The sequence below is a fragment of the Rhodamnia argentea genome, chromosome 9 (genome assembly GCF_020921035.1).
Source record: "Rhodamnia argentea isolate NSW1041297 chromosome 9, ASM2092103v1, whole genome shotgun sequence".
In the NCBI taxonomy this organism is placed as follows: Eukaryota; Viridiplantae; Streptophyta; class Magnoliopsida; order Myrtales; family Myrtaceae; genus Rhodamnia; species Rhodamnia argentea.
This window is the reverse complement of record NC_063158.1, coordinates 21,891,916-22,036,094: the sequence shown is the minus strand read 5'-3', so window position 1 is coordinate 22,036,094 and position 144,179 is coordinate 21,891,916. Positions and strand designations below refer to the sequence as shown.

Sequence of the window (144,179 nt, the reverse complement as noted above, 5' to 3'; positions counted from 1 at the left end):
CCATGACTCGCAGATCTTCGGGATAGGAAGGTTCCCATACTTCCGCCCTGAATGAACGTGTTTTTCTTTTTAAACCCTTCCATACGTAGATCGAAAATGGTTGTTTCGACCCGAGACCGAGCTTTAGATGTTCTCGGACTTGCAAAACAATCCGCCCGAAAATCACAAAAGTGACGGTGGTCTTTCGTGACGAGTTCTGGTGGTCATTTATAAACTTTTTCTGATTTGTTAGTCTCGCATATAGGTTCTTGCTTTTTCTACGAAAGAGGACAACTTTTTCTCTCCTTTCCGGTCTTAGTGCCTTGGATCCATTTCGTAATAACTCTTGCCTCTCACTCAATCTGTCATCTTTTTCCTTTTCCGATATGTAGGAGCCCTCAAATCTTTTCGCTTTCTCTATGAACGAGGCGCTTATTTCCCTCCTCGGATCTTTTCGGTTCCCCCCTACGAACGAGGCGATTATTTCCCTCCTCAAATCTTTTCACTTCCTCCCGAGGCGAGTTATTTCCTCGAATCTTTTGCTTTCTCTAATAACGAGGCAGCTATTTTTTTCTCAAATCTTTTTGCATCTACCTATGTGAAGGCTTTTAATGCTTTTCCTTTCGGCGTTCAGTCAAATCTGACAAAGAATTCACGCATTTAAGCATGATGATATTTGCGGATAGTACTGTTCTTTGCCCCTTGATTAACTCTAGGCGTAAAAGGAAGAATGTCTCACATGGGGACTTTGTAACAAACAAGACATTCATTCACGCATGTCTCTACTTCTCTTGAGAATTCATAAGGGCTAGCTAGTAATGCTCAAAAGAGTGATATTTTGAAAGCCCATAATAAAAACTCAAGCTTCATGTAGGCTCTGATTCGGAGTTTCATCGGTGTTGAATTGGCCGATTGTGACATCGTGGAAACTCCAATTGTAGTGATGCATGTCACTTCCCTCGAAGGGCATCGGTTACGCCTCCGCAAGACCGACTTTTCGGGATGTATCCCCAACGAAATCCGATTGTGCGAGAACTTGCTCGGGGGGATGAATCGATAAATGAGCATTTTCAATGCTCAGATGTGGCTCATCAAGGAACATGCCACCAAAGCGATGGGGTTGCTTTGCAGACATGGCAAATAGCGATGTTAAGAGCATCCCTATACCTCTTGATCTCTGCGCGAAGCTCTTCATTTTCTTCCTTTAGAGACGCAAGTTCATGACTTTCACTTTGAACCTTCACTCGGGCCCGCTTATTTTGAAACCAAAACCTGACCTTCAAGGGCTCCATTCCTAGCTTCCGGCTCAACTCATTTTTTCGTTTCCCGTTCACGTAAGGGCACTCCTTGAAGGCAGCTTCAAGCTCTTTGATTTGATGTTTTCTTTTCCGGGGTTGACTACGGCTGCTACTGCTGCTATTGTTGTTGCTGTTATCGAGATCTTGAACTTCACCGCCAAGGGAGTTGGGTTTTACGGCCTGCCACTGGATCCGGCCTCGAAATTCAGCAGTTAATTCTCGGGGATGTCTAGGTTGGTTGCCTCCCAGTAAGTGCTTGGTAGCCTCCAAACATGTTGGATTGAAATACTTCTTCTTGCTTTTTGTTCACTCTACTTTCCGCTATATGCTTACTCTCTCCAAATTCTTTTGAGTAAACATGCATGTTCCGAGCCTCCCTTTTAACGTGGATGAAAACCACTAAGCCGAGTGCTTCTCCCAAGATTTTGTGTTTCCCGCTCTGTCTTCTTCATTTCCTTCGACACGGTGGAACCCTCAAATCTTTTCTGCGTATGCTTGTCCCTCTTTTAATATGGCGGAACCTTTAAGTCATTTCGCAACTTTTTCGAATTCGTGAGCCTCGAGATGGTAGATCCGTGATTCACTGGACGAAACGTCCGTAGTTTCACCCGGATAATTAACTCGGCCCCCACAATAATTATTGCTATGACTTTTCCTGCCCTTTAAATTAGGATTTAACGCCGAGATGATCATCGCTTTCATATCTTCATCTCCAACCTTCTAAGCACTCTTTCGCATCCATTCTTTTTCGGTTGCTTCAACAACAATGGCCTCCCTTCCCGCACACGTCTTCTCGGCCGAGGTTTTGGCCAAATGGGAGAAACTTTATAATCTCCTAGGCCAGGGCTACTCTTATATAGCCAATCATCCGAGAGGTCGAAACTGAAATTCGTCTTATGTTTAGGGATATGGACACTACTTCTATTCAAGGTACCAAGTTAGAAGAGGAATATAGGATCTTCCCTACCCTCTTCACTAACTTCCTGGAGGCTTACAATCACGCTCATCAAGATGTTACTTTGGCCTATCTTGTGAGGGCACGCTATCGAGGATCGGACGAGATAACTTGGTGTTGGCCGGTCTTGTAGCCGACAATTATAAGAAGGCCCTTGACTACGGTAATGATCAAGTCTCCTTGCTGGTTCGTGAGAGGGGAAACTTGGTGGAACGTTTGGCCATGTCTCGGACCATCTTTGAGCGTGATCCGCTCAATATTGTTTTGAAATTCCAATGCACATGGCTGGAAGAAAGGATGGACGATCGACCCTGGATATAGCCCGCGGGAGAATGCGATCCATGACTTGGAATCTGCTATCGAGTATCACGAGGACAAGGTAGCCGAGCTTAAAGAGAAATGTGAGCTCCTCCTCTTTAAGCTGGCGGATCTTGATTCTCGAAGCGATCGGTGTAGGCGGAGCATCAATTGTATGGAGGACCAGTTAAGCTCCTTTGTGATGCTCATTGGGGCTCGGTTGGCTTTACGTTCCCACCCCGATGATCTATTTGTAAGGCTTTCTGATGGATGAAACGAATGCAAGTTTTTACTGATTTCATCTTGGTCGTCATATTTTTTCGCAAGATAACCCCTTTTACTCTGTGAATATGTAAATCTCACGCTACTGATGGCTGATTCAATTGGGCCGGAGAGACCCCCCATTCGAAACGATCTCTCAGCAAAAATTGGTAGCGATGAAACAAACGAATGCCCAAATGTGAACAACTTGTGAATCTGTATTAATATTATAACTCGATTATGAAAACATCGGAGTAAATCAAGTATAATATTTCTTTACGGAGTCGAATTCACCGGGTTGGTAAATACACGACCATCCATCTCGGCCGAATCAAAGCACCACCAGGGAGCACCTTCTTTACTATATATGGACCACCATAGTTTGGAGCAAACTTCCCTTCCGGGAGTGGGATTATTGGCAACAATTTTCGCAAGACCAGGTCATTGATCTGAAAATATCGAGGCCGAACTTTTTTGTTGAATGAATTAGCAACCCTCTGGCGATAACATTGGCCATGACATATAGCCTTAATTCTCTTTTCATCGATCGGGATTCAATTGGCTTGCCCTCTGCTTGGATCCATTCAGCTTCCGTCAAGATAGCTTGAGACAAGATACGTAAGGAAGGAATTTCCACTTCAACCGGTAGAACAGCCCTCCATTCCATATACAAGAGAATACGGGGTTGCCCCGTAGATGTCCCGGATCGAGGTCCGATACGCCATAAGTGCAAATGGCAACCTCTCATGCCAATCGCGATAATTTTCAGCCGTCTTCGCTAAGATTTTCTTAATATTCTTATTGGCGGCTTCTCTTGCTCCATTCATCCGAGGACGATATGGGGAAGAGTTCGGATGCTTGATCTTGAATTCCTTAAACAATTCGTCCATTAGCTTGTTGTTTAAGTTCGAGCCATTGTCGTGATTATGGCTTCGTGTGAACCATATCGAGCGATGATATCTCGACGGATAAATTTCACGATATTTCGTCTTTGTGACCGCTAAATAGGATGCGGCTTCGATCCATTTAGAGAAATAGTCAATTGCTACCAAGATGAATCGATGCCCATTGGATGCTTTAGGATTGATAGGGCCAATAACATCAATGCCCCACATAGAAAACGGCCATGGTTCGGATAATCGATGCAACTCATTCGGAGGGACATTAATCTTGTCACCATGAATCTGACATTTGTGACAACTCCGGACATGCTGAATACAATCTCTTTCGAGCGTGAGCCAATAATAACCCAACCTCATAACCTTCTTAGCTAACATGTGGCCATTCATGTGTGGACCACAGATCCCTTCATGCACTTCCATCATCAGACGAACCGCTTCGGTTGAATCAACGCATCTTAGCAGGACAGAATCGAATGATCGCTTGTATAAATTTTCTCCATTTAAGAAGAACTTCGAAGCCATCTTCCTTATGTACTTTTGGTCAGATACGGTACTTTCTTCGGGGAACTGCTGCTTCTGAATATAAGTTTTGATGTCATGGTACCACGGCTTACTATCGGGTTCATCGATCACGGCCATACAATATGCCGGCTTTTTTAATACCTCGATTTTCAGTGGGTCAACCTCAAGTCCATTGGCGATTTGTAACATTGAAGACAAGGTAGCCAATGCATCGTCGAATCGATTATGAGTCCTGGACAGATACTCAAATGAGATATCCTCAAATTCCTCCACCGGTTTATCCAGATACTCATGGTAGGGTAGCAATTTAGCATCTCTCGTCTTCCACTTTCCAACAATCTGAAGGATAATCGGAGCGGAATCTCCGAACACCTTGAGTCGGGCTATCCCCATTTCAATCGCAGCCTGCAGACCGAGGATGCATGCCTCATATTCCGCTATATTATTTGTGCAAGGGAATACCAATTTTGCGGCCACGGGATAATGCTGACCACCGGAGATATCGTAACCGCGCCCGTGCCGATCCCGATAAATTGACAGCTCCGTCAAAATACATAGTCCGGATGTAATCTTCCACCGACATGATCCGATCCTCGAATAATAGGCATCATCATCTCGCCCCGGATTTTCAGCTAGGACATCCGCTATAGCCCGGCCCCTTAATTGACTTTTGGGACAAATATTGAACATCAAATTCGGAGATGAGGATCCCGTAATGCAAGGTATATTGCCGAAGCCTGTGCAGTACCCGGACTAACGCCGCACATGTTTTCTCGCTTCGGTGTACTTCATTTCACTGAAGTGAATTTCTTGCTTCGAGATAATAAATGGCTCGTTCTTTTCCATCCTCCTGCCTCTCTTGTGCTAACATAGCACCCAAAGACTCACTAAGGATTGTGAGGTAGAGGATTAAAGGTTGCCCCGGTGTTGGAGGAATAAGCACGGGTGGACTCATGAGATGCTTTCTTGAGTTTCCCAAAAGCTTCTTCACATTCGCTATCCCATTGGATTAGCGCATTCTTCTTTTAACAGCTTGAGGAATGGCTTAGCGGTTTCTGATAACCGAGAGATGAATCGAGCAATATAGTTTAGCCTGCCCATCGGACTTCGAACTTCTTTAACCGTCGTCGGCGGCTTAAGCTCACGAATAGCCTTGACTTTAGAAGGGTCGACTTCAATACCCTTATTGCTTACCACGAATCCGAGCAGCTTGCCCGAGCTGGTCCCAAAGACACACTTGGCGGGGTTGAGGCGTAACTTGTACTTTCGGAGTCTATCGAACAATTTCTTGAGCGTTTCGACATGATCTTCTCCATGCCTTGTTTTTGCTATCATGTCATCAACGTAAACCTCAATCTCATTATGCATCATGTCGTGGAAAAGGGCAACCATGGCTCGTTGGTAAGTAGCTCCAGCATTTCTAAGACCGAACGGCATCACCCGGTAATGAAACATTCCCCATGGTGTGGTGAAAGTGGTTTTCAACTTGTCATTGACATTCATCAGAATCCGATTGTACCCGGAGAAACCATCCATGAATGAAAACAATTCAAATCCCGCAGATCTGTCAACAAGTACGTCGATATGTGGGAGGGGAAAATCATCTTTAGGATCGGCCTTATTCAAATCTCGATAATCGACACAGACCCGAATACGCCCATCCTTCTTCATGACTGGGACTATATTGGCAACCCAATCAGAATATTCTGTAGTCTCAAGGAATCCGACGTCAAGCGCCTTCATGACCTCCTCTTTGATCTTTTGGACCACTTCGTGCGGCCCTCCTTGACTTTTTGCACCAATCGGCTTAGCCGAAGGATCTATCGGCAAACAATGTTCGACAATGGAACGGTCAAGACCGGGCATATCCGCATAGGACCAGGCGAAAATATCCCGGTAATCCTTCGGGGAGCTTACCAAGCGCTCGTCATTTCTTTGGAAAGGTTTGCCCCGATCTTAACTTCTTTAGGGTTTTCTCATCGCCTAGGTTGACCGAGACAGGTTTGTTCACCGGTCAAGGGCTTGATCTCCTCATGTCGTTCGAAATCCCGACGAATTTCCTCATAATCTGACCGCACTCATCTAGGTCGTATACTTCGAATCCACTAGATTTCCCTCCTCATGTATCCCCCGAAACATAAAGTAACAAAATCAGAAAAACAAACAAGGTTTAATTGCGGTGTTTTTTTTTTTTTTTTTTTTTTGAAGAACTTTATTTATTTATTTTTTGTTATTATTTTTTTTCAAAACCGTGGGACATGAATTCTTGAAGAAGCCCAACCCTCGCTTCTTACCATGATGACAAACTTGTTGGTCGTTGGTTATCGTCATCGGGTTGGTTTGGGATACTTCAACAAGATTCGAAAAATAGTGCAATTTTATTGATATGAAATTACATCTTCTAGGAAAAAATTCAAGAGTGCAACACGTAATAGAAATCCCAATGTGACCCAAAACATAAAGGAAACGAAAAGGTCCCACGCAGGGGATTGCATAAACATAAAGATGTTACTCTGAATCTAAACCCTCCGAAGGATCATCACATATGGCATTGACGAATGATTTGGAAGGTTTAGGTCTTTGGGTAAGGTTCCTCTTCATGCGCTCCGTCTTCGATATAGCAAGAATGGTTACATCGTCAAAACAACCAACGATATCGAAGACCCCTTCATCCTCTTCGCACCTATTGGCTCAACTGGAATATCTCGATCCTTCGGTGTTCAGGGAACACAATCCCCAAGTCTTCTTCGAATTGGGTCAAATTATCGTAACCTCCAACCACTCCACCGATCGGAAAGTGGTATATAGAGGTGGGGGTAAAGGACCGCATGCCCGCTACCGCGACCCATTACGCCTCTTTTATGTCCACGTCCTCGACATCCCGCATCAGCTGTATGAGATTGGCCTTTGGGTTCAATTGGGGTGCGAATCCCTTGGCCATGTCGACCTAAACCCATACCGGGTTTGAAGTCATTGCCAACCATTATCTTAGCCACCATAAGAGAAGTGGGCGATATTTCGGAACCGGCAAAGGACTTTCCGGTGATGCATGGATGGTGTGTACTATCTCAAAAGCGTGGTAGGAATCTTCTTCAACATGAGTCGGCTCGATGTAAGGGATGGCCGTCTCATTGAAAATCTGGTGATCTTCCTCCCCATGGACAAATACCAACTCTCGTTCGACCACGAACTTAATTTTCTCGATGAAGGCTTGATGGGACAGCTCGAATTATGAATCCAAGGTCGGCCTAAGAGAAGGTTAAAGGTCGAAGGAATATCTAATACCCGGAAGAGAATGTCAAACAAAGAAGGCCCGATCTCGAATCTCCAAGTTGATCTACCCCAAAGACATCCTTCTTTACGCCATCGAATGAGCGGACGGAAGTCTTGGCCGTCCGCAACCCGGCCAGGTCGATTCCAAGACGATTCAATGTGGCTAATGGGCAAATATTTAGTGCCGACCCGTTGTCAATAAGTACCCGAGCTACGTGAGTTTGCTTATGTTTGATCATTATGTGCAAAGCTTTGTTATGACCTCGCCCTTCAAGAGGAATCTCATCGTCGGCCGAATGCAACCTCGATCCTTTAGAAGGATCGTCCCCACAAAGTTCTCTAGTTTGTCCTGTTCAACATTCTCGGGTACGTGAATTTCGCCGAGTACCTTCATCAAGGACTCCCGATGCTTCTCGGATGACTGTAGAAGTTCGAGTAGGGATACTTGAGCCGGTGACTTCCGAATCGGGTCGACAACGCTGTACTCACTTGCCTTGATTACAGCCAAGAATTCCTTAGCATCTTTCTCGGTGACTTGTTTAGTCGGTTGGTCATCACTATAAGCGCGTCCCGATCTTGTTATCGGGGCAAGATCGTAGGACCAAGGAACCGCCTTGTCATTAGCGTACGGAAAAGGCCGAGGCGAGGCAATGACTATTCCAAGTTCATCATCCACTACATCTTCCAAGGCGGGCATGTCTGCTAACTCTGGGTCATTCTTGATCAAGTTAGTCATTTTAGCATCTTCCACCCGAGACTCTCGAAAAGTCCCGTGTTGGGTCAAAGCTGCAAGCTCCTGATCCCGGTCAATGACAATCGGGGATATAGTGGCCACCGTCCCGGTTTGACTTGCCCAGACTATGAATCCATTCTTCGTGAGAGTGGAGACCTTTTCCTTCAATCGATCGAGTGATATCGGTTCACCGACCTCATAATATCCCGCCCGATCGAGCATTGAGAACATCGGCTACTTCAACCTTAATAGCACCAACCTTGTCTAATTCCCACCCGAATACAGCATTAACTTTACTTGAATGATCCGGCAAAGGATTATTCTGGACATTCGGTGGTTTGTTGCCTTGGAACGAGAATGCCTTAGAATCAAGAAGATCTTGATCCGATGCTTTAACACGAAACAATGTCGGTGTCATGTCCAAGCTCCCCGAAAGTGGTAATCACATTTCTTTGATGGATCATATCTTGGCGAGCTCGTGTTCCTGAGTCGTAGAGGCTCGGAAGTCAGTAAACCTCTCTTACGTAGAACCGCGAGTACTTGCGACGGGGTTCCTAGTAGAGGGGTAAACCGCCGAGGGGGCCGTTGATTCCCTCTTTGTCGTTGCACACCGAAATTGGCCCGTCGCTGATTTGGAATGCATGACGGCGCGTTTGGGTCGTGGGTTTTTGGCTGTAGGTCATGTTGACTTCGTGGGGCCGGCTCCTTGTCTTTCCTTACCGCAAACCTCTTAGTTGTTGTGGTGACATCATCGTACCAACCTTTCTTCATACCGTTCTCGATTTCTTCAGCCATTGCGATGAGATGGCTGAATGACGTAGCAACTGATCCCGCACTCGGGTTTTCATAATTCGCGCAGAGTGGAAACAAACAACTTCATGAGCTCCCTTCCGGAGGGACTGGTTTTAGCCGAGATGCCACATTCCTCCACCTGGTGGCATACCGCTTGATTGTTTCTCCTTTCTTCATCTCAAGCTGTTCAAGATCTTCTCTGGTGGTGAGCACGTCCAAGTTAAAGCTGAAATGTTTGATGAAGGCATTAGCTGCCTTCTCCCAATCATCCATCCGATAGATCTCGTAGTCCGTATACCACCTCATGGCAGGCTTCTTTTAAACTAGCCTGGAAAGTCCGGACCATTAGGGGGCCGTTGGTCGCGTGCTTATTCATTCTTGCCTGGTACATCCGGACGTGCTGAACCGGGTTAGAAGTTCCATCATACTTCTCGAAGTCGGGCATTTTGAACTTATCCGGCACTGTGACCTTTGAAAAGACAGACAAGTCAATCTGGGGTATGTTGTGAGTCCCCTCGACCTCTCGGATCCTCTGTTCCATTTGGGCCAACCGCTGGCCGTATCACCATTCAACCCGGGGGCCACGGGGCTGGCTTGGGGGATTGGGACTACGGGCGGCGTGCTCGAGCTCACGCCCGTGAAGATCACGTCTTCTAGCGGCATTATCTGATAGGGAGCGGTTTCCGGGGCTTTACCGGAGTTGTCCATAGGAGGAATTGGAGCAGGAATGGTTAGCGGTGGGCTGGTGGTGGATGATTGAAGTTTGGCGGCGAAGGCAGCCATCATTTCTTCCATCTTTCGGGACATCATCCCTTCAAGCGCTCGGTCAAGGAGCCAAGTTTCTCGTCCTAGGGCAAGACCGACGGTGGCGTTGATGTCGGCCATCTTCCTCGCGATCGATCGAGTAATATGTGGAGGATCCGTGATAAATTACCTGTACGTAGTAACAAACGCAAAATGAGTACAGAGAGCAAGAATATCGAGCCGGTCCATGGCATCCCTCTAGACTCAAACGAACAAAGTGATTATAACCAAAGGATTGAAGCATGTAATTTTCAGTTTGTCCGCTTTTACGAAAAAATCCGTATCAATTTGCACGTTGATCAAAACATGTCCAAATTTTACGAGCTCATAGTTGAGAAGATGATGAACAACTTTTATGTTGGCCAATCGGACTAGAAATGCACGGATCAAAGCAGTTTAATGTGTCTTTCCAAAAAATCACGTTCAGAAAACTGTTATAACCGCATGTTGTTGAAAAAACGAAAGGCCATCTTAAATTATGAATTTAATTCTGAAATTTTGTAAGACATTAGTTGAAACATAGGTCTACAACTTTCGTGTTTGGCACTTACTCAAAACTCGATCATAGAATTTAGTAAAAATCGTAAAACAGGAACAAGCCAAATCAGAATTGAGGACAACTGATGAAATTGTAAAAACTACATAAGCAAAGTGTGAAATTGGAAATAGGACGATGAGATTCCTAAACAATCAACCTATGAAAGTAAATACATGACTCAATTTAAGCAAACCAAGAAATCAAAAAGTTTTTCTTTTTTTAGAGGCCACGTGATCTATAGACGAATGGGCCTTCAAGGCGCGCCGCAATCGTGCATTCTCCTTTGCCAAAGCATCTGCCTTTTCTTGGGCCTTCATCGCCTTCTCTTCGCTGGCTTTGAGTTGAGCTTGACGGGTATGCTGCATTGTCACGATCGGGATCTTCGGGAGTATCTCAACGAGGGATGGCATGAAACCGAATATACCGAGTTGTGGCAAAGTGACTCCTCATTTTTCCGGTGAGCTCCTCCATGGGCCAAATCGCCTCGATTAGAACACTCCCGCCAAGCCTCGAATGACGTCTCGCCCGCTCCGTAGTTCTCGTCCTTCTCAAATTGAACTTGGAATTCGTTGGGCCCAAGTGAAGGCGGGATATCCTGCAGAACCCGAAATTGTCGTGTAACCCGAAGAGGCTGATAGCTGGTTGCTCCATAAATGCCCATCAAAGGCACGGGTTTTTCGGGTCGCCATGGCACAATCGAGCTTCTACCACTCGAAACCATACAGCTTGCCAAAGGAAAATCTTAGGATTTGGATTCTCGAATAAATGGACCCATCTGCGTATAGTGCAAGTTCTTAGTTCGATCCTCGTATTTGTTTAAATCTTAAAATAGGGTTGTTAGTCATACCCATTTCAAATACGATCATGTTTTCCCCGAATTGAGAAAGGTGTGAGAAAAACCAGATTTGTAAAAGCTCAATTGGGGCTCGAAAAATCTTATCTTTTTCTTTCTCGTTTTCTTTTTTGGAATGAGCGAAACATGTTAGTGAAATGAAAGTTTCAGCAAGGATGGTGTTTACGAAATTGACCCCACCACAAACTTGTTTTACCGTCCATGCTATCACGGGATCTATAGCGTTCTGACGGAATGGAAAAAATGATAAGTCCGAAAAAGGTTAAGATAAAAATCTTAGATCTCATGAGGTCGGAGTTATTTTCAAAACATTCAATGAGGAAAGATAAAGGGCATGCCCGGCAGCTTACCCTTCAAAGACTTTTTCAATTTCTTTTTAGTCGAACCCAAAAATTCAGCAAGCACTACCACCGGATCTACCCGAATAGGTGGTTCAACCACATCCAACTCAATTGATTTTCCAATGGCAATACCGTATTCTTCCGCAGTAGGTGTGAGCTCAAACTTACCTCCGAACACAAACGTGGTCGTCTCGGGGCACCAAAAATGAGCAAGTGCTTGCATGATCCCGCTTTGAACATCAATCTCAAGAATTGGCAACATGAACCCGATACGCTTGAGCACGTACTGCTGGCCATCCGACTTCAACTTACCCCATAGCTTCTTGAGCTCTAGCTTGGAGTAGGCACGAAACGGATATCGTTGCGACCCATTCGTATATAGATCACGTGCCAATTAAATCAACCTAAACCATGGACCAGCCCGAATAAAAATGAGATAACAAGGCATAAGAGACAAGAAATTACCGCTCGTAGGAAGAAAATGTCAATCACAAAGACATGCACATGAAGTGTGGATTCAGATTTTAGTTCTTTTAGCAAAATGAAATGAAAGACGAACGACATGTCGCGGCCTCGCGTACGTTCATCATGACTAGTTGCTGCCTCGCATACATAGTCACGACTAGTCGGGTCCAATCATCTCGGCTTGGTTCGGTCGACAAGAGCAACTCTCATGCATCATAGCCTTACGTGCATGAGAATAACTCTCGAGCCATTTTTTGAAGAATTCGGGATCCAAGCGGGATAACCTTTAGCGAAGCCTTACCGCCAAGGTTAAAGAACCACATAAATACCATCCTGAAACTATCGGGTGACCCGGGTTCGGTCACAAGTGGTGTAGTGCAATTATATAGAGGCATGCACGACATTTTAAAAGCAATCAAGACTCCGATAGTTCAAAAATTAAAATTCTCATCACCAAGCCTGCAAAACAGAGGTTAGCCACGGACTCCTCCCCTTATAACTCCCTTTCCCGCAAAACCATTTAACACCTAAGGATTAAAATTCAAAAAAGATTGCCGGATCAAGTGATTTTATTTTTTTCATGAAATTATTCCGGCCTAAGTCCTCTTTAGTCCCCAGTGAGTCGCTAAGTCTTGTCACGACCTAAAAAATAAACAAGTTAATTTTCGGGCTAATGGATTATCAGGTTAATTAATTAACTAACCTAACTCGGACTCTCCCAAGTCCATACCAAATCGCAACTTAAGGTTCAAATGATTAACATGCAATGTATTTTGAATTTGGAGTCGCCACTAATCATTTTCGGTAGGTTGATTAGAAACCTAAATAAAATAGCGGGAGAAAACTATCTTATTTCCGCGAACCGGAGATTTTGAATTCGGGGATTTGATTACGCTAGATTACTCTAACGCCCTTTCGGTACCATTTTTATGAAAAAATATTTGATTTGGCAATTTTGATGGATTTTACTTGAAATTCAAAGATGCAATTTTTTTGGTTTTTTCTTCTTTTTTATGGGGATGTAAAACATTGAACTTTGTACGATATACACCATGGGTGATTTAGAAAGAAAGAAAACGCAGCCAATCACGATTATTTACAAAAATAAATTAACATGTAATAATGCTAAATTTTGAGACACGTGACATGTCTAAAATAAACAAACAAATGTTCACACCAAACGATTACATTTTTGTAGATCGAGATGGAAAGGGTTACCTTCTATTACACAAAATCTTACTCACGTACACGTTATGGCTTCCTTCAAGATCTCGGAGTTGGAAGAACGTGGCTATCGTCGAAAAAGGCAAGCAGCGGCGTTGTTGGATGGCGAGAGGCGAAGTACGTGTCGGGACTCGTCAAAGATGATGCTCGACTAAAACTCTTTTCTTCACTCTCAAATTTTCTCTTCCGACTTTTCTCAAGAACTCTCTTTTTTCCTCTCTAAAGAATTTCTCTCACAAATTCTCTCAATTCTCTTCCACTCTAAAACTCTCTCAATTCTCTTTCACTCCCCAAAAAACTCTCTCAATTCTCTTCCTCTTTTATAGGCAAAGTTCTTCATCGTTCATTCTTCATCTTCATTTCTCCACCTTCCATTTTCATCTTCTCTTCTTCATCTTCATCTTCTCTTCTTCATCTTCATTTCTCCACCTTCCATTTTCATCTTCCCTTCTTCATATTCATCTTCTCTTCTTCATCTTCTCTTCACCATCTTCCTTTCATTATCTTCCCTTCTTTATCTTCTCTTCACCATCTTCCTTTCATTATCTTCCCTTCTTTATCTTCTCTTCACCATCTTCCTTTCATTATCTTCCCTTCACCATCTTCCCTTCTCCATCTTCTTTTGATATTTGCAATGCGGTCCCTGAAGTTTCAAGTATTTGCAATACGATCCCTGAAGTTTTAAGTATTTGCAATACAGTCCCTGAAGTTTCAAATCTTCTCGGTGTATTTTTCCATCCTGTGCCTAGTCTAGACGCATGCTAAATTAAGTGTTCCGCTTGCCCAATTATATGCCAATGCAATGTACGCTAAAAATAAATATGTGAGATGATTTTTATTTAGAACTAAAATTAGTTCTAATTTTTATGCAAAAAATAGATTAGTCAAAATTTAGGCGTCAACAGATAGTGAAGAGATTTTTTTTTCTTTGGTCAAAATAATATTTCATTCACTTCTTCGATCGAAATACAATAGAGAAACATCTATGTTCAAAGAGCATAACTTTAAACCAAGACAAATCACAAGCAACTTCAAATCAACACAAGCTCGGGGAAAGCACACTAGAAGTGCTATAACTTTTGTACGGCGTTCACTTGAGTGCCATAACTTTCAAAACGTTCACTTAAGTGCCACTTTTAAAAATTATTCACTTGAGTGTCATGTTGACGTGGCAGCCGGAAAAAGTTCTTGTAGACGCCGAGAAAGTTACTGTAGCACGCCGGATAAGTTACCGTAGACGCCGGAAAGATGACGTGGCACGCCGGAAAGGCGACGTGGCACGTCGGAAAAGTTACTATAGTACTCAAGTGAACGATTTTTGAAAGTTATGGCACTTAAGTGAACGTTTTGAAAGTTATGGCACTCAAGTAAACGCCGTACACAAGTTATGGCACTTCTAATGTACTTTTCCCACACAAGCTCTAAATAACCGGAGAAATCATGAGAACGAGATTATAGGTCACACCCTCAAAGAGCACATATATAACTTATTCACACCAAAATTGGTAGCCGATCACCGAATCCATTTTCAATAGTTAACACAGATCGAGAACTTTATCTAATGCTATAGCTTCACCTTTCGGAGGTGTGTGCTTATGATTAGCATTCCCAACATCATCACCGAACGTAATGAAATAGTTGAACGAGTGTATATCTTACTCCTTTGAGAGAGAAACCTTTACGAAGCTCCTTTGATCTTTTTCAAAATTGAATTTGTTCACCAACGAAATCAGAGTAAAGGGAAACTCTGAAAATATACACGTAAAAAATCCCAAATCTAGATTAGATCGGGATAGATATCTCCACAAAACAAGAGAGAGAAACTTCTAGATCCGGACTAAATCGAAAGAAAAAGCTCCCAAGCGGGAGGAAAACAAGAAAATGAAACAAAGAACCAAAAACGCTTAAGAAGAAGGGGATGGCAAAGATCTAGCTCAAACCGTTCCATCCATGGAAGTTGAAAAAGAAAGCCTTATGAAGGTGAGAGGGAAAAGAGAGAATTAAGGCCGGCTGAGAGAGAGGCACTCCGATTTGTTGATAGTGAAGACATTATTTAATGCGGCACCGTGATTTTTTCCGTTTTTGATTTGGAAGGATTTTTCCACGTAAAAATTCGCTTATCATCTTTTCTGTTTTTTCTCTTTAAAGATCGCATTCCTAATAAATCTCTTGTAACAAACATATTCAGAGTAGCAGATTTGTAATTGCAGGGCTTTGTCCCCCCGTCCAATTTGAGGGGGGAAATGGTCAACGTACTTCGTTTCAAGGTTTAACTCATAGTTATTGTCATTACACGCAAGGAAAGATAATTCCACAATAAATCAAATTGCCAAGGACGACCAAGAACTTAATTCCTAGTCACGCCATCTTTTAAGTTATTCCCGGATAAATTTGCCCCCTTCTTTGGCATCATAGTAGGAATGTGAGATGGATTTGGGTGGCAGTCGACGAATAGCTCCTCGAGTTTCAAAGCGAGGGTAAATGCTCGTTTGGACCGGAGCCTACACGTCTCGAATCTATTCAGGTCATTGATCACGTGATTCCCAAGCATGGGTCCACGTGATCAACAGTCAAGAAATATCTAGATTATTATAATTTTTTGAAGATATATTTCTTTTGTTTTATGAAAAATGAATGATTTAAAAAATATTTCTTAAAAAAGATTCTTTGCTATAGTTTAAAATAATTAATCAATTAATTCATCTTTCTAAACGATATAAATCAAACGGAAACCAGTGAAAATGTTTATAAGTCGTCATTTTTGAAAAAAATATTTTCTACTTATTCATTCTCCGTCGATCAAACGGAGTCCAGTGAAAATGTTTATCCTGGAGGGGCATAATCGGAATCATATCTGGAAAACCCCCGGCGAAGGCACGACAAATCGATCAGAGCGAACCTCCGTCGATCAGTTGCCGGTCCCGCCTCTCCTATACATATAAAGAGTCGCCATTCAAAACCTCAGAAAACCGGATTACTTCTCTCTCATCTCGATTCAAACCCAGTCGACTCTCTCTCTCTCTCTCCCTCGCTCGAGCTCGTTCACTCACTGTCGCAATCGCAAGCGAGGTACTGTAGATCCTCCGGTTGTCTCGGAGCAATTCATCTTGTGTTGACATATGCGAATTGATCTTGAGCTTCTGTAACCCGTCGATTCCTTCTGCTATGGCTTCTTAGGAGTTCTCGTTGCGTCTTCCTTGCTCGTACCTCCGAAATATCGGCGTTCGCTGATTGCTTCGTAGTGCTAAGCAGAGGTACTTCACGAGTGCGCGTAGTTTTCCGATGGTGAACTTGATGAGGCGCGAACTTTTCAGATGAGGAGGTTCCTTTGGACTCTAGGTCCATTTGATTTCAGAAGATCTGTTTGTGATCGATGTAGATTGGCCTTATAGAGTTCGTTCGAGCATCTTCTCTGATTTTTGTAGGTTAGGCACAGCGAAGAGTCTCTTCTTAATTACTACGTTTATCTCTCTGATATACCTCTGCGAGTATTCTGGCGCGAATTGCCGTAAGCCTAAGTCTACAGCTCTTTGCTGTTTCACCGCAATATAGACGCTTATGTAGAGAATTATCACTATGACTTGCAGCATTTACCAGGTCATTGTCTTGACTTCTGAGATATGAGTAGGAGATTTTTTTCGCTGCCCAGGGCAGTTCCACAAAGATAATGCTATTTCGCGGCATCTCTCTTTGTAGAAATGGTGCCATGATAAGTAGCTGTTCTGATGTATTTTTTTTTTTTTTCAATAGCATTCATTTTAATTGAACTTCACTGTGCTGAAAATCGGATGATTTGAATGTGATAGGTCCTCCTATATGACGGCCATTAATTCATTTGCACAAAATCAATCTTACAGTTTCTTATGTTAAATTAGTATCTGTGTTCTTTTCTTGTCATAGATTATGCTGGATTACCCCTGTGCTTTGCCCCTGTATTAACTGTTTAATACTGCATTTGTTCATCCTCTGCAATAGCTATAGTGGATCCACTTGCAGTCTGGTTGAACTCCTTCAGACATTTCATATTAGAAGTATGCGAGACTCATGTCCCACTTGAATCAAGGCAGAGAAAACTTGAAATGATCGTTACTGTTTTGTAGTGATTAGCTGTCCATCTCATCACTGCTATCAAATCGGAGATCCATTGCCTTTGCATTTGTATGATGAAAAATGAATCTTCAGAAGTATATGACAGTGGCACGTATATATGGGTGTTTTTGGTCTCTCAATTTTAGATTTAAAGCTTGCAACTCTCCACCTAACCACTTTGTATAAGTAAGTGCTGCTCCTGTATGCACTGTTTATATGTCAAGCTGTGGGTTTTTCACTTTAATGGACTGGCTAAGGTCCCTCCAAGGCTAGTTTATATATGCTTCTGCAAAAGATAAGTGCAAAAATGTTATAGATGCAATGTTTTAGGAAAGAGATGTTGCTTTCATGAAGAGAGGAGGTTGCTGTGTAGTATAGCCAACCTAAAGGGTTTGCAATTCTCCCTTTTCTTTTGCAAATTCTGAGGGCCATTTAGATTCTCTTTTTCCTTATGCTATCCTCACACTTTCTCTTGCAGATGGCAGAATCACCAAAGGAAACTGCAGTGGTGAATCGGAAAGAGGATAAATCATTACTAGGTACTCTATAAGCTTGACAAATCTAAATATACAGTTAATTCACTTCAGATGTGGAATGGTACCACAAGGATGCATATTTCTTTATTTCAAAACCTAATATATTTGTTTATTTAGTATGGCCTGACATATGACTCTATTGATATCACGGTCAATAATTAGTGCAGCATACATTGCATGTACTTGAAAATCTAATTAAAGAGTTCTTAATGTTAAAATAGGTTTCATCCTTGTCATTGATTAGGATGATTGCTTATTCACATTTTTGGCCGCGTCATATAAAAGTTAGATATGTTGGTCATAGCTCAATGTTAAATCCAATTTCAACAGATGCTGAATATGGGAAGGAGTTCCTTACCTCCTGGAAGTCATTGTCTGTGGCGGAAGATGACGCAGTGGATTTTAACTTTGATACAGTTGGCAAAGGCATGACGAAGAAATTCAACTTTGATAAAATGTAAGTGAAACTTAAAGTATAGGCAGTTAGCTAATAAATTGGCATTGAGACAGAATCTAACTTTGATATTCTATCTTCATACTTGTATTGGTTACATTTATTGACCCCTGTACAATTACCTCTTTGTGGAGAATAATGCCCAGGGTGATTTAGTGAGTCATGCTTTACATATCATTCAACCACTTCAAAAATCATTAAAACAATGGATGATGGTGAAGGTGTATGAAAGCTTCTCACAATCTTACTTGTTATGAGAGTGGGATATGTCTCTGCTTTCTGTGGATTGATGGTGAAAAAACCTTTTTCAGGGATGTCGATTTTAACCTGGATGCTGATTTTGACAAGTTATCATCATTCAAAGTGGACATGCCGGATCTTGATTTCTCCTGTCCATCTAAGAAATCTCCAAACAACAGGACAGAAATGAAGCAGAATCACTTGATGAAGGAAATTCCAAGAAAAGATTTTCTTTCTCCTTTGATTTTAATGAGTAAGACAGCTTCACAACGTATACATTTGGGCTTATTCTTTGATACATAAGGTTATATTTTCAAGTGAAGGGAAATGTCATGACTTGTGATTGCAATCTAGGAACTTAGCAATCATTTGTGCTATCCAGGTTGGATGGCTTTAATCTTGATTCACCCAAAACAGGGGGAGAACAAGGTGGGAAGAAGGTTATTATAGGAAGCAAAGGGAGATCATCGGAGATGAATGAGCACCAGGGCTCAAAAACTTGCCTTCCTGAGGCAATTCCTGACTGTGAGGATAATGCTATGATTAATAATGTTCAATCAACACGCTGTGTGGGTACATCAGAGATTCAAGTAGAAACTTCTGTAAGTTCAGCTTCTATGCCTAACCCAAGAATGGATGATCAGGTGCCAAAGCCCGCGGCCTGTAGAAATTCAATTGCAGAACAATCTTCTTTTGAAAGGACAAACAGCACGTGTGCTCAAGGATCTGATCAACAAGATTATTCATTGGACAAAACAGCACCAAGAGAAGTACATATTCAGCCCGCGGTTGACACAAATTTAAGTACCATCCCAGAGCTTCCAAGAAAAGATTTATGGATCGTCAAAGGTTTGAATTCCACTTTGGGTGAGGCGCAGAGTAACAGGGAAGAAATGGCAGGGGAAGCCACATATTCTCACGGCAACTTGCAGTCAGAAGGTTCAAGTGTGCCACATGTTCCAGGAACAGAAGGCGAGGCAAAAGGAAGCAATAAGCCTTTTCTTGATACATTGAATGCTACTAAGGCTGATAACCAAGAGGCCAAGCCTGATACAAATCTTAATGATACAGCCTGTATTATCCCAAGTAAAGTGCTGCACGGCAGTGAAATATCTGTTTTCAGGTTGTCCCATTTATCCGTTACGTTTAAGTGATTAGATGAATGAGAGGGAATCCATGTTAGGATGGTATTGGCAAGTTTCTGCCATGCCAAACTAGAGCAATGAGCCATTAATGTCTCCTTTTAAGAAACATGGACTCTTTTTAGTTTTTTTTGTGAAAACTTGGAAAGCATATGCATCCGTAACTTTATATTTAACAGGAATGCAAGTTCTTGTGATTATCGGTTTGATACACTCATTCATTGAGTTTTTACTATCATGTCGATGCATTTTATGGTGATTTCCAGAGTTCAGTAAGAAGATAGGGGGATCAACAACATAACATTTTTGCACTTCTTAGCTCTGTTTTGGTACTATGTAAATGTCCCAAGCAGAGAACCTGCAGTTAAAAATCGTCCTTTTTCTTTACTGGTACAGAGCCTGGACAAGCACACTCAAAGTTTTTCAAGAGGTCAGAGGAAATTAAAAGTCAGTCTTCTCGAGAACCATGAACTGGGAGAAAGCTTACTCAATTTAGGAGCAAAAGACTTGCTTCTGTACATCTAAATGAAACTAGGTGAAGATTTTCTTTTTGATTACAGTTTCTTTGGATATTCCATGCATTACAACGTCACATGGTTTATGCAATCTTCAACAGGTTGGGTGACAATGCCAAGGATTCTCTAGTTGTGGGAAAGCCACTCAGTGGTCTAAATTCACTGGCGAGGGAGCAAACAAAAAGTCAACATCCTCTGACTGGAAGCCATATCAGTGTGAGACCCACTTCTCAACTGGGGTGAGGCATCTGTACCCAATCGAGTTGCAACTGTAGAGCTGTCTGAAATTCTGTTGAAATTCTAGTAATTTTTTTTTTCCCCATGTACTTCACTTAACACTAGCTAACAGTGGGTGAGTGATGTGTAAGTTATCTCCTCCCCACTGCCACTCCTCCACCCACATACAAACAGAAAAGGAAGAAAAGGGTAATTAAAGGGAAAAGTTTACGTCCTTCCCATATAAAGGTGCCCTGGTTGTTACTCTTCTGTTATCCGATGGACTTCCAACTAGGGTGAAATGAGAATTTTTTTTTTTCATAGTTTGCATTGAGACATTGGACACTACTAATTGCTGTATATAACTAGTTTGATCAACATATTTGTTGATATATGTAAAATTACTGTACATTACTAGTTTGATCAACTCTTGTGTAGATATATCTGTAAAAATATTTAGATGTTCTTGATTATTTGCTTGCTTTTCATGGAAATTAAAGCCTTTTCAGCTGAAATTATAAACCTTTACGTGCAATTGTCTCTCAAGTCTAAGTTCACCTGTTATTATTGGCCAGGATAGCTCATTAAATCCTTCATACTATGCTTTAAAGAGGATATTGACATCTTTCTCTGGTAAAATATGACTAAATTATCTGCTAGAAGACTACAAGCCTGGAAGTAGGGTTCACAATCTGCTGTAGAATGATATGTTCATGTTCAGTTTGAACCTTTTGAGTCACATGAAATGGGAGAGTGGTATTCCTTTAAATGATATTTACTTTTAAGGCTGAAATAACTCCTGATTATAGAAAAGATGCGTCAATGTCAATGTCATGTCATATCAGTTTTATGTGTGATGTTGTTCATGTTAAGTCATATCCTGTCTTAGACATTGCCAGCTCTAACAAGTAGAGCGCATATATTGGATTAGTCCTTTGACACAGCATTATTTTGCATATGCTTAATCTGCTTGCACTAAACTTTTGCAGTTCTCTATGCAAGACGGGAAGTTTAAATGTGTTGTCAAAACCAATTGTTAACATATGCGTGAATCCTGAAGTCACTAATTCAAGCAAGGAATCTTTTAAGGATTCCATGGTCAGAAATGTTGATGTGAAGAACAGTAACTCTCTTACTTCTGGCAAGAGGGCTTTTCATCTTACTAGCTTGAAAATGATGAGGTCTAACCTGCATCCTAACTTGATGTCCTGCTATTTGAAACCATAGATACTTTGAGACCAAGATGTCAATATGTGCAGGGCCACAAGAACCAAAGAAGATCAACTTGGTTCTAATCCTACAGAGGAAATCAGTTCCACGAGATACTCTGAGCAAATAACGGCTATGCCAGGTGATGCAGCACATGGGTTAGCTCATCGTCACAAAAGCACTGAAAGCCAGTCACTTCTCAATTCATCCTTCAAGCGAAAATCATATGAGGTTCCTTTCTGTTGTTTGCTCTTCACTTCCAAGTAATACCTTACACCTCTTCAATAGGGTGTTGCAAATATACTTATGAGGATGCTATTTTGTAATGCATATGTCTATATTGCAGGGATCAGATGCCAATTTAATGCCATTTAGTCCATTAAAACGGCTCTCTCAGTCTCCAAGTGAGAAAAGGTGAAGAGTGTTAATAACTCCATTATCCTTGCTCCTGTGACGTGGTATTTGTTTGTAGAAGTAATGTTCTTACTCTTGACATCTTAGAAGTTTCAGAGAATCCTTGGAAACTGTTGTCACAGATCAGGTAAATCGATAAAACCAGCCACTTCTCAATTCATAGGGGAAATCATCTGAGTTTCCTTTCCATTGTTTGTTCTTCAGACTTTCAAGTAAAACCTTACACCTCTTCCATAGGGTGTTGCGAATGTAATTTTGAAGATGCTATTTTGTAATGCACTAGAAGTTGCAATTGTCTATCTTGCAGGGATCAGTTGCCAATTTGATGTCATTTAGTCCACTGGAATGGCCCTCTGAATCTCCAAGTATAAAAAGGTGAAGAGTGCTAAAAACTCCACTACCCTTGCTCCTGTGACTGGGTTTTGTTTGTGGAAGTAATGTTCTTACCCTTGACACTTCCGAAGATTCAGAGAATCCTCCGGAGCTGTTGTCACAGAACAGGTAAATGGACAGAACCTTCTTAAGTTTTTCTACTTCAACAGAGAGTCAAAACTTGTTCCTTACTGGTTTCTTAGATTTTATGTTTCAGGTTTGCAATCATGAGAACACCGAACAGAGCAAAACCAACAGTTTGTCTGTTGACCATCCTAAATTGCAGCTTAAGATTTCTCCTAAGGTGAGGTCAACCGAAGTTGGAAGTCCGTCGATCATGGAAAGTGATGAAAATGTTGAAAAGGCCGAAGCTTATACAACGGAACTTGAAGATGTAAGTGAATTGTGGCTAAATTATTTTTGCTATAAATGAGTTGCTTATGCAGTTTTTGGCTTTGGCAATTAATTGTAGGCATATTGTAGACTATAGTCAGGGACCATGAAGATTATAAAAGAGAGACAATAACAGTGACAACAAAGAACTAGGAAAAGAAAATACGAGGTTGTCAAGTTATCGGGAGTAGTTGCCATAGACAACATTCTGTGGCTTACAGGATGAGTGGTTGAGATGAGTTTCTTTTAATTATTTCTTTTGTCTGTTTACTTCTTATTTTCTTTGTTGGGGTGGGGGATTGGATGAGCAAGCCTGAACTTCTTGATTTTGTACATTTTACTACTGGATGTTTGCTCTGCACTTCCGATAATTTGGTTATGCGTTCATTGACATTATGCATCATCATGTATTGAGTTTAGAAATCAATTGATGAAGAGAACCTGCCTAATACGGAAATTGTGATTTCTTCGACAACCGACCTAATTATCCTTAAGGACGAATCTCTTGTACTTTATAGTTATTTTCTATAATTGTCTATCATAAGCATTTGAGTTTTCAGGAGGCCATTGGAAACTAGACTGATGATATTACAGAGAAGGGCATTGAACTGTTGCCTCTTGTCTAGTCTACCATGTTTGTGATCCTTCTGCTGGTAATACATTGGCTGCCTAAGGGAATTGTCTTGCAGATCTGCAACATGCTAAAGAAGAAGCAGGAAGAAGCTAAAGAATTGCTTGTTCGAGCACTTGTGAACAACAACAATCTGTTAATGCTTAATCATCCCATCTACGATGAACAGATATCCTTCTGGTTATCAATGATTTCACGGGATGTTCTTTGGGTTGTCCATGGTATGTTTCTTCTCTCTTTTGGCATTTCTTTGTAATTCCTTCACTAGATAAAACATCCGTAGGGTGCAGAAGTTTGCATCACAGCTCATGTTGAAGGAGATTCACATTTGAAGTTGCATCAGTTGAGGTACTCTCTCTCTCTCAAACACACAACACACACATATGCGCCGAGTCATACCAAAACCAAATCACAGGAGACCATAGAAGATGCATGCATGGGCCTCTACAAACATGTGAATTGCCCACGTGATCAGACACTCTTCTGAACCTGGGTGCAGTAATGAATCAGGAAAGTATACGCATGCTTGTTTCTCAGGCTTCTGGATTACAACTTATGGAAGCGGACTGGCTTCCTGCATAGATTCAGGGATAGTCTACATTTTTGTGTACTGTTGGTTCGGGATGAAATCCCGAGGACATTTCCAGGTGTCTTGCTGAATCAAGACTATATTTTTCTTCTCCCTATTTTCATGGGATGCTGTCGAGGTCAATGTTTCAAATATGGGACCAACTTCTAAAACTTAACATTCATAATTGTTCAATCTCGACTTACTATTTCCTTTCACTAGAGAGTGGCCTGGTTTCTGCTGGAGCTCATCATAAAAGACTCCTCCGTGTCTAGGCTTAAGTGTTTTCTTAACAGCAGGGAAGCCAGGGCTGCACCAATATGAAATTTTGGATCGTGCGACATTTGAATTGTCAGAAGATGTCCAACCTATTCGGTTAATAGGCTTAAGGTCGCGAGTTTGTATCTTCATTTATCTTATAGACTGCCTCTATGCGAGAATTGATGGAAACTTCAAGGTCTGAAATTGCTGTCTAGAGTTCTGCGAGAGATCAGGTACGGTTACACGCACAACTGGAAGTGTTCTTAAGAAGAGCATGAATGACATTGGTTTTCTTAGAGTTCAAGTGTGCGATAAGTAGTTCCAAAGGTTTAAGCTGTCAAAAAGTGCAGTAATTTTTATATCACAATAGCCCAGGTGCGATTGCTGTTGATAGAAGAATGGAAGTTTGAACTCTGTGAACGTATTACTTTTCGAAAGTTATTTAGGTGAAAAGAATGAATAATCGAACTCGTGATATTGTGATCTGATATCTTAACTTAGATGGAGTTAACCAACACTTTATTGTGATGGCTTAGGTTATAGTTTTGTTAATTTTATTCTATATATCAAGTTGCTAAGTGGATCATTTGTCAAGATCCCAAGAAAAGGCATTGCGTCTTCGGTGCCAAAACGCAAGAAAGGACACTCTGTAAGGGCGTGAATCCACCAGAGGCGGCCGGGATTGGGAGCCTCAAAGCAAAGTTGAGTAACGACAATAGTTGGATTCGGAAGATCGTCTAGCTGATCAGGACAAAAGGTTGAATGAGTCGACAATACTTAGAAAGAAGCCAAATTGAGAACCACTCTATTCGACCAGGACAAGAAAGGCATTGGTAACGAAGTAGCTGACAAGTGAGTTGATTTGGCACCACGTATTCAAGACTCCACTGGTCGGGAATGTGATTTGACTTTATAAAAATTAGCAAAAGGGTCCTCTGAGTTCCTATCCGATTGGCTGATTGTGGGAAGGTCTCTGTTTCGCCACTTCTATTCGTTTGACAAGAAAGAAAGAAAGAGAGAGAAAAGTTGAGGGTACGATGAGGGCTATATATACCAAGTGATTGTAGTCCTCTCCCAACCAAAAACCCATACATTGTAATCTGATCAGAAGTTCGATGGCCAGGTTGGGATTATGCATGTGCCTGATGCTGATAGCCTTTTCCTGGACCGACTCCAAGGCTCGCACTCTCGTCCAGGAATTTGGAGGGTCGACGGTTCATGTCGAGTCCCCGAAGTGGACGGCTCGTGATGAGTTCGAGAAAGTCGAGAGTTATTACGGGCCCAAATGGGTTAGTCCTGAAGGTCCTGATCCGCAGCACCATGCTTAAATTACTCGTAGGCATGGACGAGACGTAAATGCAGCAAATGATATGGGACTATGCAGTCGTTGCGAAGCATTTTGATGTGAAATTTTCGTTTAGCATTTTATATTAAGTTAGCGAATGTCCATGATGCTGCAGTTGTAATAGGAGCAGTTTGCAATGAATACATAGTCTATTGTTGTTGACCTTGTTTGGACCTGTATTTGGGAGAATTGCAGTTTTAGTACCATGATTTAGCATGCTGCGGCGCTCGGCAACCGTACCAGAGAAATTATTTATTTATTAATTGCTTAATTTAAAGATGCCATTACGTAAGGGTAAGAATTGAGATCACTTGCCAACAAACACAGTTCTAAATACAGTGACAAATATAAAACTCCATAGCGAATCAGCGTTATAAACATCATTTCTGCGGCCTAATCGGGTTGCAAGTCGTTCTACGTGTTATTTATGTATAACTTTTACTATGTTTATGTTGTATTAAACGTTAGGATTCAGCGCACAAATCAAAAAATGAAGTAAAACATAAAAGCAAGGAAAGGAAATCAAGACACGAGATTTATCCTAGTTCACCCTTAAATTAAGGTTAAATTCATTAAATGATTTCACTATAATTAGCACATCGCACCTCTCTATTACATCACTCAATTACAACAGAAAAAGATAATATATAGCAATAATTATTCATGAGTCCAAAATCCAAACTATCAATAAAAAAATATGGACTGAAACTATAAAAAGCCATCTAACTACTCAAGGGCGCTTGTGAATTTTTGTTGGGAGTATGAACCATACCCTAACATTCTCCTACTTAGTGAATACTTCGCACGCTTCTTTAAATATAACACGGTTGTACACCATTCAAACTTTTCTATACTCATTTCCTTGGTAAAATAGAATGCACTCTTCACTTGTAACATTGGTTCCTATTGATGTGCTTTGTTCTTGCATGAAATCTAGGATTTTTAACCAAGAATATATCACTCTGGCTATCACACCTAATTTTCACACCGCCTTGTGTAAAACCAAGCTCTTTACACAATTTGCGCATACAGATTGCTTTCTTAGTGGCATCACTAAGAGCCATATATCTTGCCTTAGTAGTAGATAAAGCAATCGTGCTTTGCCTCTTACTCATCCAACTCATAGCTTTGTAGAACAAGGAAATAATAAATCTGCTAGTTGATCTTCTGATACAATGTCACCTCTCTAATTAGCATCCACAAAATAGTTTAATTCTAATACTTGCTACCCCTTTGAGTTTTTATGCCTTCATAACATAACTTAAAGTCAGATGTATTGCAAAGATAACGAAACACCCTCTTTGTAGCAATCTAATGCTCTTTCCTTGGACTGGACATACATCTGCTCAATTACTCCCACCGCTTGAGCAATATCTAGACGAGTACACACCATGACATACATCAAGCATGGTATTATTGCCATATCTTCAACTTCCTCTCCCGTGACATCCCGTAATCCGGCAGGTCGGACCTTCAAGGGTTTCAAAAAAATAAAAATTTTGGACGTTTCCTCATCCCGGGTGCAATTCCTTCGCGGTTCGCCCCAAAGAGGTTCAGGAAAAATAGATTTGGACTGGATATGGGAAAGGACCCATTTACCCTCGAAAAATACCCCATTTTTTAACTTGGAACGAAGGGTATTTTGGTCATTTTACCCCTTGGCCGAATTTTGACTTTTTTTTTGGTGGAGAAAATCACCAATTTGTCCCTCTTGACTTTCAAGACACCAAAATATCCCACCCAATAATTATTTTAACCTATATTAATTATTTTGGCTTTCTTCTTCTTCATTTTTCAAGAACCCTTTCTCTCTCTAGCTCACTCCCTCTCTTGGCCGAACTCACCCTTGCTCATTCTCTCCCTCATCGAAAATTCTTCAAACAACCGCCGGTGTCGCCTTGAACCGCCGGAGCTCGACTACCGCCGTGAGCTACTCAGAGTCGCCGGATTTCCGTGGGTTAAAGCCGGTCAAGAGGAGTTGCCGGAGCCGCCGGATTAGGGTCAAAATTTTTCTTGGTTTCTCGCCGGAAAACTTGCTAAAATAGTGGTAAGTTGGCCCCTAACCTTATATTAGGTATCTAGGATGCTAATGGACTTGAGATTTGGTAGATTTGGGTGAAAAATTGGTTGTTTTTGGCCATTTTTATGCCTTGGCCGAGAATGAATATTTGGAGGAGAGAGAAAGCTTGTTCTTGCATGAATAGTAAAGTCAAGAAGATAATAGTGGTCAAAGTTTAACTATGGTTACTTTATGCCCTAACTAGAGTTACTTTATGCTATTGTTTAACCAAGGTTAGGTTAGTATTTGACTCTAGTTAATTTTTGAACCATGGTTAGTTAATATATTAACTAGGGTTACTTTTATGTGATATAAAGTTGTTATGCCATGGTACTAAATAAATGTGGCATTAGTACTATAGTTTAGTACTATAGTAGAATTATTTTATATGTTAGAAAATTATTATTGTTCGGCCGTGATAAATTTCCACGTTAGTATAATTTTAATGGTACGTGATTTATAAATTGCTACGTTAGCGTAATATGGTCGCATGACGTGGATTGGATACTATGGTAATGTTAATTGATCGGGTAGTATGAATTAATATTTGGTTTAGTGTGGATTAATCGGGTGATCCCGAATTATTAATTCTCTAACGTGAGTGAATCACGTGGTCCCGAACTATTCTAAGAAAATGATAAGGTCGTATTCAATCAAGTCGTTCGAGGCCAAAGTGAGCTGTATTCGTCTGATTGTCCGAGACCGAGGAAATGTGAGGGTCGATTCAATCAAGTCGTCCCGAGGCCAAAGTGAGCCGTATTCGTCTGATTGTCCGAGACCGAGAAAGTAAGAAAGTCGTGTTCAATTAAGTCGTCCGAGACCAAAGTGAGTCGTGTTCGACTAATTGTCCGAGACTTGATCCGGTCGTGTTCCTATGTGTCCGAGACCGAGATTTGTGGGTCGTATTCCTATGTGTCTGAGACCCTGGTATATATATAGAGCCGTGTTCCAGAAAGGTCCGAGGCTCAATGTTATGAACTTATTTGATGGCGGTGGAGTAACGTGGAATATTTTTGGAGTAACGTGGAATATTTCCGGAGTAACGTGGAATATTTCCGGAGTAACGTGCAATATTCTGGAGCAACGTGAAATACTTCCGAAGTAACGTGGAATATTTTCGAGTGCCGTGGAATATTTTCGGGTAACGTGGAAATTTTTGGAGTAAGGTGGACATTTATATTATGGCCTGGTGTGCTAAAAACGGGCCCCGGGAGCACGTAGAATATTTTATTGTTAGACCGAGGCGTGGAATGTCGAAACGGGAGTAACGTAGAATATTGGAGAAGGTGTGAGAATTTTCGGAGAAAGAACGGAATTTTCTGGAATTAAATTGTGGAATTTTTGGGAAGAAAGAAGAATTATTGGAAATTGTTCACTGAAAAATGTGTCTCGGAGGCACTAGAGCCCTAATCTAGGATTAGGGGCTAGCTTACGAGATTTTATCTCACCCCGTCGTGGGTTCGTTGTTTTTCGGACCACCCGCCTCAGCCATGAGTGTTCTCGCCCAGGAGATTCGGTATTCCCTAATGTCATGGTACCGGGAGAAGATGGGAGGTTGTAGAGCCATCGGATGCGGAACAACCACCTGAGCTTGACGAGGGATGAGCTGGAGGCGAGAGATGATATAGTACCGGATAGCGAGAACGAGGCCTAGGGTAGTTGGCCTCTTGACTTTTGCTGGCTGTTTTATTTGGGATGTATAGTAGGCTTCGACCACGTAATCTTTTTGTTTTAGTGGTCATAGGCTTGTACAAAGGGCCTCCGAAGCCGTAGATTTGGAAAATTGTATAGAACGTGTGGATATGTATATAAGTTTGTTTTTACCATCCCAAGTCATCGTGATGTTAATTGTTTCGTACGGGGATTTGTTTTTGCTTCCGCATGAATTTGTTGGCCTTTGGATCCTGGAGAACCTGTACATAAGTGTGGCCGGGTGGGATGTCGATGAGCTCGCGGGGTTCGGGTCGTGACATCCCCGTTTGGAGTGGTATCGGAGCAAGGTCTGCTCGATCAAATGAGATTGAGACTTGGAGTAATAATGAGTGATGACTTGAGGACGATTAGATATTGGGACCCTTAGGATAAGACATTGATTTCTCAATCTTGAGGATTATAGGCTTGAACTTGTATTGTATTCGAATGGTTCTAGTATCGTTTTATTTTATTGGTAAACTTGGGTGATGATATTATTGAGGTTTATAAGCGAGCAAGCAGGAAATTGAAGAGTCCTAAGTATGGATTTTGAGGTTGTACATGTGGTTGAGGTTAATAGATGATTGCTTTTGAATAAAGAGTTAGTTGGATTATATGACTATGATTTTGGTTTGTCAAGAACTCAACTTGAAGAATATGCTAGAACGTAAGCAATGGATCTATGAGATGTGGCAATCATTGGTGGAATTAGAGATCTTCTCGTAGATAAGAATTGATCCGGAAACTACTATGGTACGTCGAGTAACGAGGACAATCGGGTGGTGCTTGTATTTGTGGCATTAAAATGAAAGTCGAGGGATGTGCACGCGTGAGCTTATCACTATCAGACCTAATAAACTGTTGCTTGGTATGGGACAAGTTGACGGGATACCTATAAACCGTAATGAAGCATGGTATGGGACATGTGGAACGGGACTTCCTCCGTAGATGTATGACTTGGGACAACCTGCAACGACCTGGTCCGATGAGGGCGGGGAGTGATCGCCGGGACAGAGGTCCGAACAAGGAGCGGCTCCCGACGGGCTTCTAAGATATCAAGGAGGCAGGAATGACCCGTGCCATAAATTGAAAGGGAAAGTCTAGGTATCAAGTTAAGTCTGATCTTGATTAAGAGACGTATTGCACTAAGTTGATCCTCAAGGTGAAATTTCAAAATTTGCTTGGCATTTGTGATGGCGCTTGGGATTGGCATGATTAAAGGCTTCGTGCTGGGCAGTGGATGCCGTTATGTAGTTGGCATCATGTGATTGTTATGGTAAAGGTCTAACCGAGAGATTAGACGGCGTGTGAGGTTCATACCCCGTTGAACTGGTATCTTTTGAAAGTGTGACAGTCTATTGTGTTCGTATTAGAGGAACATGTGCCTTTATAGTTAAAGTATGAGCGATTGACTCATTGAAGTAATGTCTTGAATGATTGCTTGATGTTGGCCTAGTTGAGGCATGCCTAGTAATTTGTGGTTAATTGAGAAATTGCCTCGTTGAGGCTGACTTGATAGATAGTCACTGGTTAAGGGTGACTTGGAACCCTTGGATAATTGGCCAGCAGCTGAGAGTTACCTAAGAACCACTGGGTGGTTGATTGCTGGTGACAGATAATGAGAGGAGCATCCTGGAATTGCTAGACTCGAGTAGATGACTTAAGTCTTTAATTCCTAGAGGGAATTGTAGTGGTTCAAGTGCCATAAGAACCTAATGAGGTCGAACGACCGGAGTATGGTCACTAGATGAGCATTTTGCTCGAGTATGAAAAATATGAGAAGATTCAAGAACTGAAAGGAATCATGATAAGTGAGCAAAGATGAACCACGAGAGTATGAGCGCTGGAAGAGCGTGTGGCTCGAGCTTGTAAGTTGTGCGAGACCCTAGAGTTGAAGGGGTCAAGAGAACCTTGAGAGGAATTTGAAATTCGATGGGTAGGCGACTCAAGAAGGAGCTGCCGTTGTTGCCCAAAGCGAGATAAGACTCAGTACCGTTGATTGTGTTGTTAGCAAAGTGAGCTCGTGGGAAAGACGATAGAGAATGGAAAAGAAAATTGTTTGAAAGAAAGCTGTGGAAGGATGCATAAGAGTGAGATTGATTAAGTTTGATGGAGAGAGAGTGAATTGAAATTGCCTCCCTCTAGATTGAGGGTTTTGTGAGAAAACCTTAGAAGTTTTGGGTGCACTAAAGAAAGAAAGTGACCTTGGCGGTGATTAGCCTTAAGAGGCTATTGATGATTGGTGAAATGTCACCAAATGAAGAGTTTTCCTTGCAGGCATCGTACCTATCTAGATCGCCTTTCTTGAGTTGTTTAATGGAAGTACCTTCCTGGGATTGCTTGAGAGCAAAGGTTGTGGGGATCCTAATAATCTTGCAAGGATCCGAGGACAATCGACCAATGTGAGACAGAGTTCTCAAAGTCGTTTAAGCATATGTTAAATGTGGTCAAGGATCCTTTGAATAAAACCTGAAGTCCCCGAGTAGATTTGAATTCGGGAGCCTTATGGCTAGTTGTTATTCCTGAGTCCGAGGAATTGTAATAGATTTTAATGAAGGGAGCGGATGATTGGAAGACATATGAATAAGAGAACCCTTGCTCATGGATTTCGAGCAAATAAATGTTCATTATGGAACATGGAGCGTGCTCATGAGAAACGGCTATTGCCTTGGCGTAAGACTCGTAATGAGAGATTGATGTTTTGTTTCTTCCGTCGTGAGGAAAATTAAGGAAGAAGTTATGTCAATTGTTTGATCTTGTTGAATAAAATAGGATTAATTAAGGATGAATCGGGATCACTGGAAGTGACATTGTGTGTTATTACCCTAAAGAGTAGGGTGTCGTTCTTAAAGGGGTGATTGGACCATGAGATGGTCGTGGAGGGAAAGGAAAGTGAATGGACTTGATAGTCCTAGTTATTTGTAATTTTATTGATTGGTTGAGGAAGCGAAAAGAGCGTCTAGAGTGTAATTACAAGTGACTTGAGGAAGTCAAGTTGCATGTTCTAGTGTGGATTTATGGTGATTAAGGAGGAACCTCGATTCCTTGAAACCTTGTCACCCGAGGTGATTGAGTCTCCGGAAGAAGAATATCGAGTATGGTGGCATCTAAATCCTGAAGTACAAACTCTGTAGTTGACATAGACTCCAAGATTGACGTCCCGTGGAATGGGAAAGACGAGGGGGATTCGAAGTAAGAGAATGCCACTGAAGTGTATAGTTTCCTTCATGGGGAAAGAGCCCTAGTGTGGAAGGAAGAGAAAATACTAACTGTCTTAATATTAAGATTGAGTGTCAGAACCGAGAAAGAGGACACAAAACTTGGATGATTCCTAAAAGTGAAGTTCAAGAAACTGTCTTGTAGATGGCATTGAATCTTAGGACATGTCGATGTCCAGTTGAATGAATGAAATCAAGATAGGGTTGCATTAGTTGGTTGTGAAACCAAGAGGGCAAGGCAATAATGCTTCCTAAGGAAAGAATGACGAAAATGAACAAAATGTTGTATGGTCCAAGTGGAGACCCTTGACAACAGAGGGCCAAGGTTTGAGCTCTTAAGTAAGATGTATGAAGAGCAGTTTGAATGTTCTACGTCTAGTGATAAGAAACTGATGATAGTCAACTTGAGTATCCAAGGAATAATTGGATTGGTTGTTACCGTCTTGAGAGACGATGAAGGGACTCATTTAAGGAGTCATAAGAAACATGGACAGCTTTTAAGAGTATCTTATGGACTCTAAGGAGATGCTCGTTGTATGCTAAATGAGAAGAGAACAAATTGTAGACCCGATGTGGCAAGATTCCTCGGTTATGAAATTTGTGGGAAATGAAATCCCTGTGGAGCCTTTGAGGATTGGAATGAGTGATGAATCGACTAGGGTCGATTTGAGTTGCCGAAACTTAAAGTTTCCCGAGATTGATGGATTGTTATAGACAGATTGTGGAAGGATTCCCCATGGGAGCTGTCCCATTGATGAAATGGGCTAAGGACGAGATGTAACGTGTGAATGAACGTGAAAAGAGTCTTTGAGGACTTGAGTCAAGTTGATGACTAAGCTGTTAATGGCATTATTGTTTGAATCAAAGGGATCAAGAGAATCATAATGATGTGATGTGGAAGGGAGAAATTGAGGCGTAACAAGGCAATCCGAAGATGGTTGTGCGAATAGGCTGTGACAATAAGACCTTACGAGTTGGAATGCTCAGTGTATGACTGGAGTTGGTTTGCTAATGTCCTCCGGACAAAGTTTGGGAAACATGGTTTGGTTGGAAAAAGATTTTGAATCTATATCTACCACAAGAAAATAAGGTAGTAGTTTCCCGAGAGGAATTGAACGAGAGGCAACACTAATGTATGAAATTACTTATGGATATGAGAGCGTTGCTTGTATAAAGAAAAACCTCAACGTTATGTGAACTATAGGAGGTTGAGAGCACCGACTGCGTAAAAGGGAATTGAAGGAAAGTCACGTAGAACAAAGAGATTACCCAAGTATTATTACTGCGATGCCCATATCGCTAAGGAGGGATGGATTAATTAGCGGATGCTTATAATTGAGAATTGAGCAATGTGTAATTGGTGATAGAGGGACAGATCTTCCCTCGAGAAATAAGAGATTAAACTTCTAAATTGGAAGTTTTCCAATTGGCTAGTTTGATGGCTACTTGAAGCATCAAGCCCGAAGGTCAGAAAGGAATTGAGATGTGGCGATGAATGGACTCGGACTTCTAAGGGTCGTGGAAACGAATAGAATAAGGAGGAAATCCAGACTTCTGAGTACTTGGAAAAGAAACCTCGAAGTTGAGGATAGAAACCTTGAAGCTCAATACACGAGTGTACGAGTTCAATAGTGGAGAGGAATCTAAAGATATGACCTCATCGAAATTTGAGGGGAGAATTACGGTGTCCAATGAAATGGACTGAATGTTGGATCAGTCTTACATGTGGTCAAGGATGAGACATGCCGGCTAAGAAGAGGCATGACCTTGAAAATCGAAAGATTACTATGATCGTTGAAGGTTTTCAAATGGAATTAAGAGCAGATTACTATGAAAGTAATCTTGAACTTGCTTAAGGAGTCGAGAAGGTTACGACTCGATTTGAATAATAGAGGGCAAGTTGATAAAGGCCATGAGTCTTATGCAATGCTTTGGAAAGACCTTCAGTCCGGAATTAGAAAAGCTGGATTGTAGTGAGGTATGCATGTTATTCTTGGACCAATAGACAATTGAAGAGGTGATTTGAATACTCAAAGGCATGCTACCAACAGATTTTGCGAATGTCAAAAGGGAAGAGGAAGGTGAACATAGTGGAGGACCAAAGAAAACGAGTTCAAAGGATGAAAACCATTGCTGTTGAGGACGTTATCGAAGTGTCGAATGACGACAATGACTACTTTGGAAAGCATGGTAGCGATGAGGCATCAGTACCCCCTAAAACGAGATGATTGGAGAATTGCAAATTTCGAGGACGAAATTTTTGTAAGGAGGGAAGAATTGTGACATCCCGTAATCCGGCAGGTCGGACCTTCAGGGGTTTCAAAAAATAAAAATTTTGGACGTTTCCTCATCCTGGGTGCAATTCCTTCGCGGTTCGCCCCAAAGAGGTTCAGGAAAAATAGATTTGGACTGGATATGGGAAAGGACCCATTTACCCTCGAAAAATACCCCATTTTTTAACTTGGAACGAAGGGTATTTTGGTCATTTTACCCCTTGGCCGAATTTTGACTTTTTTTTTGGTGGAGAAAATCACCAATTTGTCCCTCTTGACTTTCAAGACACCAAAATATCCCACCCAATAATTATTTTAACCTATATTAATTATTTTGGCTTTCTTCTTCTTCATTTTTCAAGAACCCTTTCTCTCTCTAGCTCACTCCCTCTCTTGGCCGAACTCACCCTTGCTCATTCTCTCCCTCATCGAAAATTCTTCAAACAACCGCCGGTGTCGCCTTGAACCGCCGGAGCTCGACTACCGCCGTGAGCTACTCAGAGTCGCCGGATTTCCGTGGGTTAAAGCCGGTCAAGAGGAGTTGCCGGAGCCGCCGGATTAGGGTCAAAATTTTTCTTGGTTTCTCGCCGGAAAACTTGCTAAAATAGTGGTAAGTTGGCCCCCTAACCTTATATTAGGTATCTAGGATGCTAATGGACTTGAGATTTGGTAGATTTGGGTGAAAAATTGGTTGTTTTTGGCCATTTTTATGCCTTGGCCGAGAATGAATATTTGGAGGAGAGAGAAAGCTTGTTCTTGCATGAATAGTAAAGTCAAGAAGATAATAGTGGTCAAAGTTTAACTATGGTTACTTTATGCCCTAACTAGAGTTACTTTATGCTATTGTTTAACCAAGGTTAGGTTAGTATTTGACTCTAGTTAATTTTTGAACCATGGTTAGTTAATATATTAACTAGGGTTACTTTTATGTGATATAAAGTTGTTATGCCATGGTACTAAATAAATGTGGCATTAGTACTATAGTTTAGTACTATAGTAGAATTATTTTATATGTTAGAAAATTATTATTGTTCGGCCGTGATAAATTTCCACGTTAGTATAATTTTAATGGTACGTGATTTATAAATTGCTACGTTAGCGTAATATGGTCGCATGACGTGGATTGGATACTATGGTAATGTTAATTGATCGGGTAGTATGAATTAATATTTGGTTTAGTGTGGATTAATCGGGTGATCCCGAATTATTAATTCTCTAACGTGAGTGAATCACGTGGTCCCGAACTATTCTAAGAAAATGATAAGGTCGTATTCAATCAAGTCGTACGAGGCCAAAGTGAGCTGTATTCGTCTGATTGTCTGAGACCGAGGAAATGTGAGGGTCGTATTCAATCAAGTCGTCTGAGGCCAAAGTGAGCCGTATTCGTCTGATTGTCCGAGACCGAGAAAGTAAGAAAGTCGTGTTCAATTAAGTCGTCCGAGACCAAAGTGAGTCGTGTTCGACTAATTGTCCGAGACTTGATCCGGTCGTGTTCCTATGTGTCCGAGACCGAGATCCGTGGGTCGTATTCCTATGTGTCCGAGACCCTGGTATATATATAGAGCCGTGTTCCGGAAAGGTCCGAGGCTCAATGTTATGAACTTATTTGATGGCGGTGGAGTAACGTGGAATATTTTTGGAGTAACGTGGAATATTCTGGTGTAACGTGGAATATTTCCGGAGTAACGTGCAATATTCTGGAGCAACGTGAAATACTTCCGGAGTAACGTGGAATATTTTCGGAGTGCCGTGGAATATTTTCGGGGTAACGTGGAAATTTTTGGAGTAAGGTGGACATTTATATTATGGCCTGGTGTGCTAAAAACGGGCCCTGGGAGCACGTAGAATATTTTATTGTTAGACTGAGGCGTGGAATGCCGAAACGGGAGTAACGTAGAATATTGGAGAAGGTGTGAGAATTTTCGGAGAAAGAACGGAATTTTCTGGAATTAAATTGTGGAATTTTTGGGAAGAAAGAAGAATTATTGGAAATTGTTCACTGAAAAATGTGTCTCGGAGGCACTAGAGCCCTAATCTAGGATTAGGGGCTAGCTTATCGAGATTTTATCTCACCCCGTCGTGGGTTCGTTGTTTTTCAGACCACCCGCCTCAGCCATGAGTGTTCTGCCCAGGAGATTCGGTATTCCCTAATGTCATGGTACCAGGAGAAGATGGGAGGTTGTAGAGCCATCGGATGCGGAACAACCACCTGAGCTTGACGAGGATGAGCTGGAGGCGAGAGATGATATAGTACCGGATAGCGAGAACGAGGCCTAGGGTAGTTGGCCTCTTGACTTTTGCTGGCTGTTTTATTTGGGATGTATAGTAGGCTTCGACCACGTAATCTTTTTGTTTTAGTGGTCATAGGCTTGTCAAGTGGCCTCCGAAGCCGTAGATTTGGAAAATTGTATAGAACGTGTGGATATGTATATAAGTTTGTTTTTACCATCCCAAGTCATCGTGATGTTAATTGTTTCTGTACGGGGATTTGTTTTTGTTTCCGCATGAATTTGTTGGCCTTTGGATCCTGGAGAACTGTACATAAGTGTGGCCAGGTGGGATGTCGATGAGCTCGCAGGGTTCGGGTCGTGACATCTCCAGTCTTGGGGTCTTGTAGCACCGATAATGTGGAACTTGTGGTCATGAGGGTCTACACTGTTTACAATTTGACATGTTGAACTTTTTCAACACACTTTCAACGTAGTTCTTCTAACATAGCCACAACTTCTCATTCGCATACTTTCTTTTTATTTGCATGCCCAAGATGAAGTTTGCATGCTTAGATCTTTCATCTCAAACTGTTTTGCGAACAGTCCTTTCATAGTGCTGATCATTTTCATACTATTTCCAACTAGCTGCATATCATTAACATATAAGATTATGATAACAAAATCATTATCTACCATCTTCACATAGACACAATGGTCAACATCACACCGAAAAAAGCCAAGATTCAAGGCATATGAGTCGAACTTTTGGAACCGTATTTTTGGAGATTGCTTTAGGCCATACAAAGACTTGTTCGGTTTGCAAACAAAATCTTCTTTTCTTCTGATCACAAAACCCTTTGGTTGCTTCATGTAAATATCATCCTCCATGACATGGAGGAATGCAGTCTTCACATCCAGCTATTCTACCTCCAGATTGTATGCAGTTGCTATAGATACACGTAGACGAAGAATTAATCTCGAGATGAGCATATATCGTACGACAACTCACCACACACGGGTGAGCTGGATGTGAAGACTGCATTTTGCATGGTAATTTGCACATGTGTGATTTATCATTGCATTTTGTGAGGTAATTTGGTGAATGAGTTGCATGTGGTTGAGATATCTGCATTGAGATATGCGATTGATTGATATGACTGTCACGTCATTTTTGCATTTTATTATATATGGCTTCCGGCAAGTAAGCTTGCATGTGTCTGAAAAATTTATATTGTGACTCTGTTACTACTTAGTAGGAGTTTTGAGCGAATCAACGCCTTAGCCGAGCTTAGGCGTTGATTTACTGAGATTTATATCTCACCCCGTCGTGGTTACCATTTTCAGATTATAATTAATGGAGCTAGTAGTTCTTTGAGAAGCTGATGAGGATGAGGGTGACGTAGTCTTATTTGGAGTAGATACAAAGTTGATCCTACCCCACCCCGAAGTATGGGGCCAATTAGCGTGTCATCTCGGTTGGCCTATGACGTGCCTATAAATGAAATCTTGTTTTCGAATTGATGTGTTCTCCTACTTGCCTATCCCTATCTTATATTATTGTCCGGGAGTATTATACGTTTCCGCATGCGTAGTTAATCTCAAGGGTTGGTAGTGTGCCCGGGACTCTACCCTTTTAATCCGAGGGAAGAGTAGGCGGGGATGCCGCGTGCTCGAGGATTGGGGCGTGACAAGAACCATCCATCAACTGGGAGAAAGCTTACTCAAATTAGCAGCAAAAGACTAGCCTCTGCACATCCAAATGAAACTTGGTAAGGATTTACTTTTTCTTACTGTAGTTTCTTTGATCGGACATTCTATGCTTGGAAACATCACAGGGTTTATGCAATCTTCAACATGTTGGGAGACAATCCCAAGTACTTCACTTGAAAGTAGTTTACAGTGAGTTAGCAACGTGTCCGTTATGTGCTTCCCGCTGCCACCCTTTCCCACCGCAGAGGCCAAAAAACTAAAAAATTTACCTTCTTCCCATACAAGATGCCCTGGTTATCACTCCTCCGCTATCCAAAGGACTTTCAACTCGGGTAAAATGACAGATTTTTTATTCAATTGTACACCACAGTTTGCGTCGAGACATTGGACCCTCTCCTAATTGCTGTATGTTACTAGTTTGATCAACAAAAATGTTTATACTTGTGCAAAATCTTTTCACGTTCTCCCTCATTTGCCTGCTGTTGGTGCAATTATAACCTTTTCAGACGGAGTCATAAACTTTACCTGCAATTCTGTCTCAAGTCTGATTTCTTCCATTATAGTTTTCCAGGAAAGCTGATGTTAATCCACCATAGTATGCTTTAAAGAGGATATTGGCATCTTTGTCTCCGGTAACTTGACTGAATTAACTCTGGAAGGCTACAACCCTGGAAGTAGGGTTCACAATCTGGTCTAGCCGGATATTTTCGTGTTTGAGTAGAACATTTTTCGAGTCAAATGAAATGGGAGAGTGATATTCTTTGAGATGATAGTTACTTTTAAGACCAAAATAACTCCTGATTACATAAAAGATGTATCAACATCATATCGTATCTGTTCGATGTATGATGCTGTATCTCTTCTATGTGTGATGCTATTCCTGTTATGTTGTACCCAGTGTTAGAGACATTGCCAGCTCTAACAACTAGATTTCATATGTTGGATTAGACCTTTTTGACGTAACATCATATTGCATATGCTAATCTGCTTGTACTAAAACTTTTGCAGTTCTCCGTGCAAGACGGGCAACTTGAATGAGTTGTCAAAACCAATCGAAATGATATGCGACAATCCTGAAGTAACTAATTCAGAAATGTTGAATTGAGAAAAAAGTAAGTCTCTTGAATCTGCCACAAGGGCATTTCATCTTTTTAACGTGAAAATGATGAGGTCTAACCTGGATCCTAATGATGTCTTGGTATCTGAAGCCATTTTTCTAAATATGCCAGTTCCGTTCCCTGCATGCTGACAATTATCATGCAAGTCGTCTTCAAAACTTCACGAGCGTCCAAACCATGTAGTCCAGTTGAAGCGTGAGTCCTGAAAAATAAAATCACAACCAGTCTTCAATGAAAGTTTCAAAAACGGGATGAAATTTCGTTTTTGTGAATTTGCATACACATAAATTCAGTTCGTCCTATTAGCTCTATCACAACTTTGATGAAAATTGGTTTTGTTCATCTGTTAGCTAAATTAAGAAGCTTTTATGTATACAATCGACTAAACTATAGCAAGAGTTACAAACAACACCCAGACTACGCATTAAATGTTAAGTAATTAGCAGAAATCAACTCTACCCCGTGCTTGAATGGTCGATTTGCTTTAGTTCCTGTTTGAAGTGGCTTTTTATCGAACTGCCAAAAACAGGGGAGGATGCAGAAATACATCATCCACCAATTAGATTCTCCTGTCTGAGAGTGAGTTCATATATTTCTTCCGAAAAGGAAAAGAGAGAATGACCCAGACTCACCTTATAATGCTTGAAGGACTGGACGGAGCCTTCGAATCTGTTCTTAACCCCACCTAGTCTCCCGCATCTGGAGATAATCACGTTGCAGTCATTCGGCAGTTTGGTGGTTGATACATCGATCAACCTTTCCAACGATCTGCAACTAGAAAATATTAGTTGGCCCAGAAGCTCCAACTCATCGACGCCCTCGACAACCCGTAGCCTGTTGCAGCTCTGGATATCCAAAGACTTGAGGTTCTTTTAAGTTTGATAAACCACCGAGACCCTGCACATGAGGACAGTGGAAAAGTCTGAAGTGTTCCCCCGAGTCTGACGTACGTACGACTCGAACGTCGAGTATCTTAAGGCATCCGGACAGGGTGAGAGGACGCAGATTATTCAAGACGGTCGATGGAAAGATCAGTCTCCCTTCACAACTAATCCGCTCATCAGCAGTCTCGTAAACTAGCCTCTTGAAGGAGTCGCAAAAATGGATGGACAACGCCTCCAGTGCTTCGACCGCCCACGAAAATTGGATCTCGACTAGCTTTGGACAGAATTGCACTGTGACATCTCTCAGCTTCCTCATTCTCGACAGCTTCAATCTCTCGAGGGGTGCACCGTCTGATACATGTAAAGGAATTTTGGTCACAAACTATTAATTCTCTCTAGAAGTGCTTTACCTCCTTTGTTCTTGATGCATCAAGGACCTCCTTCCAAATCCATATCCTACTCCGCTGCTCAGGAATCATTGGATTTTCTAAACAAACAATTTCCCTTCCAAGGTCTCTGAGTTGATCGTGCATCCAAAACTTATTGTTCTCCATAATCTTTATCAAAGACATGCTAATGAGAACAGCAACTCCGGTGTCCGGGAAAAACTCACAATCTCTCCACATATAAATTGCATTAGTCTTATCTTCGCCAATGAAAAAACATGCAATATCGAGGAAATTTGTTGTTGCTCGAAATTTAAGGCATCATAGCTGATCTTCAACTTTCCAAATACATCCTCATGAGGTGCTTTTTTTAGCTTCTTCGGTGTCTCTTTCCACAGTTCTTGCTGTTTGCGATAGAGAAAAGCACCAATTACTTCAAGAGCCAATGGAAGTCTCTCAGTAGCACGTACGATTTCCCTTGAAAGATCTTTGTAATCATCTAAAGGAGAGTCTTTGTTAAATGCGTGCCTACTGAAAAGCTCAAGCGCATAATCAGTGCTCATCACCTCCATTTCATAATCTAAAATTTGATGCTTGTGTCTATTGATTAGCAAAACATCTTTATTTCTAGTTGTGACCAAAATTCTGGATCCTGAATAGAAAGTAGTACTTCCAACTAATTTCTCCACTTGTTTGTTGTTATCAACATCGTCAAGTACAATGAGGACTTTCTTATTGCATAGCGCTTCACCAGTCCTCTTCATTCCATAATCAATTTCGTCAATGCTACTTGTTCCCGCACGATGGCCGACTTCGGATAACAACTTTTTTTGCAACTCAACTAAGCCATCAGATCTTGATGACTTCGCTCGAACATCTTCAAGGAAACAACAACACTTTCCAAAATGAGAAGAGAGTTGGTTGAAGACGACCTTGGCGAGAGTAGTTTTCCCAATACCCCCATGCCATAAATTTTAATGAGTCGCACACCACCAGAGTTGACGTCTAATAATTTGCTTACTTCTCCTACTTGATCATCAATTCCAACTAAATATTCAGTCACCAATCTATGTTTCATCTTCAACTTTTCCACGACATCCTCGACTATCAACTTGATCAGTTCTCCATGGCTGCCACAATAGAAAACCGTTTTATTTGGTTGGGGGGGAAGGGGAATGTAAAATCACCATTTCCAAGCTAGAGTGATGCTCTTCAAGCACAGGATAAACTACACAATGACCTGATAAGTAATGGGACCTTAGCAATCTAGAAGTGATCTTCTAATAGGCCATTCGGTACATTAACATCACCATTTCCTAGCTAGAATTGCCCCACTTGATGACTTGATTTCAACACGCGATTACCAATTTTGGGATTATGTTAATAAAGTTCGTGCATTAGTATTTATGCATTTGAAGTGGACATCTTACGGTTTGTTGTTCAGGGGATGACTATACAAATGGAATATCGTGTCTTTAAGAGGTGAAATGCTTAACGTATTGACCTCCATGAGAGCCCTTCTGGAATTTCTACTGTAATTTTTACGTCTATGACAAGCTGCTAAGGAAAATTGGGGAAGCAAGCATCTTAAAAGCAGCTAGCTTACCCTCTGTACTTCTTCGCTTCCCAGCCCTTTATTGGGTTGACTTCCATGAGAGCCTTTCTCCACGCATCTACTAGCTCATCCCTCAACTTCTTCTCATGCTCCAAATTGAGTATGGCATCGCGATACAACGGAGTCTTCAGCTTAACATCGTCAGGTTCCACGTCGAAGAAAATAGGTAGGATCTCTTTATTACCTTCTGATTTGAAGGTGTTTGCCACGATCTACGCAAGCTCGCGGAGGCACCATTGGCTTGAAGCGTATGTCCGAGAGAAGACAGGTATGTACATCTTGGAGTTGTCGATCGCTCGCAGAAGGGACCCATCGATCCTTTCACCGAGGCAGAGCTCTTCGTCATCACGAAAGACGCATATTCCAGCGTCGCTCAAGCTATGGAAGAGGACATTGGCAAATCCAGTGCGGGTGTCAGGTCCTCTGAAGCTCCGGAATACTTGGTACTCGCTTCCGAAGAAGTTCCTGCATCTGAACTCGCCATAGCAGTGGCTTGCTCAGCTTTAGCAGATCTCTCTATCTCTCTCTGTTTCTTTCTCCCTCTGCCTCTCTCTCTCTCTACCCGATGTTCTTAACAGAGAAAGAGCCCGCGTCAACACGTTATTAGGGAGCCTAATCAAATGTTATATGACAAAATCGTGGAAAGAGAAAGCCATAATTTTTTACGACGAAGACCATTAGATGGAATGCTATTGGTTCAAATGCGCATTGCAGTTGCAGATGTTCCATGTTTTATAACTTTTCTATTGTGTCATAGCTAGAGTCAACACATATTACCGACAACTTCTCAAAACAAATGTTTTCAAACTTAGAACGGGTTGATTTTGAACTAATTGAAATCACAGGAAAGATGTAGCCCCCGATCATCTTTTTCGGAACCTTCGTTTATCGATACTATCGTCATCAATCTCGAATCCCTAGTCCTTCTCGCCGCATCCTCTTCCATTCCCTTTTTCCTATGTCGAAATTTGCCAACCTGCGGTAATAGGTGGTGACGAAGGTGTTAGCTGTCTCATATGAAGAATGTAAAACTTTAATTTCAAATTTGCTGCCAAGTCGATGGGATTCATAGAGATCCACGGCACATTGGTTACCTCAAGAGTTGCATCGCAGGTTTGCTTTTCGTTCTCCAGCACCGGTGGCTGCCTCAAGATAGATCAGACTATGCTCATGGAAGTGATGTTTTAGTATCAGTCTAGAGGCACAAGAAGGATGCAATCTGAATTCACATTCTGTGCAGGAAATCTGAACCCACCATCAACTGCCACATCACAGGAGTAGAAAGTACGACACGAGTCTTCTTCCGGACGCTGCATGATGAAGAGCTAGCAGCTGTTGCGGGTGACAAGGGCGGGACACTTTAATAGTCTGGCAGAGGATAATCTTCCAAAGGGAATCTATAGATTGGACCCGATCAAGCTCCACCCCGAGCCTCGCAATGCTGAGAAGAGGCATGCTCGTCATGCAAAAGTGTAACTTCATGAGGGTGCTAGCAAAGTGGAATCTGTCGCATTCGCTCCTTTCGCTCCTTGCTTTGTAAGAAAATTCTAAAGACTGAATGTCCCGATTATATGTTGTCAAATAAAATCACGTATAATCATAACCGAATGCGGAAACATAAGGAATCTTTACTTACCTCCAGCCACTGTTGAAGAGGATTGACAAAACGAAATTCGCGGAGCGATGAACGATCGGCGATGGATGCATCTAGCCAATTGCCCTCTCTAAGCGATGGTATGTGTTTTCTGTAGAAACGTACGTTCTGTATGTACGTCGGCGATGGATGCATCTAGCCAATTGCCCTCTCTAAGCGATGGTATGTGTTTTTCGTAGAAACGTACGTTCTGTATGTACGTTAAAAATAAAAACTAACGATAAAGGGTTTGGCTTATATAACCCTTTTAAATTCTCCCCTTCGCACCCCTTCGGATAACGTCGTCCATCAAAACGTTATCGTAACCTTTGGGCATCGTGACTCTTGGGCGAAAACAGTTATCACTCAAGTTAATGCAATCAATAAACGTTAATGAAATCAAATGTGGGATCACATTATCTATAAAATAATATAACATTCTCTCACTTAATATGGTATTTCAACCTAATTAATCATATTAATAAAATGAAAATTCCTGTGGGATAAAATTTATTAAATTAATATAATTAATTACAAGTAAATGTCTTTACTATATGTGATCTAGAAGCTCTTAATATATAATTTCAATCAATTAGAGTTGATGTGGCTAAACTCTAATTAATTAAAATATAGAGATCACTAGACATTTAATTTCATGCAAAATATACTCAATATTGCATATAAGGGAAAATCTGTAAATTTACGTAGGTCAAAACTGAATTGTAAATTAACTAAATGGGTAAAATCGTAAATAAACTGTATGGGGTTAAAACCGTAATTTCCATCACAACTAGAGGGCAAAACGTTAAAACCAAACGAGCAGGGGCAGAACTGTAATTTCCATTGGACAAGATTAAAATTTGAAATTCTGCAATGACTGAGAAAGTGAGTTCTCGTAGCTCAGTTGGTTAGGGGACCTGCTCTAAAATGCGGAGGTCTTGAGTTCGACTCTCAGCGGAAGCAAAGCTCTGCCCCTTTTACTTTTTAATTGCTCGCGGGCCCCACTGCCCACGTCACTTGCCAAAGTGGGCGCGTGCACAGCACGCCCCCTTGGGCTCACGGGCGCATGCTTTTCCGCCCGTAGGTTTCCCTTTCGCGAACAGAATTTTTTTTTTTTTAAAATTCTCCCATGTGCACCCCATGGCTGCAGCTGCCAACTCCACGTCTTCTTCCCCACACATTGCGATGCATCTGCTTCTCGCGCACAGAAGGTTGCCGCCTGACTCCGCCGCTTATTTCGTTGTCCAATTCTCCTCCGACAGCCCACCATAAACTGAATTAATTAGTGGGTTTTATAGAATTCGTCGGCGCGACATATAGGTCCGAGAATTGAACAAAACGACGAATGAATTGGCCCGAAATCGGGAAAAAGAAACTCTCGAACGCAAACCCTAACCGCGAACTTTCTTTGCGAAATTCATCTCCGGCGAATAACCAAATGCCGAGAAACCTTAGGGCTTTTGTTACCCATGGCGAGAGGACCCTCCAATACCGAAGCCGGGCCTTGATTCACCGGAATTTGGCCAGAATCGGTGATTTCTCTCTCCGGCCAGAAAACCCCAATTTTCGATTTACCCAAAACTCACGAAAATTCACCAAAAACTCAATAATTCAATCATAAATAAATGCTAATCATCAAGGCAGACGTTTTACATGCTCTGATACCAAATGTAAGAAAATTCTAAAGACTGAATGTCCCGATTATACGTTGTCAAACAAAATCACGTATAATCAGAACCGAATGCGGAAACGTAGGGAATCTTTACTTACCTCTAGCCATTGATGAAGACGAATGATAAATCGGAATTCGCGGAGCGATGAACGATCGACGATGGGTGCTTCTAGCCAATTGCCCTCTCTAAGCGATGGTGTGTGTTTTCTATAGAAAATACGTTACGTATGTACGTTAAAAATGAAAACCGACGATAGAATGTTTGGCTTAGATGACCCTTTTAAATTCTCCCCTTTACACCCCTTCGGATAACGTCATCCATCAAGATGTTATCGTAACCTTTGGGCATCGTAACTCTTGGGCGAGAACGATTATCACTCAAGTTAATGCGATCAATAAACGTTAATGAAATCAAATGTGGGATCTCAGTAGCTATAAAATAAAATAACATACTGATGATATGTGAGAGTTATGAGAAGAAAATCATGTTCTAGATAGAATTGCACATCTGACATTAGTAATAGAAGCCCATGATAGAGTCCAAGCAGCTTGCACATATGGGGGTGAGGTGAATTCAAGCAGCTTGCACATTTGGGAGCAGTCGGAATCCGTGCAGGCGAATCCTAGGAGCTCCCCCTGTCGGTTTGAAGGTAAGGAGTGAGCTTGAGAGAGTGGCCTGGATAGAGAAATTGTGGCATCTCTGCAGGCGCTTGTTGCAGGATCCGTGGAGGAAGAAAGAGTGAATTGACACAACCGTGAAATATGCTTCATTTTAGGTTCTTACCTCCATGATCTTTACCCTCAGCTCCGCATCCCTCGCTGTCCGTGCGTGTGCATGCATACCAAATCTCGCTTTTAGGATTCCAAAACCAATGAGAATGAACTGAGCGGGGTGTGAAATGGAGATTCCTTCTCTCTCTATCACCGCAATATGAACGCTTATGTAGACAGCATTTACCTTCTGTGTCTTGATTTCAGAGGTGTGAGTAGGAGATTTTTCTCTGCTCAATTTCACTCAGAGATAATGCTATTTCGTGGCATCGCTTTTTGGAAAAATGATGCTAGTATAAGTAGCTGTTCCGATGTATATGTTATGTGACAGAACTTCATTGTCTTTGAAAGCGGACGATCCGATTGCGATAGGAGGAGCTATAGTACAGCCAACTCAAAGGGGTTTGCGAGTTATTTTCCCTTTTCTTTTGCCAATTCTAGGGCTATTTAGATTCTCTTTTTCTCTAGTTTTTATGCGGATGGCGACCGGCCTAAGGAAATCTGCAAGTGGTTAATCAGGAAGTCGTCGATCGCGTGGCGGAAGATGACACAATCGATATGGATGCGGAATCTAGCTTGGATAGTCACTCTTCAAACTTGTGTTGATCACGTATATCACCCTTTTACAAATACACCTGTGTGGAGAATAATGCCCGTGGTGATTAAATGATGGATGGTAGTGAAGATGCATGAATACTTGTTCCCAAAGCATCCATCTCGGATTATCCTTCGATACATGAGATAGTTTCAACCAAAAGGAAACATCCGAAACAAAAGTCTTGACTCGTGATTGCACCTACGGGATCTTAGCAGTCATTTGTGATATCCAGGTTGATGGCTTTGATCATTCACCCATGACTGAGAGAGAACAAGGTGGGAAGAAGATTGTAGAAGCAAATGGAGATCTTCAGAGATGAATTAGCACCAGCGGTCAAAAACTCGCCTTCCCGAGGCAATTCCCGACTGTGAGGATAATGGTATTGTTCAGGTGGAAACTTCAGTAACTTCAACTTCTATGTCCAACCCAGGAATGGATGATTGGGTGCCAAAGTCTGCGGCCTGTCGAATTTAAAATCTAGAAGAATCATCTTTGGAAATGTCAAACAGCATGTATACTCAAGAATCTGATCAACAAGGTTATTCATCAGATAAAACAGTACCAAACGCAAGTAGATGTGCAGCCCGGGTAAGCAACAATGCAGAGATTCCAAGAAAAGATTTGTCAATTGTCGAAAGTTTGAATTCCACTTTGGGTGAAGAGCAGAGTAACAGGGAAGAATTGGTAGGGGAAACCACATATTCTTAGGGCAATATACGCTCAGAAGGTCCAACTGTGCCCTTTTTTTGGGGGGTCAAAAACCTGTGCCCTTTAAGTGATATGCAGAATGAGAGGTCAAAGATTTGTATTAAGATAAGATTGGCAAGTTTCTGCCATGGAAAATTAGAGCAACGAGTCATTAACATCTCCTTTCTAGAAACATGGACTCTTAATGGTTGATTTTAAGAAACTTCAGAAAGCATAAGCATATGTAGCTCAATGTTATAAGGACAGAAATGCATATTGTTGTATCGGTTTGGTGTACTCATTCATTGAGTTTAGGCTATCATGTTGACCCATTTGATGGCATCTTTTGGAGTTCGAGAAAAAAGTCGGTGGATCAACAACACAACATTTTTGCACTTCTTAGCTCACTTTTACTACTATGTAAATGTCCCAAGCGAAGAGCCTGCAGCTTATATATCGTCCTCTTTATTTACCTCTAGAGAGCCTCCACAAGTCCACCAGTTTTTAAAGAGATAAGAGGAAATTAAGAGTCATCTCGAGAACCATCCATCAACTGGGAGAGAGCTTACTCAAATTAGCAGCAAAAGACTTGCCTCTCTACATCTAAATGAAACCAGGTGGAGATTTTCTTTGTCATTCTAGTTTCTTTGATCGGACATTCCGTGCTTTATAACATCGCATGGTTTATATGCAATCTTCAACAGGTTACACCAAGGATTCTCAAGTTGGGGGAGAGTGCAAGGGAGCACACAAAAGTGACAAAAGTCAAATCTCCTTTGACCGGAAGCCATATCGCCGTGAGATCCACTTCTCAACAGGGGAGAGGCATATGTACCTAGTCAAGTTGTAATTTTAGAGCTGAATGACAGTGAGTTAGCAATTCGTCAGCTATGTGCTTCCCACCGCCACCCCCACCCCTACCAAGAGGGAAAAATAGGAAAAAATTCACCTTCTTCGCGTATGAAGGTGCCCCGTTTATCACTCCTCTGCTATCCAATGAACTTTCAACTGGGGTAGAATGAGTTTTTTTTTTTTTGTTCGAGCGTATATCATAGCTTGTGTTGAGACATTGGACACTCTCCTAATTGCAGTATTACTAGTTTGATCAACACAAATGTTCATACATTTTTTAGTTGAATGAAATTTTGTTCAAATTCTATTATTCCGTTTTCCCAGTGAGTTATCGGTGAGGGCACTTCATCTATCTAGACCTCATTTTCAATCTTCACTTAACAAGAGTTAACAGTGAGTTATCAATGTGTCGGTTATGTGCTTTCCACCGCCACACCCTCCCCCCAGAGGGCAAAATAGGAAAAAACTTACCTTATGTTTTGCTGGATTGTATATCACAGCTTGTGTTGAGACATTGGACACTCTCCTAATTGCTGTATGTACCGGTTTGATCAACACAAATGTTTATTCTTGTGAAAGATATTTTGATGTTCTGCATCATTTGCTTGCTGTTGGTGCCTTTTCACCCGAAATTATAAACTTTTACTAGCTGTATCGTGTCTCAAGTCCGATTTCTCCCATTCTAATTTTCTAGGAAAGCTCGTGTTAAATTCACCATAGTATGCTTTAAAGAGGATATTGACATCTTTGTCTCCGGCAACATACGACTGATTTAACTACTAGAAGGCTACAAGCCTAGAAGTAGGGTTCACAATCTGCTCTAGCCCGACATATTCATGGTTGAGTTGAACCTTTTGAGTCAAATGAAACGGAAGAGCGATATTCTTTGAGATAACAATCACTCTTGAGACCGAAATAACTCCCGATTATAGGAAAGATGTATCAATGTCATGTCATATTTGTACTATGTAGGACGTTGCTCATGTCATGTGAACGAGTCCACAGCTCTAACAAGTAGATTTCAGATATTGGATTAGGCCTTTGACGGAACATTGTTCCGCATATGCTCAATTTGCTTGTACTGAACTTTTGCAGTTCTCCAAGCAAGACGGGCAATTTGAACAAGTTGTCAAAACCAACAGGAAAGATATGTGCCAATCCCGAAGTCACTAATTCGAGCGAAGAATCGGTTATGGATTCACGGGTCAGAAATATTGTTTTGAGGGCACTTCGTCTATCCGCATTGAAAATGAGGTCTCACCCGCCTCCCGACTTGATGTCCCCGGTATTTAAAGTCATTCTAGAGAAATATGCTAATACCATCTCAATACACAACTTGACTTCAAAGCTTCAAAAGCATCCAAACAAGCATGAAAGCGTGACTCTGAAAAAATAAAATCACAACCAATCGTCAAAGCTTAAAAAAAAAAAAAGGGAATGAAATGATTAAGATTATGCAATCAAATCAATTAGCTATACATATCGATCAATGTATACTATGAACAAGAAAATAGACAGAAGTCGTTCTAAATTCCACGAAAGATACAGGTGAAAGTCACTTGTGTAGTTTTTAACAGCATTTGTTGAGATAAGAATACGAGGAAAGATTCTTATATGAGATGAAGAAATATCATATAAAAAATATCGTAAATCAAATGAGACTCGCATAATAATAAAGGAACAAAATTGTGTACATGGATTATGTGCATCGCACGAGTTTGATTTCCCATATCACCAACTGCACACATTTTATATACTGAAGCCATCCACCTGATTTTGATGGAAACTTGTTTTGTCGGTAATTTTTGGCCAGATTAAGAAGTTTTTATGTGCGGAATCAACTTTAGACTATAGTAAAAGTTAAAACCAAGACTCAAACTACGCATCGACAACCACAAAAATAAATGTCCGAAAGGTCAAAAAAACAGGGGGGGTGCAGAAATACATCATCCACCTTTTTTCAGAAAGAAAACACACTAAAAATTAATTTGGTGCACATATAGAACTTTGTCATATACAATAAAAAGAAAGAGAAGAAAATGAGAAAACACGAGCTGAAAATAAGTGAGATCAAATATTAATGGATGATGGCTTGACTGTTTTCTTTTTTCATATTTATTTCTCAGCATTATTACAAGTCCACCTTAAAAATCAAAAAGAGAAGAAGAGAGAATGAATGAGATTCACCTTACAATGCTTTAAGGACTGGACGGAGCCAAAGAATCTTTTCTTAATTCCACGTAATCTCCTGCATCTTTCGATATATACTAGGCAATCATTTGGCAATTTGGTGGTTGACACTTCAATCAACCTTTCCAACGATCCGCATCCAAAAAGTTCCAATCGGCCCAGAAATTCCAACTCGTCGACGCCCTCGACAACCCGTAGCCTGTTGCAGCTCAGGATACCCAAAGACTTGAGGTTCTTTAAGTTTGCTAAACCACCGAGACTTTGCAGATTAGGACAATCGCAAAGTTTGAAGACTTCCCACGATTCCGACGCACCTACGACTTGAATGCCGAGTACCTTAGGGCATCTCCCCAGGCTGAGACGACGCAACTTACTTAAGACTCGAGATGGGAAGATTAGTCTCCCCTCACAACTATTCAACTCATCAGCAGACTCGTAAACTATCCTTTCGAAGGACTCGCAAACTTCAATAGACAATGCCTCCAGTGATTCGAACACCGTAGAAAATTGGATCTCAACTAGCTTTGGACAACCCCCCACCTTGACTTCCTCCAGCTTCCTCATTCTCGATAGCGTCAATCTCTCGAGGTATCCACAACCTAGCACGCGCAACTCCTTTAGCTGGGGAAGTTGAAGCCCATCAAGTTGAATTTCTTGCATACGAGACACCCAGATGTGTAAACATGACAAATTTCTCAGGTTCGGAGAGAGTGAGCCAACTATATTGACATTATGAAGGCTCAGCTTTTGCAGAGATAAGGGGAGTTGCGGAAAGACAGGCAAGTCCAAATGGAACAAAGTAAGTTTGTTTAGCAGAGGAAGGGAAGCCATCTCAGTAGGAATAGGGACTTTGGGAAGTCCGATGCTCAATTTGGTCAGCTTGGATAACTTCCCAATCCACCCTAACTCACCGGTAGGAAGAAGTTTATCTCCTACTCCTTTTTCTGGTGGAAATCTATCATCCACATAACCTCCACCATCACTTAGATCCAATTCAACCAAATTAGTCAAGTTCGAGAGATCCGGGACTACCAGCAAAGATTTAGATGACACTGTTAGATGGGTCAAACTTGTTGGGAGTGTCGGCAACTCTTGAATCATATTACAATACGCCAACTGAATTCTTTGCAGTCGAGGAAGCATGCTGATGCTCTTTGGAATTCCAGTAATACCAGTCTTTGATAGATTGAGGATTCTTAGAAAGGGCAAACTTCCGATCTCCAAAGCAAGTTCACCTTTTAAAGAGCCACTATTGACTTGAAGCACTTCCAGATTCTGGAGCATTCCAACAGCACTTGGCAACTCCCACGAATCTAATTCCCAATAAATATTGCCTTGAAAGTGCAACTCACGTAATGATTTCATCTTCCATATGGAACTTGGGAGTTTCTTTATTTCACTACAAGCCACGAAGAAATACTGCAAATTCACTAAGTCTCCGATTTCTTCAGGCAAATGTTTAAGAGAATCGCAGCGATTAATCTTCAAGTCTATCAGACACTTCAACATCCCAATAGAGCCGTCAATTTTCCTCAATTTCAAACAATCTTTGAAAGTAAGCCTCTCTAAATTCGGGCATCCAGAGAAATCGGGTGTTTTAGTTATGTTCTGACAATATTCAAGAGAAAGAACTTTCAATTTTGAGGCGATCTGTCAAAATGAATGCAATATTCAATAGATAAACAATCACATTATTACTTTATATGAAACCCAAGTGGAAATAAAGGTATTACGCACCTTAATTAAGCTTCGTAATCTCGAATCATCTAAGAAGCCAACCGCATAAAATTCAAGAACAACTACATTCTTTAGGGACATGGTGGGCCATTTATTGATTTGCGGAGGCCGACTCAAAGAAATCCATCTTAATTTGGTAAGGTGATTTGTTGCATCGCCAACAAGGGTTAAACCAGATAATTTGAGAAATCTTAGATGTTCGCACCTTCCAATTTCTTCACTTCGAACAATGACATTATGGGGAGGTCGGCCAGATTTTTCAAGCGATAGTGCTTGAACGTTATTGTTCATCCGCAAATGAGAAATGGGAAATTACCGATATCAGTATTCTATCTCATAGAGCAAAAGAATTAGAAAATGGAAAAGGAAAAATAAAAAAATAGAGCATCCTAAGTCAATGTAGTGGAATTAATTGCCAGAATCTAATTAATTCTCTGTAAGTGCTTTACCTCCCTTGATCTTAGTGCTTCGAGGCCCTCGTCCCACATCCATATCCTACTCCGCTCCTTAGGATTTACTGGATTTTCTTGATGAACAATCTTCCTTCCAAGATCTCTAAGTTGATCGTGCATCCAAAACTTATTGTTCTCCACAATCTTTATCAGAGACATGTTAATAAGGACAGCCACTCCATCATCCGGGGAAAACTCACAATCTTTCCACATGTAGATTGCATTCATCTTATCTTCACCAACGAAAAAGCTTGCAATATCGAGGAAAATTTGTTGTTGCTCGAAATTTAAGGCATCATAGCTAATCTTCAATTTTCCAAAAACATCCTCGTGAGGTGCTCTTCTTAACTTGTCCAATGTCTCTTTCCATAATTCTTGCGGTTTTTGGTAGAGGAACGAACCAATTATCTCAACGACCAATGGAAGTCTTCCAGTAGAATATACAATTTCCCTTGAAAGATCATTGTAATCATCTAAAGGCGAGTCTTTGTTAAATGCATGCTTGCTGAAAAGCTCAAGTGCACATTCAGTACTCATCACCTCCATTTCATAATCTAAAATTTGCCACTTTTGGGGATTGATTCGTAAAACATCTTTATTTCTAGTTGTAATCAATATTCTGGATCCCGAATAGAAAGTACTCTTTCCAACTAATTTCTCCACTTGTTCATTGTTATCAACGTCATCAAGTACAATGAGCACTTTCTTACTGCAAAGTACTTCTCCAATCCTCTTCGTTCCATGGTCAATTTCCTCTATGCCCTTTGTTCCCGCAGGATGGCCGATTTCAGCTAATAACCTTTTTTGTAAGTCAACTAAGCCGTCTGTTCTTAATGACCTCGCTCGAACATCTTCAAGGAAACAACAACACTTTCCAAAATGAGAAGAGAGTTGGTTGAACACGACCTTGGCGAGAGTCGTTTTACCGATACCCCCCATACCATAAATCTTAATGAGTCGCACACCATTGGAATTGATGTCTAATAATTTGCTTAAAGCTGCTACATGATCATCGATTCCAACTAAGTGTTTAGTCACCGATCTATGTTTTATCTTCAACTTCTGCAAAACCTCCTCAACCACCAATCCGATCGGTTCCCCGTGGCTGTTACAACAGAAAAACATTTTAGTGGGGGAAAATATGAAATCATGATTACCTAACTAGAAAGGATTTTATTCAAAGATCGTATAAACTATGAAATGATTTGATAAGTGGTGAGATCTTGACGTAATCTAGCAGCGATCTTCTAAAAGTCAAGACTCGAAATTTGACTTGGTTCCATACACGAGATTAGCCATCTTGGGACTTTCGAGCAAAATGGATGTCCTCCCACTTCCCACAATGAATTTTTCCTTTTTTTTTTTTTGTGTGTGGCTACCTAGCTATTGATATCCATGTTAGGAAGTTTCACTTGTTTTTTCAAGACGTAGCAAAGGTTCATCGGTCAGTATTACTATGATAAAACTCCCACCTCAATCATAACCTAATTTTCAAATCTACGATTGAGTGTTAGGTAAAATTGGGAAGACGAGTATCTAGCTAACTTACCCTCTGTACTTCTTCGCTTCCCATCCCTTTATCGCATCAACCTCCATGAGTGCCTCTCTGCAAGCATCGACTTGCTCACTGCTCAACTTCTTCTCGCGCTCCAGATTGAGTATGGCATCGCGATACAGTGGGGTTTTCAGCTTAACATCGTTAGGTTCCACATCGAGGAAAATAGGCAGAATCGCTTTATTACCTTCCGATTTGAAGGTACTTGCCACGATTTGCACGAGCTCTCGGAGGCACCATGGGCTCGAAGCATAATTTCGAGAGAAGACGGGTATGTAAATCTTAGAGTTGTCGATCGCTCGAAGAAGTGATCCATCGATCCTTTCACCGACGCGGAGCTCTTCGTCGTCTCGAAAGACACAAATTCCAGCTTCGGTCAAATTCTCGAAGAGGCAGTCCGTGAATCCAATTCGAGTATCCGGCCCTCTAAAACTCAAGAAAACTTGATAATCGCTTCCTGACGACGTTCCTGCGTCTGAGCTCGCCATAGCAATAATTTGCTCAGCTTCAGCAGATCTTTCTCCCTCTCTCTCTCTGTCTTTGTCTGAGCTCGCCATAGCAATAATTTGCTCAGCTTCAGCAGATCTCTCTCTCTTTCTCCCTCCCCTTGTCTCGGACCCGATGTTCTTAATTAACGGAGGAAGGGGTCGGGTCAACACGCGGTGGTTGAGAGAATGGCACTTTTTGACGACGAAGACCATAAGCTGGAATGATATTGGTCGATGAGAAAGAGGCCACGTCATAAGGCAATAATTGTGGGGTGAATAGGAAAAGTAAAACCAATCAAACCACAGCGTTTTCGGGATGATAAGGAAATAACTCGCTCCCTATGACGTGGAAATTCAGATCGATCGGATACTCTTAGAGAAATCTAAATTTTTCTATTTGTTTATCTTCGGATTCTTCATCTTCTTGGTTCCTCGCAACCTCCATTGATGCTAGTGCTCGAGCTCAATTTGCGCTGCTCAACCTCGGGTTCGGTTTATCAAACCTAAGATCGGAGTTGCATGACCTCAAATTGATTTCATGCTAGTAATGGACCTGACCTAAAATTTGTGTTCGTTTTAAAGAATATCAGCCTATCTTTTCTTAAAGCTTCTCGATTGTTTTCCATCCGATTTCTCTCTCTTAAAAGCTATAACAACCTTCATGTATGAAAACTTGTAGTCAGAAAACCGTGGCTGATAAAGGTAAAAAATGGAGGATACCATTTCTCTAGAAGGCAACAACGTTGGGAAGAAGAAAAATGTCAAGAAAGGGGGCTGGTTGAAGACTTGCAAGCTAAGACAACTACTTTTGTCGAAGTTTGAGTTGAAACGTTTGACAGAATGCAAAGACATTCACATGTATAGTTCGTTGAAATGTATCCCAGACACGTATATTCAATTGCATATCAAACCATAAATCATCGGCAAAAGGACACTTTAAGTATCAATATTTATGTAAGACACTCACTTTAATGTTAATATTATTGTGGAGATCACTTAAATGCCAATTTTTATGAAAAACAATTATTTAAGTGTCAACTCCAGTAAGGTCACCGGAATTTTTTTGCTATTGGCACTAAAGAGATCATTTTTTCTCCGATTTGGCACTTAAGTAATAAAAAAAAAAATTGCACCAAAAGTCAGCGCCATGGCACTTGATGTGTCCTTTTGCCTTGAATCGATAGGGTTTGTCTAATTTGGGGAGGACATAAATGGAGAGATGATAGAACGGTTTGTTTTAGTAGGAAGGAATGAACGCAACCACTTTGTTTCGCTCCAGTACACCCGAACAATATCCACCATTTTTTTTTACCAGAGAATAATATCTGCTATTTTTAAAAATTGCTATTGAATTCTTTATATATTAATTATTGTTTGAATATTATCAATTTAATGTTTTTCAAAATTAAATGAAAAAATTAAATCTCATCTTGTTACTTTTTAAAATAGTGGAAACCCCACCAATTTATTGGCCAAAAATTATGAAACTGCACCGTCCATTTTGTAAAATGACTGTATGGTCATGAAATAATTTTCCTTATTTTTCTTTTTTGCTTTTGGTTATCAATATCGTGGTAACTTACAAGGATACGTAGGGTTTCCCTTTAAAAAGACGAATTGAGGAGTTTACGAAAATTACCATTATCAAAATCCAAAGCATGGATGAAGTGCTTGAATTTTTGTGTCTATTGTGTGGATTTAGATGGGAAGGATTAAATCTTGTGCTTTCTGTGTAAAATATAGTTTCACTAAGAATTTGATATATCTGTTATTTTGATAGAAAATTAAAAGTCAAAGGGATTTCTCGACAGCATTAATGCACACGATAAATAGTACAACACATTGCATGATCCGATTAATGTGAGTGTCGTATACAAATATTGGCGCTTAATATTTTTTTTGCCAAAACAGAGGAAGAAGAAAATAAAATAAAGAAAAGAAGAAAATTTAAAATTTAAAAAATATAAAAGAAAATGAATGTGAAGTAATTGGTAGAGCAAAGGGATGGGAAAATGTTTTTCTCTTCTCAAAAAGAGGAAAACATTTTCCCCACTTGTGAAGGAGTTTTCGATATGGGTGGAAAATGTTTTCCTTAGCTAGCTTATTATTCGCGAACAAACGCCAAAAATCTAGAAAACGTTTTTTTTAAGTTATTTTTCGTGAAACAAACGGAGTCTAAATTTGAGAACATTATTTTTTCAGAACTTTTCTTCAATAGGTGTTGACATTAGGTATGTCACACTTCGAAGCTTTCTTGGAAGGACCCGCAGGGAAGACTCCCAGAAGCATCTCCTAATTCAAAACAAACAAAACAAGGACTGATCTTTGTTACATAACCCGGAAACTTTCTTGTCCATTTCGACAGGTAAGTTACCCTTATTAGCCCAAAATAAAGAAAAAGAGGATCATTAGAGAATAAATAAAAAAAATTGTGTAATGAAAATAAAAATGTAAAAAATACATGGAACGAGGTGAAATTATGAATTGATGGAAGCTTGATTCCTTGGCTTCCACGCATGTTCATGCCATAATCGCGTTCTTTCGAACCTTTGCACATGGCTTCCGGGCATATGCACATTTTCACAAGTACTAAATCCGCGACCAATAGCGTTCGATCTTATAGCCTTCGTCGTAATAAAATTACGACTTTCTGGATGCACCAACTTCTCATAGACCCATAAAATTTCATTGGTTTTCTTCTTATAACTGCTCCACCATTACCTCATGATGTGTTAAATTATGTCTCGAATTTGAGCCCATTACAAAACTCAATATTTATTGGAATCGTATTGTTGCTTTATTATTTCCCGGGAAAATTTCAAAAAAGGGCCTCAAGTACCCTCATTTTTTTCAAATAATGGCTTGAAGTGCCATCATCATCTCAAAGAATGGCTTGAGATGGCTTTGGTTTTTTTAAATAAGGGCATGATCTAGCCAGCCAAATTTTTCTGCAGATCAAGGGTATTTTTGTAAAAATATAAATTCTAATTTTTATAAATTAAACTAAAACAAAAAAAAAGTGTGAAAAAAAAAAATAATCAGGCGGGAGGACCTCTCACCTATGTTTCTTTGTTTTTTTTCAAAATCTCTTCAAAATAGAAAAATAAAAAAGTAAATGACCAAAATGCCCATATCTAAAGTGACTCAGGCTCCTTTTTTTTTTTTTTTTTTAGACTAATATAATCACTTTAGGTCCTTATTTGTAACAATATACACTTCAAATTCTTTTTTAACATAATTAGGATACTTTAGATTTTTATTTAAAATAAAATTTATTTTAAATCTTTATTTGCGAAAATAAAGACACTTGGGGTCTTTTTTTTTTTTTTTTTTCCTTATCTCCTTTGTTTGGTACGGTGGCTATTTCGTAATCATCCAAGGTTCCCAATATGAAGGCTTGGACGTCTCTTTCTTCGCTGGAAAAGAAAAGAGCGGTTTTTTGACCGTACAAAAGCAAGTGGGGTTTCGACCAAAAGAGAGCCGCGCACGATAGGCTCCGAGAAGGACCACTCGCGAAGACTGAAAAAGGTAAACGCACTATGACGGTCTCTTGATCGTGCGAAGGAGCCTCGAGCACAGTAGATTTGCGCGTGAGCTGCTTTTGTATCCAATTGAGTTATTTTAATCGTAAAAGCTTTGTTTTGAGTATAACGTAGGCATGGAAAATACGAGCGTGTTGAGCGATTATAACTGTGATTCTCCGATTCGCATTGACTTATTTGCAAGACCCCGATTAGTCTCCGCGTTAATATCACAACATGATGTGTTGATGCGGCATCTTTCTTTGCAAAGAACATCGAGTCAGAGGGAGAGAGGGAGAGAGGGATCTGCTTAAGCCGAGAATAACCACGTCCTTTCAAACCTTTGCACATATACATTTATAAGATGGATCGATGGGAATGGTGAAGAGAGTAGAGAAAATAACGTCTTGATTCCTCGGCTTCTCCACAAGCCAGCTATGTTGTCTATACAAATATTACGACGTTCTCTGTTTCCACAATCTTCTCATAGACCCAAGGAGTTTCATTGGTTTTCCTATATGGTCCATTAGCAGATCACTTCTATTTTGTTGTGGTTCCATTACTTATCAGATCATTTTGTAGTTTATACCGTGCTTGAAGAACATCGCTTCTAGCTAGGAAATGGTGATTTCCAATTTTTTCCCACATCAACATGGTTTTTCGTTGCTGTGGCCACTGGGAATTGATCAAGTTGATAGTTGAGGAAGTCATGGAAAAGTTGAAGATCAAACATAGATTGGTGACTGAACATTTAGTTGGACTTGACGATCAAGCAATAGCAGTAAGTAGAATATTAGAAGTCAACTCCACTGGTGTGCGACTCATTAAAATTTATGGCATGAGTGGTATCAGTAAAACAACTCTCGCCAAGGTCGTATTCTACCAATTCTCTTCTCATTTTGGAAAGTGTTGTTCTTTCCTTGAAAATGTTTGAGCGAAGTTATCACGAACTTATGGCTAAGTTGACTTGCAAAAGAATTTGCTATTAGAAACTAGCCATCTGGTAGGAATAAGGAGCATTGACAAGCTTGATTATGGAGCGAAGAGGACTGGAGAAGCACTCAATAATAATAATAATAAAAAAGTCCTCCTCGTGCTTGATGATGTTGATAACAGCAAACAAGTGGAGAAATTAGTTGGAAATAGTACTTTCTATTCAGAATCTAAAATTTTGATCACAATTAGAAATAAAGATGTTTTGCGAATCAATAGACCAAAGTATCAAATTTTAGATTATGAAATGAAGGAGGTGAGTGCTGCTTGTGCGCTTGAGCTTTTTATTAAGCATGCATTTAACAGAGACTCTCATGCGGATAATTACAAAAATCTTTCAACATGGTTGTGCATGTTTTGTATTATTGCCTCAACGTGAACATCTTGAACTTTATACTATGTGCATCTCGTGCATCGTATATGCTACCGGGAGACTTTCATTGGCTCTTGAAATAATTGATTGATTCATCTACCACAAACTGCAGGAAATATGGAAAGAGACATCGGAAAAGTTTAAAAAAGCACATCATTGTTAGGATACACAAATGAGTTGGTTAGAGAAGTCCTACATCGAAGAATTGATGGGGTGTTGAGTAGTTAATATATCCTAATTAGCCTATAACTCATTGGCTTAAGCTAAGTGGATCTAACTGAATATACTAATGGGCTCGAACTTAGGTTCTCTCTTGGCGATCTCCCTGGATGAAGGTATGGGGCTTCTCATGCGCGCTCCCAACAAACAGTTTCAGAGAGGATGGTTGATTGGCAGCCCACTACCAATATATATATCGGTGTTTGGTGAATATCTCAAGGAAGGAATCCGGTGACTAACGCGGTATTCGGGCCTGTGGGCGTTGTGGTGTAGCAACGCTAGCCCAATGGACATTGATGGAGATTTAAGTTGAGATATATTAGTACAGAAGAATACTTAAATTAAGGGGGAGCACATCTAATGATGGTCGATTGGTGGCCCACTCCTAATATACATCGGTGTTTGGTGAATATCTTAAGGAAGGAATCTAGTGACCAACGCGGTTTCTTGGCCGGTGGACATTGTGGTGTAGTAACGCTGATCCGATGGATATTGATGGAGATTCAAGTTGAGATATGTTGGTACATAAGTATACTTAAATCAATGAGGAGTAAACCTAACACTAGAGCTCACACATGAGGGAGAGATTATTAGGATGCACATATGAGTTGTCACATCGTAGAATTAATGTGTATATACTAATTGGCCCAAAACTTATTGGCTTAAACTTTTGAATGAAGATAGGTACAACTAGATATATTAACGGGCTCGAAATGGGGCTCCCTCTTGATGTGGGACAAGATGTTTTAATGAATTCCTTGTATACCACTTGAACCTCCATTGGGAATGTGCTTTACCAAAAAATCGATTGGTCCGGTCCGGGCAATTCGGTTCAGTTATATACCCTTAGAATCGTGTACCGGACCACCCGGACATCGGTTCCAATTTTAAGAAATGGGAAACGGACCGCTGCCATTTAGAATAGGGAATGAGACCATCGGTTTAGGCGGTTCCCGATTCGGTCGGTCCGACTTATTTATCCTTAGTTTGATTGATAGAGAATGAATAATTTAGAAAATAATTTTTTAAAAATGACCATTTATATGGTTGAGAAGAATGAATTAATTGATTAATTATTTCAAACAATGACAAACCATCATTTTTAAAGAATATTTTTTAGGTCATTCATTTTTCGTGAAATAAACAAAAACTATCTTCAAAAAATCCTAATAACCTAGATATTTCTTGATTGTTGATCACGTGGATCCACACTTGGGAACCACATGATCAATGACCTTGATGGATTCGGGGACATGTAGGCTCAGGTCCAAACAAGCATTTACTGTCACTTTGAAACTCGAGGAGCTGTTCGTCCTACCCAAGCACATCTCACATTCCTAGCATGGTGCCAAGAGGAGGGCACTAATATCCGGGAGTAACTTAAAGGAGGATTTTCTTGAAGTTGTGTTGTGTTGTGTTGACATTTGTCCCACCTCATCCGTAATGTTGGGTTTAAAGCACCAACAAAATACCAACTGCCCACTCGGCAAGCCCGTCACCGCAGCCTCATCAGATACTAATGAGAAATTCAAAACCGACAATTCACGTAAGCCCGATCTCGTCCTTGGCAATTTGATTTATTGCGGAATTATCTTTTGTGCCTGTAATGACAGTAGCTATGAGTTAAACCTTGAAATGAAGTACACTGCACGCAAAAATTGAACGTGTAAAGGAAGAAGTAGAAACAGCGAAGGTGACTCTGGAGGAGTGTGAACTAGGGACACTAATCAGACTTTGAGGCACTTTTGGTAGCACTTTTCAAACAAAATTTTTCACCCTTCGTCACGGATACCCTGAGACTGCTAATGTCTTTGCCACCATCTATTGCTTCATGTTGGAAAAGTTAGAATTGCGAAAAGAATGGGCCTGGGCCCAGAGGCGAGAACGACGGTTTCAACATCGATGACGACAATGACGGCAGCATGTACAAATGAAGGCTTTGCAAAAGATGATCGAGCTCTACATCTTTCTTGTCATTTCAAGCAGTCTGAAATTAATCAGCATAAACATACCAGAAGTGTCAACATTTATATATTACTCTCACTTTAATACCAATATTTTTTTTTTTGGATCACTCAAGTGCTAATTTTTTTGAAAAATAATTATTCGAGTGCCAACTCCAATGAACATCGTCGGAAATCTTACATGGCGTCTACGTGGCTCACGAGAGGATCCCAGTCAGCAAAAGAAAAAGGCAAAAATTTTAAAAAAGATTCCATTATTCCTTCTATTTCCTTAAGCAAAGCTCTTTGCAAATAGACGCATTGTGAGTTTCACAAAAATTTATTAAAAAATAAGCTAAAAAAATTGAAAGTAGAGGTTGTAGCGGCGAGGGCTTGCATAGCCCTCGTTGCCTTCGCCCCACCACCGCCGACAATGGTCGACGAGGGTGGGAATGGGCCGCGACCCCTGCCGATGGTTGGATAAAGTCGGCCTCGCCGTGGTCAGATGAGGCCAGCATTGCCCAGCCCCGAAGAGGCTCCACCTCACCCAGATCCGTGAGGTCGAGTCCTCGTTAGCCACTAGAGATGGTCGCCGGCCACTAGTTGGGGATTGGCAACCCCCGCTGCCCATCCTCCACCCTCACCACACATTGCCGGCAGTGGTGGGGTAGCGGTAGTGAGAGCCGTGCAAGCCCTCGCCAAGGCAACATCTGATTTCTTTTCTTTACCGAAATTGATATTTAAGTGATCATTTTTTCTTGGATTTGACACTTAAGTGATATAAAAAATATATATAGACATCAAAGTAAGCGTCGTATGCAAATATTGGCATTCCAGATGTCCTTTTTCTTTTTTTTTTCCTTTTCCCCTTCTCCCTCCTTCTTCCATCTTCCTCCACTCAATTGCGGCTCCTTCCTCTTTCTTCCTCTGCCGACTACAAACCTTGACGAAGGCTAACGAGAGGAAGCCTTGCCGAGGCAGCCAAGGCTCGATCTCGCCCGAAGCCGACAAGGCACGAGCTAGACCGCAGCCAATAAGCTCGACCCCGACGTCCTCAAGCTCGCCTCGCCGCCTTCGAGCGAGGCCGAGGCTCAACCACCGGATTCTAGTGCACTCGAGCCTCGCCCACTAGTGGCGAGGCTTGATGGCCGATTATCGATCACCGATCGTAGGTATGGCTGGGCTCTAAATCTGAGAGACGACTCGCTCGCCGATTGCCGCGATCCTAGAGCTCCTCGAGGTGGCGGCCCTACGAAAGTTCTCTTCTTTCTGTGCTGAAGAAGAAGAAGAAGATGATGATGATGGATGGCTAGAAGAGGGAGATGACAACGCAATGCCCAGCCGAAGAAGAAAGGTAGAAGACAATAAAACAAAATAAAATATAAAACAATAAATAAAATAAAATAATTGGTAAAATCAAATTCTAAAGAATAAAAAGCAATACACCGAAAAATATGGTCATTTTTCTGAAAAAGACTTCTTGAAAAATATTTTTTGGAAATACCATATTTTCCGTAAGATAAACGGAGCCTTAAAACAGATTTATTTTGAGAGCAATTGAAATCACAAGAAATATGGCCAATAGGCATTGTGACCATATTGATAAAGGGATTGGGGGGACATTAGTAGCATAGATACGAGGTTTGACTTCCGGGTATGCAAAAAGACAAAGATGAAAGTTAGAGATATGACAGAAAAAAAAAAAAAAAAACCACAAGAAAGATATTGAGCTCGATCATTCACCAAGCCTTCATTTGTAGATGCGGCCGTCATTGTTGTCATTGATGTCGAAACCATCGTTCTCGCCGCCGCACCCAGTTCCCTTCTCTTTTCGCATTCCTAACGTTTCCAACATGAAGTAATAGATGGTGGCGCAGATACTAACTGTCTCAAGATACCGTGACGAAGAATTAGAAAATTTTGCTTGAAAAGTGCTACCAAAGTGCCTCAAAGTCCGATACTAATCTAGCATGTGATTATTAGACATCAATTCACGAAATTAGTTATCAAATAGACAGAACAAAGAAAATAATTTGATAGTGAAGAGATTTTTTTTCTTTGGTCAAAAAAATATTTCATTCACTTCTTTGATCGAAATACAATGGAGAAACATCTCTGTTCCAAGAGCACAACTTTAAACCGAGACAAATCACACGCAACTTCAAACCAAAATAAGTTCTAGATAACCAGAGAAATCATGAGAACAAGATTATATGTCACACATTCAAAGAGCACATATATAACTTCTTCACACCAAAATCGGCGGCCGATCACCGAATCCGTCTTCAGTAGTGAACACATATCGTGAACTTTATCTAATGCTACAGCTTTGCCTTTCAGAGGTGTGTGCTCATGATTGGCATTCCCAACGTCATCACCAAGCATAATGAAATAGTTGAATGAGCGTATATCTTACTCCTTTAAGAGAAAAACCTTTACGAAGCTCATATGATCTTTTTCAAAATTGAATTTGTTCACCAATGAAATCCGAGCAAAACGAAACTCCGAAAATATACACGCAAAAAAACCCCAAATCTAGATTAGATCAGGATAGATATCTCCACAAAACAAGAAAGAGAAACTTCGAGATCTAGACTAAATCGAAAGAGAAAGCTCCCAAACTGGAGGAAAACGAGAAAATGAAACAAAAAACCAAAACAGCTTAAGAAGGAGGGGATGGAGAGATCTAGCTCAAACAGGTCCCTCAATGGAAGTTAAAAAAGGAAGCCATGTGAAGGTACGAGCGAAAAGAGAGAATTAAGGCTGGCTGAGAGAGAGGCACTCCAATTTGTTGATAGTGAAGAGATTGTTTAATGCGGCACTGTGATTTTTTCCGTTTTTTATTTAGAAGGGTTTTTCCACATAAAAATTCGCTTATCATCTTTTCTGTTTTTTCTCTTTAAAGATTCGTGTTCCTAATAAATCTCTCGTAACAAACATATTCAAAGTAGCAGATTTGTAATTGCAGGGCTTTGTCCCCGTCCAATTTGAGGGGCGAAATATTCAACGTACTACGTTTCAAGGTTCAACTCATAGTTTTGTTGTCATTACACGCGGGAAAGACAATTCCGCAATAAATCAAATTGCCAAGGACGACCTAGAACTTAGTTCCTCGTTGCGCCATCTTTTAAGCTATTCCCGCATAAATTTGCCCTCTTCTTTGGCACCACAGTAGGAATGTGAGATCGGTTTGGGTAGCAGTAGACGAATAGCTCCTCGAGTTTCAAATCGAGGGTAAATGCTCGTTTGGACCAGAGCCTACATGTCCCGAATCTATTCGGGTCATTGATCACGTGGTTCCCAAGTGTGGGTCCACATGATTGACAATCAAGAAATATCTAGATTATTAAAATTTTTTGAATATAGATTTTTTTTTTTTTTACGAAAAATGAATGATTTGAAAAATATTTTTTAAAATGGTGCTTTGTTATTATTTGAAATAATTAATCAATTAATTCATCTTTCTAAACGATATAAATCAAATGGAAACCAGTGAAAATGTTTATAAATCGTCATTTTTGAAAAAATATTTTCTGAGTTATTCGTTCTCCGTCAATCAAACGGAGTCCAGTGAAAATGTTTCTCCTGGAGGGGGCAAAATCGGAATCATATCTGGAAAACTCCCGGCAAAGGCACGACGAGTCGATCAAAGCGAACCTCAGTCGATCACTTGCCGGTCCCGCCTCTCCTATATATATAAAGAGGCGCCATTCAAAACCTCAGAAAACCAGATGACTTCTCTCTCATCTCGATTCAAACCGAGTCGACTCTCTCTCTCTCTCCCTCGCTCGAGCTCGTTCACTCACTGTCGCAATCGCAAGCGAGGTACTGTAGATCCTCCGGTTGTCTCGGTATAGCAATTCATCTTGTGTTGACATCTGCGAATTGATCTTGAGCTTCTGTAACCCGTCGATTCCTTCTGCTATGGCTTCTTAGGAGTTCTCGTTGCGTCTTCCTTGCTCGTACCTCCGAAATATCGGCGTTCGCCGATTGCTTCGTAGTGCTAAGCGGAGGTACTTCACGAGCGCGCGTAGTTTTCCGATGGTGAACTTGATGAGGCGCGAACTTTTCAGATGAGGAGGTTCCTTTGGACTCTAGGTCCATTTGATTTCAGAAGATCTGTGTGTGATCGATGTAGATTGGCCTTATAGAGTTCGTTCGAGCATCTTCTCTGATTTTTGTAGGTTAGGCACAGCGAAGAGACTCTTCTTAATTACTACATTTATCTCTCTGATATACCTCTGCGAGTATTCTGGCGTGAATTGCCGTAAGCCTAAGTCTACAGCTCTTTGCTGTTTCACCGCAATATAGACGCTTATGTAGAGAATTATCACTATGACTTGCAGCATTTACCAGCTCATTGTCTTGACTTCTGAGATATGAGTAGGAGATTTGTTTTGCTGCTCAGGGCAGTTTCACAAAGATAATGCTATTTCGCGGCATCTCTCTTTGTAGAAATGTTGCCATGATAAGTAGCTGTTCTGATGTTTCTTTTTTTTTTTTCAATAGCATTCATTTTAATTGAACTTCACTGTGCTGAAAATCGGATGATCTGAATGTGATAGGTCCTCCTATATGACGGCCATTAATTCATTTGCACAAAATCAATCTTACAGTTTCTTATGTTAAATTAGTATCTGTGTTCTTTTCTTGTCATAGATTATGCTGGATTACCCTGTGCTTTGCCCCTGTATTAACTGTTTAATACTGCATTTGTTCATCCTCTGCAATAGCTATAGTGGATCCACTTGCAGTCTGGTTGAACTCCTTCAGACATTTCATATTAGAAGTATGCGAGACTCATGTCCCACTTGAATCAAGGCAGAGAAAACTTGAAATGATCGTTACTGTTTTGTAGTGATTAGCTGTCCATCTCATCACTGCTATCAAATCAGAGATCCATTGCCTTTGCATTCGTATGATGAAAAATGAATCTTCAGAAGTATATGACAGTGGCACGTATATATGGGTGTTTTTGGTCTCTCAATTTTAGATTTAAAGCTTGCAACTCTCCACCTAACCACTTTGTATAAGTAAGTGCTGCTCCTGTATGCACTGTTTATATGTCAAGCTGTGGGTTTTTCACTTTAATGGACTGGCTAAGGTCCCTCCAAGGCTAGTTTATATATGCTTCTGCAAAAGATAAGTGCAAAAATATTATAGATGCAATGTTTTAGGAAAGAGATGTTGCTTTCATGAAGAGAGGAGGTTGCTGTGTAGTATAGCCAACCTAAAGGGTTTGCAATTCTCCCTTTTCTTTTGCAAATTCTGAGGGCCATTTAGATTCTCTTTTTCCTTATGCTATCCTCACACTTTCTCTTGCAGATGGCAGAATCACCAAAGGAAACTGCAGTGGTGAATCGGAAAGAGGATAAATCATTACTAGGTACTCTATAAGCTTGACAAATCTAAATATACAGTTAATTCACTTCAGATGTGGAATGGTACCACAAGGATGCATATTTCTTTATTTCAAAACCTAATATATTTGTTTATTTAGTATGGCCTGACATATGACTCTATTGATATCACGGTCAATAATTAGTGCAGCATACATTGCAAGTACTTGAAAATCTAATTAAAGAGTTCTTAATGTTAAAATAGGTTTCATCCTTGTCATTGATTAGGATGATTGCTTATTCACATTTTTGGCCGTGTCATATAAAAGTTAGATATGTTGGTCATAGCTCAATGTTAAATCCAATTTCAACAGATGCTGAATATGGAAAGGAGTTCCTTACCTCCTGGAAGTCATTGTCTGTGGCGGAAGATGACGCAGTGGATTTTAACTTTGATACAGTTGGCAAAGGCATGACGAAGAAATTCGACTTTGATAAAATGTAAGTGAAACTTAAAGTATAGGCAGTTAGCTAATAAATTGGCATTGAGACAGAATCTAACTTTGACATTCTATCTTCATACTTGTATTGGTTACATTTATTGACCCCCGTACAATTACCTCTTTGTGGAGAATAATGCCCGGGGTGATTTAGTGAGTCATGCTTTACATATCATTCAACCACTTCAAAAATCATTAAAACAATGGATGATGGTGAAGGTGTATGAAAGCTTCTCACAATCTTACTTGTTATGAGAGTGGGATATGTCTCTGCTTTCTGTGGATTGATGGTGAAAAAACCTTTTTCAGGGATGTCGATTTTAACCTGGATGCTGATTTTGACAAGTTATCATCATTCAAAGTGGACATGCCGGATCTTGATTTCTCCTGTCCATCTAAGAAATCTCCAAACAACAAGGACAGAAATGAAGCAGAATCACTTGATGAACGAAATTCCAAGAAAAGATTTTCTTTCTCCTTTGATTTTAATGAGTAAGACAGCTTCACAACGTATACATTTGGGCTTATTCTTTGATACATAAGGTTATATTTTCAAGTGAAGGGAAATGTCATGACTTGTGATTGCAATCTAGGAACTTAGCAATCATTTGTGCTATCCAGGTTGGATGGCTTTAATCTTGATTCACCCAAAACAGGGGGAGAACAAGGTGGGAAGAAGGTTATTATAGGAAGCAAAGGGAGATCATCGGAGATGAATGAGCACCAGGGCTCAAAAACTTGCCTTCCTGAGGCAATTCCTGACTGTGAGGATAATGCTATGATTAATAATGTTCAATCAACACGCTGTGTCGGTACATCAGAGATTCAAGTAGAAACTTCTGTAAGTTCAGCTTCTATGCCTAACCCAAGAATGGATGATCAGGTGCCAAAGCCTGCGGCCTGTAGAAATTCAATTGCAGAACAATCTTCTTTTGAAAGGACAAACAGCACGTGTGCTCAAGAATCTGATCAACAAGATTATTCATTGGACAAAACAGCACCAAGAGAAGTACATATTCAGCCTGCGGTTGACTCAAATTTAAGTACCATCCCAGAGCTTCCAAGAAAAGATTTGTGGATCATCAAAGGTTTGAATTCCACTTTGGGTGAGGAGCAGAGTAACAGGGAAGAAATGGCAGGGGAAGCCACATATTCTCACGGCAACTCACAGTCAGAAGGTTCAAGTGTGCCACATGTTCCAGGAACAGAAAGCGAGGCAAAAGGAAGCAATAAACCTTTTCTTGATACATTGAATGCTACTAAGGCTGATAACCCAGAGGCCAAGCCTTATACAAATCTTAATGATACAGCCTGTATTATCCCAAGTAAAGTGCTGCACGACCGTGAAATAACTGTTTTCAGGTTGTCCCATTTATACCTTACCTTTAAGTGATTAGATGAATGAGAGGGAATCCATGTTGGGACGGTATTGGCAAGTTTCTGCCATGCCAAACTAGAGCAATGAGCCATTAATGTCTCCTTTTAAGAAACATGGACTCTTGTTAGTTTGTTTTTGTGAAAACTTGGAAAGCATATGCATCCGTAACTTTATATTTAACAGGAATGCAAGTTCTTGTGATTATCAGTTTGATACACTCATTCATTGAGTTTTTGCTATCATGTTGATGCATTTTATGGTGATTTCCAGAGTTCAGTAAAAAGATAGGGGGATCAACAACATAACATTTTTGCACTTCTTAGCTCTGTTTTGGTACTATGTAAATGTCCCAAGCAGAGAACCTGCAGTTAAAAATCGTCCTTTTTCTTTACTGGTACAGAGCCTGGACAAGCACACTCAAAGTTTTTCAAGAGGTCAGAGGAAATTAAAAGTCAGTCTTCTCGAGAACCATCAACTGGGAGAAAGCTTACTCAATTTAGCAGCAAAAGACTTGCTTCTGTACATCTAAATGAAACTAGGTGAAGATTTTCTTTTTGATTACAGTTTCTTTGGATATTCCATGCATTACAACGTCACATGGTTTATGCAATCTTCAACAGGTTGGGTGACAATGCCAAGGATTCTCTAGTTGTGGGAAAGCCACTCAGTGGTCTAAATTCACTGGCGAGGGAGCAAACAAAAAGTCAACATCCTCTGACTGGAAGCCATATCAGTGTGAGACCCACTTCTCAACTGGGGTGAGGCTTCTGTACCCAATTGAGTTGCAACTGTAGAGCTGTCTGAAATTCTGTTGAAATTCTAGTAATTTTCTTTTTTCCCCATGTACTTCACTTAACACTAGGTAACAGTGGGTGAGTGATGTGTAAGTTATCTCCTCCCCACTGCCACTCCTCCACCCACATACAAACAGAAAAGGAAGAAAAGGGTAATTAAAGGGAAAAGTTTACGTCCTTCCCATATAGAGGTGCCCTGGTTGTTACTCTTCTGTTATCCGATGGACTTCCAACTAGGGTGAAATGAGAATTTTTTTTTTTTTTTGTCATAGTTTGCATTGAGACATTGGACACTACTAATTGCTGTATATAACTAGTTTGATCAACATATATGTTGATATATGTAAAATTACTGTACATTACTAGTTTGATCAACTCGTGTAGATATATCTGTAAAAATATTTTGATGTTCTTGATTATTTGCTTGCTTTTCATGGAAATTAAAGCCTTTTCAGCTGAAATTATAAACCTTTACGTGCAATTGTCTCTCAAGTCTAAGTTCACCTGTTATTATTGGCCAGGAAAGCTCATTAAATCCTTCATACTATGCTTTAAAGAGGATATTGACATCTTTCTCTGGTAAAATATGACTAAATTATCTGCTAGAAGACTACAAGCCTGGAAGTAGGGTTCACAATCTGCTGTAGAATGATATGTTCATGTTCAGTTTGAACCTTTTGAGTCACATGAAATGGGAGAGTGGTATTCCTTTAAATGATATTTACTTTTAAGGCTGAAATAACTCCTGATTATAGAAAAGATGCGTCAATGTCAATGTCATGTCATATCAGTTTTATGTGTGATGTTGTTCATGTTAAGTCATATCCTGTCTTAGACATTGCCAGCTCTAACAAGTAGAGCGCATATATTGGATTAGTCCTTTGACACAGCATTATTTTGCATATGCTTAATCTGCTTGCACTAAACTTTTGCAGTTCTCTATGCAAGACGGGAAGTTTAAATGTGTTGTCAAAACCAATTGTTAACATATGCGTGAATCCTGAAGTCACTAATTCAAGCAAGGAATCTTTTAAGGATTCCATGGTCAGAAATGTTGATGTGAAGAACAGTAACTCTCTTACTTCTGGCAAGAGGGCTTTTCATCTTACTAGCTTGAAAATGATGAGGTCTAACCTGCATCCTAACTTGATGTCCTGCTATTTGAAACCATAGATACTTTGAGACCAAGATGTCAATATGTGCAGGGCCACAAGAACCAAAGAAGATCAACTTGGTTCTAATCCTACAGAGGAAATCAGTTCCACGAGATACTCTGAGCAAATAACGGCTATGCCAGGTGATGCAGCACATGGGTTAGCTCATCGTCACAAAAGCACTGAAAGCCAGTCACTTCTCAATTCATCCTTCAAGCGAAAATCATATGAGGTTCCTTTCTGTTGTTTGCTCTTCACTTCCAAGTAATACCTTACACCTCTTCAATAGGGTGTTGCAAATATACTTATGAGGATGCTATTTTGTAATGCATATGTCTATATTGCAGGGATCAGATGCCAATTTAATGCCATTTAGTCCATTAAAACGGCTCTCTCAGTCTCCAAGTGAGAAAAGGTGAAGAGTGTTAATAACTCCATTATCCTTGCTCCTGTGACGTGGTATTTGTTTGTAGAAGTAATGTTCTTACTCTTGACATCTTAGAAGTTTCAGAGAATCCTCGGAAAGTGTTGTCACAGATCAGGTAAATCGATAAAACCAGCCACTTCTCAATTCATAGGGGAAATCATCTGAGTTTCCTTTCTATTGTTTGCTCTTCAGACTTTCAAGTAAAACCTTACACCTCTTCCATAGGGTGTTGCGAATGTAATTTTCAAGATGCTATTTTGTAATGCACTAGAAGTCGCGATTGTCTATCTTGCAGGGATCAGTTGCCAATTTGATGTCATTTAGTCCACTGGAATGGCCCTCTGAATCTCCAAGTATAAAAAGGTGAAGAGTGCTAAAAACTCCACTACCCTTGCTCCTGTGACTGGGTTTTGTTTGTGGAAGTAATGTTCTTACCCTTGACACTTCCGAAGATTCAGATAATCCTCCGGAGCTGTTGTCACAGAACAGGTAAATGGACAGAACCTTCGTAAGTCATGGCATAGTCATGAGTTCGAACCATACGGCCGTTTCGCTTCAATCGAGCAATTTTGAACGCAATCTGAGGTCGTCGGAACCAAAATCAGAAAAATTGCCGAGATTATTTCCGGCGATCCCGACGATCACGTAATTCTAAATAATCGCATGTCAACTGTTTTACATCATGTTCTCTCAAGAAAAAATCTAAATTTTATGTGCCCTTCTTTTCCTTCCTTTATGTTTTTCCTCCCATTACCCCCCTTGGGCCCCACTTGCTTTTGTACGGTCAAAGAACTGCTCTTCTTCTTTTCCAGCGAAGAAAGAGACGTCCAAGTCTTCATGCTGGTCACCTTATATAATTACGAAATAGCCACCGTACCAATCAAAAGAAATAATAAAGCAACAATAAGACTCCAATAAATATCGAGCTTCGGAATAGGCTCAACGTAATTTAGCACATCACAAGGCAATAATAGACTAGTTATAAGAACAAAACCAATGAAATTTTATGGGTCTATGAGAAACTGGTGCAGACAGAAAGTCGTGATTTATTACGATGAAAACTGTAAGATTGAATGCTATTGATCGCTGATTTAATAGTTGTGAAAACGTGCATATGCTCGGAAGTCATGTGCAAAGGCTCGAAAGAACGTGATTATGGCATGACATGCGCGGAAGCCAAGGAATCGAACTTTCATTAATTCATAACTTTACCTCGTTCCATGTGTTATTACGTTTTTATTTTCATTGCGCAAATTTCTTTATTTATTCTTTGATGATCCTCTTTTTCTTTAAATCGGGCTAATAAGAGTAACTTACCTGTCGAAGTAGACAAGAAAGTTTCCGGGTTATGTAACAAAAATCAGTTTTTGTTTTTTTTTTTCTTTTGAATTGGGAGATGCTTCTGGGAGTCTTCCCTGCGAGTCCTTCCAAGAAAGCTTCGAAGTGTGGCATACCTAATGTCAACACCTATCGAAGTCAAAGTTCTCAAAAAACAGCGTTTTTCAAGCTTAGACTCAAAAGGCTGTCTTGTGGATGGATTTGCAGCAACGAAGCTAGCCTCTACCGCGGTTGAAATTGAAACCCTAGCCTTGTTGGAGTCTCCGGTGTACTTGGAAGAGAACTGGGAGTTGAATGCACGAACTGAACTGAAGTTAAAATCGGGCCATCCATTTTTTATTTGGATGGCCCGGATCCATCATGTCACCGCTAATATTGCTTAATGTTAAGGAATCCGGTTCCGTTTCGGGCGCAGATCAAAGTCTGTGGAACGTGCGGGCCTGGGTGGATGTCTGCAAAGCAAAAAATTGGCCGAGTACGATAATCTAAACTTTAGCCTACTGTTCACGTGAAGCCAATCATCTGGTGCAAAAAGCCCAACGACAAAAAACCCTCCCCCTTGATTGGCTGTCTAAGCCCCCACAAGTCATTTTAGATATCCTTCGTTTAGATGTCAAGAAACTGAGTTTTACTTTGACTTAATGAAATATCTTTTTCCAACAAAAAAAAGAGCTTAGACTCCCTTTGTTTTACGGAAAATAGCTTTCAAAAAAATGTTTTCTAGATTTTTCGGCATTTGGTTTGCGAATAATAAGCTAGCCAAGGAAAACATCTTCCACCCATGTCAAAAACTCGGTTACAAGTGGGAAAAATATTTTCTAGATTTTTCGGCGTTTGGTTTGCGAATAATAAGCTAGCCAAGGAAAACATCTTCCACCCATGTCAAAAACTCGGTTACAAGTGGGAAAAATATTTTCTTCTCTTTGAGAAGAGAACATTTTTCCATCTCTTTGCTCTAACAATTCCTTCACGTTCATTTTCTTTTATACTTTTTTAAATTCTTCATTTTCTTCTTTTCTTTTGTTTTATTTTCTTTCTTTTTCACTTTTATTTTCTTCTTTCTTTTCTTTTTTCCTTTTCTCCTTCTTCCTCCTTCCACCTTCCTCTGCTCGCTCGCGGCTTCTTCCTCTTTCTTCTTCCGCCGACCGTAGACCTCGACAAAGGCCGACGAGTGACAAGCTCGCCCAAGGCTAGCAAGCTCGAGCCACATGGCCTCAAGCCCGCCTCGCCAGCCTCGAGTGAGGTCAAGGCTCAGCTGCCGAAATTTAGTGAGCTCAAGCCTTGCCCATTGGTGGCGAGGCTCGGGAGTCGATTATCGGTCGTCGGTCATAGCTATGGCTGGGCTCTAAATCTAAGAGACGACTTGCTTGCCGATTGGGGCAATCCCAAAGCTCCTCGAGGTGGTGTCCATACGAAAGCTCTCTTCTTTGTGTGCTGAAGAAGAAGCAGATGATGGGTGGAAGAGGGAGATGACAATGCAATGGCCAGCCGAAGAAGAAAGGTAGAAGACAAAGAAAATAAAATTTTAAAAAATAAAACAATAAAAATAAAAGAAAAAAGAAATTAATTGGAAAAATCAAATTCTAAAAATAAGAAGCAAAACACCAAAAAATGAAAATTTGAAAAATATTTTCCAAAAACGCCACATTTTTCATAAAACAAACAGAGCCTTAGAGCATATCAATTTTAGACCAATTGAAATCACTAGAAATATGGCCAATAGGCATTGTGGCTATGCTGATAAAAGGATTGGGAGGACGTTAGTAGCGTAGATACGGGGTTCGACTCAAATTAGGCGGGGACGAGTAGGCGGGGATGCCGCGTGCTCGAGGATTGGGGCATGACAAGAACCATCCATCAACTGGGAGAAAGCTTAGTCAAATTAGCAGCAAAAGACTAGCCTCTGCACATCCAAATGAAACTTGGTAAGGATTTACTTTTTCTTACTCTAGTTTCTTTGATCGGACATTCCGTGCTTGGAAACATCACAGGGTTTAATCAATCTTCAACATGTTGGGAGACAATCCCAAGTACTTCACTTGAAAGTAGTTTACAGTGAGTTAGCAACGTGTCCGTTATGTGCTTCCCGCTGCCACCCTTTCCCACCAAAGGCCAAAAAAACTAAAAAATTTACCTTCTTCCCATACAAGGTGCCCTGGTTATCACTCCTCTGCTATCCAGAGGACTTTCAACTCGGGTAAAATGATACATTTTTTATTCAATTGTACACCACAGTTTGCGTCTAGACATTGGACCCTCTCCCAATTGCTGTATGTTACTAGTTTGATCAACAAAAATGTTTATACTTGTGAAAAACCTTTTGACGTTCTCCCTCATTTGCTTGCTGTTGGTGCAATTATAGCCTTTTCAGACGAAGTCATAAACTTTACCTGCAATTCTGTCTCAAGTCTGATTTCTTCCATTATAGTTTTCCAAGAAAGCTCATGTTAATCCACCATAGTATGCTTTAAAGAGGAAATTGACATCTTTGTCTCTGGTAATTTGACTGAATTAATCGCTAGAAGGCTACAAGCCCGGAAGTAGGTTCACAATCTGCTCTAGCCAGATATTTTCATGTTTGAATTGAACATTTTTCGAGTCAAATGAAATGGGAGAGTGATATTCTTTGAGATGATAGTCACTTTTAAGACCGAAATAACTCCTGATTACATAAAAGATGCATTAACATCATGTTGTATCTGTTCGATGTATGATGCTGTATCTCCTCTATGTGTGATGCTGCTCGTGTTATGTCGTATCCCGTGTTAGAGACATTGCCAGCTCTAACAACTAGATTTCATATGTTGGATTAGACCTTTTTGACGTAACATCATTTTGCATATGCTAATCAGCTTGTACTAAAACTTTTGCAGTTCTCCATGCAATACGGGCAACTTGAATGAGCTGTCAAAACCAATCGAAAAGATATGCGACAATCCTCAAGTAACTAATTCAGAAATGTTGAATTGAGGAAGAGTAAGTCTCTTGCATCTGCCACAAGGGCAATTCATCTTCTTAGCATGAAAATGATGAGGTGTAACCTGGATCCTAACTTGATGCCTCAGTATCTGAAGCCATTTTTCTCAATATGGTAGTTCCATTCCCTGCATGCTGACAATCATCGCGCGAGTTGTCTTCAAAATTTCACGAGCGTCCAAACCATGTAGTCCAGTTGAAGCGTGAGTCCTGAAAAATAAAATCACAACCAGTCTTCACTGAAAGTTTCAAAAACGGAATGAAATTTCGTTTTTGTGAATTTGCATACACATAAATTCAGTTCGTCCTATTAGCTATATCACAACTTTGATGAAAATTGGTTTTGTTCATCTTTTAGCTAAATTAAGAAGCTTTTATGTATACAATCGACTAAACTATAGCAAGAGTTACAAACAACACCCAAACTACGCATTAAAAGTTAAGTAATTAGCAGAAATCAACTCTACCCCCTGCTTGAATGGTCGATTTGCTTTAGTTCCTGTTTGAAGTGGCTTTTTATCGAACTGCCAAAAACAGGGGAGGATGCAGAAATACATCATCCACCAATTAGATTCTCCTGTCTGAGAGTGAGTTCATATATTTCTTCCGAAAAGGAAAAGAGAGACTGATCCAGACTCACCTTATAATGCTTGAAGGACTGGACGGAGCCTTCGAATCTGTTCTTAACCCCACCTAGTCTCCCGCATCTGGAGATAATCACGTTGCAGTCATTCGGCAGTATGGTGGTTGATGCATCCATCAACCTTTCCAACGATCCGCAACTAGAAAATATTAATTGGCCCAGAAGCTCCAACTCGTCGATGCCCTCGACAACCCGTAGCCTGTTGCAGCTCTGGATATCCAAAGACTTGAGGTTCTTTACGTTTGATAAACCACCGAGACTCTGCACATGAGGACAGTGGAAAAGTCTGAAGTGTTCCCACGAGTCCGACGTTCCTATGACTCGAACGTCGAGTATCTTAAGGCATCCGGACAGGGTGAGAGCACGCAGATTATTCAAGACGGTCGATGGAAAGATCAGTCTCCCTTCACAACTAATCAGCTCATCAGCAGGCTCGTAAACTAGCCTCTTGAAGGAGTCGCAAAAATGGGTGGACAACGCCTCCAGTGCTTCGACCGCCCAAGAAAATTGGATCTCAACTATCTTTGGACAGAACTGCACTGTGACGTCTCTCAGCTTCCTCATTCTCGACAACTTCAATCTCTCGAGGGGTGCACCGTCTGATACATGTAAAGGAATTTTGGTCACAAACTATTAGTTCTCTCTAGAAGTGCTTTACCTCCTTTGTTCTTGATGCATCAAGGACCTCCTTCCAAATCCATATCCTACTCCACTGCTCAGGAATCATTGGATTTTCTAAACAAACAATTTTCCTTCCAAGGTCTCCGAGTTGATCGTGCATCCAAAACTTATTATTCTCCACAATCTTTATCAAAGATGTTAAAAGAGTAAGGGTAGAATGGTCTTTGTGAGCTTGTGGGTATTGGGAGTTTTACCCTAGTATGTATATATACGTTCTTTTCTCATCAAATAAAGAAGATCACTGTTCACATGGTATCAGAGCCAAATTAAAAAAAAACAAAAAGCCTAAACCCTAGATCTGAACCCTAAAATCATCACCGACCGCCGCTACTTGAAGAATCAAGCCCGGCGAACCCTAGATCTAGGCCGGCGAGTCAGATCCGGGCTCGGTGAAGGCCGGCGAACCAGATCCAGGCCCGGCGACCCTCTATCGGGCGTCGCCGAGGCTCGGCGACCCCTCGCCGAAGGCCGGCGAACCCGGATCCAGGCCGGCGACCCTCTGTTGGGCATCGCCCGAAGTCGCCGAGGCCCGACGACCCTCCGTCGGGCGTCGCCCGGAGTTGCCGAGGCCCGGCGACCCCCTGCAGGAGTCGTCTCACGTCACCCAGGCCCGGCGGTCTACTTCCGGCATGTGCTAACGCTGCTAGTCAAGGTGCGAGACTTCCTTGGAGTCACCGATTGAAGTGCGACCCCAGCGACGCCTTTGCACGACTCTATCGCGCTCGTTCTTGGACCCCGTTGATGCTGAAGTGAGCTGTTTGAAGTGCACATTCTACCGCTGATGGTTTGATTATGGCGGATAAGAACAAAGGAGTGTTAACGGAAGTAGTATCCGCATCCTCTAGTCGTTTGACAGAGGATAAACTAGCTGGGGTCACCAACTTCCAGCAGTGGAAGAGGATTGTGATGGTAGTATTGACCGGAAGAGAGCTAAATCACCATCTAACAGGTGAATGAACTGATGCTGATATTAAATGGGATACAATGGATGCCAGAATTCTTGGACAAATGTGGAATTCTATGGAGTCTCATGTGGCTGCCTTAGTTACACATGTCACGACGGTTAAGGAGCCGTGGGATTACTTGAACGTCCTCTATTCCGGAGAAAATAATCAGTCAAGGATTTATGAAGTTTCTCAAGATTTCTTTAGAGCCGATAGAAAGGGTCGGCCTCTTACTCAATTCTTTGCTGATTTTAAACAAATGTATGAGGAACTTAATCACCTTTTGCCAATTACCCCTGATGTTAGGAAGATGCGGGAGCAACGAGAACAATTGGCGCTTATGGGTTTTTTGGGAGCATTAGGACCAGAGTTTGAGGGGGTTCGTTCACAAATTCTTGGAGGAGATACTGTGGCCTCACCGACGGAAACCTTTTCTCGGGTCTTGAGGGTTTCACGAGAAACATCTAAAGATATATCTCCTACAGGTGATAGCTCTGCCTTGGCGATCCGGGGGAACCGAGGTGGTGGTCGAGGTCGTGGCGGTGGTCGGAGTGGTCGTGGCTTGAGTAGTGGCGGTAATGGCCGTGGGTTCGAGTGAGGCCAATCACAATCATATAGTAGCACCTCTGGTGACTCGGGCGATATCTTCGGACTTGCACGAACATGTCATTATTGTGGTATGCCTGGACATATTCAGCGTTTTTGCTATAAACTTCATGGAAGGCCCCCTCATTTGGCAGTAGCAAATGTAGCTAATGCAAATGAATCTGTTATTCCTTCTCGATCCTCCGAGAGAGGAACAATGATCAGAATGTCAGAAGAGGAACTTGCTAGGTACAATCGGTTCCAGATTTCTCAGCCAGTTTCCTCTTCCACAGCTACCTTTGCTCGGACAGGTAATGCAACAGCATGTCTCTCATCTACCTCTCGCTCCCGGATCATTGATTCAAGTGCTACGAATCATATGACTGGATCTTCGTGTATATTTTCTACCTTTCATGAGTCTGTATCCAATGTTACTATAGCCGATGGTTCGTTATCCACCGTAAAAGGGATAGGCACAGTTCCCCTGATATCCTCCATATCTTTATCGTCTGTCATGTACCTCCCAAATTTTCCATTTAACCTTATGTCCGTTAGTCATCTTACCAAAGAATATAACCGTTCTGTAACCTTCTATCCCGATTCTTGTGTCTTTCAGGATTTGAAGTCGAAGAAGACGATTGGTAGGGGACACATGTCGGGGGGGCTATATGTGTTTGATGATACTACCGGTGTTGCTTGTTCGACAGTTTCTCCACATCAAATTCATTGTCGCTTGGGACATCCCTATTTGATAAGTTTGAAGAAGTTAGATTCTCGTTTTCATTCTTTATCTCGTATTGAGTGTGAGTCGTGTCGGTTTGGAAAATTGCACCGTATTAGTTATAGTCCAAGAGTCAATAAACGAGCCTCTCGGCCATTTGCGTTAGTTCATTCCGATGTTTGGGGTCCTTGTCCGATTACTTCAAAGTTGGGCTTTAAGTACTTCGTTACTTTTGTAGATGATTATTCAAGAGCCACTTGGCTATATTTAATGAAAAGTCGTTCCGAGTTATTCTCTATTTTTTGTGCATTTGTTAACGAAGTACATACTCAATTTTCTACCTCTGTTCGTATTCTTCGAAGTGACAATGCCAAAGAGTACTTTTCTAAGCCTTTCTCTGAATTCATGTCTCAACGGGGTATTCTTCATCAATCCTCTTGTTCAGATACACCACAACAAAATGGTGTAGCTGAAAGAAAGAATCGTCACTTGTTAGAAGTTACTCGTTCTTTAATGTTTGAAATGAAAATAGATAACTCCTTTTGGGCCGACGCTGTTATGATCGCATGTTATCTTATCAATCGCATGCCATCCTCTGTTCTTAAAGGTGCCATTCCTCACTCTCTTCTTTTTCCTTCTGACCCTTTATTTCATCTACCACCTCGTATATTTGGTTGTGTCCGTTATATTCGTGATCATCGTCCAGGACTATCTAAACTTGATCCTCGATCTCTTAAATGCATCTTTGTGGGGTACTCTCATACCCGAAAGGGTTATAGGTGCTACTGTCCCTCTTTGCATAAGTATTTTACTACTGCAGATGTCTCATTTTTTGAGTCCACTGTCTATTCTGATAATCCAATGGCGCCTCCTACAATGGATGATGATTCCTTGACATATGTCATTATGGAATCAACAACCACTTTGAAACCTCCAACTCCTCCACCTGTCCAGTATGTTTACGGTAGACGTCCTCGTCGGCATGTGGAGCCCCCCGCAGATGAGTCTGAGCCTATCTCGTCTTCTTCGTCCTCCGAACCCGAGGTAAGTCGGTCATATACTGATCTTGATATTCCCATTGCACACCGCAAAGGAGTTCGTAGTTGTACGAAACATCCTATTGCACGGTTTGTCTCCTATTCTGGTTTATCTGCCTCTTGTCGAGCTAGTCTAATGACCATTGATACACATCCTACTCCTAAAACTGTTGTTGAAGCATTGTCTAGTCCAGGCTGGAGGAAAGCTATGGAAGAGGAACTATTGGCATTGGACCAAAATCAAACTTGGGATTTTGTCCCTTTACCTGCAGGGAAGACGGCTATTGGATGTAAGTGGGTATTTACTGTCAAGGTTAATCCCGATGGTTCTCTTGCTCGTCTCAAGGCCAGATTGGTTGCTAAAGGATATGCCCAGGTTTCTGGAGTCGATTATGGTGATACCTTTTCCCCGGTGGCTAAGATGACCTCTGTTCGTCTCTTACTTTCTCCGGGCCGCTTCGCTAGTTGGCCTCTGTTTCAGCTTGATGTCAAAAATGCCTTTCTTCATGGAGATTTATTGGAAGAGGTGTATATAGAGCAACCACCTGGGTTTGTTGCTCAGGGGGAGTCTGGCCATGTTTGTCGCTTAAAAAAATCTTTATACGGTTTGAAACAATCTCCCAGAGCATGGTTCGGGAAGTTTTCTGATGCGGTACTCCGGTTTGGATTGAGTAGATGCACCGGAGATCATTCAATGTTTTACCGAGTTTCCGAAGCTGGTCGCATATTTCTTATAGTTTATGTGGATGATATTGTCATAATCGGAGATGATTCCATAGGAATTGATGAGTTGAAACCGTATCTACAGCAGCAATTCCATACAAAGGATTTGGGATCATTGAGATACTTCTTGGGTATCGAAGTGGCACGGGCGAAGAAAGGCATTCATATTTCACAACGAAAGTATGTTTTGGATTTGCTTACGGAGACAGGTATGTTAGGAGCTAAACCACTGGATACACCGATGGAAGTGGGCTTGAAGTTGATGGCAAAGGATGGTGAACTATTAGATGATCCAGAAAGGTATCGAAAACTTGTTGGAAAGCTAAATTATCTGACTATCACTCGACCCGATATTTCCTTTCCAATGAGTGTGGTGAGTCAATTTCTGTCTTCCCCCCGTACCTCACATTGGGATGCCGTAATCAGAATTCCGAGATACTTGAAGAAAGCCCCGTGTCGTGGGCTCATTTATAGGGATCATGGTCACGTAAGAGTGGAAGCCTTCTCGGATGCTGATTGGGCGGGATCTCCCATAGATAGAAGATCTACATCAGGTTATTGCACCTTTGTGGGAGGAAACCTAGTATCTTGGAAGAGTAAGAAGCAAAGTGTTGTGGCTAGATCAAGCGCAGAATCAGAATACGGGGCTATGGCTCAAGCTACTTGTGAGTTAATCCGGATGCGTCGCCTATTAGTTGAACTCGAATTCAAAGATCCCGCACCAATGGAGTTGTGGTGTGATAATCAAGCAGCTGTCCATATTGCTTCTAATCCAAGATTCCATGAGCGTACCAAGCATATTGAAGTTGATTGTCATCTTGTTCGTGAGAAACTTCAAGCTAGAGTTATCTCGACTAGTTATATTAGGACTGGTGAACAACTGGCTGATATTTTCACCAAATCTCTAGGGAGTAGTAGGGTTGAGTACATCCGTAACAAGTTGGGCATGCTTGATATACATACTCCAGCTTGAGGGGGAGTGTTAAAAGAGTAAGGGTAGAATGGTCTTTGTGAGCTTGTGGGTATTGGGAGTTTTACCCTAGTATGTATATATACGTTCTTTTCTCATCAAATAAAGAAGATCACTGTTCACAAAAGACATGCTAATGAGAACAGCAACTCCGGTGTCCGGGAAAAACTCACAATCTCTCCACATATAAATTGCATTAGTCTTATCTTCGCCGATGAAAAAACATGCAATATCGAGGAAAATTTGTTGTTGCTCGAAATTTAACGCATCATAGCTGATCTTCAACTTTCCAAATAGATCCTCATGAGGTACTTTTTTAGCTTCTTCGGTGTCTCTTTCCACAGTTCTTGCTGTTTGCGATAGAGAAACGCACCAATTACTTCAAGAGCCAATGGAAGTCTCCCAAGAGCACGTACGATTTCCCTTGAAAGATCTTTGTAATCATCTAAAGGAGAGTCTTTGTTAAATGTGTGCCTACTGAAAAGCTCAAGCGCATAATCGGTGCTCATCACCTCCATTTCATAATCTAAAATTTGATACTTGTGTCTATTGATTAGCAAAACATCTTTATTTCTAGTTGTGACCAAAATTCTGGATCCCGAATAGAAAGTAGTACTTCCAACGAATTTCTCCACTTGTTCGTTGTCATCAACATCGTCAAGTACAATGAGGACTTTCTTATTGCATAGCGCTTCACCAGTCCTCTTCATTCCATAATCAATTTTGTCAATGCTACTTGTTCCCGCACGATGGCCGACTTCGGATAACAACTTTTTTTGCAACTCAACTAAGCCATCAGATCTTGATGACTTCGCTCAAACATCTTCAAGGAAACAACAACACTTTCCAAAATGAGAAGAGAGTTGGTTGAAGACGCCCTTGGTGAGAGTAGTTTTCCCAATACCCCCCATGCCATAAATTTTAATGAGTCGCACACCACCAGAGTTGACGTCTAATAATTTGCTTACTTCACTTGATCATCAATTCCAACTAAATATTCAGTCACCAATCTGTGTTTCATCTTCAACTTTTCCACGACATCCTCGACTATCAATTTGATCAGTTCTCCATTGCTGGCACAATAGAAAACCGTTTTATTGGGGGGGAAAATGCAAATCACCATTTCCAAGCTAGAGTGATGCTCTTCAAGCACAGGATAAACTACACAATGACCTGATAAGTAATGGGACCTTAACAATCTAGAAGTGATCTTCTAATCGGCCATTCGGTACATTAACATCACCGTTTCCTAGCTAGAATTGCCCCACTTGATGACTTGATTTCAACACGAGATTACCAATTTTGGGATTATGTTAATAAAGTTCGTGCATTAGTATTTATGCATTTGAAGTGGACATCTTACGATTTGTTGTTCAGGGGATGACTATAGAATTGGAATATCGTGTCTTTAAGTGGTGAAATGCTTAACGTATTGACCTCCATGAGAGCCTTTCTGGAATTTCTACTGTATTTTTTACATCTACGACAAGCTGCTAAGGAAAATTGGAGAAGCAAGCATCTTAAAAGCTGCTAGCTTGCCCTCTGTACTTCTTCACTTCCCACCCCTTTATTGGGTTGACTTCCATGAGAGCCTTTCTCCAAGCATGTACTCGCTCATCCCTCAACTTCTTCTCATGCTCCAAATTGAATATGGATTGCGATACAACGGAGTCTTCAGCTTAACATCGTCAGGTTCCACGTCGAAGAAAATAGGTAGGATCTCTTTATTACCTTCCGATTTGAAGGTGTTTGCCACAATCTGCGCGAGCTCGTGGAGGCACCATTGGCTTGAAGCGTATGTCCGAGAGAAGACGGGTATGTAGATCTTGGAGTTGTCAATGGCTCGCAGAAGGGACCCATCGATCCTTTCACCGATGCGGAGCTCTTCGTCGTCATGAAAGACGCATATTCCAGCGTCGGTCAAGCTATGGAAGAGGACATCGGTGAATCCAGTGCGGGTGTCGGGTCCTCTGAAGCTCAGGAATACTTGGTACTCGCTTCCCGAAGAAGTTCCTGCATCTGAACTCGCCATAGCAGTGGCTAGCTCAGCTTAGCAAATCTCTCTATCTCTCTCTATTTCTTTCTCCCTCTGCCTCTCTCTCTCTCTCTCTCTCTCTCTCTCTCTCTCTCTCTCTCTCTCTCTCTACCCAATGCTCTTAACTGAGAAAGAGCCCGCGTCAACACGCAATTAGGTAGACTAATCAAATGTTATATGACAAAATGGTGGAAAGAGAAAGCCATAATTTTTTACGACGAAGACCATTAGATGGAATACTACCGGTTCAAATGCGCATTACAGTTGCAAAGGTTCCATGTTTTATAACTTTTCTATTGTGTCATAGCTAAAGTCAACACATATTACAGACAACTTCTCAAAACAAATGTTTTCAGACTTAGAACGGGTTGATTTTAAACTAATTGAAATCACAAGAAAGTTGTAGACCCCAATCATCTTTTTCAAAACCTTCGTTTATCGATACTGTCGTCATCAATCTCAAATCCCTAGTCCTTCTCACCGCATCCTCTTCCATTCCTTTTTTCCTATTTCGAAATTTGCCAACCTGCGGTAATAGGTGGTGACGAAGGTGTTAGCTGTCTCATATGAAGAATGTAAAACTTTAATTTCAAATTTGCTGCCAAGTCGATGGGATTCATAGAGATCCACGGCACATTGGTTACCTCAAGAGTTGCATTGCAGGTTTGCTTTTTGTTCTCCAGCACCGGTGGCTACCTCAAGATAGATCAGACTATGCTCATGGAAGTGATGTTTCAGTATCGGTCTAGAGGCACAAGAAGGATGCAATCTGAATTCACATTCTGTGCAGGAAATTTGAACCCACCATCAACTGCCACGTCACAGGAGTAGAAAGTCCCCGTCACAGGAGTAGAAAGTACGACACGAGTCTTCTTCCGGACGCTGCGTGATGAAGAGCTAGCAGCTGTTGCGGGTGACAAGGGCGGGACACTTTAATAGTCTGGCAGAGGAAAATCTTCCAAAGGGAATCTATAGATTGGACCCGATCAAGCTCCACCCCGAGCCTCGCAATGCTGAGAAGAGGCATGCTCGTCATGCAAAAGTGTAACTTCATGAGGGTGCTAGCAAAGTGGAATCTGTCGCATTCGCTCCTTTTTATGTAAGAAAATTCTAAAGACTGAATGTCCCGATTATAAATTGTCAAACAAAATCACATATAATCAGAACCGAATGCGGAAACATAAGGAATCTTTACTTACCTCCAGCCATTGTTGAAGAGGATTGATAAATCGAAATTCGCGAAGCGATGAACGATCGGCGATGGGTGTATCTAGCCAATTGCTCTCTCTAAATGATGGTATGTGTTTTCCGTAGAAACGCACGTTTTGTATGTACGTTAAAAATGAAAACCGACGATAAAGGGTTTGGCTTAGATGACCCTTTTAAATTCTCCCCTTCGCACCTCTTCGGATAACGTCGTCCATCAAGACATTATTGTAACCTTTGGGCATCGTGACTCTTAGGCGAGAACAGTTATCACTCAAGTTAATGCGATTAATAAACGTTAATGAAATCAAATGTGGGATCACATTTTCTATAAAATAATATAACATTCTCCCACTTGATCCCAACATTTCATCAAACAAAATATTGAACTGAATTCACACAAACTTCATGCTGAAGACAAAGCACATGAATTATGGCGATATGTCCTCTTAGAATGAGTAGTATCTTCCATGTATCACAATGCACCTTATCTCATCTAAATCAGCCTATATGTGATGACATAACTTAATGAATAAACCCTATGTTTATTCTAGGTCTACTTAATGAATAAACCTTATGTTTATTCCAAATCGAAGATGGCAAATTTTTCTCATAATAAATGAATGTGTACACCGTAATTGAGAAAAACAACATAAATAAACAAGAGTTTCACAAATTCGTCCATACGAATAAAAATTACATGATTGGACTTATTCCCATCATAATTACATGATCCTTGTTTCTCATTGGTGGCATGGCTTTAGTCAAAGGATCAGCTAATATCAATTCGGTGCTAATGTGTTCGATGACCACTTTCTTTTCCCGAACACGTTCCCTTATGGCTAAATACTTAATGTCGATGTGCTTGCTTCGACTATCACTCTTGTGATTTTTAGCCATGAAAACTGCAGCTGAATTATCACAAAGCAATCTTAATGGCCTAGCAATAGAATCCACAATCCTAAACCCCGAAATGAAACTCTTCAACCACACACCATGCGAGATGGCCTCAAAACAAGAAATGAACTCAGCCTCCATAGTGGAAGTAGCAACTAAGGTCTGTTTCGCACTCCCCCATGATACGGCTCCGCCAGCAAACATAAAGATGTATCCAAATGTTGATTTTTGAGAATCAACACAACCAAGAAAGTCCGAATCCGAACAACCAACTACCTCTAGATTGTTAGTCCGCCTATATATAAGCATGTAACTTTTTGTACCCCGAAGGTACCTCATCACCTTCTTTGCAGCTCTCCAGTGGTCAATACATAGATTACTCTGATATCTTCCCAACATTCCCATAGCGAACGCAATGTCAGGTCGAGTGCAAACCCGAGCATACATTAAGCTGCCGATAGCAAAAGCATATGGAATGTCTTTCATTTGTTCCCTTTCTAAATCATTCCTCGGGCATTGGTTCAAATTGAACCTATCACCCTTCACAATAGGTGCTATACTCGGTGAACAATCTTTCATCCGAAATCTCTCTAAGACTTTATTAATATAGATTTCTTGAGACAGTCCCAAAATGCCTCGAGTTCTATCCCTATGGATCTTAATGCTAATGACATAAGATGCCTCACCCATATCCTTCATATCAAAACTCTTAGAGAGAAATTGTTTCACCTCATGTAACAATCCCTTATCATTGGTTGCAAGTAAAATGTCATCTACATACAGCACAAGGAAACAAATTTTGCTCCCACTGACCTTCTAGTACATACATTAATCCATGACATTCTCTACAAAACTGAATGAGGAGATGACACCATGAAAGCTTAAGTATCATTGGTAGGATGCTTGTTTCAAGCCATATATAGATTTCTTAAATTTACACATCAAATGCTCACCATTATTAGAGGAGAATCCTTATGGTTGTTTCATGTAAACCTCTTCCTCTAGCTCTCCGTTGAGGAATGCCGTTTTCACATCCATTTGATGCAATTCCATGTCAAAATGGGCAACCAATGCCAAAATGATACGAAGAGAATCTTTCTTAGATACCGGAGAAAAAGTATCCGTGTAATCGATTCCTTCCTTTTGAGCAAATCCCTTGGCAACAAGCCCGGCTTTATATCTCTCAATATTGCCCAATGAGTCATTCTTAGTTTAAAGACCCATTTACAACCAATGACCTTTTTACCATCCGGCAACTCAACCAAATCCCAGATCGTATTAGATGCCATAGAATTCATCTCTTTCTTCATGGCATTGTACCACAAATTGGATTTATCACAACTCATGGCTTGTGAAAACGTTTCAGGATCATTCTCAGCTCCTACATTATAGTCAGATTCTTGCAAATACACAACATAATCACTAGGAATTGCTGATTGCTTTATTCTAGTAGATCTTCTTAATGTTGCGTCAATGTTCTTCTCGGAAACATGTTGTTCAACAGATTGTTCAATAGTTTCTGGTAATTGTTGTACAACTGGATCACCGGATCAATATCAGCAGGTTGTGGAGTTTCAATAATTGGTTGCTCAACAGCTGGTTGGACTGGAGGAGCGTTATGAACAACAAACAATCTAGTACTTGATGTGGAAGGTTGAAAATCTGAATGATTTTTCTCGGGAACAAGGTCCTCCAATCGATTGCTCCCACTAATCAAGTCATTTTCAAGAAACTTTACATTTCTCGATTCCTCGAATCTAGTGGTATGAGATGGACACTAAAATCTATATCCCTTGGACTTTTCGGCATATCCAATAAAATACCCACTTATAGTCCTTGGGTCTAATTTCTTTTCCCGTGGATTGTAAACTCTTACTTCATATGGGCATCCCCAAACACGTAAGTGTCGCAAACTCGATTTCCAACCTTTCAATAACTCAAAAGGCGTCTTTGGGACAGCCTTAGTCGGAACTCGATTCAATATGTACGCTGCCGTCTTAAGAGTTTCAATCCACAAGGACTTAGGAAGTTTGGAGCTGCTAAGCATACTTCGTACCATATCTAATAAAGTTCGCTTTCTTCTTTTCGCTACATCATTTTGGTCCGGAGACCCGTGCATGGTGTATTGGGCAATTATCCCATGCTCTTGAAGAAACTTCGCAAATGGACTAGGTGCATGTCCATCTTCGGTGTATCTACCATAATATTCTCCACCTCTGTCCGATCTCACGATCTTAATTTGCTTACCGCATTGTTTCTCTACTTCGGCTTTAAATACCTTAAAGGCATATAAGGCTTTGTGCTTATTAAGAAGCAAGTAGAGATACATGAAATACGAGCAATCATCTATGAATGTGATGAAATATTTCTGACCATGTAAGTCCATATCTGGATAACAAATGTTTGTATGTATGATTTCTAATATTTCTGAGCTCTTCTTGGCACCTTTCTTTGACTTGTTGGTCCGCTTTCCCTTTATGCAATCCACACAAGTATCATGATCGATAAAATTCAAAGTACCGAGTACTCCATCCTTTACTAATCGCTTAATTCTGTCTATGGAGATATGTCCCAATCTCTGGAGCCACAATATAGAGGAATCTTCATTCACAACACATCGTTTTATGCTAGCGTTATCGTGAACATGCATCGCGTTATAAAATGCATTGTCTTGTAAATTAATTCGAAAAAGACCATCAGATAGAATACCATTCCCAACAATTTCAAATTTATATGACAAACTGAATGTCGAGTCCGAAAAGTTAAAAGAGTAACCAAATGGTAATAGTCTTGAAATAGAAATCAAATTTCTAGAGAAACTTGGTACATAAAAGGTCATTTCCAAATCTAAAACAAAGCCACTATTGAGAACTAATCTGCATGTCCCAATAGCTTCTACATACGAACGCATTTTGTTTCTAGAATAGATGCATTGTTCACTTCCCACTGGTTTCCTGTGGTTTTGAAAACCCCGCAAGGAATTCGAAATGTGGATTGTAGATCCGTAATCAATCCACCAAGTGTTGTGACTCACATCAATCATATTATCTTCATAACAAACATATGAGGTTGGTTTACCCTTCTTCTCGAGCCAGGCCTTAAATTTCTGATAATCCTTCTTCATATGCCCCATCCTTTTACGGAAAAAGCATTTGGATTCCTTCTTAATGTCGCCTTTGGGAGGTATTTTACCCTTTCCCTTCTGCTTGCCTTGCCTCTTAAATTTTCCTTGTGTTGTCGAATGAACATTATCTCCCGATTCCATAAGCAGCCTATCTTCCTCTTGAACTCACAAGGTCGGGAGTTCATTAATTGACCACTTGTCCTTATGTGTGTTATGAGAGATCTTAAAAGGTGCATACTGTTGGAAAAAGTATTCAAGATGTAGTACACAAGGAATGATTCAGATATATCCACCTCAAGATTCTTTAGCTGAGCCACTATGTCCCTCATCTTTATGATGTGCTCACGCACACCTCTAATACTTGTGAGCTTCAATGATGAAAACTCATAATTAGGGTCATAGCATGCGCCTTTTCCCAAGTCTCAAGTTGCGCACCAATGGCCTCTAATAAAGCCTTAGCATTGTTATGCTGAGAGACCGAACCACAAATACTTGGAGAAATTTTTGTCCTTATGAACATCGCACTAAGACGGTTGGATCGCTCCCATTGTTTATAAAGGGCTATCTCAGCTGCAGTGCTCATATCGGTAGGAGCAAGTGGTTCATCTTTCCTTATAGCATAATCAATGTCCATGCACCCCAATTGAAGGAGGATTAACTCCTTCCAAATTTTGTAATTTTCACCATTCAACACGGGAACATCATTCTTAAATTCGGAGAAATTCACAGGTGGTAAAACCGCATAATAAATAAAATAAAATAAACATGCTTACGTCACAATATTTGAGGCAAATTCACTTAACATGTCACATAATATGAATCAAATAACATCAAAAACTACATGTGGACAAGTTTCTAATTTAAATAGATTCATAATAACTGTATGATGAAATTATCATATTATACTCCTTTTTCCTAATCCCCGTGGGGAAATTAAGAAAAATAATATGGTATTTCAACCTAATTAATCATATTAATAAAATGAAAATTCCTATGGGATAAAATTCATTAAATTAATATAATTAATTACAAGTAAATGTCTTTACTATATGTGATCTAGAGGCTCATAATATATAATTTCAATCAATTAGAGTTGATGTGGCTAAACTCTAATTAATTAAAATATATAGATCACTAGACATTTAATTTCATGCAAAATATACTCAATATTGCATATAAGGGCAAATCTGTAAATTTACGTAGGTAGGGACTGAATTGTAAATTAACTAATGGGTAAAATCGTAAATAAACCGTATGGGGTTAAAACCGTAATTTCTAACACAACTAGAGGGCAAAACGTTAAAACCAAACGGGCAGGGGCAGAACTGTAATTTCCATTGGGCAAGGTTAAAATTTGAAATTCTGCAACAACTGAACAAGTGAGTTCTCGTAGCTCAGTTGGTTAGGACACCTACTCTCAAATGCGGAGGTCTTGAGTTCGACTCTCAGCGGAAGCAAAACTCTACCCCTTTTTTTTTTTGTTGTAATTGGGCTCGTGGGCGCATGCTTTTCCTCCGGCAGGTTTCCCTTTCGCGAACAGAAATTAATTTTCGCGATGCATCTGCTTCTCGCGCACAGAAGGTTGCCACCCGACTCCGCCGCTTATTTCGTCGTCCAATTCTCCTCTGACAGCTCACCATAAACCGAATTAATTAGTGGGTTTTGTAGAATTCGTCGGCACGACATATAGGTCCGAGAATTGACCAAAACGACGAATGAATTGGCCCGAAATCGGGAAAAAGAAACTCTCGAACGCAAACCCTAACCGTGAACTTTCTTTGCAAAATTCATCTCCGGCGAATAACCAAATGCCGAGAAACCTTAGGGCTTTTGTTACCCATGGCGAGAGGACCCTCCTATACCGAAGCCGGGCCTTGATTCACCGGATACCAAATGTAAGAAAATTCTAAAGACCGAATGTCCCGATTATACGTTGTCAAACAAAATCACATATGATCAGAACCGAATGTAGAAATGTAAGGAATCTTTACTTACCTCCAGCCATTGATGAAGAGGAATGACAAATCGGAATTCGCAGAGCGATGAACGATCGGCGATGAGTACGTTACGTATGTACGTTAAAAATGAAAACCGACGATAGCGTGTTTGGCTTAGATGACCCTTATAAATTCTCCCCTTCGCACCCCTTTGGATAACGTCGTCCATCAAGATGTTATCATAACCTTTGAACATCGTGACTCTTGGGCGAGAACAGTTATCACTCAAGTTAATGCGATCAATAAACGTTAATGAAATCAAATGTGGAATCACAGTAGCTATAAAATAAAATAACATACTGATGATATGTGAGAGTTATCAGAAGAAAATCATGCTGTAGATAGAATTGCACATCCGACATTAGTAATAAAAGCCCATGATAGAGTCCAAGCAGCTTGCACATATGGGGGTGAGGTGAATTCAAGCAGCTTGCACATTTGGGAGCAATCGGAATCCGTGCGGGCGAATCCTAGGAGCTCCCCCCGTCGGTTTGAAGGTAAGGAGTGAGCTTGAGAGAGTGGCCTGGATAGAGAAATTTTGGCATCTCTGCAGGCGCTTGTTGCAGGATCCGTGGAGGAAGAAAGAGTGAATTGACACGACCGTGAAATATGCTTCATTTTAGGTTCTTACCTCCATGATCTTTACCCTCGGCTCCGCATCCCTCGCTGTCCGTGCCTGTGCATGCATACCAAATCTCGCTTTCGGGATTCCAAAACCAATGAGAATGAACCGAGCGGGGTGTGAAATGGAGATTCCTTCTCTCTCTATCACAAAGAATATGAACGCTTATGTAGACGGCATTTACATTCCGTGTCTTGATTTCGAGGTGTGAGTAGGAGATTTTTCGCTGCTCAATTTCACTTGGAGATAATGCTATTTCGTGGCATCGCTTTTCGGAAAAATGATGCTCTTATAAGTAGCTGTTCTGATGTATATGTTATGTGATAGAACTTCATTGTGCTGGAAAGCGGATGGTCCGATTGCAATAGGAGGAGCTATAGTACAGCCAACTCAAAGGGGTTTGCGAGTTATTTTCCTTTTCTTTTGCCAATTCTAGGGCTATTTAGATTCTCTTTTTCTCTAGTTTTTATGCGGATGGCGAATCGGCCTAAGGAAATCTGCGGTGGTTAATTGGGAAGTCGTCGATGCGTGGCGGAAGATGACACAATCAATATGGATGCGGAATCTAGCTTGGATAGTCACTCTTCAAACTTGTGTTGATCACGTATATCACCCTTTTACAAATACACCCGTGTGGAGAATAATGCCCGTGGTGATTAAATGATGGATGGCAGTGAAGATGCGTGAATACTTGTTCCCAAAGCATCCATCTTGGATTATCCTTCGATACATGAGATTATAGTTTCAACCGAAAGGAAACATCTGAAACAAAAGTCTTGACTCGTGATTGCACCTACGGGATCTTAGCAATCATTTGTGATGTCCAGGTTAATGGCTTTGATCATTCACCCATGACTGAGGGAGAACAAGGTGGGAAGAAGATTGTAGAAGGAAATGGAGATCTTCAGAGATGAATTAGCACAAGGGGTCAAAAACTCGACTTCCCGAGGCAATTCCCGATCGTGAGGATAATGGTATCGTTCAGGTGGAAACTTCTGTAACTTCAACTTCTATGTCCAACCCAGGAATGGATGATTGGGTGCCAAAGTCCGCGGCCTATCGGATTTAAAATCTAGAAGAATCATCTTTGGAAATGTCAAACAAAGATGTATACTCGAGAATCTGATCAACAAGGTTATTCATCGGATAAAACAGTACCAAACAGAAGTACATGTGCAGCCCGGGTAAGCAACAATCCAGAGATTCCAAGAAAAGATTTGTCAACTGTCAAAAGTTTGAATTCCACTTTGGGTGAAGAGCAGAGTAACAGGGAAGAATTGGTAGGGGAAACCACATATTCTTGGGGCAATGTACGCTCGGAAGGTCCAATCGTGCCCCTTTTTTTTTTGGGGTCAAAAAACTGTGCCCTTTAAGTGATATGCAGAATGAGAGGTCAGAGATTTGTATTAAGATAAGATTGGCAAGTTTCCGCCATGGAAAATTAGAGCGACGAGTCATTAACGTCTCCTTTCTAGAAACATGGACTCTTAATGGTTGATTTTAAGAAACTTGAGAAAGCATAAGCATCCGTAGCTCAATGTTATAAGGACAGAAATGCATATTGTTGTATCGCTTTGGTGCACTCATTCATTGAGTTTAGGCTATCATGTTGACCCATTTGATGGCATCTTTCGGAGTTCAGTAAAAAAGTCGGTGGATCAACAACACAACATTTTTGCACTTCTTAGCTCACTTTTACTACTATGTAAATGTCCCAAGCAGAGAGCCCGCAGCTTATATATCGTCCTCTTTATTTACCTCTAGAGAGCCTCCACAAGTCCACCAGTTTTTAAAGAGATAAGAGGAAATTAAGAGTCGGTCTTCTCGAGAACCATCCATCAACTGGGAGAGAGCTTACTCAAATTAGCAGCAAAAGACTTGCCTCTCTACATCTAAATGAAACCAGGTGGAGATTTTCTTTGTCATTCTAGTTTCTTTGATCGGACATTCCGTGCTTTATAACATCACATGGTTTATATGCAATCTTCAACAGGTTACACCAAGGATTCTCAAGTTGGGGGAGAGTGCAAGGGGGCACACAAAAGTGACAAAAGTCAAATCTCCTTTGACTGTAAGCCATATCAGTGTGAGATCCACTTCTCAACAGAGGTGAGGCATATGTACCTAGTCAAGTTGCAATTTTAGAGCTGAATGACGGTGAGTTAGCAATTCATCGGTTATGTGCTTCCCACCGCCACCGCCACCACCACTGCCACCGCCACCCCCACCAAGAGGGAAAAAAAGGAAAAAATTCACCTTCTTCGTGTATGAAGGTGCCCCGTTTATCACTCCTCTGCTATCCAATGAACTTTCAACCGGGGTAGAATGAGATATTTTTTCTTTTTGGTTCGAGCGTGTATCATAGCTTGTGTTGAGACATTGGACACTCTCCTAATTGCTGTATTACTAGTATGATCAACACATGTTCATACATTTTTTAGCTGAATGAAATTTTGTTCAAATTTTATTATTCCGTTTTCCCAATGAGTTGTCGGTGAGGGCACTTCATCTATCTAGACCTCATTTTCAATCTTCACTTAACAGTAGTTAACAGTGAGTTATCAATGTGTCAGTTATGTGCTTCTCACCGCCACACCCTCCCCCGAGAGGGAAAAATAGGGAAAAACATACCTTATGTTTTGCTGGATTGTATATCATAGTTTGTGTTGAGACAATGGCCACCCTCCTAATTGCTGTATGTTACTAGTTTGATCAACACACATGTTTATACCTGTGAAAAATATTTTGATTTTCTGCATCATTTTCTTGCTGTTGGTGCCTTTTCACCTGAAATTATAGAACTTTTACTAGCTGTATCGAGTCTCAAGTCCGATTTCTCCCATTCTAATTTTCCAGGAAAGCTCGTGTTAAATTCACCATGGTATGCTTTAAAGAGGATGTTGAGATCTTTGTCTCCGGCAACATATGACCGATTTAACTACTAGAAGGCTACAAGCCTGGAAGTAGGGTTCACAATGTGCTCTAGCCTAACATATTCATGGTTGATTTGAACCTTTTGAGTCCAATGAAATGGGAGAGCGATATTTTTTGAGATAATAGTCACTTTTAAGACCGAAATAACTCCCAATTATAGAAAAGACGTGTCAATGTCATGTCGTATTTTTACTATGTAGGACGCTGGTCTTGTCATGTGAACGAGTTGACAGCTCTAACAAGTAGATTTCATATATTGGATTAGGCCATTGACACAACATTGTTCTGCATATGCTCAATTTGCTTGTACTAAACTTTTGCAGTTCTCCAAGCAAGACGGGCGATTTGAACGAGTTGTCAAAAGCAACAGGAAAGATATGTGCCAATCCTGAAGTCACTAATTCGAGCGAAGAATCGGTTATGGATTCAAGGGTCAGAAATGTTGTTTTGAGGGCACTTCGTCTATCTAGATTGAAAATGAGGTCTCACCTGCCTCTTGACTTGATGTCCCCGGTATTTGAAGTCATTCTTGAGAAATATGCTATTACCATCTCAATACACAACTTGACTTCAAAGCTTCAAAAGCATCCAAACAAGCATGAAAGCGTGACTCCTGAAAAATAAAATCACAACCAATCATCAAAGTTAAAAAAAAAGAAAAAGAGGAATCGAATGATTAAGATTATGCTGTCAAATCAATTAGCTATACATATCGATCAATGTATACTATGTACAAGAAAATAGACAGAAGCTATTCTAAATTCCACGAAAGATACAGGTGAAAGTCACTTGTGTAGTTTTTAACAGCATTTGTTGAGATAGGAATACGAGGAAAGATTCTTATATGAGATGAAGAAATATCATATAAAAAATATCGTAAATCAAATGAGACTCGCGTAATAATAAAGGAACAAAATTGTGTACATGGATTATGTGCATCGCACGAGTTCGATTTCCCATATCACCAACTGCACACATTTTATATAGTGAAGCCATCTACCCGATTTTGATGAAAACTTGTTTTGTCCGTAATTTTAGCCGGATTAAGAAGTTTTTACGTGCAGAATCGACTTTAGACTATAGTAAAAGTTAAAACCGAGACTCAAACTACGCATCGACGACCACAAAAATAAATGTCCGAAAGGTAAAAAAAAACAGGGGAGGGTGATGAAATACATCATCCACCTTTTTTTTCAGAAAGAAAACCACATTAAAAATTAATTTGGTGCACATGTAGAACTTTCTCATATACAATAAAAAGAAAGAGAAGAAAATGAGAAAACACGAGCTGAAAATAAGTGAGATCAAATATTAATGGATGATGGCTTGACTGTTTTCTTTTTTCATATTTTATTTCTCAGCATTATTACAAGTCCACCTTAAAAATCAAAAAGAGAAGAAGAGAGAATGAATGAGATTCACCTTATAATGCTTTAAGGACTGGACGGAGCCAATGAATCTTTTCTTAATCCCACGTAATCTCCTGCATCTTCGGATACTTACATGGCAATCATTTGGCAATTTGGTGGTTGACACTTCAATCAACCTTTCCAACGATCCGCATCCATAAAGCGCCAATTGGCCCAGAAATTCCAACTCGTCGACGCCCTCGACAACCCGTAGCCTCTCGCACCACCGGATATCCAAAGACTTGAGGTTCTTTAAGTTTGCTAAACCACCGAGACTTTGCAGATTAGGACAATCCCAAAGTTTGAAGACTTCCCACGATTCCGACGCACCTACGACTTGAATGCCGAGTATCTTAGGGCATCCCAACAGTGCGAGATTACGCAACTTACTTAAGACTCGAGATGGGAAGATTAGTCTCCCCTCACAACTAATCAACTCATCAGCAGACTCGTAAACTATCCTTTCGAAGGAGTCGCAAACTTCAATAGACAATGCCTCCAGTGATTCGAACACCGCAGAAAATTGGATCTCAACTAGCTTTGGACAATTGAACACCTTGACTTCCCTCAGCTTCCTCATTCTTGATAGACTCAATCTCTCGAGGTATCCACAATCTCGCACCAGCAACTCCTCTAGCTGTGGAAGTTGAAGCCCATCAAGTTGAATTTCTTGCGTTGGAGACCAACGGATGTGTAAACATGACAAATTTCTCAGGTTCGGAGAGAGTGAGCCAACTATATTGACATTATTAAGGCTTAGCTTTTGCAGAGATAAGGGGAGTTGCGGAAAGGTTTGCAGGTCCAAATTGAACAAAGCAAGTTCGTTTAGCAGAGGAAGGGAAGCCATCTCCGTAGGAATAGGGACTTTGTGAAGTCTGATGCTCAATTTGGTCAGCTTGGATAACTTCCCAATCCACCCTAACTCACCGGTAGGAAGAAGTTTATCTCCTACTCCTTTTTCTGGTGGAAATCTATCATCCACATAACCTCCACCATCACTTAGATCCAATTCAACCAAATTAGTCAAGTTTGAGAGATCCGGGACTCCTAGCAAAGATTTAGATGACACTTCTAGATGGGTCAAACTTGTTGGGAGCGTCGGCAGCTCTTGAATCATATCGCATTCCACCAACTCAATTCTTTGCAGTCGAGGAAGCATGCTGATGCTCTTTGGAATTCCAGTAATACCAGTCCTTGATAGATTGAGGATTCTTAGAAAGGGCAAACTTCCGATCCCCGAAGCAAGTTCACCTTTTAAAGAGCCACTATTGACTTGAAGCACTTCCAGATTCTGGAGCATTCCAATAGCACTAGGTAATTCCCACGAATTTGCTGGATCTGATTCCTCATAAATATTGCCTTGAAAGTGCAACTCACGTAATGATTTCATCTTCCATATGGAACCTGGGAGTTTCTTTATTCCACTACAAGCTACGAAGAAATACTGCAAATTCACTAAGTCTCCGATTTCTTCAGGCAAATGTTTAAGAGAATTGCAGTTATGAATCTTCAGGTCTATTAGACACTTCAACTTCCCAATAGAGCCGTCAATTTTCCTCAATTTGGAACAATCTTCGAAAGTAAGCCTCTCTAAATTCGGGCATCCAGAGAAATCTGGTGTTCTAGTTATGTTCCAACAAAGTTTAAGAGAAAGAACTTTTAATTTTGCTGCCATCTGTCAAAATGAATGCAATATTCAATAGATAAACAATCAAAGTATTACTTTCTATGAAACTGAAGTGGAAATAAAGGTATTACGCACCTTAATTAAGCTTTGTAATCTCGAATCATCTAAGAAGTCAACCTCATTAAATTCAAGAACAACTACATTCTTTAGGGACATGGTGGGCCATTTATTGATTTGCGGAGGAGAACTCAAAGAAATCCATCTTAATTTGGTAAGATGATTTGCTGCATCGCCAACAAGGGTTAAACCAGATAATTTGAGAAATCTTAGACGTTCAAACCTTTCAATCTCTTCACTTCGAACGATGACATTATGGGGATGTCGGCCATATGCCTCAAGCGATAGTGCTTGAACGTTATTGTTCATCTGCAAATGAGAAATGGGAAATTGCTGATATCAGTATTCTATCTCATAGAGCAAAAGAATTAGAAAATGGAAAAGGAAAAAAAAAAATAGAGCATCCTAAGTCAATGTAGTGGAATTTATTGCCAGAATCTAATTAATTCTCTATAAGTGCTTTACCTCCCTTGATCTTAGTGCTTCAAGGCCCTCGTCCCATATCCATATCCTACTCCGCTCCTTAGGATTTATTGGATTTTCTTGATGAACAATCTTCCTTTCAAGATCTCTAAGTTGATCGTGCATCCAGGACTTATTTTCCTCCACAATCTTTATCAAAGACATGTTAATAAGGACAGCCACTCCAGTATCCGGGAAAAACCCACAATCTTTCCACATGTAGATTGCATTCGTCTTATCTTTATCGATGAAAAAGCATGCGATATCGAGGAAAATTTGTTGCTGCTCGAAACATAAGGCATCATAGCCGATCTTCAACTTTCCAAAAACATCATTGGCAGGTGCTTTTCTTAACTTTTCCAACGTCTCATTCCATATTTCTTGCGGTTTGTGGTAAAGGGATGAACCAATTACCTCAAGAGCCAACGGAAGTCTCCCAAGAGCATATACGATTTTCCTTGAAACATCGTTGTAATCATCTAAAGGAGAGGTTTTGTTAAGTGCGTGCCTGTTGAAAAGCTCAAGTGCATGATCGGTACTCATCACCTCCATTTCATAATCTAAAATCTGATACTTTGGTGCATTGGTTTGCAATACATCTTTATTTCTAGTTGTAATCAATATTCTGGATCCCGAATAGAAAATAGTCTTTCCAACTAATTTCTCCACTTGTTCGTTGCTGTCAACGTCATCAAGTACGACGAGAACTTTCTTATTGCCAAGTACTTCTCCAGCCCTCTTCATTCCATAATCTATTTCATTAATGCTCCTTGTTCCCGCAGGATGGCCAATTTCGGATAATAATCTTCTTTGCAAGTCAACTAAGCCATCGGTTTTTGATGACTTCGCTCGAACATCTTCAAGGAAACAACAACACTTTCCAAAATGAGAAGAGAATTGATTGAACACGACCTTGGCAAGAGTTGTTTTACCGATACCTCCCATGCCATGAATCTTAATTAGACGCACACCATTGGAATTGACGTCTAATAATTTGCTTATAGCTGCTACTTGATCATCGATTCCAACAAAATGTTCAGTCACCGATCTATGTTTTGTTTTCAACTTTTCAACAACCTCCTCAACTACCATTCTGATGAGTTCCCCGTGACTGCCACAATAGAAAATCGTTTTAGTAGGGGGAAAATGTGAAATCACGAGTACCTGGCTAGAAGGGATGTTATTCAAGCACCGTATGTACTAAACAATGATTTGATAAAGTAATGCAAACCCTAACAATCTAGAAGTGATCTTCTAAAAGTCCTTATTGGACATTAACATCACTCCATTTTAAGCAATTTCACATATTTTTTTAAGACGTAGCAAAGCTTCAACATTTAGTATTACTACGGCAAAACCCCCACCTCAATCATACTGAAATTTTCACATCTATGAATCAAGTGTAAAGGAAAATTGGAAAAACAAGCATCTTGAGAGAAGTTAGCTTACCCTTTGTACTTCTTCACTTCCCATCCCTTGATGGCATCAATCTCCATGAGAGCCTCTCTCCAAGCATTGACTAGCTCGTTGCTCAACTTCTTCTCGTGCTCCAAATTGAGTATGGCATCGCGATACAGCGGGGTTTTCAGTTTAACATCGTCGGGTTTGACGTCGAAGAAAATAGGTAGGATCACTTTATTACCTTCCGATTTGAATGTATTTGCCACGATCTGCGCGAGCTCACGGAGGCACCACTGACTCGAAGCATAGTTTCGAGAGAAGATGGGTATATAGATCCTAGAGTTGTCGATTGCTTGCAGAAGGGATCCATCAATCCTTTCACCAACACGGAGCTCTTCGTCGTCTCGAAAGACGCAGATTCCAGCATCGGTCAAGCTATAGAAGAGTACGTCAGTGAATCCAACGCGAGTATCAGGCCCTCTAAAACTCAAGAAAACTTGATAGTCACTTCCCGACGACGTTGCTGCATCTGAGCTCGCCATAGGAATAATTTGCTGAGCTTCAGCAGATCTGTCTCTCTCTCTTTCTCCCTCCCCTTGTCTCGGCCCCGATGTTCTTATCAGAGGAAGGGGCTGCGTCAACAGGCGGTGGTTGAGAGAATAGGCTGAAACAGAAAGTCTTAGTTTTTTAGGACGAAGACCATAAGCTGGAATGATATTGGTCGATGAGAAAGAGGCCACGTCATGAGGAAATAATGGTGCAGTGAACAGGAAAAGAAAACCAATCAAACCATAACATTTTCTAGATGATAAGGAAATGGCTCGCTCCCTATGACGTGGAAATTCAGATCGAAGGAAGGATATTCAAAATCATGTGCAGCAGCAAGTGTCCAAGTTGAAGAGGAAGACTTGTAGTTCAGAAAACTGTGGCTGAGGAAGGTGAAAAATGGAGGCTAATATAATTACTACTTTTCTCAAAGTTTGAGTTGAAATGCTTGACAAATGCAAAGACATTTACATGTCTAATTCGTTGAAATATGTCCCAAACAAACACATGCACTTGCACATCAAATCATAAATCATCAGTGGTATCAAAATCGCACGCTCCTGCACAATCCGGCGTTGATATTGATACCAAATCCGAACAAGTGGTATCAGAGCTTCAAAATTTAAACGGTGCGAAAGTGGTACCATGGAGTTAAGATGTTAGGTGACCGACAAAAGTTGTGGGCAAAATCAAAAGTTGGTTGACAAATTATACTCAAGTATCTGTTTTTGGGCTGTTTTCGTTTGGTGAGTCCTTATACTGGGGATGTGGGATGACGATGGATTTGTGTGGGTCGACTCTTGTTTTGTTTCCTTTGAGTTTAGGAGATGATGATTCTGGGAATCTTCCCAGAACCTGTTCTTCCAAGAAAGCTTCTACGTGTGACATAGCTAATGCAACATATATTAAAAAGCAAGTTGTCAAAACAAATGATTTCCGGACTTAGAATAGACTAATTATAAACCATTTGAAATCACAAGAAAGATGTAGACCCCGATCAATTTTTTTGGTTTTTTTTGAAGCCACCATTTGTAGATGCTGTTGTCATTGTGGTGAATGATGTCGAAGCCGTCGTCCTCGCCACTGCACCCACGTTCATTTTCTTTTAACAGTTTGTGATTTTGCAACCTGTAGCAATAGATGGTGGCGAAAATGTTAGCAGTTTCGGAATATCGTAATGAAAAATGAAAAAACTTTCATTTGAAAAGTGCTGCAAAGTCTGATGCTAATCTAGCTTGAGAAATTTTACATGCCAAGTCATGAAATTGGCGAGATACATTGAAAATCTCTCTTACCAAGCATATTCAGAGTTATCTGAACACTCTGTAGGACTCCAGCGTACTAAAAATATATGTGCAGCCGAAACACGCCGTGATTTACAGGTTTAGTTAATATGTGTTCACTACATGTAGGAAAGATAATTGCGTAGTAAATCAGTATCTAAAGTAAGGTAACAAAAGTGTTTCTATACTGGACTGAGAAAAAAAAATTATTACAAAGCTTTCTGAAATAATATTAGGCATAGGTGAATGTTAATCATTTTTTGAAGTTTCATCTTTTATAAAGACGCAAAATATTAAATAGTGAATATTTCACTTAAATTAAAGACTTGCACTTATCAAAGGTCAATGTAACTGATCACGTTAAGAAATAAAGACTTGTTATTCTTTTCTTCGCCGATATCGAGGTCGTTGATCATGTGGTTCTCAAGTGTGGGTCCACGTGATCGATAGTCGACCCCCGTTTGAATCCTATAGTAATTTTTCTGAGTCATATTTGTCATGAATTTTATATAGTTTTTACTGCTAGTTTAATTCATAATCATGTGCATTTTAGTAGTTTCTTATCATTTATTACGTCATTTATCTCCCTCTAACCACACTGCATAAGTACCAATCCAGAGATTCCAAGAAAAGATTTAACTATCGTCAAAAGTTCGAATTCCACTTTTGGTGAAGAGCAGAGTAACAGGGAAGAAATGGTAGTGGAGAGAAGCCACATATTCCGGAGGCAACGTGCGCTCAGAAGGTCAGAGATTTATGTTAAGATAAGATTGGAAAGTTTCAGCCATGCAAATTACAAGGACGAGAATGTCTCCTTTTAAGAAACATGGTCTGTCGATAGTTGATTTTATGAAATTTTAGAAAGCATATGCATCCGTAGCTCAATGTTTCAAGGACAGAAATGCTTGTTCTTCCGAGTGTCAGTTTGATGCACTCATTCGTTGAGTTTTTGTTATCATGTGGATGCATTTCATTGGATTTGCAGAGAGACTGCAGCTTATATATTGTCCTCTTTCTTTACCTGCAGAGATGCTCAAAGTTTTTAAAGAGATCAGTGGAAATTAAAGAGTCAGTCTCCTCTAGAACCATCCATCAACTGGGAGAAAGCTTACTCAAATTAGCAGCAAAAGACTAGCCTCTGCACATCCAAATGAGACTTGGTAAGGATTTACTTTTTCTTACTCTAGTTTCTTTGATCGGACATTTCGTGCTTGGTAACATCACGGGGTTTATGCAATCTTCAACAGGTTGGGAGACAATCCCAAGTACTTCACTTGAAAGTAGTTTACAGTGAGTTAGCAATGTGTCCGTTATGTGCTTCCCGCTGCCACCCTTTCCCACCGTAGGGGAAAAAAACTAAAAAATTTACCTTCTTCCCATACAAGGTGCCCCGGTTATCACTCCTTTGCTATCCATTGGACTTTCAACTCGGGTAAAATGACCGATCATTTGTTCGATTGTATATCATAGTTTGCGTTGAGACATTGGACACTCTCCCAATTGCTGTATGTTACACTGTACCGCTTGATCAACACATATGTTCATACTTTGCGAAAAATCTTTTGACGTTCTCCATCATTTGCTCGCTGTTGGTGAAATTATAGCCTTTTCAGGTGAGATTATAAACTTTTACCTGCAATTCTGTCTCAAGTCCGATTTCTTCCATTATAGTTTTCCAGGAAAGCTCATGTTAAATCCACCGTAGTATCTTTTAAAGAGGATATTGACATCTCTGTCTCTGGTAACTTGACCGAATTAATCGCTAGAAGGCTACAAGCCCGGAAGTACGGTTCACAATCTGCTCTAGCCAGATATTTTCATGTTTGAGTTGAACATTTTTCGAGTCAAATGAAATGAGAGAGTGATATTCTTTGAGATGATAGTCACTTTTAAGACCGAAATAACTCCCGATTACATAAAAGATGCATCAACATCATGTTGTATATGTTCGATGTATGATGCTGTATCTCCTCTATGTGTGATGCTGCTCGTGTTATGCCGTATCCCGTGTTAGAGACATTGCCAGCTCTAACAACTAGATTTCATATGTTGGATTAGACCTTTTTGACGTAACATCATATTGCATATGCTAATCTGCTTGTACTAAAACTTTTGCAGTTCTCCATGCAAGGCGGGCAACTTGAATGAGCTGTCAAAACCAATCGAAAAGATATGCGACAATCCTGAAGTAACTAATTCAGAAATGTTGAATTGAGAAAAAGTAAGTCTCTCGAATCTGCCGTCAATTTTCCTCAAATTGGAGCAATCTTCGAAAGTAAGCCTCTCTAAATTCGGGCATCCAAAGAAGTCTCGGTGTTCGATTATGCTAGCACATCCTTTAAGAGAAAGAACTTTCAATTTCTGCCAACCGCCACGTGAATGAAATGTTTAGTGGATGAACAATCAAATGTTAGTATATAACACAATAGAATGAAAATGGGCATATTACATACCTTAATTGAGTTTCGTAATCTCGGATCATCTAAGGAGTCAACCTTTGAGAATTCAAGAACGACCACATTCTTTGGGTACATGTTGGTCCATTTATAGATTCTCAAAGGATAACTCAAAGAAATCCATCTTAATTTGGTAAGACGATTTGCTACGTTGCCAACAAATGTTAACCCAGATAGTCCGAGGAATCTTAGGTGTTCAAGCCTTCCAATCTCTTTACTTTGAACAATGACATCATAGAAACTTCGTGCAGATGTATCAAGAGATAGTGCTTGAACTTTCTTGTTTATCTGCAAATGACAATGAGAAATGAGTAACATTAGTACTCCACTACATAGACTCGAACAAATTATCAAAAAAGAAAAAGAAAAAAAGAAACAAAAATAGAGTGTCCTAAGTCAATGTAAAGGAATTTTGGTCACAAACTATTAGTTCTCTCTAGAAGTGCTTTACCCCCTTTGTTCTTGATGCATCAAGGACCTCCTTCCAAATCCATTTCCTACTTCTTTGTTCGGGAACCATTGGATTTTCTAAACGAACAATTTCCCTTCCAAGGTCTCCGAGTTGGTCGTGCATCCAAAACTTATTATTCTCTACAATCTTTATCAAAGACATGCTAATGAGAATAACAATTCCAGTGTCTAGGAAAAACTCACAATCTTTCCACATATAAATTGCATTAGTCTTATCTTCACCGATGAAAAAACATGCAATATCGAGGAAAATTTGTTGTTGCTCGAAATTTAAGGTATCATAACCGATCTTCAACTTTCCAAATACATCCTCATGAGGTGCTTTTTTTAGCTTCTTCAGTGTCTCTTTCCATGGTTCTTGCTGTTTGCGATAGAGAAATGCACCAATTACTTCAAGAGCCAATGGAAGTCTCCTAGTAGCACATACGATTTCCCTTGAAAGAGCTTTGTAATCATCTAAAGGAGAGTCTTTGTTAAATGCGTGCCTATTGGAAAGCTCAAGCGCATAATCGGTGCTCATCACCTCCATTTCATAATCTAAAATTTGATGCTTGTTTCTATTGATTAGCAAAATATCTTTATTTCTAGTTGTGACCAAAATTCTGGATCCCGAATAGAAAGTAGTATTTACAACTAATTTCTCCACTTGTTCGTTGTTATCAACATTGTCAAGTACAATGAGGACTTTCTTATTGCATAGTGCTTCACCAGTCCTCTTCATTCCATAATCAATTTCGCCAATGTTACTTGTTCCCGCACAATGGCCGACTTCGGATAATAACTTTTTTTGCAACTCAACTGAGCCATCAGATCTTGATAACTTAGCTCGAACATCTTCAAGGAAACAACAACGCTTTCCAAAATAAGAAGAGAGTTGGTTGAAGACGGCCTTGGCGAGAGTCGTTGTGACGTCCCAGGATTTATGAACTACAAGATGATGGCATTGATGAAGGTAGGACCCAATCTATTCCTAAGACCCCCAAGTCAAAGTTGGCAGCCCACATCTCTATCTCTCTCTCTCACGTTAGCCCCCCTCTACCGCCTCTCCTTTTACCTCTTCCTTCTCTTCTTTTCTTCTTCTGTCTTCATTTCGTTCACCCAAAGCCACCGCCATCACCTCCAGCCATCAGCGACCATTTCATCCACTGCTAAAGGTCATCACCGCCGCCGCCGTCGTCACCGGAGCAGCCCGGAAAGGCCGCGAGACAGCCTTACAGCCGGAGTCCCTGTTTTTGGGTCTACTGTTGCTCTGTTTGGATTTCTGCTGTTGCAGCGGCTTCCAACCACCAGCACTGCTTCAACCACCACCAAACCTCTACTCTGACCTCCTCCGACGCCGATCCTTCTCCTTCAGCCGCCGCGAAACCGCCGGAGAACCCTGAACAGCCGGTAAACCCCAATCTGCCCTGTTTCCCCTGTTTTGGTGCCGGTTATGTTCTGCTGTGGAGCAGTGCCTTCCACCGCCTTCCTCCACTACCAGCGGCCACCACATGCTCCCCCACACCCCCAAAGACCTCCTTTATCAGTCCCACGAAGCTGCACCACCTCTGGAGCCCCAGAACAGCCCCGACCAGCTTGCCCTGCATCGAGTCCCCTGTTTTTTCGCCGCTGCTCTGTTCTGCTTCTGTTAGCTTCTGCCCGCCACCATCCCGACTTCCTCAGCCCAACTTTGCCTTCCTTCAAGTACCCCGTAGTAGCCTCAAGGCTCATCCAGCCCCTCCACCTCACACCACAGCCCGTAGCTCGTCGAAACAGCCGCCTCAGCCCTGTTTCTGCACCGACTGCCCTATTCCAAGCACGGGCCAGCCTTGTTCCTCCCTTGCCGCTGCTGCTCCGGCCACCACAAGCTGTCAGCCACGTCCTTCGACTTCCCTTAGACCTTCACCAGCTGTCCCCATCGTCGTCTCAGCCGTTCACCACCCCAAGGAACCGAGAACAGCCGCTTCAATCCTGCCCGACGAATCCCTGCCCTGTTCCCATCAGGTGTGCCTGATCCGTGGGCCAACGGGCTGGGCAGTGGCCCTATCTGACTAGGGCCGTGTCCTGTAAAATGGGCCGAGTGGGCCGGCCAAGTTGGCCGAAAGCCTAGGCCGTGTGCCAGCTCCATGGGCCAAGTTGGCCGAGTGCCCAGGCCGTGTGCCGAGACCACGGGCCAAGTGTCCGAGAATTGGAGCCCAAGTGGCCTAGTCCGTGGGCAAAGTTTCCGGGCCAAGTCCAAAGCTCGTGCGAAGGAGATTTTCAAGGATCGCCACGTCTAATTGACTGTGAGTCGATCTCTAATCCTTGGCTAAGTCGTTAATTATGTTTGGATTAGTTTAATTAGATTATTAGGGTATTTAGGTAGATTAATTAGGGCCGGTTTAGGCTAGAGACTCGGTTTAGGTTAAATGACCCTAATTAATTAGGTAATTTGACGGTGGTTAGTTTGGACCGAATAATTGATTGATTGATTGATTTGCCTTGCTTGATTGCGAGCGGACAATAGGTCAAGGATGAACGTATGATTGATTGATGATATGAATTTAATTACATACGATTGGATTGAATGTTTGTCATGGAATTTTATCTACACTCGATTATAATTTATATGGATTAATTGATGAAATGCCTTGACGGATGGCTACTCAAATTGATTGATTGGTTGGAGTTCGATCACTCGATTTATGGATGCGAGGTCGCATGGATAACATGTGCATTTGTGTGATTACTCAAGAGTTTTGCTATGTGAGCATATCGCGTGAGCATTTGACTAAATGCGGATTATAAACCGGCTATTTGTTGAGTATGTTTGAGTGGTCACACGATGGATTATTTCTGTCAAGTTCGTACAGTGCCAGCCGTACGAAACCATACGACTTGTCGGATGCACGTCAATTCGTGCCGTGCTAGTCGTGCGGATTACACGGATTGTCGGATGCCGATCGCAGCTTGTGATGGACCGAAGCCCTTACAGGGATTCCTAATAGTGCCGTGTTGTGCCGGGCGTATGAGTCACACAGGCTACCGGATGCGATCGCCGAAGTAAGGGACGAAGCTTGGTCTTGCCAATCGTAGTGTAAAGTCACACCGGTCGTGTGCAAATGGGCCGAATAGCCATTAATAATTGGACCACGTGTGGTATGTGCGTATGCGATTGACATGATATCTATGGATTGTTATATGTGGCATATTAGGTTGAGTATTGCATAGCGTGTGATTTTCAGGGGGGGAGTTGCATGTGATTGGGATATTTATATATCAATATGTGATTGACTGATAGGACCCTCCGGACGAATCAACGCCTTAACCGGGCTTAGGCGTTGACTCACCGAGATTTATATCTCATCCTATCGTTATTAAACCATTTTTAGGTTCTAAGTGATGGAGCTAGTAATTTTTGAAAAGCCGATAAGGATGAAAGTGACGTAACCCTATTTAGGAGTAGGTACGAAGTTGATCCTACCCCGGTCCCGAAGTATGGGACCAATTAGCGTGTCATTTCAGTTGACTCACGACGTGATTGTAAATAAGATTATGTTTTTTAATTAATGCGTTTTTCCTACTGATCTATCCCTATCTTATATATTTGTCCGGGAATATTGTACGTTTCCGCATGCGTAATTAATCTCATGGGTTGGTAGCGTGCCCGGGACGCTATTCTTTTAACTCGAGGGATGAGATGGCTGGGATGCCGCGCGCTCAAAGATCGGGGCGTGACAATCGTTTTCCCAATACCCCCATGCCATAAATTTTAATGAGTCGCACACCACCAGAGTTGACGTCTAATAATTTGCTTTACTTCTCCTACTTGATCATCAATGCCAACTAACTATTCAGTCACCAATCTATGTTTCATCTTCAACTTTTCCACGACTTCCTCGACTATCAATTTGATCAGTTCTCCGTGGCTGCCACAATAGAAAACCGTTTTATTTGGTTTTGGGGGGGGGGGGGGAATGTAAAATCACCGTTTCCAAGCTAGAGGGATGCTCTTCAAGCACGGGATAAACTACACAATGACCTGATAAGTAATGGGACCTTAACAATCTAGAAGTGGAATATCGTGTCTTTAAGAGGTGAAATGCTTAACGTATTAACCTCCATGAGAGCCTTTCTGGAATCTCTACTGTATTTTTTACATCTATGACAAGCTGCTAAGGAAAATTGGAGAAACAAGCATCTTAAAAGCAGCTAGCCTACCCTTGGTACTTCTTCACTTCCCACCCCTTTATTAGGTTGACTTCCATGAGAGCCTTTCTCCACGCATCTACTAGCTCATCCCTCAACGTCTTCTCATGCTCCAAATTGAGTATGGCATCACGATACAATGGAGTCTTCAGCTTAACATCATCGGGTTCCATGTCGAAGAAAATAGGTAGGATCTCTTATTACGTTCCGATTTGAAGGTGTTTGCCACGATCCGCTTGAGCTCGCGGAGGCACCATTGGCTTGAAGCGTATGTCCGAGAGAAGATGGGTATGTAGATCTTGGAGTTGTCCATCGCTCGCAGAAGCGACCCATCGATCCTTTCACCAATGCGGAGCTCTTCGTCATCACGAAAGACGCATATTCCAGTGTTAGTCAAGCTATGGAAGAGGACGTCGGTGAATCCAGTGCGGGTGTCGGGTCCTCTGAAGCTCGGGAATACTTGGTACTCACTTCTCGAAGAAGTTCCCGCATCCGAACTCGCCATAGCAGTGGCTAGCTCAGCTTAGCAGATCTCTCTCTCTCTCTCTGTTTCTTTCTCCCTCTCTCTCTCTCTCTCTCTCTCTCTCTCTCTCTCTATCCAATGTTCTTAACAGAGAAAGAGCCCGCGTCAACACGCAATTAGGTAGACTAATCAAATGTTATACGACAAAATGGTGGAAAGAGAAAGCCAATGATTTTTTACGACGAAGACCATTAGATGGAATGCTATCGTTGAAATGCGCGTTGCAGTTGCAAAGGTTCCTGTTTTATAACTTTCCTATTGTGTCATAGCTAAAGTCAACACATATTACAGACAACTTCTCAAAAAAAAAATGTTTTCAGACTTAGAACGGGTTGATTTTAAACTAATTGAAATCACAAGAAAGATGTAGACCCCGATCAACTTTTTCGGAACCTTCGTTTGTCGATACTGCCGTCATCAATCTTGAATCCCTAGTCCTTCTCACCGCATCCTCTTCCATTCCCTTTTTCCTATTTCGAAATTTGCCAACCTGCGGTAATAGGTGGTGACGAAGGTGTTAGCTGTCTCATATGAAGAATGTAAAACTTTAATTTCAAATTTGCTGCCAAGTCGATGGAATTCATAGAGATCCACGGCACATTGGTTACCTCAAGAGTTGCATCGCAGGGTTGCTTTTCGTTCTCCAGCACCGGTGGCTGCCTCAAGATAGATCAGACTATGCTCATGGAGGTGATGTTTCCGTATCGGTCTAGAGGCACAAGAAGGATGCAATCTGAATTCACATTCTGTGCAGGAAATTTGAACCCACCATCAACTGCCACGTCACAGGAGTAGAAAGTCCCCGTCACAGGAGTAGAAAGTATGACACGAGTCTTCTTCCGGACGCTGCATGATGAAGAGCTAGCAGCTGTTGCGGGTGACAAGGGCGGACACTTTAATAGTCTGGCAGAGGACAATCTTCCAAAGGGAATCTATAGATTGGACACGATCAAGCTCCACCCCGAGCCTCGCAATGCTGAGAAGAGGCATGCTCGTCATGCAAAAGTGTAACTTCATGAGGGTGCTAGCAAAGTGGAATCTGTCGCATTCGCTCCTTGCTGTGTAAGAAAATTCTAAAGACTGAATGTCCCGATTATATGTTGTCAAACAAAATCACGTATAATCAGAACCGAATGCGGAAACATAAGGAATCTTTACTTACCTCCAGCCATTGTTGAAGAGGATTGATAAATCGAAATTCGCAGAGCGATAAACGATCGGCGATGGATGCATCTAGCCAATTGCCCTCTCTAAGCGATGGTATGTGTTTTCTGTAGAAACATACGTTCTGTATGTATGTTAAAAATGAAAATTGATGATAAAGGGTTTGGCTTAAATGACCCTTTTAAATTCTCCCCTTTGCACCCCTTCGGATAACGTCGTCCATCAAGACGTTATCGTAACCTTTGGGCATCGTGACTCTTGGGCGAGAACAATTATCACTTAAATTAATGCGATCAATAAACGTTAATGACATCAAATGTGGGATCACATTATCTATAAAATAATATAACATTCTCCCACTTAATATGGTATTTCAACCTAATTAATTATATTAATAAAATGAAAATTCCTGTGGGATAAAATTCATTAAATTAATATAATTAATTACAAGTAAATGTCTTTACTATATGTGATCTAGAAGCTCTTCATATATAATTTCAATCAATTAGAGTTGATGTGGCTAAACTCTAATTAATTAAAATATAGAGATCACTAGACATTTAATTTCATGCAAAATATACTCAATATTGCATATAAGGGCAAATCTGTAAATTTACGTAGGTCAAAACTGAGTTGTAAATTAACTAATGGGTAAAATCGTAAATAAACTGTATGGGGGTTAAAACCGTAATTTCCGACACAACTAGAGGGCAAAACGTTAAAACCAAACGGGCAGGGGCAGAACAGTAATTTCCATTGGGCAAGGTTAAAATTTGAAATTCTGCAACAACTGAACGAGTGAGTTCTCGTAGCTCAGTTGGTTAGGGTACCTACTCTCAAATGCGGAGGTCTTGAGTTCGACTCTCAACGGAAGCAAAACTCTCCCCTTTTTTTTTTTCGGTAATTGCACGGGGGCCCCACTGCCCACGTCACTCGACAAAGTGGGCGCGTGCACAGCACGCCCCCTTGGGCTCGTGGGCGCATGCTTTTCCTCCCGCAGGTTTCCCTTTCGCGAACAGAATTTTTTTTTTTTTTTAAATTCTCCCACGTGCACCCCATGGCTGCAACTGCACGTCTTCTTCCCCAAACATTGCGATGCATCTGCTTCTCGCGCACAGAAGGTTGCCGCCCGACTCCGCGTTGTCCAATTCTCCTCCGACAGCCCACCATAAACCGAATTAATTAGTGGGTTTTATAGAATTCGTCGGCGCGACATATAGGTCTGAGAATTGACGAAAATGACGAATGAATTGGCCCGAAATCGGGAAAAAGAAACTCTCGAACGCAAACCCTAACTGCGAACTTTCTTTGCGAAATTCATCTCCGGCGAACAACCAAATGCCGAGAAACCTTAGGGCTTTTGTTACCCATGGCGAGAGGACCCTCCTCCTATATCGAAGCTGGGCCTTGATTCACCGGAATTTGGCCAGAATCGGTGATTTCTCTTTCCGGCCAGAAAACCCCAATTTTCGATTTACCCAAAACCCACGAAAATTCACCAAAAACTCAATAATTCAACCGTAAATAAATGCTAATCATCAAGGCAGACGTTTTACATGCTTTGATACCAAATGTTCTGATACCAAATGTAAGAAAATTCTAAAGACCGAATGTCCCGATTATACGTTGTCAAACAAAATCATGTATAATCAGAACCGAATGCAGAAACGTAAGGAATCTTTACTTACCTCCAGCCATTGATGAAGAGGAATGACAAATCGGAATTTGGCCTTGATTCACAATTTGGTGATTTCTCTTCGAAAACCCCAATCGATTACCCAAACCCACGAAAATTCATCAAAACTCAATAATTCAACCATAAATAAATGCTAATCATCAAGGCAGACGTTTTACATGCTTTGATACCAAATGTTCTGATACCAAATGTAAGAAAATTCTAAAGACTGAATATCCCGATTATACGTTGTCAAACAAAATCACGTATAATCAGAACCGAATGCGAAAACGTAAGGAATCTTTACTTACCTCCAGCCATTGATGAAGAGGAATGACAAATCGGAATTCGCAAAGCGATGAACGATCGGTGATGGGTGCTTCTAGCCAATTGCCCTCTCTAAGCGATGGTGTGTGTTTTCTATGGAAAGTACGTTCTGTATGTACGTTAAAAATGAAAACCGACGATAGAGTGTTTGGCTTAGATGACCCTTTTAAATTCTCCCCTTCGCACTCCTTTGGATAACGTCGTCCATCAAAACGTTATCGTAACCTTTGAGCATCGTGACTCTTGGGCGAGAACAGTTATCACTCAAGTTAATGCGATCAATAAACGTTAATGAAATCAAATGTGGGATCACAGTAGCTATAAAATAAAATAACATACTGATGATATGTGAGAGTTATGAGAAGAAAATCATGCTCTAGATAGAATTGCACATCTGACATTAGTAATAGAAGCCCATGATAGAGTCCAAGCAGCTTGCACATATGGGGGTGAGGTGAATTCAAGCAGCTTGCACATTTGGGAGCAGTCGGAATCCGTGCAGGCGAATCCTAGGAGCTCACCCCGTCGGTTTGAAGGTAAGGAGTGAGCTTGAGAGAGTGGCCTGGATAGAGAAATTGTGGCATCTCTGCAGGCGCTTGTTGCAGAAATTGTGACACGACCGTGAAATATGCTTCATTTTAGGTTCTTACCTCCATGATCTTTACCCTCAGCTCCGCATCCCTCGCTGTCCGTGCCTGTGCATGCATACCAAATCTCGCTTTCAGGATTCCAAAACCAATGAGAATGAACTGAGCGGGGTGTGAAATGGAGATTCCTTCTCTCTCTATCACCGCAATATGAACACTTATGTAGACAGCATTTACCTTCTGTGTCTTGATTTCAGAGGTGTGAGTAGGAGATTTTTCGCTGCTCAATTTCACTCGGAGATAATGCTATTTTGCGGCATTGCTTTTCGTTAAAATGATGCTATTATAAGTAGCTGTTCTGATGTATATGTTATGTGACAGAACTTCATTGTGCTGGAAAGCGGATGATCCGATTGCAATAGGGGGAGCTATAGTACAGCCAACTCAAAGGAGTTTGCGAGTTATTTTCCCTTTTCTTTTGCCAATTCTAGGGCTATTTAGATTCTCTTTTTCTCTAGTTTTTATGCAGATGGCGGAATCGCCCGAGGAAATCTGCAGTGGTTAACCAGGAAGTCGTCGGTCTATGGCGGAAGATGACACAATCGATATGGATGCGGAATCTAGCTTGGATAGTCACTCTTCAAACTTGTGTTAATCACGTATATCACCCTTTTACAAATACACCTGTGTGGAGAATAATGCCCGTGGTGATTAAATGATGGATGGCAGTGAAGATGCGTGAATACTTGTTCCCAAGGCATCCATCTTGGATTATTCTTCGATACATGAGATTATAGTTTCAACCGAAAGGAAACATCCGAAACAAAAGTCTTGACTTGTGATTGCACCTACAGGATCTTAGCAATCATTTGTGATATCCAGGTTGATGGCTTTGATCATTCAACCATGACTGAGGGAGAACAAGGTGGGAAGAACATTGTAGAAGCAAATGGAGATCTTCAGAGATGAATTAGCACCAGGGGTCAAAAACTCGCCTTCCCGAGGCAATTCCCGACTGTCAGGACAATGGTATCGTTCATAACGGTCAATCTGCGTCCTGTGTGGGTACACCAGAGATTCAGGTGAAAACTTCTGTAACTTCAACTTCTATGTCCAACCCAGGAATGGATGATTGGGTGCCAAAGTCCGCGGCCCGTCTAACTTAAAATCTAGAAGAATCATCTTTGGAAATGTCAAACAGCATGTATACTCAAGAATCTGATCAACAAGGTTATTCATCATATAAAACAGTACCAAACAGAAGTACATGTGCAACCCGGGTAAGCAACAATCCAGAGATTCCAAGAAAAGATTTGTCAATTGTCAAAAGTTTGAATTCCACTTTGGGTGAAGAGCAGAGTAACAGGGAAGAATTGGTAGGGGAAACCACATATTCTTGGGGCAATGTACGCTCAGAAGGTCCAATCGTGCCCGCTTTTTTTTTTTTTTTTGTCAAAAAACTGTGCCCTTTAAGTGATGAGCAGAATGAGAGGTCGAAGATTTGTATTAAGATAAGATTGTCAAGTTTCTGCCATGGAAAATTAGAGCAACGAGTCATTAACATCTCCTTTCTAGAAACATGGACTCTTAATGGTTGATTTTAAGAAACTTCGAAAAGCATAAGCATCCGTAGCTCAATGTTATAAGGACAGAAATGCATATTGTTGTATCGGTTTGGTGCACTCATTCATTGAGTTTAGGCTATCATGTTGACCCATTTGATGGCATCTTTCGGAGTTCAATAAAAAAGTCGGTGGATCAACAACACAACATTTTTGCACTTCTTAGCTCACTTTTACTACTATGTAAATGTCCCAAGCAGAGAGCCTGCAGCTTATATATCGTCCTCTTTATTTACCTCTAGAGAGCCTCCACAAGTCCACCAGTTTTTAAAGAGATAAAGAGGAAATTAAGAGTCAGCCTTCTCGAGAACCATCCATCAACTGGGAGAAAGCTTACTCAAATTAGCAGAAAAAGACTTGCTTCTCTACATCTAAATGAAACCAGGTGAAGATTTTCTTTTTCATTCTAGTTTCTTTGATCGGACATTCCGTGCTTTATAATAACATCACATGGTTTATATGCAATCTTCAACAGGTTGGAAGACAACACCAAGGATTCTCAAGTTGGGGGAGAGTGCAAGGGAGCACACAAAAGTGACAAAAGTCAAATCTCCTTTGACCGGAAGCCATATCGCTGTGAGATCCACTTCTCAACAGGGGTGAGGCATATGTACCTAGTCAAGTTGTAATTTTAGAGCTGAATGACAGTGAGTTAGCGATTCATCGCTTATGTGCTTCCCACCTCCACCCCCACCCCAACCAAGAGGGAAAAATAGGAAAAAATTCACCTTCTTCGCATATGAAGGTGCCCCGTTTATCACTCCTCTGCTATCCAATGAACTTTCAACTGGGGTAAAATGAGTTTTTTTTTGTTCGAGCGTATATCATAGCTTGTGTTGAGACATTGGACACTCTTAATTGCTGTATGTTACTAGTTTGATCAACACAAATGTTTATTCTTGTGAAAAATCTTTTGATGTTCTGCATCATTTGCTTGTTGTTGGTGCCTTTTCACCTGAAATTATAGAACTTTTACTAGCTGTATCGTGTCTCAAGTCTGATTTCTCCCATTCTAATTTTCCAGGAAAGCTCATGTTAAATTCACCATAGTATGCTTTAAAGAGGATATTGACATCTTTGTCTCCGGCAACATACGACTGATTTAACTACTAGAAGGCTACAAGCCTGGAAGTAGGGTTCACAATCTGCTCTAGCCCGACATATTCATGGTTGAGTTGAACCTTTTGAGTCAAATGAAACGGGAGAGCGATATTCTTTGAGATAATAGTCACTTTTAAGACCGAAATAACTCCCGATTATAGAAAAGATGTATCAATGTCATGTCGTATTTGTACTATGTGGGATGTTGCTCATGTCATGTGAACGAGTCCACAGCTCTAACAAGTAGATTTCAGATATTGGATTAGGCCATTGACACAACATTGTTCTGCATATGCTCAATTTGCTTGTACTAAACTTTTGCAGTTCTCCAAGCAAGACGGGCGATTTGAACGAGTTGTCAAAACCAACGGGAAAGATATGTGCCAATACTGAAGTCACTAATTCGAGCGAAGAATCGGTTAATGGATTCAAGGGTCAGAAATGTTGTTTTGAGGGCACTTCATCTATCTAGATTGAAAATGAGGTCTCACCTGCCTCCCGACTTGATGTCCCCGGTATCTGAAGTCATTCTTGAGAAATATGCTAGTACCATCTCAGCATAGCAGCTAATTTGAACTTCAAAGCTTCAAAAACACCCAAACAAGCATCAAAGAGTGACTCCTGAAAAATAAAATCACAACCAATCGTCAAAGTTTAAAAAAAAAAAGGAATGAAATGATTAAGATTATGCAGTCAAATCAATTAGCTATACATTATCGATCAATTGATCATATTATGGAACAAGAAAAAGAAAGGTTATCTTCTTTAAATTACAAAGATACAGTAAGCACTTGTGTAGTTTTTTATGGCATTTGTTGAGATAGGAATAGGAGGAAAGATTCTTATAAAGATGAAGAAATATCATAAAAAAATATCGTAAATCAAATGAGACTCCGTAATAATAAAGGACAAAATTGTGTACATGGATTATGTGCATCGCACGAGTTCGATTTCCCATATCACCAATTGCACACATTTTATATACCGAAGCCATCTACCCGATTTTGATGGAAACTTGTTTTGTCCGTAATTTTTGGCCAGATTAAGAAGTTTTTACGTGTAGAATCAACTTTAGACTATAGTAAAAGTTAAAACCAAGACTCAAACTACGCATCGACGACCACAAAAATAAATGTCCGAAAGGTAAAAAAAACAGGGAGGGTGCAGAAATACATCATCCACCTTTTTTTCAGAAAGAAAACACATTAAAAATTAATTTGGTGCACATGTAGAACTTTGTCATATACAATAAAAAGAAAGAGAAGAAAATGAGAAAACACGAGCTGAAAATAAGTGAGATCAAATATTAATGGATGATGGCTTGACTGTTTTCTTTTTTCATATTTTATTTCTCAGCATTATTACAAGTCCACCTTAAAAATCAAAAAGAGAAGAAGAGAGAATGAATGAGATTCACCTTACAATGCTTTAAGGACTGGACGGAGCCATCGAATCTTTTCTTAATTCCACGTAATCTCCTGCATCTTTCGATATATACTTGGCAATCATTTGGCAATTTGGTGGTTGACACTTCAATCAACCTTTCCAACGATCCGCATTCATAAAGTACCAATCGGCCCAGAAATTCCAACTCGTCGACGCCCTCGACAACCCGTAGCCTCTTGCACCACCGGATATCCAAAGACTTGAGGTTCTTTAAGTTTGCTAAACCACCGAGACTTTGCACATGATGACAATCCCAAAGTGTCAAGTATTCCCACGATTCCGACGCACCTACGACTTGAATGTCGAGTATCTTAGGGCATCCCTACAGTGTGAGATTACGCAACTTACTTAAGACTCGAGATGGGAAGATTAGTCTCCCCTCACAACTAATCAACTCATCAGCAGACTCATAAACTATCCTTTCGAAGGACTCGCAAACTTCAATAGACAATGCCTCCAGTGATTCGAACACCGTAGAAAATTGGATCTCAACTAGCTTTGGACAATAAACCACCTTGACTTCCCTCAGCTTCCTCATTCTTGATAGACTCAATCTCTCGAGGTATCCACAACCTAGCACGTGCAACTCCTTTAGCTGTGGAAGTTGAAGCCCATCAAGTTGAATTTCTTGCGTTGGAGACCAACAGATGTGTAAACATGACAAATTTCTCAGGTTCGGAGAGAGTGAGCCAACTATATTGACATTATCAAGGCTTAGCTTTTGCAGAGATAAGGGGAGTTGCGGAAAGGTTTGCAGGTCCAAATTGAACAAAGCCAGTTCGTTTAGCAGAGGAAGGGGAGCCATCTCAGTAGGAATAGGGACTTTGTGAAGTCTGATGCTCAATTTGGTCAGCTTGGATAACTTCCCAATCCACCCTAACTCACCGGTACAATGAAGTTTATCTCCTACTCCTTTTTCTGGTGGAAATCTATCATCTAGATAACCTCCACCATCACTTAGATCCAATTCAACCAAATTAGTCAAGTTCGAGAGATCCGGGACTACAAGCAAAGATTTAGATGACACTCTTAGATGGGTCAAACTCGTTGGGAGCATCGGCAATTCTTGAATCATATTACAGCCCACCAACTCAATTCTTTGCAGTCGAGGAAGCATGCTGATGCTCTTTGGAATTCCAGTAATACCAGTCCTTGATAGATTGAGGATTCTTAGAAAGGGCAAACTTCCGATCGCCAAAGCAAGTTCACCTTTTAAAGAGCGACTATTGACTTGAAGCACTTCCAAATTCTGGAGCATTCCAATAGCACTAGGTAACTCCCACGAATTTGCTGGATCTAATTCCTGATAAATATTGCCTTGAAAGTGCAACTCACGTAATGATTTCAACTTCCATATGGAACTTGGGAGTTCCTTTATTTCACTACAAGCTACGAAGAAATACTGCAAATTCACTAAGTCTCCGATTTCTTCAGGCAAATGTTTAAGAGAATCGCAGCGATTAATCTTCAAGTCTATCGGACACTTCAACATCCCAATAGAGCCGTCAATTTTCCTCAATTTGGAACAATCTTCGAAAGTAAGCCTCTCTAAATTCGGGCATCCAGAGAAATCTGGTGTTCCAGTTATGTTCCAACAATATTTAAGAGAAAGAACTTTCAATTTTGCTGCCATCTGTCAAAATGAATGCAATATTCAATAGATAAACAATCAAAGTATTACTTTCTATGAAACTAAAGTGGAAATAAAGGTATTACGCACCTTAATTAAGCTTCGTAATCTCGAATCATCTAAGAAGTCAACCGCATAAAATTCAAGAACAACTACATTCTTTAGGGACATGGTGGGCCATTTATTGATTTGCAGAGGCCAACTCAAAGAAATCCATCTTAATTTGGTAAGATGATTTGCTGCATCGCCAACAAGGGTTAAACCAGATAATTTGAGAAATCTTAGATGTTCAAACCTTCCAATCTCTTCACTTCGAACGACGACATTATGGGGATGTCGGCGAGATGTCTCAAGCGATAGTGCTTGAACGTTATTGTTCATCCGCAAATGAGAAATGGGAAATTACTTATATCAGTATTCTATCTCATAGAGCAAAAAGATTAGAAAATGGAAAAGGAAAAAAAAAAAAAGAGCATCCTAAGTCAATGTAGTGGAATTTATTGCCGGAATCTAATTAGTTCTCTATAAGTGCTTTACCTCCCTTGATCTTATTGCTTCGAGGCCCTCGTCCCAAATCCATATCCTACTCCGCTCCTTAGGATTTGTTGGATTTTCTTGATGAACGATCTTCCTTCCAAGATCTCTAAGTTGATCGTGCATCCGTAACTTGTTCTCCACAATCTTTATCGAAGACATGTTAATAAGGACAGCCACTCCAATATCCGGGGAAAACTCACAATCTTTCCACATGTAGATTGCATTCAACTTATCTTCACCAATGAAAAAGCTTGCAATATCGAGGAAAATTTGTTGTTGCTCGAAATTTAAGGCATCATAGCTGATCTTCAATTTTCCAAAAACATCCTCGTGAGGTGCTCTTCTTAACTTTTCCAATGTCTCTTTCCATAATTCTTGCGGTTTTTGGTAGAGGAACGAACCAATTACCTCAACAGCCAACGGAAGTCTTCCAGTAGAATATACAATTTCCCTTGAAAGATCATTGTAATCATCTAAAGGCGAGTCTTTGTTAAATGCATGCTTGCTGAAAAGCTCAAGTGCACATTCAGTACTCATCACCTCCATTTCATAATCTAAAATTTGACACTTTGGTGTATTGATTCGTAAAACATCTTTATTTCTAGTTGTAATCAATATTCTGGATCCCGAATAGAAAGTACTCTTTCCAACTAATTTCTCCACTTGTTCGTTGTTATCAACGTCATCAAGTACAATGAGCACTTTCTTACTGCAAAGTACTTCTCCAATCCTCTTCATTCCATGGTCAATTTCCTCTATGCCCTTTGTTCCCGCAGGATGGCCGATTTCAAATAATAACCTTTTTTGCAAGTCAACTAAGCCATCAGTTCTTAATGACCTCGCTCGAACATCTTCGAGGAAACAACAACACTTTCCAAAATGAGAAGAGAGTTGGTTGAACACGACCTTAGCGAGAGTCGTTTTACCGATACCCCCCATGCCATGAATCTTAATGAGTCGCACACCATTGGAATTGATGTCTAATAATTTGCTTAAAGCTGCTACATGATCATCGATTCCAACTAAGTGTTCGATCACCGATCTATGTTTTGTCTTCAACTTCTGCACAACCTCCTCAACCACCAATCTGATTAGTTCCCCGTGGCTGTTACAATAGAAAATCATTTTAGTGGGGGAAAATATGAAATCATGATTACCTAACTAGAAAGGATTTTATTCAAAGATCGTATAAACTATGAAATGATTTGATAAGTGGTGAGACCTTGACGTAATCTAGTAGTGATCTTCTAAAAGTCAAGACTCGAAATTTGACTTGGTTCCATACACGAGATTAGCCATCTTGGGACTTTCGAGCAAAATGGATGTATGAAATATTATGCATTTAAAAACAATGCATTTCCTCCCACTTCCCACAATGAATTTTTCCTTTTTTTTTTTTTTTTTTGTGGCTACCTAGCTATTGATATCCATGTTAGGAAGTTTCACATTTTTTTGAAGACGTAGCAAAGGTTCATCATTCAGTATTACTATGATAAAACTCCCACCTCAATCTTACCCTAATTTTCAAATCTACGATTGAGTGTTAGGTAAAATTGGGAAGACGAGCATCTAGCTAACTTACCCTCTGTACTTCTTCGCTTCCCATCCCTTTATCGCATCAACCTCCATGAGAGCCTCTCTCCAAGCATCGACTTGCTCACTGCTCAACTTCTTCTCGCGCTCCAGATTGAGTATGGCATCGCGATACAGTGGGGTTTTCAGCTTAACATCGTTAGGTTCCACATCGAGGAAAATAGGCAGGATCGCTTTATTACCTTCCGATTTGAAGGTACTTGCCACGATTTGCACGAGCTCGCGGAGGCACCATGGGCTCGAAGCATAGTTTCGAGAGAAGACGGGTATGTAAATCCTGGAGTTGTCGATCGCTCGTAGAAGTGATCCATCGATCCTTTCACCGACGCGGAGCTCTTCGTCGTCTCGAAAGACACAAATTCCAGCGTCGGTCAAGCTATGGAAGAGGAAGTCCGTGAATCCAATTCGAGTATCCGGCCCTCTAAAACTCAAGAAAACTTGATAATCGCTTCCTGACGACGTTCCTGCGTCTGAGCTCGCCATAGCAATAATTTGCTCAGCTTCAGCAGATCTTTCTCTCTCTCTCTCTCCCTCCCCTTGTCTCGGACCCGATGTTCTTAACGGAGGAAGGGGTCGGGTCAACACGTGGTGGTTGAGAAAATGGCACTTTTTGACGACGAAGACCATAAGCTGGAATGATATTGGTCGATGAGAAAGAGGCCACGTCATGAGGAAATAATTGTGGGGTGAATAGGAAAAGTAAAACCAATCAAACCCCAGCGTTTTCTGGATGAAAAGGAAATAACTCGTTCCCTATGACGTGGAAATTCAGATCGATCGGATACTCTTAGAGAAATCTAAATTTTTCTATTTGTTTATCTTCGGATTCTTCATCTTCTTGGTTCCTCGCAACCTCCATTGATGCTGGTGCTCGAGCTCAATTTGCGTTGCTCGACCTCGGGTTCGGTTTATCAGACCTAAGATCAGAGTTGGATGACCTCAAATTGATGTAGAAAAGTAGGAGGTAATACAAATGATAACGTAAATGGATAAATCGGCTTGCCACTCATATGGGACAAGAGCAAAACAAGAAATCCTTCTTGTTTCTTAAGCCAATGACTCAATTAGTTTATGGATGCAATCAAATCTGAATTTTTATTCATATTAGCATGCTTATATAGACGAGCATGGAATAATCCTCCAAGCATGAGTGACAACTACATAGGAAAAAGACTAAGCATTTAAAGACATAAGAACTAAAAAGGTGAAAAAGTCCTAGGAACTAGAAAATGCATTAAAAACTTAGGAGACTCAAACTTTTGACTCTTTGAGAACTACAACACACTTAAGACTCATTAAACTTAGACTCAACTTCCGTTCATCCTCATGGGCAGCTGAATAGACGCCTTGAAAGGTCAGCAAACATTGAAAGAAATCTTCCAGAACAGCTCCCGGTTGATAGGTAGCCGATTAGTAGCTTTGAATGGACAACAAGCTTGTAAAACGGCAACAAAAAAGCCGATCAATGACCATGAAATCAGCAACTCTCTTGGAGGATCGACATCTTCAAAAAGGTACCGATGCTCCGGCATCAATGTGGGATGGTGATGGATTTGTATGGGTCTACTCTTGTTTTGTTTACTTTGAATTAGGAGATGCTTCTAGGAATCTACCCTGAACCTGTTCTTCCAAGAAAGCTTCTAAGTGTGACACGGCTAATGCAACACTAGATCATCTTCTTTGAAGCCACCATGCACAGATGCTAACGTCGTTGTCGTGAACGATGTCGAAGCCGTCGTCCTTGCTGCGGCACCCACCTCCATTTTCTATTCACATTTTGGAAATTTTTGAACCTGCAGCAATAGATAGTGGCGAAGATGTTAGCAATCTCAGAATATCATGAAAATTTTCATTTGAAAAGAGCTCCAAAGTCCGACGATAATCTAGCCTAAGAAATTTTACACGCCAAGTCATGAAATCAGGGAAATATGTGAAAATCTCTCTCAACAAGCATACTCAAAGTCACCCGAAGACTCTTTAAGACACCTAAGACCTGTTTGATAACGTTTCTATTCTTTTTGATTCTATTCCCGTAACAAAAAAGAATCATAAACATGTTTGATAACGCAAATGATTCTGATTCTGATTTTGATTTTGCTTCCGAGAACACTTTTGGACCAACAATAAGAAACAAAAAAAGTTGCTTCTCCAAAAAAGAACACTTTTGAGAATAAAAAAGGCAACGAAAGTCTTCTCTCACTTTTGTCGGGCGCCCACGAGGTGTGGGCCGGGTCAACCCGACCCGATTCGGATGAATTTTTTAATGAAAATTTCGGAAATTAATAAAAAAAATCAGAAAATCATTAAAAAAAATCCAAAAAATGGAAAATTCATAAAAATTCTTAAAAAAGGGAAAAAATCAGAAAAATTCCAAAAATTTCAAAAAAAATCTCAAAAATTAGAAGATGGGTCATTTAAACTGGTCAATCCTATTTTTGACAATTTTATCTTCCGATTTCTCCCAAATGACGATTTTGCCCCTCATGGGCAACTCGTTCCCAAAAAATCTCAAAAAGTAGGAGATGGGTACATTTAATTGGCAAATCCTATTTTTGGTGATTTTTCCTTTCGATTTTTCCTAAGTGCTGTCTAATTTGTTGCCGGAGTATCATACTGCATCGGTGACCATTCGTATGGTATCCAAGGGTAAAATTGAGCCACTTGTATAGCGGAGATGGAATTTATTCATTCTAAGCAATAAAAGATAATCAAAGTCCTTGGCATATGCATAGCCTCAAGAGAAGCAAGGGAAAATAACAATTTTAGCGTATTATCCTTCCAAGGAATAAACCCGAAGTATCTCTATTTTGGCCAAACAAATGTCATGGTGCTAGACGATTGCAACCGTGGGGTCCGAGGAAAGTTATCAAATGTGATTATGTAATTATTTGATTTAAATGAAAAATTGGGAAGATAAATTATTTCCCAAAACAGAAATTTTGTGCAATAACCAAACGCGTTTTTCTGTTCCGGAAACAGAAATTTTATGCAAATACCAAACGCGTTATGATTATCTAAAACTCGTTCGGAAACAGAATAAAAAAAAATGATTTTAATCAGAATCACTTTTTTAGAACAAAAACGTTACCAAACAGGCCCCTAATGTACTAAAAATTCATATGCAACCGAACCATGCCTTGATTTAAATGCTTAGTTAATAAGTGTTGTCATTACATGTCGGAATGATAATTGCGTAATAAATCAGTATCACCTCGAATGCTACTAAGGCTGATAACAAAGAGGCCAAGCTTGATTCAAATCTCAATGATACAACCTGTATTATTCCCAAGGTCGTATTCAACCAATTCTCTTCACATTTTGAAAAGTGTTGTTGTTTCCTTAAAGATGTTCGAGCGAAGTCATCAAAAAATGGATGGCTTAGTTGACTTGCAAAAAAATTAATATCCTAAACTAGCCATCCGGTAGGAATGAGGATCATTGACAAGCTTGATTATGGAACGACGAGGAATGGAGAAGCACTCAATAATAAAAAAGTCTTCATTGGCCTCAAGCCCTCCTCGCCAACCTCGAGCGAGGTTGAGGCTCAACCGCCGGAATCTGGCGAGCTCAAGCCTCGCCCATTGGTGGCGAGGCTTGGGGGTCGATTATCGGTCGTCGATCATTGCTATGGCCGGGCTCTAAATCTAAGAGACGACTTGCTCGCCGATTGCCGCAATCCCAGAGCTCCTCGAGGTGGTGTCCATAGTCCATACGAAAGCTCTCTTCTTTGTGTGCTGAAGAAGAAGATGATGATGGATGGAAGAGGGAGATGACAATGCAATGGCCAGCCGAAGAAGAAAGGTAGAAGACAAAGAAAATAAAATAAAAAAATAAAACAATAAAAAAAATAAAAAAATAAATTAATTGGAAAAATCAAATTCTAAAAATAAAAAGAAAAACACCAAAAAATGAAATCTTGAAAAATATTTTCCAAAAACGCCACATTTTTCATGAAACAAATAGAGCCTTAGAGCAGATCAATTTTAGACCAATTGAAATCACAAGAAATATGGCCAATAGGCATTGTGGCTATGCTGATAAAAGGATTGGGAGGACGTTAGTAGCGTAGATACGGGGTTCGACTCCAGCGGTTTGTAAAGAGACAAAGATAAGAGTTAGAAGTATGATAGAAAAATAAATCACAAGAAAGATATTGAGTTCGATCGTTCGCCAAGCCCGCATTCGTAGATGCGGCTGTCATTGTCGTCATCGATTTTGAAACCATCATTCTTGCCGCCACACCCTGTTCCCTTATCTTTTCGCATTCCTAACGTTTGAAACATGAAGCAATAGATGGTGGCGAAGATATTAGCAGTCTCAGGATATCGTAATGAAGAAATATAAAATTTTGCTTGAAAAGTGCTACCAAAGTGCCTCAAAGTCTGATACTAATCTAGCATGAGATTATTAGATATCAATTCACGAAATTAGTTATCAAATAGACAAAATGAGAAAATAATTTGATAGTGAAGAGATTTTTTTTCTTTGGTCAAACTAATATTTCATTCACTTCTTCGATCGAAATATAATAGAGAAACATCTCTCTTCAAAGAGCACAACTTTTAACCAAGACAAATCACACGCAACTTCAAACCAAAATAAGTTCTAGATAACCAGAGAAATCATGAGAACGAGATTATATGTCACACACTCAAAGAGCACATATATAACTTCTTCACATCAAAATCAGCGGCCGATCACCGAATCCGTCTTCAATAGTGAACACACACCGAGAACTTTATCTAATGCTACGACTTTGCCTTTTAGAGGTGTGTGCCTATGATTGGCATTCCCAACATCATCATCGAGCAGAATGAAATAGTTGAACGAGCGTATATCTTACTCCTTTAAGAGAGAAACCTTTACGAAGCTCATCTGATCTTTTTCAAAATTCAATTTGTTCACCAATGAAATCTGAGCAAAGCGAAGCTCCGAAAATATACATGCAAAAAACCTCAAATCTAGATTAGATCGGGATAGATATCTCCACAAAACAAGAGAGAGAAACTTCTAGATCTAGACTAAATCGAAAGAGAGGAAAACGAGAAAATGAAACAAAGAACCAAAACAACTTAAGAAGAAAGGGATGGAGAGATCTAGCTCAAACCGCTCCCTCCATGGAAGTTGAAAAAGAGAGCCTTGTGAAGGTAAGAGGGAAAAGAGAGAACTAAGGTCGGCTGAGAAAGAGGCACTCCAATTTGTTGATAGTGAAGAAATTATTTAGTGCGGCATCGTGATTTTTTCCGTTTCTGATTTAGAAGTGTTTTTCCACGTAAAAATTCACTTGTCTTCTTTTCTATTTTTTTTCCTTCAAAGATTCACGTTCCTAATAAATCTCTCGTAACAAACATATTCAGAATAGTAGATTTGTAATTGCAAGGCTTTGTCCCCGTCCAATTTGAGGGGCGAAATGTTCAACGTACTTCGTTTCAAGGTTTAACTCATAGAGTTATTGTCATTACACGCAAGGAAAGATAATTCCGCAATAAATCAAATTGCCAAGGACGACCTAGAACTTAATTCCTAGTCGCGCCATCTTTTAAGTTATTCCCGGATAAATTTGCCCTCTTCTTTGGCATCATAGTAGGAATGTGAGATGGGTTTGGGTAGCAATCGACGAATAGCTCCTCGAGTTTCAAAGCGAGGGTAAATGCTCATGTGGACCGGAGCCTACATGTCCCGAATCTATTCAGGTCATTGATCACGTGATTCCCAAATATGGGTCCACGTGATCAACAATCAAGAAATATCTAAATTATTAAAATTTTTGAAGATATATTTCTTTATTTTACGAAAAATGAATGATTTCAAAAAATATTTTTAAAAAATGATGCTTTACTATCGTTTGAAATAATTAATCAATTAATTCATCTTTCTAAACGATATAAATCGTCATTTTTGAAAAAAAATTTTCTTCGTTATTCATTCTCCGTCAATCAAACGGAGTCCAGTGAAAATGTTTCTCCTGGAGGGGCAAAATCGGAATCATGTCTGGAAAACTCCCGGCGAAGGCACGACGAGTCGATCAAAGCGAACCTCCGTCGATCACTCGCCGGTCCCCTCATATATATATAAAGAGTCGCCATTCAAAACCTCAGAAAACCAGATTACTTCTCTCTCATCTCGATTCAAACCGAGTCGACTCTCTCTCTCTCCCTCGCTCGAGCTCGCTCGCTCGCTGTCGCAATCGCAAGCGAGGTACTGTAGATCCTCCGGTTGTCTCGGTATAGCAATTCATCTTGTGTTGACATATGCGAATTGATCTTGAGCTTCTGTAACCCGTCGATTCCTTCTGCTATGGCTTCTTAGGAGTTCTCGTTGCGTCTTCCTTGCTCGTACCTCCGAAATATCGGCGTTCGCTGATTGCTTCGTAGTGTTAAGCGGAGGTACTTCACGAGCGCGCGTAGTTTTCCGATGGTGAACTTGATGAGGCGCGAACTTTTCAGATGACGAGGTTCCTTTGGACTCTAGGTCCGTTTGATTTCAGAAGACCTGTTTGTGATCGATGTAGATTGGCCTTATCGAGTTCGTTCGAGCATCTTCTATGATTTTGTAGGTTAGGCACAGCGAAGAATTTCTTCTTAATTACTACGTTTATCTCTCTGATATACCTCTGCGAGTATTCTGGCGTGAATTGCCGTAAGCCTAAGTCTGTAGCTCTTTGCTGTTTCACCGCAATATAGACGCTTATGTAGAGAATTATCACTATGACTTGCAGCATTTACCAGGTCATTGTCTTGACTTCTGAGATATGAGTAGGAGATTTTTTTCGCTGCTCAGGGCAGTTTCACAAAGATAATGCTATTTTGCGGCACCTCTCTTTGTAGAAATGTTGCCATGATAAGTAGCTGTTCTGATGTATTTTTTTTTTTTTCAATAGCATTCATTTTAATTGAACTTCACTGTGCTGAAAATCGGATGATCTGAATGTGATAGGTCCTCCTATATGACAGCCATTAATTCATTTGCACAAAATCAATCTTACAGTTTCTTATGTTAAATTAGCATCCGTGTTCTTTTCTTGGCATAGATTATACTGGATGACCCCTGTGCTTTGCCCCTGTATTAACTGTTTAATACTGCATTTGTTCATCCTCTGCAATAGCTATAGTGGATCCACTTGCGGTCTAGTTGAACTCCTTCAGACATTTCATATTAGAAGTATGCGAGACTCATGTCCCACTTGAATCAAGGCAGAGAAAACTTGAAATGATCGTTACTGTTTTGTAGTGATTAGCCGTCCATCTCATCACTGCTGTCAAATCGGAGATCCATTACCTTTGCATTTGTAGGATGAAAAATGAATCTTCAGAAGTATATGACAGTGGCACGTATATATGGGTGTTTTTGGTCTCTCAATTTTAGATTTAAAGCTTGCAACTCTCCACCTAACCACTTTGTATAAGTAAGTGCTGCTCCTGTATGAACTGTTTATATGTCAAGCTGTGGGTTTTTCACTTTAATGGACTGGCTAAGGTCCCTCCAAGGCTAGTTTATATATGCTTCTGCAAAAGATAAGTGCAAAAATGTTATAGATGCAATGTTTTAGCAAAGAGATGTTGCTTTCATGAAGAGAGGAGGTTGCTGTGTAGTATAGCCAACCTAAAGGGTTTGCAATTAATTCTCCCTTTTCTTTTGCAAATTCTGAGGGCCATTTAGATTCTCTTTTTTCTTATGCTATCCTCACACTTTCTCTTGCAGATGGCAGAATCACCAAAGGAAACTGCAGTGGTGAATCGGAAAGAGGATAAATCATTACTAGGTACTCTATAAGCTTGACAAATCTAAAAATACAGTTAATTCACTTCAGATGTGGAATGGTACCACAAGGATGCATATTTCTTTATTTCAAAACCTAATATATTTGTTTATTTAGTATGGCCTGACATATGACTCTATTGATATCATGGTCAATAATTAGTGCAGCATACATTGCATGTACTTGAAAATCTAATTAAAGAGTTCTTAATGTTAAAATAGGTTTCATCCTTGTCATTGATTAGGATGATTGCTTATACACATTTTTGGCCGCATCATATGAAAGTTAGATATGTTGATCATAGCTCAATGTTAAATCCAATTTCAACAGATGCTGAATTTGGAAAGGAGTTCCTTACCTCCTGGAAGTCGTTGTCTGTGGCGGAAGATGACGCAGTGGATTTTAACTTTGATACAGTTGGCAAAGGCATGACGAAGAAATTCAACTTTGATAAACTGTAAGTGAAACTTAAAAGTATAGGCAGTTAGCTAATAAATCGGCATTGAGACAGAATCTAACTTTGATATTCTATCTTCATACTTGTATTGGTTACATTTATTGTACCCCGTACAATTACCTCTTTGTGGAGAATAATGCCCGGGGTGATTTAGTGAGCCATGCTTTACATATCATTCAACCACTTCAAAAATCATTAAAACAATGGATGATGGTGAAGGAGTATGAAAGCTTCTCACAATCTTACTTGTTATGAGAGTGGGATATGTCTCTGCTTTCTGTGGATTGATAGTGAAAAAACCTTTTTCAGGGATGTCGATTTTAACCTGGATGCTGATTTTGACAAGTTATCATCATTCAAAGTGGACATGCCGGATCTTGATTTCTCCTGTCCATCTAAGAAATCTCCAAACAACAAGGACAGAAATGAAGCAGAATCACTTGATGAAGGAAATTCCAAGAAAAGATTTTCTTTCTCCTTTGATTTTAATGAGTAAGACAGCTTCACAACGTATACATTTGGGCTTATTCTTTGATACATAAGGTTATATTTTCAAGTGAAGGGAAATGTCATGACTTGTGATTGCAATCTAGGAACTTAGCAATCATTTGTGCTATCCAGGTTGGATGGCTTTAATCTTGATTCACCCAAAACTGAGGGAGAACAAGGTGGGAAGAAGGTTATAGGAAGCAAAGGGAGATCATCGGAGATGAATGAGCACCAGGGCTCAAAAACTCGCCTTCCTGAGGCAATTCCTGACTGTGAGGATAATGCTATGATTAATAATGTTCAATCAACACGCTGTGTGGGTACATCAGAGATTCAAGTAGAAACTTCTGTAAGTTCAGCTTCTATGCCTAACCCAAGAATGGATGATCAGGTGCCAAAGCCCGCGGCCTGTAGAAATTCAATTGCAGAACAATCTTCTTTTGAAAGGACAAACAGCACGTGTGCTCAAGAATCTGATCAACAAGATTATTCATTGGACAAAACAGCACCAAGAGAAGTACATATTCAGCCCGCAGTTGACACAAATTTAAGTACCATCCCAGAGCTTCCAAGAAAAGATTTGTGGATCGTCAAAGGTTTGAATTCCACTTTGGGTGAGGAGCAGAGTAACAGGGAAGAAATGGCAGGGGAAGCCACATATTCTCACGGCAACTCGCAGTCAGAAGGTTCAAGTGTGCCACATGTTCCAGGAACAGAAGGCGAGGCAAAAGGAAGCAATAAACCTTTTCTTGATACATTGAATGCTACTAAGGCTGATAACCAAGAGGCCAAGCCTGATACAAATCTTAATGATACAGCCTGTATTATCCCAAGTAAAGTGCTGCACGACAGTGAAATATCTGTTTTCAGGTTGTCCCATTTATCCCTTACCTTTAAGTGATTAGATGAATGAGAGGGAATCCATGTTGGGATGGTATTGGCAAGTTTCTGCCATGCCAAACTAGAGCAATGAGCCATTAATGTCTCCTTTTAAGAAACATGGACTCTTGTTAGTTGATTTTTGTGAAAACTTGGAAAGCATATGCATCCGTAACTTTATATTTAACAGGAATGCAAGTTCTTGTGATTATCAGTTTGATACACTCATTCATTGAGTTTTTGCTATCATGTTGATGCATTTTATGGTGATTTCCAGAGTTCAGTAAAAAGATAGGGGGATCAACAACATAACATTTTTGCACTTCTTAGCTCTGTTTTGGTACTATGTAAATGTCCCAAGCAGAGAACCTGCAGTTAAAAATCGTCCTTTTTCTTTACTGGTAGAGAGCCTGGACAAGCACACTCAAAGTTTTTCAAGAGATCAGAGGAAATTAAGAGTCAGTCTTCTCGAGAACCATCAACTGGGAGAAAGCTTACTCAATTTAGCAGCAAAAGACTTGCTTCTGTACATCTAAATGAAACTAGGTGAAGATTTTCTTTTTGATTACAGTTTCTTTGGATATTCCATGCTTTACAACGTCACATCGTTTATGCAATCTTCAACAGGTTGGGCGACAATGCCAAGGATTCTCTAGTTGCGGGAAAGTCACTCAGTGGTCTAAATTCACTGGTGAGGGAGCAAACAAAAAGTCAACATCCTCTGACGGGAAGCCATATCAGTGTGAGACCCACTTCTCAACTGGGGTGAGGCTTCTGTACCCAATCGAGTTGCAACTGTAGAGCTGTCTGAAATTCTGTTGAAATTCTAGTAATTTTTTTTTTCCCATGTACTTCACTTAACAGTAGCTAACAGTGGGTGAGTGATGTGTAAGTTATCTCCTCCTCACTGCCACTCCTCCACCCACATACAAACAGAAAAGGAAGAAAAGGGTAATTAAAGGGAAAAGTTTACCTCCTTTCCATATAAAGGTGCACTGGTTGTTACTCTTCTGTTATCCGATGGACTTCCAACTAGGGTGAAATGAGAATTTTTTTTTTTTTTTCATAGTTTGCATTGAGACATTGGACACTACTAATTGCTGTATATAACTAGTTTGATCAACACATATGTTGATATATGTAAAATTACTGTACATTACTAGTTTGATCAACTCTTGTGTAGATATATGTGAAAATATTTTGATGTTCTTGATTATTTGCTTGCTGTTCATGGAAATTAAAGCCTTTTCAGCTGAAATTATAAACCTTTACGTGCAATTGTCTCTCAAGTCTTAAGTTCACCCGTTATTGTTGGCCAGGAAAGCTCATTAAATTCTTCATACTATGCTTTAAAGAGGATATTGACATCTGTCTCTGGTAAAATATGACTAAATTATCTGCTAAAAGACTACAAGCCTGGAAGTAGGGTTCACAATCTGCTGTAGAATGATATGTTCATGTTCAGTTTGAACCTTTTGAGTCACATGAAATGGGAGAGTGGTGTTCCTTTAAATGACATTTCCTTTTAAGACTGAAATAACTCCTGATTATAGAAAAGATGCGTCAATGTCAATGTCATGTCATATCAGTTTTATGTGTGATGTTGTTCATGTTAAGTCATATCCTGCCTTAGACATTGCCAGCTCTAACAAGTAGAGTGCATATATTGGATTAGTCCTTTGACTCTGCATTATTTTGCATATGCTTAATCTGCTTGCACTAAACTTTTGCAGTTCTCTATGCAAGACGGGAAGTTTAAATGTGTTGTCAAAACCAATTGTTAACATATGTGTGAATCCTGAAGTCACTAATTCAAGCAAGGAATCTTTTAAGGATTCCACGGTCAGAAATGTTGATGTGAAGAACAGTAACTCTCTTAATTCTGGCAAGAGGGCTTTTCATCTTACTAGCTTGAAAATGATGAGGTCTAACCTGCATCCTAACTTGATGTCCTGCTAGTTGAAACCATAGATACTTTTAGAGACCAAGATGTCAATATGTGCAGGGCCACAAGAACCAAAGAAGATCAACTTGGTTCTAATCCTACAGAGGAAATCAGTTCCAAGAGAGACTCTGAGCAAATAACGGCTATGCCAGGTGATGCAGCACATGGGTTAGCTCATTGTCGCAAAAGCACCGACACCCAGTCACTTCTCAATTCATCCTTAAAGCGAAAATCATATGAGGTTCCTTTCTGTTGTTTGCTCTTCACTTCCAAGTAATACCTTACACCTCTTCAATAGGGTGTTGCAAATATACTTATGAGGATGCTATTTTGTAATGCATACGTCTATATTGCAGGGATCAGATGCCAATTTAGTGCCATTTAGTCCATTAAAACGGCTCTCTCAGTCTCCAAGTGAGAAAAGGTGAAGAGTGTTAATAACTCGATTATCCTTGCTCCTGTGACTTGGTATTTGTTTGTGGAAGTAATGTTCTTACTCTTGACATCTTAGAAGTTTCAGAGAATCCTTGGAAACTGTTGTCACAGATCAGGTAAATCGATAAAACCAGCCACTTCTCAATTCATAGGGCAAATCATCTGAGTTTCCTTTCTATTGTTTGCTCTTCAGACTTTCAAGTAATACCTTACACCTCTTCCATAGGGTGTTGCGAATGTAATTTTGAAGATGCTATTTTGTAATGCACTAGAAGTCGCGATTGTCTAACTTGCAGGGATCAGTTGCCAATTTGATGTCATTTAGTCCACTGGAATGGCCCTCTGAATCTCCAAGTATAAAAAGGTGAAGAGTGCTAATAACTCCACCACCCTTGCTCCTGTGACTGGGTTTTGTTTGTGGAAGTAATGTTCTTACCCTTGACACTTCCGAAGTTTCAGAGAATCCTTTGGAGCTGTTGTCACAGAACAGGTAAATGGACAGAACCTTCTTAAGTTTTTCCACCTTAACAGAGAGTCGAAACTTGTTCCTTACTGGTTTCTTAGATTATATGTTTCAGGTTTGCAATCATGAGAGCACCGAACAGAGCAAAACCAACAGTTTGTCTGGTGACCATCCTAAATTGCAGCTTAAGATTTCTCCTAAGGTGAGGTCAACCGAAGTTGGAAGTCCGTTGATCATGGAAAGTGATGAAAATGTTGAAAAGGCCGAAGCTTATACAACGGAACTTGAAGATGTAAGTGAATTGTGGCTAAATTATTTTCGCTATAAATGAGTTGCTTATGCACTTTTTGGCTTTGGCAATCAATTGTAGGCATATTGTAGACTATAGTCAGAGACCATGAAGATTATAGAAGAGAGACAGTAACAGTGACAACAAAGAACTAGGAAAAGAAAATACGAGGTTGTCAAGTTACAGGGAGTAGTTGCCATGGACAACATTCTGTGGCTTACAGGATGAGTGGTTGAGATGAGTTTCTTTTAATTATTTCTTTTATCTGTTTACTTCTTATTTTCTTTGTTGGGGTGGGGGATTGGATGAGCAAGCCTGAGCTTCTTGATTTTGTGCATTTTACTACTGGATGTCTGCTCTTCACTTCCGCTAATTTGGTCATGCGTTCATTGACATTATGCATCGTCATGTATTGAGTTTAGAAATCAATTGATGAAGAGAACCTGCCTAATACGGAAATTGTGATTTCTTCGACAGCTGACCTAATTATCCTTAAGGACGAATCTCTTGTACTTTATAGTTATTTTCTATAATTGTCTATCTTAAGCATTTGAGTTTTCAGAAGGCCATTGGAAACTAGACTGATGATATTACAGAGAAGGGCATTGAACTGTTGCCTCTTGTCTATTCTACCATGTCTGTGGTCCTTCTGCTGGCAATACATTGGCTGCCTAAGGGAATTGTCTTGCAGATCTGCAACATGCTAAAGAAGAAGCAAGAAGAAGCTAAAGAATTGCTTGTTCGAGCACTTGTGAACAACAACAATCTGTTAATGCTTAATCATCCCATCTACGATGAACAGATATCCTTCTGGTTATCAATGATTTCACGGGATGTTCTTTGGGTTGTCCATGATATGTTTCTTCTCTCTTTTGGCATTTCTTTGTAATTCCTTCACCAGATAAAACATCCGTAGGGTGCAGAAGTTTGCATCACAGCTCATGTCAAAGGAGATTCACATTTGAAGTAGCATCAGTTGAGGTACTCTCTCTCTCTCTTTCTCAAACACACAAAACACACACATGCGCCGAGTCATACCAAAACCGAATCACAGGAGACCATAGGAGATGCATGCATGGGCCTCTACAAACATGTGAATTGCCCACGTGATCAGAGTCTCTTCTGAACCTGGGTGCAGTTATGAATCAGGAAAGTATACGCGTGCTTGTTTCTCAGGCTTCTGGATTACAACTTATGGAAGCGGACTGGCTTCCTGCATATATTCAGGGATAGTCTACATTTTTGTGTACTGTTGGTTCGGGATGAAATCCCGAGGACATTTCCAGGTGGCTTGCTGAATCAAGACTATATTTTTCTTCTCCCTATTTTCATGGGATGCTGTCGAGGTCAATGTTTCAAATATGGGACCAACTTCTAAAACTTAACATTCATAATTGTTCAATCTCGACTTACTATTTCCTTTCACTAGAGAGTGCCCGGGTTTCTGCTGGAGCTCATTATAAAAGACTCCTCCGTGTCTAGGCTTAAGTGTTTTCTTAACAGCAGGGGAGCCAGGGCAGCACCAATATGAAATTTTGGATCGTGCGACATTTGAATTGTCAGAAGATGCCCAACCTATTCGGTTAATAGGCTTAAGGTCGCGAGTTTGTATCTTCATTTATCTTATAGATGACCTCTATGCGAGAATTGATGGAAACTTCAAGGTCCGAAATTGCTGTCTAGAGTTTCGCGAGATATCAGGTACGGTTACACGCACTCCTGGAAGTGTTCTTAAGAAGTGCATGAACGACATTGGTTTTCTTAGAGTTCAAGTGTGCGATAAGTAGTTCCAAAGGTTTAAGCTGTCAAAAAGTGCAGTAATTTTTATATCTCAATAGCCCGGGTGTGATTGCCATTGATAGAAGAATGGAAGTTTGAACTGTGTGAACGTATTACTTTTCGAAAGTTATTTAGGTGAAAAGAATGAATAATCGAACTTGTGATATCGTGATATGATATCTTAACTTAGATGGAGTTAACCAACACTTTATTGTGATGGCTTAGGTTATAGTTTTGTTAACTTTATTCTATATATCAAGTTGCTAAGTGGATCATTTGTCAAGATCCCAAGAAAAAGACATTGCGTCTTCGGTGCCAAAACGCAACAAAGGACACTCGGTAAGGGCGTGAATCCACCAGAGACGGCCGGGATTGGGAGCCTCAAAGCAAAGTTGAGTAACGACAATAGTTGGATTCGGAAGATCGTCTAGCTGATCAGGACAAAAGGTTGAATGAGTCGACAATACTTAGAAAGAAGCCAAATTGAGAACCAATCCATTCGACCAGGACAAGAAAGGCATTGGTAACGAAGTAGCTGACAAGTGAGTTGATTTGGCACCACGTATTCAAGACTCCACTGGTCGGGAATGTGCTTTGACTTTATAAAAATTAGCACAAGGGTTCTCTGAGTTCCTATCCGATTGGCTGATTGGGCGAAGGTCTCTGTTTCGCCACTTCTATTCATTTGACAAGAAAGAAAGAAAGAAAGAGAGAAAAGTTGAGGGTACGATGAGGGCTATATATACCAAGTGATTGTAGTCCTCTCCCAACCAAAAACCCATACATTGTAATCTGATCAAAAGTTCGATGGCCAGGTTGGGATTATGCATGTGCCTGATGCTGATAGCCTTTTCCTGGACCGGCTCCGAGGCTCGCACTCTCGTCCGGGAATTCGGAAGGTCGACGGTCCATGTCGAGTCCCCAAAGTCGACGGCTCGTGATGAGTTCGAGAAAGTCGAGAGTTATTACGGGCCCAAACGGGTTAGTCCTGAAGGTCCTGATCCGCAGCACCATGCTTAAATTACTGGTAGGCATGGACGACACGTAAATGCAGCAAATGATATGGGACTATGCAGTCGTTGTGAAGCGTTTTGATGTGAAATTTTCGTTTAGCATTTGATATTAAGTTAGCGAATGTCCATGATGCTGCAGTTGTATTAGGAGCGGTTTGCAGTGAATACATAGTCTATTGTTGTTGACCATGTTTAGACCTGTATTTGGGAGAATTGAAGTTTTAGTACCATGATTTAGCATGCTGCGGCGCTCGGCAACCGTACCAGAGAAATTATTTATTTAATAATTGCTTAATTTAAAGATGCCATTACCTAAGGGTAAGAATTGAGATCACTTGCCAACAAACACAATTCTAAATACAGTGACAAATATAAAACTCCATAGCGAATCAGCGTTCTAAACATCATTTCTCATACGCATTTGTTCCCCAATTACTCCACAGATGTCTGGAATTGTGCCTCGTTGTTGCACACGCATGAATAATTGTGCAAGAATCTAGCCATGGATTTGTTTACACGACCATATTATAAGGAATGAGCAAAAAATATTTCAAACCGTCTATCATAATCGGACCAAGCCGTGATTTATTCAAGTACAAACTTTCATTTTTCAATATTGTGCCAAATTTTTGTGCAGCCAAATCGGGTTGCAAGTCGTACTACGTGTTATGTATGTATAACTTTTACTATGTTTATGTCGTATTAAATGTTAGGATTCGGCACACAAATCAAAAAATGAAGTAAAGCATAAAAGAGAGGAAAGGAAATCAAGACACGAGATTTATCCTAGTTCATCCTTAAATTAGGGTTACATCCAATAAATGATTTCACTATAATTAGCACATCGCACCTCTCTATTACATCACTCAATTACAATAGAAAAAGATAATATATAGTAGTAATTATTCATGGGCCCAAAATCCAAACTATCAATAAAAAAAATATGGGCTGAAACTATAAAAAGCCATCTAACTACTCAAGGGCGCTTGTGCATTTTTGTTGGGAGTATGAACCGCACCCCAACATTCTCCTACTTAGTGAATACTTCACATGCTTCTTTAAATCTAACATAGTTGTACACCATTCAAACTTTTCTACACTCATTTCCTTGGTAAAATAGTATGCACTCTTCACCTGTAACATTTGGTTCCTATTGATGTGCTTTGTTCTTGCATGAAATCTAGGATTTTTAGCCAAGAATATAGCACTTTGGCTATCACACCTAATTTTCACACCGCCTTGTGTAAAACCAAGCTCTTTACACAATTTGCGCATATAGATTGCTTTCTTAGCGGCATGACTAAGAGCCATATATCCTGCCTTAGTAGTAGATAAAGCAATCGTGCTTTGCCTCTTACTCATCCAACTCACAGCTTTGTAGAACAAGGAAATAACAAATCCGCTAGTTGATCTTCTGATACAATGTCACCTCTCTAATTAGCATCCACAAAACAATTTAATTCTAATACTTGCTACCCCTTTGAGTTTTTCATGCCTTCATAACATAACTTAAAGTCGGATGTATCGCAAAGATAACGAAGCACCCTCTTTGCAACAATCCAATGCTCTTTCCTTGGACTGGACATACATCCGCTCAATTACTCCCATTGCTTGAGCAATATCTAGACGAGTACACACCATGGCATACATCAAGCTCCTAACTACACTTGCATATGGTATTGTTGCCATCTCTTCAACTTCCTCTCTAGTCTTGGACACTGGAGCGCTGATAATGTGGAACTTGTGGACATGGGGGTCTACATTGTTTATAGTCTGACATGTTAAACTTTTTCAACACACTTTCAACGTAGTTCTTCTAATTTAGCCACAACTTCTCATTCGCATACTCCCTTTTTATTTGCATGCCCAAGATGAAGTTTGCATGCTTAGATCTTTCATCTCAAACCATTTTGCGAACAGTCCTTTCATAGTGCTAATCATTCTCATACTATTCCCAACTAGCTGCATATCATTAACATATAAGATTATGATAACAAAATCATTATCTAACATCTTCACATAGACACAATGGTCAACATCACACCGAAAAAAGCCAAGATTCAAGGCATATGAGTCAAACTTCTAGAACCGTATTTTTGGAGATTGCTTTAGGCCATACAAAGACTTGTTCAGTTTGCAAACAAAATCTTCTTTTCTTCTGACCACAAAACCTTTTGGTTGCTTCATGTAAATATCATCCTCCATGACATGGAGGAATGCAATCTTCACATCTAGCTATTCTACCTCCAGATTGTATGCAATTGCTACAGATAAAACAAGTTTTATGAAATTAAATTTTGTGATAGGAGAAAAAATCTCACCATAATTGACTCTCTCTATCTATGAATATCCCTTCGCAACCAAACGAAGCTTAGTATGATTCTATATCTCCATCAGTAGACATCTTCTTCTTGAACACCCACTTGCAACTCAATTGCCTCCTATCCGCATGTAGTTTAACCAGACTCCATGTTTTGTTTATTTCTAGTGAGTCCATTTTATCTTTCATGGCTTTCTCCTACTGTTTGGCATCTATCGTGCTTCTTGCTTCCTTTAAAGTAATTGGATCATCACTTGTAACAGTCGGAGCACAATTTTCATTACTGACAACCAAGGTATACCTTTCATGTGGTCTTCTTACCCCTATGGACCTTCTTAGGACTTGTTCAAGTGGTGCTTCAAATTTAAACTCAATTTTAGAATCTACTATGTCATTCTCTATGTCAAGCTCATCAACTTCATAATCTGAATTTTCTATCCTAGCTTTTGTAGCCTCTTTCTCTTCCATCAAACCAATATCTAACTCAACCATCTATGGTTCTTCAGAAGTTTGTGAAACAATATGATTTGTCATAGATTCTCTGAACACCACATCCTTGTTGTAGATAATACATTTAGTATCAGGATTCCACAACTTATACCCTTTGATATCATCCTTGTACCCAATGAAGATATACTTCTCTGACTTGCTCTCAAGGTTGTTCCTCTTTTCTTTTGGCACATGTATATACGCTTCACATCCAAATACTCTAACATGTGATATGTCTGGCTTCTTCTTGAACATTGTCTCAAACGGTGTATGATCCTTTAAAGCTAATGTGAGAGACATGTTCTTTAGATAGCACACAATAGACACTGCTTTCGCCCAAAATTCTACTTCTAAGCTTGCACCACTTAGCATACTCCTTACATTCTCCATGAGAGGCCGATTAAGTCACTCTGCTGCCCCATTCTACTAAGGTGAATAGAACGTTGTCTTCTGCCTTGCAATGCCACTAGTTGCATAGAATTAATCACATTTCATTGGACAAAATTTTCCTCTATTGTCGATCCGCTGATTTTCCACAAAAGGTTTGAACTCATGAAAATTTTCAAGCACATCATCTTTCCTCTGCAAGAAATATATCCACACATATCTAGAAAAATCATTAGTAAAAGAAACATTACCTTGATTTTCCAAACGATGCTACAAGCATAAGGCCGAAGACGTCACTATGGATTAAATCCATAGTTCCTTTTGCTCTCCCTCCTATAAATTTAAAAGATACCAAATTTTGTTTCCCATATAGACAATGTTCACAAAACCCAAAAACCATAGAAAAGCTTGGGATTTCATCCACCATCTTCTTTGAAGTAAGGGTCACTAGCCCTTTCTTATCGATATGACCATAGCAACACAGGATCTTCTTCCACGAGTTAACTTGCATGAGTACTTGTCATTGGTAAAAGTAATACCAACATTTGCCACAGTTCTAATAGAAATAAGGTTCCTGGTAAGACCATGGAATATACATCACATCCGGAAGATTCTTGACTATCCGATCTTTCATCTTTAGCTTTACCTTTCCGCAACCAACAACATTAAGCGTCATATAATCTCCCATTAGCTCTATACCTCCACGATGTGGCTCATAACAGTAGAACCAATCTTTATGAGGCGTCATGTGGAAAAACGATCTAATATCAATTATCCATCCGGCCACTTTTTGCCGAAAATTGCTAATGAGGACTCCAGTTGTCTTACGGGACACAACGACACTGTTGTGGATAATTTTTTAATAATATATTTTTAATGTTTATTTATATATTTATTTATCTTTCCTTTTTTGTTTTCTTTTGGTTTCCTTCTTTACTTATTTTCTTTTTCTTTTGCCTTTTTCGCTCTTGCTAGCCATTGTCGGGCCTTGTCAATGATTAGCAGAGGTTGCAACCCTCAAGCAAGGGACACTCGAGGCCTAGGGTGGCAAGGGTCGAGGCTCGGGCCGGCGAGGGCTGCCCTCACTTGAGGCTAGTGAGGGTAGCCCTCACCTAAGGCCGATAGAGGGAAAAACAAAAATGTAAAGAAAAAATTTAGAAGAAAAGAAAAAGGGAAAAATATTAAAAAATTGGTCTCGGCAATACTGGCCAAGCCACATAGGACGGCCGACATCCACGGTAACAATTTTCAGTATAAATTGACTGGATAGATTAACTGGTAGAACGTGAAAAAAATTTGGGATTCAATTCAAACAAGTAAAAGATTTAAGATTCAATTGTCAAAAATGCAATAGGTTTAGAACTTTTTAGACAATTTTTCCCACTTTTTGCACACACTGCATATCACATGGCAAAGTGCGAGATGTTATTATGGACAGAGCAAGCTGCGAGATTGTTGTAGTAGCGTTAATGGTAGAAAAGTTGAAATTGCAGATGAAAGATCATCCCTACCCTTTCAAGTTGCAGTGGCTAAGGAACGCAAATGCAGTTAAAATCTCCAAGTGCGGTTTAGTCCAATTTTCTATTTGAAATTGATATCGAGACAAAATATGGTGTGCTGTAATTCCAATGGATGCATGTTACATGCTACTTGGACTACTATGGCAATACGACCGTTGAGCTATCCCATGGATAAAAAAAAAAAATCATTCTTATGATGTTGGGATTTTCCAATATCGGTGGTGAAAATGGCTGGTGGTAAGTTTATAAGTATGAAGGAAAATCTCACCCCTTGAACTAGCTTTTGGGGTGAAAGAGGCACAAGACCACCTAATATCAGTATCAGAACCCAGGTTACTAACAATCTAAAGCCAACAGTCACTCAAAGATTATTGTTGTTGATCCGATCTAAGCCCGAGGTGTGATGGGGAGATTGTTGAGATTATCTCATATCTGGTGGTTAGTTTATAAGTGTGAGGAAAAGCTTTATGGCAGTACAAGAAGAATGATGTAAAGATTACTCTTTCTCCATCAAGGATTGATAATCGAACCAAGCAGGCAAAAGAAGAAACCGTTTATCATGCATGTTTGGATTCATAAAGGCTCATGAGGAGAGAGATGTTGCATGTGCAATAGTGGTACTTGAGAGAACGATGATTCACTTGAATTGCATGAGGCAATTGAACTACTTCCTGAAGAATTTAGAGACGTTGCTGATTAGATTCCGGCTGCTTTAGCTTCCACTTGTGATGTTTAACATTGCATAGGCTTTGCGTCCAGAGCAGTTATCCCCAAAGAAAGATGGATGGTCACGTGTAGGTATTGATAGTCGATACTTTCGTTTTCCAATTCCACGCTTTTGATCAACTACATGGAGCATGTGTCTTTCCAAAGATAGACTCAAGAAGTAGATACCATCAAATTCAAATGAGTATTGAAGAAGAGGTTAATCCCGCTTTCAAGGCTCGTGGCAGGATATGTAAGTGGACTGTCATGCCATTCGACCTTTCAAATGCTTCAAGTACCTTTATGCGCCTAGTGAATCAAATATTGAGGCCTTTCATAGGGGGACTTCATGCCGCACGTACCACTTGACATCCTTATTTGCGGCAAAGATAAGGAAGAACACTTGACACATCTCCATCTTTGAGGTTTCAATGTGATGCTGCTAATGTTGTCATTGGTGCCATTCTCGGTCAAGAAGACCGTCGCATTGCCTTTTTCAGTGAAAAACGCAACGATGCCAAGCTAAAGTGTTCGATTTATGCTGAGGAGTTTCATGGTATAGTGCGTATTCTCAAAGAATGCCGTCCCATTCCCTCGTTATCTTCTCTTTGTTTGTCTCTTTATCTCTTTCGGTGGATTCCTGGGTTTCGTGGGTGATCAAGAGCGTGCTGTATTGATGGAGTTGCCTACCAATGTGGCAATTCGGTTAAGAGAAAACTAGATTATCAAGTCTCGCCTTTCTATCCTCAGGTAGTGGGGTGGGTTTTCGACCTCGCCAACAGCGTAGGATTTTTTATTCGTTTTCTCGTTTTTTTTTGTTGTTATTTGGTGTATGGTGGGGGGGGGTGGTGGGGGGGTTCTGTATTATAAGTCATAAGACAAATGCTCTCAGTTGAGAGTCGAACTCAAGACCTCTTGATTACTAAACGAGTGCTCTAACCAACTGAGAGGAAAAGTACAAAAAAAAATCATAAACCTTTCAATTATGCCGATTGCATTCTAAACATTTTAATGATTGCCAATATAGTCTATCCAGTCAATTTTGATAGAAAATTGTTGAATTTGACGTCGTCTGTCCAATGTGGCACGACCAACGTTGACGTGAACAATAATTTTTCCTACTTTGGGTAGTTGAGGTATGGGTGAGGGTCTTTGCGCTCTCATTGGCTATAGAAGAGTGCTATGACCCTTGCCTGTTGGCTGACGAGGGCCGCGATGCCCTTGTTGGACACAAGCAAGGGCCAACAAGTGAGGGTGTCACGACCTTGCCCGAATCTACGATGAGGGCCCGACTCCTCGCCTGGATCTTGATGAGGGCATGGAGGCCTTCACTAGTAGCCGGCAAAGGGCCATGACGCTCTCGCCTATACCGAGCCAGGGGTATTGGCCCATGTCCTTTGGCGAGCAATGGTCCGCTAGACCTCACCGGCCTAGAGTTGTAACACAAATTAAAAAAAATCATAAAAAATGATGAAATTTGTAAAATTTGTTTCGATCATCGACGGTCATGCCATTAGGGCGGCTGGCATCCATCTTAGCAATTTGCCCCTAAATTTAACCGGATGGACTACATTGGAAAATCATTAAAAAAAAAAAACTTAAGACTCAAT

General features: G+C 40.5%; 4 protein-coding genes, 2 long non-coding RNA genes and 2 pseudogenes across 14 annotated transcripts; 4 read left to right on the top strand and 4 right to left on the bottom strand.

Moving 5' to 3' along the window:
- Positions 1–17,804: 17,804 nt before the first annotated feature.
- LOC115752959 lies at positions 17,805–24,088 on the top strand (annotated as a pseudogene).
- Positions 24,089–40,062: 15,974 nt separating this feature from the next.
- LOC115730506 (disease resistance protein L6-like) lies at positions 40,063–55,444 on the bottom strand. Its single transcript, XM_048285576.1, has 5 exons — positions 54,929–55,444; positions 53,371–54,484; positions 52,928–53,212; positions 51,188–52,840; positions 40,063–40,104 (listed from the first exon to the last, which is right to left on the bottom strand). Exons 1-5 carry the CDS (start codon positions 55,420–55,422, stop codon positions 40,063–40,065), a joined length of 3,588 nt encoding a protein of 1,195 aa, XP_048141533.1. The 5' UTR covers positions 55,423–55,444.
- Positions 55,445–66,242: 10,798 nt separating this feature from the next.
- LOC125316670 lies at positions 66,243–68,750 on the top strand. Of its 2 annotated transcripts, none has more exons than XR_007199763.1 (3): positions 66,243–66,296; positions 67,797–67,857; positions 68,620–68,750. It is a non-coding gene; the product is annotated as an uncharacterized LOC125316670 (long non-coding RNA). The 2 variants fall into 2 exon arrangements; XR_007199762.1 differs by having other exon boundaries at positions 66,250–66,484.
- Positions 68,751–69,010: 260 nt separating this feature from the next.
- LOC115730505 lies at positions 69,011–72,509 on the top strand (annotated as a pseudogene).
- Positions 72,510–76,539: 4,030 nt separating this feature from the next.
- LOC115732935 (disease resistance protein L6-like) lies at positions 76,540–101,230 on the bottom strand. The gene is made up of 5 exons (XM_048285547.1): positions 100,561–101,230; positions 99,115–100,222; positions 98,668–98,958; positions 96,919–98,580; positions 76,540–76,587 (listed from the first exon to the last, which is right to left on the bottom strand). The coding sequence occupies exons 1-5, from the start codon at positions 101,052–101,054 to the stop codon at positions 76,546–76,548; spliced, it is 3,597 nt and encodes a 1,198-aa protein (XP_048141504.1). The 5' UTR covers positions 101,055–101,230; the 3' UTR covers positions 76,540–76,545.
- LOC115730650 (disease resistance protein L6-like) lies at positions 97,134–122,231 on the bottom strand. 5 transcript variants are annotated; one of them, XM_048285549.1, is made up of 5 exons: positions 121,630–122,231; positions 120,048–121,152; positions 119,601–119,891; positions 118,169–119,513; positions 97,134–97,235 (listed from the first exon to the last, which is right to left on the bottom strand). In XM_048285549.1, the coding sequence occupies exons 1-4, from the start codon at positions 122,121–122,123 to the stop codon at positions 118,203–118,205; spliced, it is 3,201 nt and encodes a 1,066-aa protein (XP_048141506.1). In that variant the 5' UTR covers positions 122,124–122,231; the 3' UTR covers positions 97,134–97,235; positions 118,169–118,202. The 5 variants fall into 5 exon arrangements, 4 of the variants coding, with proteins under 4 accessions (XP_048141506.1, XP_048141507.1, XP_048141508.1 ...); XR_007199759.1 differs by lacking the exon at positions 97,134–97,235 and adding an exon at positions 117,043–117,055 and having other exon boundaries at positions 117,852–119,513; XM_048285550.1 differs by lacking the exon at positions 97,134–97,235 and having other exon boundaries at positions 117,835–118,792; positions 118,826–119,513.
- Positions 122,232–123,257: 1,026 nt separating this feature from the next.
- LOC125316671 lies at positions 123,258–133,644 on the bottom strand. The gene is made up of 3 exons (XR_007199764.1): positions 133,635–133,644; positions 133,157–133,176; positions 123,258–123,433 (listed from the first exon to the last, which is right to left on the bottom strand). It is a non-coding gene; the product is annotated as an uncharacterized LOC125316671 (long non-coding RNA).
- LOC115730805 (uncharacterized protein At4g18490-like) lies at positions 128,292–135,739 on the top strand. 4 transcript variants are annotated; one of them, XM_048285554.1, is made up of 16 exons: positions 128,292–128,368; positions 129,342–129,402; positions 129,730–129,856; positions 130,166–130,348; positions 130,478–131,215; positions 131,630–131,770; positions 131,852–131,989; positions 132,958–133,149; positions 133,230–133,410; positions 133,526–133,593; positions 133,681–133,720; positions 133,901–133,968; positions 134,058–134,094; positions 134,183–134,359; positions 135,048–135,337; positions 135,495–135,739. In XM_048285554.1, the coding sequence occupies exons 1-15, from the start codon at positions 128,348–128,350 to the stop codon at positions 135,243–135,245; spliced, it is 2,370 nt and encodes a 789-aa protein (XP_048141511.1). In that variant the 5' UTR covers positions 128,292–128,347; the 3' UTR covers positions 135,246–135,337; positions 135,495–135,739. The 4 variants fall into 4 exon arrangements, with proteins under 4 accessions (XP_048141511.1, XP_048141512.1, XP_048141510.1 ...); XM_048285555.1 differs by lacking the exon at positions 128,292–128,368 and having other exon boundaries at positions 128,440–129,402; positions 135,048–135,158; positions 135,265–135,337; XM_048285553.1 differs by lacking the exon at positions 128,292–128,368 and having other exon boundaries at positions 128,440–129,402; positions 134,064–134,094.
- The last annotated feature ends 8,440 nt before the right edge of the window (positions 135,740–144,179 follow it).

What these genes read in the sequence shown, in the direction of transcription:
- LOC115732935 (XM_048285547.1), bottom strand. Translation starts at nt 101,054, where the DNA reads ATGGCGAGCTCAGATGCAGCAACGTCGTCGGGAAGTGACTATCAAGTT. An exon ending in GAAGTGAAGAAGTACAAAGG is followed by an intron (nt 100,223 to 100,560) that starts GTAAGCTAACTT and finishes CTATTGTGGCAG; the next exon opens with TCACGGGGAACTCATCAGAA. An exon ending in AAGCACTAAGATCAAGGGAG is followed by an intron (nt 98,959 to 99,114) that starts GTAAAGCACTTA and finishes TCTCATTTGCAG; the next exon opens with ATGAACAATAACGTTCAAGC.
- LOC115730650 (XM_048285549.1), bottom strand. Translation starts at nt 122,123, where the DNA reads ATGGCGAGCTCAGACGCAGGAACGTCGTCAGGAAGCGATTATCAAGTT. An exon ending in AAGCAATAAGATCAAGGGAG is followed by an intron (nt 119,892 to 120,047) that starts GTAAAGCACTTA and finishes TCTCATTTGCGG; the next exon opens with ATGAACAATAACGTTCAAGC. An exon ending in GATTACGAAGCTTAATTAAG is followed by an intron (nt 119,514 to 119,600) that starts GTGCGTAATACC and finishes TCATTTTGACAG; the next exon opens with ATGGCAGCAAAATTGAAAGT.
- LOC115730805 (XM_030661416.2), top strand. Translation starts at nt 129,315, where the DNA reads ATGCTATCCTCACACTTTCTCTTGCAGATGGCAGAATCACCAAAGGAA. An exon ending in GAATCTCCAAGTATAAAAAG is followed by an intron (nt 133,969 to 134,057) that starts GTGAAGAGTGCT and finishes ACACTTCCGAAG; the next exon opens with TTTCAGAGAATCCTTTGGAG. An exon ending in ATACAACGGAACTTGAAGAT is followed by an intron (nt 134,360 to 135,047) that starts GTAAGTGAATTG and finishes ATTGTCTTGCAG; the next exon opens with ATCTGCAACATGCTAAAGAA.
- LOC115730506 (XM_048285576.1), bottom strand. Translation starts at nt 55,422, where the DNA reads ATGGCGAGCTCAGACGCAGGAACGTCGTCAGGAAGCGATTATCAAGTT. An exon ending in GATTACGAAGCTTAATTAAG is followed by an intron (nt 52,841 to 52,927) that starts GTGCGTAATACC and finishes TCATTTTGACAG; the next exon opens with ATCGCCTCAAAATTGAAAGT. An exon ending in AGTCCTTAAAGCATTGTAAG is followed by an intron (nt 40,105 to 51,187) that starts GTGAATCTCATT and finishes TTTATTTTTCAG; the next exon opens with GACTCACGCTTCAACTGGAC.